Consider the following 144,179-nt stretch of genomic DNA (forward strand, 5'->3'; position numbering starts at 1 on the left):
CAACACTATGTTATGAAGTTGAAAAGACGTTTTGATTTTATGATTATTTGATCACAGTTTTCTGTTGTCAAAATGTAAAAAATAAAAGAAATAGAACAACAAATTGACAGGCCACAAAAAAATTCAATGTAAAAATGTACTGTTGCATAAATAAGGCAAAAATAGAACACAATACAGAATAATTGGTAGAAATCTAATTAAAGGTGGTATTTCTAAATTATTAAAGAAGCTTAATTTCCATGAAACTCAGTAATCAGAAAGCCAAATTGATAAAGGCAGAAATAAGCCAACAAAACTTCAAGTGATAATAGAGTACTTAAAAACCAGCACTTAAGTGATAGAAGGAAAATACTTGGGAGTATATAGGTGAAACCTATATACTCCGAAATGATTGTATTGAGTGAATGTTTGATGTTTAGAATTCAAATCAAGAATTGTATTGTATGAATTTCGTTTAAATACAAGAATTCCGTACAAAAAAAGACATTTCGAAATAAAGTTTGAAAGGATTAAGCTGAACAAAATCCATGTAATATGACCAAATTTTACTGCTTGGTAACAGTAGCATAAAACACGCAAGGAGACGAATACATTTCTGTATTCATTGAATTACACCTAGTGTTGAACGTCCCAATTAGTGTAATGATTTGGAATTGTACAACAACAAAATCCAAGGACAAAAATAGTGTTATTAGTGGGGATATAAATGCTCAAAAGTATATAAATAGAATATTCACTTATGTAAAAACTGGTTCCAAAACAATTGTATTTCTTTATTGAGCATAATACTAGACCTTAATCCAATCTAAAATTAATGGGAAAGACCAAAGAAGCTTGTTACACAGAAGCAACCCAGCAAGAAAACCCAATTAAATGAAACAATTCAATCAAATTCTAACAGATAAGGAACAAAACCACTAGTGAACTCCATAAGAGAAGTTGCAAAGCCCCATTGATGCTGGTAATGATTACCTATAAAAGAGAATTTTTTTGTATGTCATTATTTCTGTATATACTTTATATTCTTTATAACTGCTTTATAATTCTTTATCTCTATATCTCTATTTATCTCTATAATTTATTTACTTTATATTTCTTATTCTTTATAATTATTTATAAATTTCTATTATACAAATAATTTCAGAAAATTTCGGTTAAATTATCTTGATAAAGATATGTAATATTATGGTATTTTTATTAATTAAATTGTTATTCTGAACCAATCGTTCCGAGGCAAATCCTCAAATCTCAAAAACGCGCTTTCTTTCTTTCTTTTTTTTTTTTTTTTTTTTTTTTTTTTGATGGAACTCCACGTTTTAGACCTTCTTGAATTCAATAAACAAATTTTTGAAAGAATGTCCGTCTGTCTGTCTGTGACAAAGATAAGTCAAAAACATTTTAAGACAGACGGACGAAATTTGACATACGTCTTTTACACCAAATGTGTAGGTTTCTATGAAATTTTGTGAGTGATCAAATATAAGTCAACATTATAACTACAAAATGGAGAGAGATACATAGATCAAATTCGGTACATAGATTCACTATCTATAGTGTAAACACATAAGAAATTCTGAACCAAATCCAACAAAGGGTGTCAATCTGTACTTTCAGAAGCATGCAAAAGCGATCATTCAAAAACGCATTGACTTAAATATATCAAATTTTGTATAGGGCTTTTTTTACTACACTTGTGGTTCTATATCACATTTTTGTTTTAATTATTTGGGAAGAACACATCTAAAACCAAACTTCATTTTCGGATACTTTTAACCGCATGCTAGAGATTAATCGCTAAAACACACGCCAGGAACCACAAGATAAATTCAGAAAAAATATTAAATTCACAACAAAGATTAATATTTCCTAACTATTGTACGGTAATGCCATGCAAAACTTTCCCTGGGATAACAATATTGTAATCGTCAAAAAAATTCCAACTCGAGATTTCGCAGAATCTCCAAGTTTCAGACTCCCTGAAGTCCAAAAATATATATTTTTTAAAAATGTACATCTGTTTGTGACAAAGATAACTCAAAAACGTTTTGAGCTAGACGGATGAAATTTGACATGCGGTCTTTTACACCAAATTTATAAATTTCTATCAAATTTTGCGATAAATCCATCCGTTCTGCTCAGCTGTTCGAATATAAAATAACTCCATAACTACAAAACGAAGAGAGCTAGATAGATAAAATTCGGTATTACTATCTATAATTTAAATACATGTCAAATTTTATGCGAAATTCCACAAGGAGTTGATTATCTGTCGGTCTATAATTTCAGAAATATATAAATAGCTGAGCTCAAAAACGTTCTACTAAAATATGTCAAATTCGGTTTGGGATTTTATCACTACCATTCAGGTTCAGTGTCAAATTTTGGTTCCAACCGGTTGAGAAAAAACGCATGTAAAGCGCAAATTCTATTTTCGAATACCATTAATGCATTTAAGGAATTAATCGTTAAAAAAACTCTCCAAGGATCACACTATAGATTTAGTAAAAATGCCAAATTCACACCAAAGATCAACAATTTGTAACTATAGTTTGCCAATGCCATACAAAGCTATTAATTTATACAATACTATTAATTTATTTAAGGAATTAATTTTTTAAAAAACTCGCCAAGGATCACATTATAGATTTAGTAAAAATGCCAAATTGACGCCAAAGATCAACGATTTGTAACTATAGTTTGCCAATGCCATACAAAGCATTCTCTACCTTACTGAAGGCTCACAATTTTTTGCAAGGGATGGGGATAACACCATTAATAAAGGGTACGCGAGTAAGTTTTAGAGAGACAACCCACAAAAGATTTCCACAAATTTGTCCATTACTGTAACTTAAATGCTATCTAACACAGCTGAATGCTGTCTTCTATTGGTAATGCATGTCTGATGCAATGCAATGCAAGCAGCGAATGTAAAATGTCCAGTAGATCAAAACTTAACTCGTGTTTACGTCACATGAACACGAATAAACCTCATTTGATGTCTTAATGCATTTTATTAGAAGCAAATGTCACAATTTCTGATTTAAATCGGCAGAATGCAGACCCAAACAACTAATCACTAAAGAAACTACATTAACCCGAAAACTTTCACGCATTCTTTACGCCAGACGGGAAACAATGTCCTCAAATGATGATGCTTTGTATTAAAGAGGCGATTTCGGAAAATTAATCAATTCAGAATCAAATTTTGTTTCAAGTGAGCAAGCGCGAGCTCATAATTTCTGCCCATAATTCACAATGATTAATGCCTAAGCTCGCCAATCAACCAGGACTTTAATTAGAAATCGCAGCTCTGTGATTGATTGGGTTCTTTGAATGGATGGGGACAACGAATGGGTGGGCGGAATTAAGAGCCAACTGCCAGATAAAATTGCTTTGAGAAGAATTTGAATGGGACGGAATCTGCGGATTATTTTCCTTAAGTTGGTGAAGTGTCGATGGCTGTTTTTGTTGACCTCGTTTTTGCTGTCTTCGTTTGCTTTGCCGATACTTAAGGGGGGAAAAAACCGGAGTCTGGTATGAATGGCAGTAAATCAATGCTGAGCTTCTCTGTAAACAGCTGGAACTGCGGCCAGCCGTAAGATCCTTTAACGAGATATTTTTATTGGAATTGCGTTTGATAAAAAGAAATTAGCCGTAAGTAAGATCCTTTAAAGAGATATATTTATTGGAATTGCGTTTGGTAAAAAGAAATTTAAGGTGCAAACAAGCGTGGGTGACGCTTCCATATAAAATCCAATTAGTTATGTAATTAAAGCTTGTGTCGTGAAATATTTCGTATTTTGCACGTGTGCAAATTTTGCACGTGTAAAATATTTCTTGTTTATTTTAATTATTTTTTAATCTACAAAACAAATTACGTCCTGGGTTCGAATCCTGGTTCTTGCATGGTTGTTCTTCTTCTGTATTCTATCTGTGAGGTGTGTGAATGTGCCCCCCTGTAAAAAAGGGATGTGCTAGTGAACGTGACGCATGAAGTAATAAGTCGCACTCTTCTCTCTAGTTGGCGCTACTGAAAAAACAAGCGATGCTCACTCGGCTTAAATCGCTGACAGATAACTGTCAGCAGACTTGTAAAGTGCCATAAGTCACAACACAACAACAAAACAAATTATAATTATTTTTAAGGTTAGGTTTTTTTTTTTTTTTTTCAATTATTCGATGGTTTTTGAAATTTTTTATTTTGTTTTGGAGATATTCTGAAATATTTTTCATATTACTTTTATTATCATGCATCAACGATTTTTTATTATTAACTGCGGTTCCTAATAGTAGCGCAGTCTTACACTGTAACCGTGGATGTAACTGATTCTGCATTCCGCAGCAATACTTGCATTTTTCGAGATACATTTTGACTATTCAAATCAGTTTAAATAATTTCATTATTAATTAATAAAAATGACAAGATTTTAACTTAATGCTATTAAATTAAAAAAAATTACTAATATTCAACTGAAATTAATTTGATTAAAATTGAAAGAAATATACAAATTTGGCGTAAAGACTACATGTTAGATTTTATCTATCTAGCTCAAAGTTTTTCTGAGTTATTGTGTTCACAGACAGACATAATTACAAAAATGTGTTTTTCGAGCTCAGTGAGGTCTAAAACGTGGAGATTCGTCAAAACCACGAGTTCCGAGTTTTTGATGATCAATATACTTTCTCTATACGCGACTTCGCAAATTGTACAGACTAAGTCTATGGCAAAGGATACCGATGCGCTCTGATTGGTTTAGGGTTTAAGCCTTGGCATCTTTTTGGCAATGTTTTGCCTTGGCATCTTTGGCAATATATTTTTATAAAAATAAATAAAATATGTGAATCCCTTCTCCTTTTTTTTACGGTTTACATGTAATATTAATCTGGAACACATATACAACAGAAAAGATCAAATCCTGAAACCTAAATTCAGGAAATATAAAAATTACAATTTATTAAAAATATTTTGTGTGTGTGTTTCTTCTTAATATTATTTTGATATAACTAAAAAAATTATCTACGAAATCACATATTGCGTTAAAGCTTACGTATTTATACGTTTTGGGCATTCAGTAATCATCTCCCCATATGTAGTTGATGGGAAAGTAGCAAACATTCAGCAACAAGTTTCAATGACTGCATAAATTATCTAATAAAGGCACGAAAATCATAGAAAAATAAGAATTATTTAATTGCTGCATCATATGTTGAGTCATTACTTTCATATAGTTTTTATACTTCTGTGCATAAACAAATTAGTTACTTGTATTACTAGTATTATTAGTAATATTTATTATTATTAATAATAATTAGTATTAGTGGTATTACTAGTAATATTCAGAGAAAACAATCATATTAATAATAATTAGATCGTGTTGATATTCACTCGTATCTTCCATAAAACTAATGAAAGGTACAAAGTTTGAGCCAAATAAGCGAAAACTACACTATTATGAGTGCAAAACATTGCCAAAAAGATGCCAAGGCTTAAACCAATCAGAGCGCGTCGGTATCTTTTGCCATAGACTTAGTCTGTACAATTTGCGAAGTCGCTCTCTATACTACATATATGAGAAATAAAAATGCAAGCAATTTTTTTACTTTAATTTTCATGTTTCTAAAGAATAGTCATAATAAAGAGTTATAGTTTCTACGAGTATTTATGTAATAGAGAGAATATTTATAATCGAATTTTCTTACATATCCTGATGCCTTATCAGAACTTTTATGCAGTTTCATTATTTCAATGGCAATAATCACTTCATCGATATTATTAATTTTTTTGCGCTACTTCTTAATGAATATAAAATAATGATCTCAATATTATTATTAATATTCACCATATTTAACAAAGTGTCATTTTAAAATTGAAAAGCAGAAAGTCAATAAAAGAACATTTTTTGTTGTTGTTGTTGCTGCTGCTGTTAGTACGTTAATAGATATTTTCTCTAAAGTGATTTGCTTATAATTTGGAAATTCTCCCCCAGAATCTTTGCCAATACCGTCTAAAGCAAGAGTTCAGCCTACAATACCGCTCAAATTGAAACCATTCCTTTTGAAAACGTCGCATTCCTCCCCGCATTAAGGGAAACCTTACAAAAGGTCCGTCCGACACATGTCTCCTATTGATTCTGTCCACTTTTAATTAGCCCGGTATTAGTGTTTCGGACAGACATTCCGACATCGGCTTCTCCTGACACTTGTTATTGCAGGCGATGGGGCGGGAATATTTTACGAGGTTTGCGGGTCGACTGCAATGACACCCCACTCCGCTTTAATTAGCAGCGGACATTGTTTGAGGAGGCCACTGCAAAGCGCACTCTGGCACCACTCGATAAGAAATAAGCTAACCCAGATTTATCGTCTCGTCTGGAGGTTCTGGTGTTTGTGTAAGAGGATCTAGTGGTGAATTTATTTACTTGGAGCACATAATGGTGCACCGCACGAAACCGTTTCAACGCGTTTACATATATTTTTTATGTTTGCCAAGGTTTTTAAAACTCCCAAAAACTTTTTCATATACGTGTTATCTGTCTCTCCCAGCATAAACATTATGGATTTTCAAGTATACGCCATAAGTGCTCGGTTTTATTCATTTTCCGAGTCCTATACATGCGCGTTTTGGGGTATATAGTATAGAGGAAAAAATTGATTATGCATTTTGGATGTTCTATTTTTGACAGATTTGATTCAAAATTTGATAACGATATTCATTTTTAAAGTTCTTTTTTTGACAGATTTGATTCAAAATTTGATAAAGATATTCATTTTTGATGTTCTTTTTTTGATAGATTTGATTTAAAATTTGATAAAGATATTCATTTTTTATGTTCTTCTTTTGACAGATTTGATTTAAAATTTGATAAAGATATTCATTTTTTATGTTCTTCTTTTGACAGATTTGATTTAAAATTTGATAAAGATATTCATTTTTGATGTTCTTTTTTTGACAGATTTGATTCAAAATTTGATAAAGATATTCATTTTTGATGTTCTTTTTTTGACAGATTTGATTCAAAATTTGATAAAGATATTCATTTTTGATGTTCTTTTTTTGACCGATTTGATTCAAAATCTGATAAAGATATTCATTTTTAATGTTCTTTTTTGACAGATTTGATTCAAAATTTGATAAAGATATTCATTTTTGATGTTCTTTTTTTGACAGATTTGATTCAAAATCTGATAAAGATATTCATTTTTGATGTTCTTTTTTTGACAGATTTGATTCAAAATTTGATAAAGATATTCATTTTTGATGTTCTTTTTTTGACAGATTTGATTCAAAATTTGATAAAGATATTCATTTTTGATGTTCTTTTTTTGACAGATTTGATTCAAAATTTGATAAAGATATTCATTTTTGATGTTCTTTTTTTGACCGATTTGATTCAAAATCTGATAAAGATATTCATTTTTAATGTTCTTTTTTGACAGATTTGATTCAAAATTTGATAAAGATATTCATTTTTGATGTTCTTTTTTTGACAGATTTGATTCAAAATCTGATAAAGATATTCATTTTTGATGTTCTTTTTTTGACAGATTTGATTCAAAATTTGATAAAGATATTCATTTTTGATGTTCTTTTTTTGACAGATTTGATTCAAAATTTGATAAAGATATTCATTTTTGATGTTCTTTTTTTGACAGATTTGATTCAAAATTTGATAAAGATATTCATTTTTGATGTTCTTTTTTTGACCGATTTGATTCAAAATCTGATAAAGATATTCATTTTTAATGTTCTTTTTTGACAGATTTGATTCAAAATTTGATAAAGATATTCATTTTTGATGTTCTTTTTTTGACAGATTTGATTCAAAATCTGATAAAGATATTCATTTTTGATGTTCTTTTTTTGACCGATTTGATTCAAAATTTGATAAAGATATTCATTTTTGATGTTCTTTTTTTGACAGATTTGATTCAAAATTTGATAAAGATATTCATTTTTGATGTTCTTTTTATGACAGATTTGATTTAAAATTTGATAAAGATATTCATTTTTGATGTTCTTTTTATGACAGATTTGATTCAAAATTTGATAAAGATATTCATTTTTGATGTTCTTTTTTTGACTGATTTGATTCAAAATTTGATAAAGATATTCATTTTTGATGTTCTTTTTTTGACCGATTTGATTCAAAATTCGATAAAGATATTCATTTTTGATGTTCAAATTGTTTACAAAATACTATTTTTCGAATCATCTTTTATAATTATCCTATTAACTTTCCTCAGACAGACAAATGTATTTTCTGTCAATAAATTTCATTAAAGATTTACCAGAATTCTACACACTTCGTGTAATGTATTTTATAGAAGTGTTATCTGTATCTCCTGGCATAAAAATCATGAACTTTCAAGTGCACGCCATCATAAGTGTTCAGTTTTATTCCTTTTCCAAGTCCCACACATGTGTGAACTTTATTACTCTATATAGTATAGTGGAAAAAACTGATTATGCATTTTAGATGTTCACTATCAACCGACTGGAAACTTCAAATAATTAGATTGCATACCAAATTTCGTTTATCTTAATTGCTATGTTTTTAAGTTACCGCAATTACGTGCATGGTGTCGGCGTCCTAGCATAGGGGTATCGCGTCTACCCCATGATCTGGGCGTCCTGGGTTCGAGTCCCGGTTTGGGCATGGTTGTTCTTCCGTTGTTCCATCTGCGAGATGAGTGAATGTGCCCTGCTGTAAAAAGGGGTTGTGCAAGCGAATGAGTGATGCGTGAGTAGCAAAGTCGTACTCTTGGCCCTAGTTGGCGCTACTAAGAAAACAAGAGACGCTCCCTCACCGGCTTAAAATCGCTGTCTTCGTAACAGCGGACTTGTCCATGGCAAGTGCCATAACAAACAACAACGTTCATGATAAACTATAGACAGAAAATTAATCAACTTTCAGACGAACTTGATTCAAAATTTGATAAAGACATATTTTTGATGTTAAAACTATATATTAAATTCTATTTTTCGAATCTTCTATGTTTTGTAATTATCATGTTAACTTGTCATTCGACAGATAGGCTTATTTTTTGCTAATGAATTTCATCAAAAATTTACCAGAAATCTACAAATGTGGAGAAAAACCATATTCTAAATTTCATTTGTCTAGCTCAACCCTTTTTTGAGATATTATGTTTAAAGGCATAAAGATTTAATTCCAAAAATGTGTTTTCCGGACTTTGGAAGATCTGAAATATGAAGATTTGTTAAAAGCTCGGGTGATAATTTTTTGACGATTACGGTATTTTTCTTTGTGCACAAGAAAGTTGAAAAATGAAAGTTGAAGAATGAAATGAAAAAGGCGAGAGTTGATGAAGATCAAATAATTTTTTAATAAAAGCAGTCGAATATATTAATCTAATTTAATTTACATGTTATGATATGAACATTCAGTAAAAGAAGCTCGAAAATATAAGTGTCTGTATTGAATTTTTTGTTCTCCGAAATTTTTTCTTAACTTTTTTTTCCAAATCTAAACGCTTTCTGTACCTTAATAATACAATAAAAAAAAAGAGACTAATGTTGACAAGATAAAATAAGAATCTGAAGTAAAGCGCAGGTGGAATATACTAGAAATGAAGGAGGCAAATTGCCTAGCAAAAATTGCTACAAAAAAGGATTTAATGGGCATTAATTTTAATAACTTATGTACTCAAATTACACTGAAAGTAAAAATGACGAATTCATCGCAATATATGCAGTGAAAATCCACAAAAGGCAGACGGATGAAACATCGTTTTGATAATGCCACCACCAAAGGAGCCCAAGGAAATATTTTTTTACCTGAATTCTCATTAGCCATGATACTTTTAAAGCTCCTCATGTCAGCTGTTTTTGTTAAAGGCAATACGTATTCTTATGGGAATTAAGTAGTTACAATACTACATATTCTCAAAGAACGTAGAAAGTATTTTTATGAGCATTTGATATCTTTTATCATCTTTTCTTGGTTTCCATTTGTTTCTTTTCAAAAGCATCCGTTCAGTGTGTGGTCTTTATTTTTAAAACATCTTTGTCATTTTAGTTTAAATTTTTTCATACTATTTTATCTTAATTCAACGAAAGTTTGCCGCAGTTTAGCCAAGAATGACTTTTGCGTCAGTAAAATACAAAAAAACAAACTAACTCAAAGAATGTAAGCTTTGGAATAAATAATCCAAAAATCTTATTAAAATCCCAAGATGTCCAACTAATGAACTGGAGAATGCTAAGACAATAACAGCTACAGACATCATTTTTATTTCTTCCATACTGTACTATTTTGTATTTACTTTGTTACTATTTTAAAGATATTATTTTTTAGATTTGCTTTTAGATTTTGTTATTTGCTATGTTGAAAGATCATAGTGTAAATGAGACAGCTGTTATTCCTTAGTTTTGCAGTTTGGTGGAAAACAATTTTTTAAAATTGTTTTTTAATTGTGTTGTGTGTGTGTGTCCACCTTTTCCCATTTAGTTTCAGCTAGGACAGAGCATAGATCTTGTATAAGATTGACAAGGACAATTTTTCTTATTTTAAACTAATCATTCAATATGTTTAGTTATGTCTTTTCAAACTCAAAACCAACAGAATTAGGCAAAAAAAAAAGTTTCAAGGTGATGTTTAAAGTAGATCAATAAATAGATGAAATGCTGTCATTATCAAAGCTTTTTCCCGCTATGACTTCATTTCTGGATCTATTCTTTTCGTGAGACATATTATCACCAAATAGTAAAAATAAATAAATATCGCCTAGAATAATTTTGTTATGTCCAAAACAAGCTTTAACTGTTGTTTTCTAAACACCACATGGCACTTATATTTATAAATCACATCCGTATTTGGTTAGTGCTTATTGCTTTATATTATTTAATGCTCCAAAGCATGTTTCATTTTATAATCAGATAATCATGGCAAAGAACGTAGTCAGTTTGATTAATTACCTTAATGCATTTTTAATTGGATTTTTTCAAATAAAACAATGTTTCATGATTATTGATTAAATATTCTCATTTTCCTTGAAGAGCTATCGCCTTCTCATTGTCTAATATATTCTGAAATGTGCGATCGATTTGAAACAAAAATTTTTACTTTCGTGTGCATCTAAACATAGAATGGAAAATATTCTAGTCAAAAACTTCTTTGTTAGCTAATTTGATTAACTTTAACGTCTTAAACAAGCACCCTTATGAAAGCATGAAAAAACCCAAAAAAGTAAAAGGCTATATAATTAAAACTTTATAAATGATATATTTAAAAAATTGAAGACTTTTATAAAAATTGGATCTTCCACATCCTTGATAAACTTTTTGAGATGCAAAAAATAAAACATGAATGGACATTTGCAATGTAACTTACTTGCTTTCGCCCTCTTCAGATTCTGATGAGCTATGTTTACTTTTTCCTTTCTAGTATGCGAAGAACAGAGGAAGTATTGATATCATCAAATTCGAACTCGAGATTTTGACGAATCTCTTCGTTTCAATGTCTCCTCGAGTTCGAAAATTTATTTTTGGTATTATGTCCATCAGTCTATCTGTTTGTGAACACGATAAATCAAAAGCGCTTTGATCTAGTCGGATGACATTCGATGTACATACTAATTACTACATTTGTAAATTTCTTTCAAATTTTAAACGAAATCTATTCACAGGAAGTTTTTTTTGTCTGCTGTTCGATTACATATGAACTCAATAAATCCACAAGTTGATAGAAATTTGATACAATGACACAGCATCTAAAAATATTGATATTTATCACAGTTTGAACCAAATCTGTCAAAAGACATGTAAAAGCAATGATTTAACCCTTTAAAGGGCCATTTTTTTCTAGTCATATTATGTTAAAATATTTTTAGGCTTCAAATTAGAATAAGAAAAGGGATTCATTTTGCTTATTAGATAAATTTAATTTGATTCATTAATTAATTTGGTTCATTAATAATTAAGTGACAAATCAAGACATCATTTTGTGTGAGATAAAGAACTGAAGCATCTAAGTTTCTGCCTTTCTAAAAAAATGTTTCAGAACTTATGCCAACCTACATAATTTGATACAAAGATTGATAAATTCGGTGGGAAGCATACTTCCCACGGTCCTTAGAAAGAGTTAATTCAATAACATTTCGTATGTTATCCATGACATAGCTACGACTGTAGTCCCGTGTCAGACTTTGGTTGCATTCACATGGCAAAAAGGTGTTCAAAATATATATATTCGAACGACATATTTTGTAAAAATGATAGTTCATACTGAAGAATGTTCGTTCGTTATTGTTCGTCAAGACATTTACGACTTTACCCAAGATCCGTTATTTCTTGCATGGGGAAGGCGATAAGACTTTAATTGGAGAGTATGCGAGAAAGTTTCGGAGAGACAACTCCCTCTGGTTCATTTAGAAAGTTTTATGATTAGTGAAAGTGGAAAAAAAAGGGAATAAAGGCATGGAAAGTAGTCGGAAAACGTAATAACAATCAAGAGAAACGCAGGTCGAATTTTCTTCTTTTTTTTTATTCAGTCTGGATATTGTATTGAAGGGTTGTGTTTTTTTTCAGTTCGCATCAATCTATAAGCGAATTGAAAAACAAAGAAAAAATGTTAATAATAATCCACAAAACTATAAACGATATTTGATTTTGATACGAAATAAATTTGTGTGCATAGTCCTTATAAAGCCAATGAAAATTGAAAATTACATTCAACTGAAAATGCCTCAAAGGAAGACTCAAGGTCCTGTAGCGAATTGTTATGAGTAAGGATAGAATCTGGGAACTTGCGGTTCGCAGCCGAATAACATGACTACAATACAAAAGCAATTGCCCGTGTAGCGTGGCTGTTAACTGGCTTATAAGCTTTCACCACAGACTCTTCCTCCAGTGAGTCGGAGGTGAGACGAAAGATATGGCTGTTGAGTGGTGATGTATTTATTAGCAGTTGAGTCTAATGTGCCTGCACCCGTTTGAGTAGCGTCAAGCGTTATGGCGAGCGTGTGTGGGTGAGTGGTTGCTGTTGCACCAAGTGAGTCTGGCGACTTTGGTTTGCTGTGGGTAGATGGCGCCACAATAGCTATACGATGGTTGAAGGTTCATCGTCCGAGGTCAACAATGTGGCGAATTAACTAGCCAGTTAACAGCTACGCTACACGGACAGTTGCTTTTGTATTGCGGTCATGTTACTGGGACGAATCCACAAGGTACCAGGTTCTATCCTCGCTCATAATAATTCGCCACAGTCCCACCATTGTGAGGGCTCAAAAGCAATTTTCTACGTTACCTATTTAATAGCTTGTATCTTCTATCGATCAGTTTAGTTCAAAATTTTATACAGATTTGTAGTTTTAGTGTAGATTGCATGCCAAATTTCATGCACCTAGTTTTTTATGTATGCGTTCTCACAAATGCTGAAAGATATATCGATAGTGATAGACAAAACAATAATGGATTTTATATAAAATTTAGCATACATCTAGAATTTTGTTGAGAAATCCGGGTATATTTTTATTAGTTTATTGATTATCACGTGATAAGATGACAGACGAAAAGACAGACAAACTTCTCTTTGAACAGATTTTGCCTAAAGTTTGAGAGATTTATACTTTTGATGTTAAATCGACATACCCAATAGAATCTTTGTAACTCATTTAGATTTTTTTAACTTATACTTTTCAAATCTAGAAAGACATATTCCCAAAATGGTTTTTCGTGCAAAGGGAAGTTTAGAACATGGAAATTTAACAAAATTTCGAGGTGAAATTTTTTGATACAGTTTTCTTCGCATTTACACTTTGTTTTCAAAAAAAATAAAAATAACATATAGCTTGTCTATACTAACAATATACATCGCAATTTGAATTTTTATTTATTTTTTGAACAAGATGTACCCACCTAAACGAACTATTATTCTACTTAGAATATCTCGAATAGGGTTGTCACAAATTAACTGGCGAAAGGTTTAGTAGAAAATCTTATGCCCATTGATAGAATACTTAAGAAACAAACAAAGAAAAAATATTCACGTCCGGGTCACCAATGTAGCGGATTTGCGATGAGCGAGGATAGAATCTGGGACCTTATGGTTCGCAGCCCAGTAACATAACCTTGATACCAAAGCAATTGCTTGGGTAATGTAGTTGCTAACTGTCTTATATGCTATTCACTACAGTAGTATCATTTAGATGTAAATAAATAGTAACATTATAAGTTTGTTTCTTTTAGTAGGATCTACTCTATTCATAATTTTCATGAACACTCAAATCAAAACTAATCAGTAACAATCAGTTTGAAACAGATAAGTGAAGTGATCCGCTTTCAGAAAAGAAAATCATACCAAATATAAAATAAAATACCATAACAAAAAGAGACTTCAGCTTATCTATCTTTGCTACATAGAAAGAAATATTAACAAATTTGAGGTTTACGACCTCATCACTAATTTTTATTCATGCTTAGATTTATTCGCATGCCTATAAATCAGTCAATTTAATCGCAAAAAACTATCTCAATTGCTAGATGCCAAAACAGAAGTTCAGATTTTGCATCTAATAATAGCACAAATCAAACAGGCAGGGATTTCTTTTTAACTCGTCCAACGTTACAGATGGCTTTAGACAATTATATCGGACGTCCCAGAATTGACTGATGGATTTTGAAAATCAATAAAAAAATACGGAATGCGATAGAAATGTATTGTTTGCGGCTTTCTGCTTGGGAAATCGGAGAATTTCATTTCACTTTTAGAGGTATAAAATGCGTTAGGATAGAACCTGGGACCTTTTGGTTAGCAGTCCAGTAACGATCCAATTTTACCAAAACAGCTGTTCAGGTAGAAGCGCTGTTACTGGCTTATATGCAATTCACCACACACTAAACACCAAAATTAATTAGTATTGCCACAGAAGGTGGCGCTGTAAGGCGATCTGCTACAGGTATAGTGAAAACGAAGTACTTGAAATCGCATTCTGTAACTCATTTGTTCCTCAAACTGCCCCACGTTGTTGATGCAAATAGAACTAACATTGAAAAGCATAGTTGTTTGATTTTTTGAAACAGTACTTACAACATTTTATAACGGTTTTTGCAGCGCCACCTGTCGGTGGTAATGCTAACTAAATTTGCAATTTGGTGGGATAAAATTTTTTGATTTTCCAAACGTAAAGTCGCAAACAATACATTTCTATTCCATTCCATCTTTTTTTTTATGTATTTTCAAAATCCATCCGTCATTTTTTGGGACATCCGGTATAGGCTAATATATTGAATAGATTTTCATTTGTTTTATTTTTTTAACTGGTATGGATTATTTTGCACATAAATGAGCATCACTGTTTTATCCTCGATGACATATTAAAAAAAAAAAAAAATATGAATAGTCAGTTGCAGTGAATGGCGGGACTGAATATTATCGTTTGCTTTCTTTGCATAAAATTCTGAATTAAGCTCTTAATGTCCTCTCATTCCTTATGATAACCATTTTATTGTTCAATTGACCTCTTTCTTTATCGCTGTCCTTTCTCCATTAAAATTGATTTCCAAAGAAAAGGATCTAAAAACTCATTTTTGATGTTTGCCGAGCTATGTGAATTATTCTGAAATACCTCCTTACTTCAGAAAAGAAACCCCTCTTAAATTAGTTTGCACTTCGTCCCTTTTTTTCCATTTCGAAGATTCAATAAAGTCATCTCTCAATCTACGAGGCTCCATCGACAATTTCTTTTAAAATTTTCTTAACAGACAAAAAAAATCCGTGTTTTTTCCCCCTTTCGCTTTCTTTCACTTTTGTTGTATACGATGTCGTTAACTATTCAAGAAAAAAAAAAGTTAGCTCCATTCTTTAAAAACTTCTTCGGCAAGCAGTATTTTTACCAACTTTTTCACAGAAAAAAAAAATCTGAATAAAAAAATTCTTGTATCTCATATTTTTTAAAGCTAACTTTGGAGAGAGGATTGTGTCTAAAGTATCGTTTGAGTAAAATGCAGTCTGTTCTAATCATCTTTAAATTCTTCAGAAAATGTAACCGATTTTTTTTTTTTTTCGCCTTTTTAAAGTCAAGTGATAGTTTTTGTTTTTATAGGTTGCTTCTTTTTTATTTTTCACACTTACTTCGGTCAATAAAAGTTGCCTTATACTTAATGACTCGTAAGGATAATGATAGATTTCTAATTCAAGGTTAATTATGTTTATAAATTTTTGATTCAGCTAATTCTCATCAGTATTTTTAGCCAAAAGTTAAATTTATTATATTTTAGTTTAGTTTAGTTGTATTAATGTGCCGTTGTAAAGCAACACTAGGGCTATTTTGGGATGGACCTCGTCATTTTGAACAGAGGTCAGATGACGATAACCACACCTGAGCTGGCACCCCCCTCTCAAAACCACACCAGCGGGTGGACGTTTGGCATGACGGATTTTATGTGCAAGAGAGCCCCTTACACGACGGTTCTTCGGTGGAATCGGGTCACGAACCTGAAATCCTACTGCTGACAAACCGAGACCTTACCACCAGGCCACCACGGCCTAAATTTATTATATATAACTAATTTTGAATATAGTCATAACCCTTTTCATGATTCCGGCGTGAATTAAGGTTGTCGCAAAGGCCATCACTACCACGATATAATAATTCCAATAGAAGATACATGCCATCATAGAACTAAAACAGAAATTAAAACTCAATTCCAGAATTAATATACTCGCAAGAAAGCAAATATGAAATTTTTAATAATTGAATTAGGAATAAAACTTAAATAATTTGATTATAATTTTTACTCATAATTCAATTATTAAAAATGAGATATGAATCAATTATAAAATTGAGTAATTTGAATTATGAATTTAAAAAAAAAAATCTCTTCTGATTTCTCTCTTATCTCTTATGTTAAAATCTCTTATGTTAAAAAATCAGAATGTTAAAAAGGGTTCGTGTTAATAAAATTATCCCAAACTTTCTAATATACTCGTTAATAACGGTATTATGCTAGAGAGCGTCTTCTATGGCATTGGCGTACAATAGTTACGAAATATTAACTTTTGGCGCGAATTTAGCATTCTTACTGAATATATTGTGTAATCCTTGGCGAATTATTTGATGATTAATCTCTGCCATAAGGTTAATAGTATCCAAAAATCGTATTTGTGTATTAGACGAGTTTTTCCCAACCGATTGGATCACAAATTTCGCACAAAACTACAATTATAGTCACAAAATCCCATACTAAATTTGATATATCTAAGTCAATGCATTTTTGAGTATCGCGTTTACATGTTTCTGAAAGTTCAGACCAACAGACGATTAACCCTTCATTCCATTTGGCTCAAACTTTGACAGATGTCTACACCATAGATGTTAAATGTGTGTACTCAATTTTATCCCTCAAACTCCTGTGGTGAATAGCTTATAAGCCAGTTAACAGCTACGGTACCCGAGCAATTGCTTTTGTATTGTGGTCATGTTACTCGGCTGAAAGCATAAGGTCCCAGGTTCTATCCTCACGCATGGCAAACTCGCCACATTGTTGACCTCGGATGATGAACCATCAACCTTCGTACAGCTGTTGTGGCGCCATCTATCCACAGCAAACCAAAGTCATCAGATTCACTTGACGCAGCAACAGCAACCACTCACACACACACACGCGCTCGATCGCCATAACACTTGGCGCTACTCAAATGGGTACAGGCACATTAGACTCAACAGCTAATACATCACCACTCGACAGCCATATCGTTCGTCTCACCTCCGAGTCACTGGAGGGAAGAGTCTGTCGTGAATAGCTTATAAGCCAGTTAACAGCTACGCTACCCCAGCAATTACTTTTGTATTGTGGTCATGTTACTCGGCTGAAAGCATAAGGTCCCAGGTTCTATCCTCGCGCATCACAATCTGCTACACTCCCTTCGTTTTGTAGTTACCATATTACCTTATATTCGAACAGCCGGACAGATAGACTGCCTTTGTACAGATTCTGCTCAAAATTTTATAGAAATCTGCAAATTTTGTATAAAGACCGCAGGCAAAATTTCATCCGTCTCATTTGCCAAAATTATGTTAGAAAAAAGTTTTTTTTTTTTTTTTTTCGAACTCTGAGAGGTCTGAAACCTGCAGATTCGTCAAAATCTCGTGTAGTTTCTCTATATTACGTATACAAGAAAGTAAAAATTGATGAAATGAGTTTCTAGTGCTTGGGAGTGAAGGACAAAGCTCCATGGTGTAACATTCCCCGTTTCCCAGTACTGATAAGACATTTACAGCCAGCTGTGTCGTCGCTGTTAATTACTAAACTCCTCGAGATAGCCAGATGGTGGATCTTTTCACCTGGGTGGTTTCGTATATATTCATTAGCGACTACAGTGAGAGACCACATGTGGGAATTCCTCGTCCAAGAGATATTGATAGTACCTTCAAAGAGAAAGGGGTGTTCAAACATCTGGATGCTAAATGTTTCTCATAGTGAAAGGACTATGATAACTACGTGTTCCAGAATAGTCAGTTATGAAAGGTGCAACACTAAAAGGGCCTTCCCACGACCGACTGGCGCCGCTGAGGGGGCATATTGCTGAACCCCGATTGGCCGAAAGAGAGCTCAAATGACCAATGTAAATTAAAAGGCGGAGATTGTCGCCGAAATAAAGTGCGGAGATTTTTTTTTTTTTTTTTTTTTTTTAGGGAGAGGAGAAGAAACGAATTGCAGGCAGACTATTGGACTAAGCCCACAAGTTCGGAGTCTGGAGAGCTACCCCTGAAGTGGGCTTGTTGACTAACAACCTGTTAGTTCCCTGTGGTGTTGTTTCTCCGTATTGATGGAGAACTGAGTTTCAAGATAAACCTTCGACTTCGACTGTTGTGTCTCCTACTACAAGTGTAAATGACTATTTATTTAACCAAGATTAGAACAAGTTGTTCTTTTGTATATATAGGGTTGTAAAATAGAATTGTCTGGAAATTCTGCTTCGTTATTTTATCAGTCTAGATCAAGACATTACAATATAGAATATGCATTAAAATGGCACTTTTGATAAGGCAGGCGATCATTGACGGTATATTTAGAGTTCATGAGCTACCATATGAAGTTATACTGCGGAAAATGATACAGTGGGTGCAGCTAGGATAGTGATTCTTGATTTTACCAATTATTTTAAATATATAAATGACGAAGACGGTTATCAAACAATCATGAATAGTTGTTCTGTTTTATGTTTTGAATTTTTCAACTATTTTACTCGTAATTCCTTTAAATATTCGCGAATTGCATTTCATACACCGCACGAAGAATCAACCCATTAGATATAAACCGCAAGCATTTCTCCCTCGGCGATTCCACTCCAGAACAAGCGCTCGCGTTTAATGTAGCAGATGATTAGAAATTCTTCCTGCTCCTTCTGCCGCCCCAAAATGGCGTTCTCGAACACATTCCAAGGAGATTCTCCATCCAGAACAGAATTAAATACCTGGATGCAAGAAGGGAAGCGAGCGCTCATGTTTAAAATCAGGGAAATAAACATAATTTGTAGCACTTTTCTGCTTTTTATTATTTTTAGTTATACGTAATTATTAAACTTCATTTCTGAACTTGTATCCCATGTTTTAATTCTTTAATGGATCATTTTTTTTTCTAGTGATTGCATACTAAATCATTTTTAGGGTCAAAATTGATTTAAGAAAAAAAAAATTACTCAATCTTAGCGAACAAAATTAATTTGATTTATTTAATATTTTTATAAATTGATTATTCATTAACTGTCAAAACATTCCAATATGGTTTGAGATAAAAATTCTGAAACTTCTACGTTTCAATCTCATCAAGAAATTTGATGAAAATTTACACAAATCTTTTTTACTTTCTCTTCTACGTAGCATAAAGTAAATATTGAAATCGTCAAAAAATTCGAATTCGAGACAAAGAAAATTCTAAAACGATTTGAGCTAAACGGATGAAATTTGGTATGCGGTCCTTACACCAAATGTAGCTTTCATTCAAAGTTTGAGCAAACTCTGTTCTAAAGAAGTCTGTCTGTCCAGCTATTAGAATTTTTAGTTTAGTTTAGTTATATTAACGTCCCGTTTGAAGCAACACTAGAGCTATTTTGGGACGGACCTCGTCATTTTGAACCGTGGTCAGATGACGAGGACGACTCCTGAGCTGGTACCCCCCTCTCCACACCGCACCACATCAACGAGAAGATGTTTGGTCAGGACGGATTTAACGTGCAACAGACCCCCTTACACGATGATTCTTCGGTGGAATCGGGTCTCGAACCTGAAACCCTCCGGTTCCGAAGCCAGGACATTACCACCAGGCCACCGCGGTCCCCAGCTGTTAGAATATAAGTTAACATAACTACAAAGCAAATAGAATTTGATGGATAAAATCCGGTACACATATGTAACATCTATAGTGTAAACACGCTCAAATTTTGAATCACATCCGATATGGGGTTGACCGTCTGTCGGTCTGTATTTTTAGAATCATATAAACGCGATAACTTAAAACCGCAGTGAATTAAATATATAAAACTCTGTATGAGATTTTGTGACTACAAGTGCAACTTTGTATCAAATTTATTTACAATCGATTGGGAATAATGCGTCTAAAACACAAATTCTACTTTCAGATGCTATTATTCACATGCCATGGATTAATCGCCAAAAAACTCGCCAAGGATGACATGCCATATTCAATAAAAATGTTAATTTACGCCAAACGATTAATATTTTGTAACTATTGTGCACCAATGCTGTGCAAGGCGCACTCTGGGATAATTATTTTGTTAGTGTGTATGAGAAAGTTTTAAGGAGACAACTCCCTCTGTTAGTATTGCTCAGAGTTAGTATTGCTTTATATTATCATTTCAAAATTATTAGTATTTCAAATTAATTAGTATTATCAAAATAATCATTAATTGAGAATTTTTTTGTCACAATCGCAATAGTGATCAAAAAATTTATTAATATTTTTTTGAAGCTCTGAAGTTTTTAAAACATAGAACACTGATCAAAGGAAGCAAAACAGCTCACCATAGACATTTAAAAATTTGCGAATTTGGTGATAAAGACACTTTTTGTAGCCATAGAATAATTTGAATCATTTCTGTTTCGATATTAAATTAATCCTGTATTGCTTAGAGGAGGAGGTGAAATGGATCCTTGGTTATCAATCCTCTTTAGTGGTGGCCGTCTCTTCTTGGGTGTCAAATTTGCAACCTCGGCACAGCATACTTTATGACTGAATGCGACATGTGACAAGGAATATTCATAATACTCCATTCTGTAAGGTACACAGGTCAGTAAGATGAAACCCCTTCACAAGTAACCCGCGCTTTAGTGACGCAAGATGTATGTTAAGCTGGAATGTTCGGAGCTTTCTCGGTCTGTCTTCATTAGCTCGCATTACAAGTATCATCATTTGAAATTTAAATTTTAATTCTTGCTTATATTTTATGCAAATTAACAGATACATAAACTTCAAGGCTCCACAATCATTGTCAGGATTATTAGCTTTGTTTCATCTGCAGCAACAGATTTCCGATTTCACATCTGCCTAGGACCAATATGTTAAGTGGAGGACACAACAGGACTATTAAAGAATTCTATTTTCTTAGTTTCCAAATAACTTTCATAAAAAATACAAATTCTGTTAATTATGAAATATTAATACTTTATCATATGTAATTGATAAGATTCTCAAATGTTTCAGTGCGTTTATTTTGAATTTATTAGAATATTTATAAACAACTGAAAATCAACTTTAATAATATTATGTTGAAACGTAGATAACATGCATTCTTGAGTCATGCAGATAAATAGGAAATACATTTTCACAGAATTAAGAAAATAAAATATTGACCTATAATAACATATTAACATGCTAAAAATGCTTCAAAATGGGAAACTAAATTGGCCCGGGTATTAAAAGAATGACTTATAATATGCGCAGCTAAGGGTGGCAAAATTCATAAATCCGTCATTGTTTATTTTTATATCTTTGTAGGTTTCTTTCCAGATTTCCGATTTATTTCAGTTGTTAAATCAAACTTCATATGACTCGCGTACTGTCGGTTAATTATGAATGTTCAGTAAAGTATGAGGTGTAATAAAGTATAGAAAAAATGTATAGCATTCACAATGATGAGCGTTTATCTGGCACATTTTATAAATTCTGTAATAAATTGCCATTTATTCTTTTTGTTTTTAAAATTTATATTAAGTCTACTTGATTAAGTTGGGAAATATTCTTACGCAGACAACCATTCTGCAATGCATTCTTACCTCACACTCATGCCTTAATGTTTATAAAATATACATTTTTAGTAAATTCATCAGTATTTACAGCTTATTGAGGATATTTAGCATGCAAGCGGCATAATACAGATATACACGAAATAGTATTCTTTAGCCACAAGATATATTGTAACTTTACAACTCTCGGCGACCAACAACCATATAATCGAAACCATTTCACAAAGACACACAAGCGTCGAATGCTGGTGTTCTCTTCATCATTTAAAATAAACAGTTCATTTTAATCTGATTGCCTACTCGCAATCAGGGTCCAGTTGTATCGTTTTTTCACAGGTGCTCGCCAACATTTCAGAACATGCAATTGCTCAAAAACCTTTCTTGCATTTATTTACAATTTTAAAAAATAAACATTCATTGACATTAATTTTATTTCTACGCAATTTCTTTCCAATTGTAAAAATTTTGTTATCTAATTTACAATACTTTTTATTTATTAAATAACTGCATTTATACCCACGCGCATCGCGACGATATTAGAAACATTATTTGTGTGTATGTTACTGCTGCTATATAATTAAAAGTAAAATAAAGGTAAACGAATCAAACCTAAAACAGCATCGTACTCAACGTTTCGGAAGAAGAATTCGAATCTTTCCTAAATTTCAATTTTTAGGTATATTTCTATATTAAAATTATTTATTACAAAGGTTCTCATGACAAAACTTGGGGAAAATTTCTTTAGTTCTTTACCGATAATGTCCCCAAAATCTTCGTTAAAAAGTTTATATTATATATATACATTGTTACGAAATTTCTGGGGTTCGTTTGGATAGTGGGAGTTATATGGTGTGGAGAACACTCAATCAGCAGGCGGCAGTAGAAAATGAAACAACGACGTTTATTTACACGAAGATACACAGGACAACACAAAGACGACAACTATATACAGCACACAATTATCTTCAGCCGAGACGTGCACACAACAGCGCACAACAGACTCTAATGCAGACCGTAGTGCACAACTTAATTCAGTACTCACTTGACTCCGTCACTGCTCCGCTAATCTCTGGAAGGCCAGTTCTTCCTGTCGATTCCGAATACTCTTCGACTCCACTGGTCCACGACTGCTACTCTTCGACTACTGGTTCACCACCCGGTCACGACTGCCCGGTAGCCGCGGCTGCTTCCTTTTATAGGTCTCAGGAGGTGGGGCTAGGAGCCTCTCAACCAATCAGGAACGTTTGAGGAGTAACTCGGTTCCTACTGGACGGATCGGGAAAATTCTCGATGTTTCGGCTATAATATATTTTGGCGCCAAAGTCACCAAATTCATCGCGAAGTCGCCAAATGGTCGCCCAGTTTCTCGCCAAGCTCTGGGATCTCCTATGAAACACACTATGCTGGGAAGCCGCATGAAGGATTCGTAACATTATATTATATATATATATATATATATATATATATATATATATATATATATATATATATATATATATATATATATATATGTATATATATACGCTTTTCCCATGTTATCTTGTAAATAGGATTATAGTAATTTTGTTTGGATTTTAACTGTCTTGAAATATATTGTTAGAAATGCAAAAATCTCAAACAAGTTCGTAAATGGACCATCTAGCTCAAAGGGGATTGAAATTTTCATTTCGCTATAACTCTAATGTTGAAGATAGAAAAATTAGTCCAATTAAACAAATTAGCACCACATTAAAACGAACAACTTTTGTAATTAGGGATTTTCCATAACTGCAATATCTTAGAAGTTATAGGATGAGAAGTGATTTTCAAGCTATAGTTTTGTGAGACTCTAACATCAACAATTTATGTTGCCAGATAGCAGCTTAAATATAAAGGTATCTACCTTTGCCATTTAGCTTGTCGAGAGGATTTTTTTATTTTTTATTAAGTTTGCATACGAAATGGATTAAATGCATACTTAAGTTTTGAATGCTAAAATGCCATGTTGTTGATTTTATTTTGTTCATTGTTCATCTTGTAAGAATAAAGGCGGCATAATGTCACGGTCCAGTGTAAGATAACATGTAGTTGTATAGTATGAAGAGTGAGTGACATTAGTTTTGCAGCTGAGATGAGTTTTAAAGCGAGTTCGCAGATTGTACAGACTGTCTATGGCAAAGGATGCCGACGTGCTCTATTGGTTTAAGCCTTGGCATCTTTTTGGCAATGTTTTGCACTCATAATAGTGTAGTTTTCACTTATTTGGCTCAAACTTTGTACCTTTCATTAGTTTTATGGAAGATACGAGTGAATATCAACACGATCTAATTTTTATTAATATAATTGTTTTCTCTAAATATTACTAGTAATACTTCTAATACTAATTATTATTAATAATAATAAATATTACTAATAATACTAGTAATACAAGTAACTAATGTTGTTTATGCACAGAAGTATAAAAACTAAATGAAAGTAATTACTCAACATATGATGCGGCAATGAAATAATTCTTATTTTTCAATGATTTCGTGCCTTTATTAGATAATTTTTGCAGTCTTTAACATGTTGCTGAACATTTGTTACTTTCCCATCAACTACATATGGGGAGATGATTACTGAATGCCCAAAACGTATAAATATGTAAGCTTGAACGGAATATGTGATTTCGTAGCTAATTTTTTTAGTTATATCAAAATAATATTAAGAAGAAACACACACAAAAAATATTTTCAATAAATTGTAATTTTTATATTTCCTGAATTTATGTTTCAGGATTACATCTTTTCTGCTGTATATGTGTTCCAGATTAATATTTCATGTAAACCGTAAAAAATAGGAAGGAAGATAAATTCACAAATTTTATTTATTTTTATAAAAATATATTTCGGTATGGTATTTTTTTGGCAAAACATTCCCAAAAAGATGCCAAGGCTTAAACCAATAGAGCACGTCGGTATCCTTTGCCATAGACTTAGTCTGTAAATTTGCGAACTCGCAGTTTTAAATGGTTTTAAACTTGATATGGATCTACACTTTAAGCGCTAAATATACGTAATAAATTTTATTTTTCAAGATCTTTACGTTTGGTAATTATCGCATTTCTTTACATTTAGAGAGAAAGACAAAAAGAATTTTCTTCCTATGGATTTCTTTCAAAATCTATACATATAAAACCCTAAAGTTCGTGACACACAAATAACTGTTTTGCTGAATGGCAGCAGTCAAATGTACGCAAATCGCTCAACGAACTGCCAGATTGATTCAATGAAAGTTTTTACAGCTGGATTTAATTCAACACTCCGCTAATTAATAGGACTGCAAAATCGTATTAGAAATGCTCTGGAGAAGGCTTGCCAAAAATTCCATTCACTTAAAGAAAATAAAGTGTAAAAGAAAGCGGCGTCCAATAGAAAGTTGAATCGAGAGCGACTTTCCGTTATCAGATGAGTGACCATAACAATTTAATTATGAAAGTTGATTACCATATCTTCTACAAAACTATTATCTCGCAAAAATTCTCTTAAAACTCCAAGAATTACTTTTTTTAATAATATCAGTTCCATTGCCAAACATTTTTTTTATTTATTTTTAATAATTTTAAAAAATTTAAATCAGTAATCAATCATCAATCTGTAAAATATTTTATAGTTAAGATTAAATTCAAACTAATTTCCTTCTCCCATTAAAACACACAACTGCGTGCTTTTGCCAATTACGATTTAAAAAATAATTTTCTTTGAACAATAACACCGAAACAATTTCTTCACTTCCACTTTTATTTCGCAGTATATAAACAGTGGCTCCCAAAAGTGAGTATACACTATACTCCATCTTCTTTAATTTTATTCTTTTTGATATTAACATTCCTATTTATGGATAATATTTATAAGAGGGACAAAATATACATTAACAAAAATATTAGGCTAAAAAACAAAACAGAGGAATCAATAATGGTTTTATTACAGTAAATTTTATGTCAAAGTTACAAATTTCAAAGACACAAAATTGAGTATACACCTTATAAAACATGCGACTTGACTACCATTATTCATTTTCAAATGAATAAGTAAAATAGTTTTGTTAGTTTAATTGGCAATCATTGATTTCCAAGTGAAAACAAACATTTTTGGTTACCATAATGAGCTCCAGAAATGAAACAAATGTTGAAATTCGGACACTCGTTATTCGATTGTCTGAAGATTTTAAATCTCTACGAGAAATTGAAAGGAAAATTCAACGCAGTCACGGATGCGTTCAAAAAAAATTATCTAGAAGTATAAAATGTATGCACAAATTGCTAATAAACATGGAAGAGGAAGAAAAGAAATCCTTAGTGCCACGACCAAGAGAAGAGTTATTCGAAAGGTAGCAAACAATCCTAAGGTGAGTACTACAAAAGTTACAAATTCCAAAACTGAGTATACATCTAGCAAAATCTATCAACAAAAAGAGAAAAGGATAAATTAATATTTTGTTGCATATCCTTTTGTATTTAGAACAGCTTGTAAATGGTGTGGCATTGAGTTGACAAGAGTTTGAGTGGTTTCGTCGGATATTTTCGACCATTCATCTTGCACTATTCTTTTTAAATATTCCTTGTCGCTAATATCGTCTTTTTGAACTGATTTTCCTAATTGCGCCCACAAATTTTCAATCACATTAGGATCTGGAGATTGAGGAGGGGTGTGCAATTGCATTTTACAATTATACAACAACCATGACTTAACTATTTTAGCTGTATGTTTCGGGTCATTATTTTGTTGAAACAGAAAGCTTGACCCTAAACCCAAATTCTGGGCACTTTGTTTTAAATTATTCTTCAATATATCCAAATATTTAATTTTGTCCATGATTCCATCAATGAAAACTAAATTTCCCACTTTCTCCAAACATAATATCGACCAATTATCACTAACAAAAACATTGAACTTACTTTCGTCACTCAATATTACTTGATTGCAGAAGTCAGGAGGCTCTGAAATATGACTTTTAACAAATGAAATTCTTTTCTTTCAATTTACTTTGGAAATGAACTTTTTACTTTTGTTCTGGCTACGCGACCATTATAATTTGCTTTTCGGATTACTCTTCGGATTGTTTCTGCAGAAACACACTTTCCAATTGTTCTTGAAGTAGATGTAGTAATTTTTGTAGCACTCACCTTAGGATTGTTTGCTACCTTTCGAATAACTCTTCTCTTGGTCGTGGCACTAAGGATTTCTTTTCTTCCTCTTCCAAGTTTATTAGCAATTTGTCCATACATTTTATACTTTTGGATAATTTTTTGAACGCATCCGTGACTGCGTTGAATTTTCCTTTCAATTTCTCGTAGAGATTTAAAATCTTCAGACAATCGAATAACGAGTTTCCGAATTTCAACATTTGTTTCATTTCTGGAGCTCATTATGGTAACCAAAAATGTTTGTTTTCACTTGGAAATCAATGATTGCCAATTAAACTAACAAAACTATTTTACTTATTCATTTGAAAATAAATAGTGATAGTCGTCGCATATTTTATAAGGTGTATACTCAATTTTGTGTCTTTGGAATTTGTAACTTTGACAGAAAAATTACTGTAACAAAAATATTATTGATTCCTCCGTTTTATTTTTTAGCCTAATGCTTTTGTTAATGTATATTTTGTCGTTCTTATAAATATTAGCAATAAATAGAAATGTTAAGATCAAAAAGAATAAAATTAAGGAAGAAAGAGTATAGTGTATACTCAATAAATTTTTGTATATATTGAGTATACAGCATATATATATTTTTATACTATACAATATATATATATATGTATTACTATAAACTATATATTTTTATACTATACACTATATATATATGTATTACTATAAACTATATATTTTTATACTATACACTATATATATATGTATTACTATAAACTATATATTTTTATACTATACACTATATATATATGTATTACTATAAACTATATATTTTTATACTATACACTATATATATGTATTACTATAAACTATATATTTTTATACTATACACTATATATATGTATTACTATAAACTATATATTTTTATACTATACACTATATATATGTATTACTATAAACTATATATTTTTATACTATACACTATATATATATGTATTACTATAAACTATATATTTTATACTATGCACTATATATATGTATTACTATAAACTATATATTTTTATACTATACACTATATATATATATGTATTACTATAAACTATATATTTTTATACTATACACTATGTATATGTATTACTATAAACTATATATTTTTATACTATACACTATATATATGTATTACTATAAACTATATATTTTTATACTATACACTATATATATATATTACTATAAACTATATATTTTTATACTATACACTATATATATATATATATATTACTATAAACTATATATTTTTATACTATACACTATATATATATGTATTACTATAAACTATATATTTTATACTATACACTATATATATGTATTACTATAAACTATATATTTTTATACTATACACTATATATATATATGTATTACTATAAACTATATATTTTTATACTATACACTATATATATGTATTACTATAAACTATATATTTTATACTATACACTATATATATTTATTAATATAAACTATATATTTTATACTATACACTATATATATATAAAAATATATCCTCACTGTATATATTTTTAATTTGCATCCATTATAATTTGTAAAAGAAAAATTCAATTCGTATTTTTCAACTGAATGTAATAACACGGTGAATTTTTAAGAAAGCCACTCCATATTACTCGCTTACAGCCTAAAAAATCAATCATCTGGACATACAAACTGGTCTCCAAAGAAGGCTAATTTAATAGATATCTATAAATTTAGTTCAAAAAATTTAATATCAAGTTCCATATTACTTGCTCGAAGCGTTTTTGAATTAGCGTTTTCTGAAAGAGACATAATTCCAAAAACGTTCTTCAGATTCAGGCAGGGCCGAATAGGTCAAAATCCCGATGTCGAATTTTTTGACGGTTATAATATTTTCTCTTTGCATACTTCGTATAGCAGAAAATAAAAAAAAAAGAAAAGAATACCCTTTTTCTATTTTTGGAAGATTCCTCAAAGTGGGAAAGACCTCAAAACAATGCTGTTCTTTCAAAAAGTGAGAGCCCAACTGACAGATACCCGTTTCTCACACAACGGCGGCATTTCATACATGAGACCCATGAAACCAACATTCAGCCACAGAAAAGAACACGGAAAAAGTAAAAAGGACTCGAAGAAATGTTTCTCCGTGCTGACTCGGCCGCTTCGAAGCAAGTAAGAAATCGAATTCGAACCGTCACCAGCTGTCACATCGCATAAAACGCCACTCCGCTTTTGACGAGTAGACTGCATGTTAAAAAACTGTGGACGCGAAAAACCACTCTAGCGGAATGCATGATGTATGCATTTTCTTTCTTCATTCTTCCATAAATGCAGTAGTGTTCGCGATGTCTTCACGCTTTTTTGGTATGCAAATTACCCTGGGACTCGTGTTTCTCAAAAAGAAGATCGTTAATGTGGTTTCGAGTGAAAGCAAATTCTGAAAAGTCATTGCATATTTTAGCTGTGTATCTAGAGAGACAATCATGCCAGCGTTGTAGAGTATCAGATGATCAACAAGATAGTGTTATAACGGCCTGTCAGATGTGTTTATTTTTCAGTTGTATGATTTCTCATTGTTAGATTGGCGACTTTTTTTAAACGACATCAGGATTGTTTATCGCAGTTTTGATGGGATTTATTAGTTTTCCCATTTTAAAGCAACATTAAGATATTTTTTTATTTTGTTGTTGTTGTTTTGGAGTTTGTTGACGCAAGAGCCATGTTTGGCCATGCTGCTACAGGTATATGGTTTAAAATCATATTAGATAATATAAAAAATGCATTAATTAAAATATAAAATATTTCGACTTGGGTAAAAAAAATGCGAAATTTAAGTTACAAAGAATATATAAAATTCGGAAATTTAAAAAGAGCTATGATGATTTAAAAACGGATGTGAAATATGAAAGAAAATAATAATGCTCTTTCTAGAAGCTGTCATACAAATTAAAAACACATAGAAAATGTAATAAGTGTATGGAAAAAGGCGAATAACCTTTAAGAAGTTGAAAATATTTGGGTGATATATCTTCTTCACTATGTTTGATAAAGTTAAAGACAATGAATTAAAAAATTGTACTCGGTGAGAATTAAATCGAGGAACATGCGATTAAAATGTATATAATGTTAAAAACGACCTGACATATGAGGCATATCGGTGCGCTTTTTCCAAAATTGAGATGTTTATGGGTAAAACGCATATACCCTATACGAAGAGGATATTTTTGAACCATGTCGTTTTATTATTTTGATCCATGACCAGATGACAAACAATACCTGTGTACATGCTGCAAACACCAAGCAAAACAAAAGTGAGAGCATTTTATAGAGTTTTTGTTAGATTGTTAAATTCTTTGTTGGATTGACATTTTATTTCAGTTACATTAAGGCTGTTGATTGCAGTTTTGATGCGATTTATTAAATTAGAATTCCATTTTAAAGCAACAATAAGGTATTTTTAGAGGTGAGTATGTGTCAAAGGTAAGAAGATTTTTAACGGTTGATTTAACGTGTAACATCTTTACAAACAAGGCTTTTAAATCTACACTTTACTGAAAAGGACACTTACAGAGGAAGTATAATCTTAATAAAGGAAAGCAGACCTACGATCCCAGAGGAATTCTGACAGCAAAATATTATAGGAATGCATCTTTTAACTCTTTACATTTGGAAAAGTAATTCAAATCATAATTATTAACCTAATACAAAGAATTGTTTATTTCTCCGAAAAATAAATATATATATGTATATAATTGTTTTAAGTTGAATTTCTCTAAGATCTTAATCTTAGTCTTCTTACTACACTGTAAGTATTTTTAACAATCAAATTCAAAAAATAAATAAAACATCCCAATTATGTACCATCGGATATATCTTGAGAAGATATATCCGAGTGCAAAAGATTAACCCTTTGCAGTCGGAAAGCTAATTCGATGCATAATTATTCACTTAATACATGGACCCGTTTATTACACCAAAAAAATAAAAATATATGTAACTGCTTCAAGTTGAATTTCCTAGAAAAAATGAACGTACATCATTTTAACATTCTGTAGGTATTTTTATAACAATTAAAATTACATAATTAAATAAAATGCCAAAATGATGCACTGTCTTGAATGGTGGCTGAGAGAAAACATTCGACTGCAAAGGGTAGTAAACAAAAGTCACTTTGATTAGGTATGTATATATGTTTCACGACTTCTAAAGAACCGCGTTGAATTCAATCAAACTTTGCACATTTATTATTTAAGATGAGCAAAAAAAATATTATCAAGTTTTGAAAGTGCAAAAATTATTTAAATATTCAATTAGTTAAAAATTAGCCAAAATTTTGCAATTTTCCCCTAGAAATTTCAGAGTAAATTATTCCAGAAGATTTTTGTTTACACCATCTTTAAATCCAAAATTTTACCTTTTCAATTTAACAATTATTTTTTCCAATCTTTTTATTTTTAATTCCCCATTGTTTGAAAACTTTGCTTACTGAAACTTTCTCTCCATTAAAGAAACCAGATTTGTACATATTTTTTTTCAATAAAAATTAAACCTATTTTTGTAGCTGTCATTTAGTCAAATCCATGCTTCATTAATGATCGCCATTTATTATTATTAAAGGGTTTTCAAACAGAATTCTATAAATTTATCTCCGATTATCAGCTATTTCACTTTAAAAATATTTGAAAAGTACATACCTTTTTTTGGGTATCCGTTTGGAATCTTCTTTCCATGCAGAAGTAATGACTAAGAGTTTTCCCTTTTCTGTTGATGTAGCTTATTTTACTCTTAAAAATTTAATACCATGTATTTCACAATGTTTTTCAATTATTGCACACATTGTAACATTTTGAAAGAATAATGCATTTAAAAGTAAAACTTGAAAGACGTAGGTTATTGGGATTTATAGCTACAATGGCTGTTATCTCCTGTTTCCAGATGAAGTTTCAGTCAGTTAACAGTTAAAAAGTAATTGCGATAATGCAATTTAGTTCATATTCGAGATTCTAAAGTTCCAATGAAAAGAAGAGGTACAATAAGACGGACAGTTCCCGCAACACGGAATGATGAATAAAGATAAAGGACACAAAGTGACCATAACAGAATGTGGTCAATTAAATTAATAGATGTTGAAGTGCTTCAGTGCTTGAAGAGAAACTTGCAGATTGATCTTGTTTGCAGTAATTTTACCCAAAACATTTTTGAAGGAGATATCTTGCTTATCTAACTGTAGAAAAGTTCACAACTTGTCTCTATAAAATGTATATTTTTTGCACGAGATAATTATGTGTTCAATACCATTAATACAATTACATTCATGACAAAAGAGATCATTTTGGAGATTAAAACGATTCAACAGTCCTGGTGTTATAATTGTTTTGCTGCATTTAAAAGTAGCAGACGATATTTCTCATTTCAAAAAATAAGCTGTTGCCAGAATTTTCTTTATTTCAAAGTATTTGCTTTTTAAAAATTCTTTATATAATTCGTTCTAAAAATATGTGAGTACCCTATGTATATCAAGAAAAAATATTAGTTTAGATTAATAACAGAGGGAAAATTAGTTTATATTGGTTTTTGAAACTCATCTATTTTAACTCATCTAATCTAATTGAATTTCTGAATTTCAATTCAAAAAGTTTAAGACCATAAAAGGAATTTGTGCATTATAATATTATATACGAAAATAGATTTTACATTAAAAATATTAGCTATGAAAGTATCTTAACTGTGAGAAACGTTGGATATAACAGCTAGTTTTTAAATAAAACTCTATTCTGACGTCATTGGATTATAACTATATCGTACTGAAAGGCAATTTTCACTTCAACGAGGTATACTTGTCAACAAATATCTTTAGGTGAGTTTACATTCGGCCAGTAGGCAGCGCATGCATAGAAAGGCTGAAAAATGCTGTTCAGTCGATGGCAAGTAGTTGTCCAGACGGGACAACTACAAGCCGCTGTATTGTATTTTTTCTTAGTGCGCATGCGTTTGTAGAATTTGGCGGGTTTTTTTTTTTTTTTTTTTTTTTTGGCATGAAAAAATTTATTATTTCTCGTAGATTAATTTCGACATTTTTTTGCTCTTTCTGATTCCAGGTTATGTTGTTTCTTCATTTTATTTGCCACGTCTTTTCTATAGCTATCTAAATTTAGGTACGTTGACCTTCCTTTTAATTTTACCATGTTTCTTTGTGTAAATGTAATTCATTTTAATATGATACAAAGTGAAAAAATAAAAATTCAGGGATGCCAAAACGGCAATTTATAGCCAAGCATGGAATGCCTGAATCTATTTTATGAAATTGTGGCAATCATAAATCAGTCCCTTTCTGTGTATGCACTGCCTTTTTGCCATCGTATAACTGGCCGTGTGTAAACCTGGGATTAAAGTATCCTACCGACTATATTTAAAACTAATATTTGGCTGAAAATCCCAATATATATGTGTTTTTAATTATATGTGAAAGTCTGTTCTTTTTTCTTCTCAAAATCCTTTTTATTTTATGTCTACGATAATTAGGAATGAAATGTAAGACATTTTAATGGAATTCAACATCTGAAACTAAGAAATACTACATATACATTATTTCTATTTGTTATTTAAAAATTATAGACTCTTTTTTTTTTATTTACCATGCTTTTACCATGCATTATTTAAAACTATTTTCAGTATGAATTTTTTGATGCATCGTTCTAAATTCTGAATGACTAAAGCACTTCGATTTTCCGCTGATGCTGTAATTTTGATAATAAACGAATGAAAAGCATATAAGTCGTACTTATGAAAAATATTATTGATAGAAGTATCCTCATAATAGTTAAGATAGATTTTCAAGTTAGACCAGAGGGAGCGATTTCCCCAAATTTTTCTCTCATATTCTCTAATAAAGGTGTATTCGTATTTCGTACAATAGTTGCGACAAACGAATCTTTGGCATGAATCGTGTTATCCTTGGCGAGTTATTTGGCGATTACTCACTGGTATGCAGTAAATAGTATCTGAAAATTGAACTTGTGTTTTAGACATTCTTTTCCCAACTGATTGAAACAAAAATTTGGCACAAAGCTATACTTTTAATGGCAAAATTACGTACCTTTTGGTATTTTAAAGTCTGTGCAAGTTTGAGGTTCGAACTCGCAACGTTAGGGTTCATAGCCGAGTAACAAAGCCACTAGACAAAGTGTACACTCCTTGCCGGAGGTTGTTATCTGGCTTATGAAGTTACCACCACAATACTCCCCCACCAGTGAGTCGGTGGAGTTTATTGCGCCATTCATGGTGAGCGACGAACGTGATTATCGCGTCAAGTGTTATGGTGGGCGACGGCGTGTGTGAGTGGTTGCTACCGGTAGATGGAGCCAAGACAGCTGAACGAAGGATGTGGTTGTTCAGGACCAGGGTCACCAATGTGCAAGTTTGAGGTTCGAACTCGAAGGATATGTTTCATATCAAAATCTTTTTATTTGTGGGAGATAGGTTTTCACTAAAAATATTTTTTTACACAAAGTCGGATTATTTCAAAATTAAGCACAATTAAACATATTAGGCATGATAAAAAAAAATAACATAAAATTTAATGCATCTTTATATCCTGAATAATATTATAAATTAATTTTCAATTAAATTATGTTTTAAGTTATAAATTATTTGATGATTTTAATATTTAATAATAAACCAAATTCCTTATTTTTATTTGTTTTTAATAATTAATTTTTTTAAAAAGAAATTTTTTATTATTATTTACGAAGAATATTTTGAATGTTTTTGCACGAATTTTCTGTTCTAATCTTTGTCGTTCTAGGAAGAAGCATATTCTCCAGAGATTAACACTACGCTACGATCTACGATCTACGATATGAAATTTGCATTGACGTTCTACGGGTGTACTTCTAAATCAGCTGCGAAATTTTTTGTATCTCCAAATTAATTATTTCTTAAAACTGAATTTTTAAAAAAAATATAAACTGAACACAGTTCATTCAGTTCATATTTCAGTTCTCATTTAGTTCACATTTCTATTCAGTTTTTTTTTGCGAAAAACTTTGTCACGAAAATTATTTGTATGCTATCTTAAAAGGGCATTCAGTTATCTTTCAAGGACATTAATATAACAATTCTACGATTTTTCGTTTCATTTGCACAAGCTTTTAAATGATTCTAATAAATATGTAAAATCAGTCATGGTTGCTAATCCTCATTCCTACTGAAAGTAAAATACCTAGGGGGCAAAAGAGGGAATACAATACTCCAATCAGGCACACAAGCACTAAAAAGAAGAGAATGGCGCATCGAATCTTAGCCATAATATAAAAAAAAACCCTTGTTATCGCCCAGCATAAATGGAATCACAAAGGTAAATTAAATGATTCGCGGTTGGTGGTTCAAAGTATGTAAACAAAAAGAAGAGAGGAATCGAAAATCAGACATTACGGGGATGAGAAATCGAAAATCAAAGCCACAGCACGGCACAAAAGCAGAAGTAAGGAAAGGAGGGCGCAAAACAAATAATAACTAGTTTTATATAACATGGGATTTCCGGCCACATGGCACGAATACACGTGTTGACCTTTGACAAGGGCAACGGAGGGATCATTTTCACTTGATACGTAGAATTGATTGCGCAGTAATTTTTACAAAGCTTCATGCGTAGAATGGGATCAGGAAACAAGAGAACACTTTAGAATGACCCCGAAATGGGCCGAATTAGGCAAAACGTTTATGAAATTAATTTTAATTTAGATTAAATTAGATATTAAAATATCATTATGTGTATATATATATATATATATATATATATATATACAAAAAAAAGTTATAACTGGCTATTAGAATGAGTATATTCAATTTCCGCTTCGAATATGAGCAATGTATTATAGTGATCAGAATAACATGAATGACACGTGTATTGCGGGCCCTCGGCACGAATTGCACTTTTTGCTTTATTTATTTATTTTATTTATGCATTTATATTTAATATTTTTGCTTTTTGAGTTTATCTATATTGTTTACTTTCCAGAAAAATTGCAATTTTACACAAAAAAAAACCATTTTTTTTTATAACTAACTATTGGAGCCTTTTTCTATCTGCTTATATTTTCTATCTGCTTTTCTATCTGCGGCGTTATAGGATGCTGTCATACTGACAGCATCCTATAACGCCATCTCGGACCCGATTTCACCATGTTAAAATTGAGTGCAAGTTCAAAAATAGAAGTAATGTTAGATAAACTGTAAAATGAATACTATGATGTAGCAGATTGTTTCAAATAACATGTTAAACTAAGTGCATTCATGATTTTTTAAAAATATAAATGACCAGTTCATAAGGTAAGATTGAAGAATATTCATATGTAATCAGTATGTGATTCGTATCTAAATATTTTCTCCGAAAAAAACACCCCACAATTTCACAAAAAAAAAAAAAAGACTGTTGAGCGAAGCTTTATCTTTCAGATATCGTATAAAATAAGTAATATAAAGACGAAAATTCTACAAAGGAAATAATACTTTTTATAACATTTCTATTCTTTTATACTCTCAAAATATACCATCAGGAGATGCATTTTTAAAACCCTCTATATTTCATGTCAGAGCATAACTCTTTCTATATTTTCAGAGAGACTAAGATTTAAAATTATGCATGGAGCTCTTTCACGTCCGCATGTCAAATTTCAACTCGTAAATAACATTAGAAGTCCGACGCAAAGGTAGAAAGATGGAATGTCTTTTAAATTATGTTTAATGGAAAGCATGTCAACCGTTAAGAAAAGAACTAAGTGATATTAATGAAAGCATAAATCACTTTCTTCTTTTTAAAAAAAAAGCTCTTGAAAGGGGACTTGGGGGAAAAGAAAAAGAAATATCGCGCACTCCGCTTCTAAGGAAAAAAAAAAAGAAAGGGAAAAAAAAGCCTTTCACAATTTATGAATTGAATTTCATTTCTTTCTAATATTCTACTTCCTTCCTTTCCAAGAGTTTTTTTTTTTTTTTTTTTAAACTTTTTAGTTTTTAAGATTTCAATAAGTAAGAATTTTGAGGCTCGGAGCAAATAATAAATTCTTCGTGTAGATGGGTGGCAAGGGAAAAAAAAAAAGTATCTATATTGTTCAATATATTTCAAGAAATACTTTCAGTTATCGATCGGTTGTAAAATTCAAAAATGTCAATTTTTTTGTCACTCAAGAACAGATTCTTATCCCCCCCCCCTTTTTTTTTCACTTTGTCTTTAAATCTCTGTTTTGAAAAGTATTTATTTCTTTTCGCTTTTTTACAGAAATTTAACTCTCCATTTTGTAAAAAGGTTTTTGTAATAAGATAAAAGCTATTTTCCGCTAAAGATGAATACGATAAGTATTTATATTTAATATGAGTTTTATTGATTTAAATCTGAATTATTCTTACATTTTTCATATTTAGGGAAGATTTCTTCTTGCTTTAGTAAAACCCATTTCGGCAGATTCTGATCGCCAGATCTATATTTTATGCTGACAACATCAAAAATGAGTTTTAAGAAAATTCTTAAAAGGCGGACAGTTATCTTTCAAGAACATCGGCACAACTACTCTAAAATTTTTCGTTTCATTTGTACAAGTTTTTAAATTATTCTAATCCACATGTAAGATCAATTAAAATCAATATGTAAAAATCAATCATGGTTGCTTATTCTCATTCCTACGGAAAGTAAAATACTTCATTGAAAAAAAAGAGGAATAAAATGCGTTGTTTCTCTGATCAGGCGCACAAATACCAAAAAGAAGAGAATGGCACTTCGGCTCACAGTCATTCGTGCAGAGGGTTCAAAGTATGATAACAAAAAGAAGAGAAAAATTCGTAAATTAAATGATACGGATATCAGAAATCGAAAATCAACGGATGACGCTGTCATTTTTGAATTTTACAACCGATCGATAACTGAAAGTATTTCCTGAAATATACTGAACCAGAAATATATTCAGATCGCCAAGATATGCATTGGATTTCAAAATTAAGTTTACGTAGCATAATTGTCGCGTATTGCGTGAGCACGAACAGACTCCATAATTGTTCAAAATATAAATTTTAAAGCTTGATGCGAAGATGCATGGCATTAGCTATTCAGCAAACTTTGAAGACATTATAACTGCGAATCTGAATGACGCCATGACACACAAGTCATGACATTCGAATGCCCAACGCCAGTTTAATTTTGGAATTCCGTGCACATTTTTGAAAGAGGTAAAAGAAATTACGTAATGGCACAGTGAAAGATGCTGTGGTGAATTGCATATAAGCCAGTTAACAGCTCTTCTACCCGAGCAATTGTTTTGGTATAATGGGTAAGTTACTGGACTGCAAACCTCAAGGTCCCAGGTTCTATCCTCGCGCATTCACATATCGCCAAATTGGTGACCTCGGACAATGAACCTTCAACCTTCGTACAGTTGTTTTGGCGCCATCTACCCGCAACCAAAGTCGTCAGATTCGACGCAGCAAAACCAAAATCCCCAGACTCACTTGACGCAGCAATCAAAGTCGCCAGACTCACTTGGCGCGGCAGCATCGACAACCACTCACCCACACATACTCGCTACTCAACTGGGTACAGGCCCATTAACACAACAGCTAAAAATACATCACCACTCAACAGCCATATCGTTCGTCTCACCTCCGACTCACTAGAGGGAGAGTCTGTGGTGAATAGCATATAAGCCAGTTAACAGCTCTTCTACTCGAACAATTGTTTTGGTATAATGGTTAATTTACTGGACTGCGAACCCCAAGGTCCCAGGTTCTATCCTCGCTCATACCATATCGCTAAAATGCCATTACCTAATGGCATGTGCAGCTACTTTTGTCATATGATTGTGACGTCACAACTCCATTGAAACATTTATCTTCATAAATAAAAAACGCAGCAACAATGTCAAAATTATGACATATGTGAAAAATAGAAAGAATTGACATCTTTATTTGATCAGATAAAATTTCAAAAAAATTATTATAATTAGTTCTTGCTTAAGTCTTTCTGTGGCAAACCAGTTTTTATTCAATTACGATATTTATCAATATTCGCCAATCTGATTTCTTTAATTAAATACAATTTTTAACCACATTTATTTGTCTATATACTGGTATTCATTGCATTTGCTCGGAAGTATCATGTAACCATTAGGAAATACATAATTTCTTGGGAAAAGCAACCACGGCGTTCTCTCACAATCTTGATTTCTTTTTCTAACACAGATAGACTTCTTGTCGGTTTTACCAGCATTGCAAACAAATTTCTCATCTGAACAAATGTTGTCGGCTTCACATTTTCTCTCATCGCACATGAACTCATGCGGAAACCCATTGGGACAATTTCCATGAGTTCTATGTAAACGTTCTAAATACAATTCATCTTGGTGTTCAGTAACGTCCTTCAATGGTTTCTTAATTTTTGGCTTTTGGTAGCAAACGAATTCATCCGAAGTTTCGGTACTGAATTCTCGTTTAGGTTCCTCTTCCACATATATTAACTCGGGGTCAGTTGATTTGTATTCTAATATTTTAGCATGGGGATTCTTTGGAGGTGGACGCTCTGGGACATACTGAGCTTCGCCAGGTGGTTCTTGCAGACATGGCGATTTGTCCTTAGGCAGCATAGGATGGGGTGGTACAAAATCCGTCTGGGTGATACTTTTATCATATTTCATACCTGGTTCCTCATAGTGGCGAACAAATTCGTAATACTTCCTTCTTGATATACCAGCACGATTGATGAACTGCTCATGAGTTTCGCTAACTCCAGGGAAGAAAGGTCCCCTCATGTACAAATTGTCAACAGCACCGGATGCCCGAGTCCTGGTTTCTTTCAATGAATCTAAATAGGAAGGCAAATAAGGAACATCTCCTCTCACCTGCTCACCAACGGCAGGTTCTCTGCAGCCCGGCGGATTAAAATCTTTGTAGGGCCCCGAAAAATCGTCTGGTAATCCTTTAGGTGCGTTTTCTGAAATGATGTTTGCGTTACATGGAGGAGTGTGGCCAGTGGCGCAACAAAACTGGGCATGGCCTGATGGTTTGCTTGGCCCACCAGCACAACGATTTCCGCAAAGCATCATGCTTGAAGCGTGGATACCTAAATACAATAATAATAATAATAACAGTATAAAATAATTTGTTGGATTTAGATATTCTTTTGAGTGCAAAATGCAATTTTGTGAACATTTATCAGTTAAAGTAAGTGAAGTTACCATCGTAGGGGTGCATTAACAACACGCCAGCGATTAATTGCCGAAGATCGAACTCGGATACGTTCTTTCGTAAGTAAAATTTAACTATTTTCCCAGTAGCACGTGATTAATACTAAAATTCATTAATGACATGTAGTTCATATATTTTACCTTGTGATATAGCCAAAGATCTAGATTTATGATTCATCATTAGCAGTTTAGTATAGTAATTTAAATTTGAATTATATAGTAAAATTTTTGTATTTTTGTGAATTTTAGTTGGATCACTTTATAATTAATTAATAAATATTAATATAGCTTATACAGATTACGTATATGTAAAAGATGAGTCTGCTTGGTAGTTTACTAGGAATAGCTGCTTTTTCAATTATTATTGTGATTAAAAAGGATCTGATAATTGTTTGCCGGTTTCAGTAACTTTCGACTAAGTGCAATAAATGTAAATCTATATTGATAAAATAATTAGCACAGTGAACATATCACGCTTAAGTGGACTTTGTCATAAAATAATAAAAGAATTAATATATATTTCAAATTACAATAAAAATCAGATCAAATTTATACAAATAATGCTAAAAGACAAATGATTCTAACTAAATAAAAAGCGATATTATTTAAATTTGGCGATACTTGAACTAATAAAAATAACATAAAAAATCTATTTAACATTTTAATGAAGGAAGGTAAAAAAGTATTTCAAAAGAAAATGTAGAGACAGAGCGCGAGAGAGTTTATTGACGTTTAAAATCAGGAAGTTTAAGTCAGTCTATCAAGTTTAAAATCAGGAAGTTTAAGTCAGTCTATCAAGTTTAAAATCAGGAGTTTAAAAAAACAAATCCAAATCAGCAATTAGAATTCCAAACCTAACGGCTGGTCCATTCGTCCCTTGTGATATTTTAGGTGAATATGAACTGATTTCATTAACTTTCTTTGCCAATATGCATTTTGTTTGTTAGAATAAGATAAACCAATTGGACGTCGCAATATTAGTACAAATGCAAAAGAATTTAATTAAAAAATTAATTAAATAATAAATTTAAATTTAATTCATTTAATTTTTTAATTAAATTAAATTTTTTAAGTTTTAACATTTTTGCTATACATATATATTTTGACAACAATTAATTAAGCATTTATTTAGCAAACGCAAAGATAATACTTTATGTAATTTAACTTCATCTCAGACGATCACTATATTATTAATATTAATTTGTAAATTCCTTTTTAATATCCTCTATTTAAATATTTTGTTTCTTCTATTCAATCGTCACATTGCAGAAAAGTAGTTTAATAATCCAATTCCTTCTTAATTTATTTAATATTAAAATATATTGTAAAAATATTATACAAAAGATTTAAAATTAGTAAGAAATAAACATCAAAATTTAAATATCTTCAAAATAGTTTAAATTTTGAAAAGGATTAGATTTATTTTAGAAATCATGCTCATACATTTTATGAATTTAATACATAGTTAACATACCTATGGAGTTAGCAAGAAATTTAGCTTTTATAGTTTCTGTGAATCAAATTTAGAGAATTCTTCACTATTCGCATTAGCGGCATTTTTAAAATGCTATTAGTTTAAAACAAATTTTTGAAAAATTAATGGAAAAACAAATGAATCGGCAAAACAGGCAAGCGTGCATATGTTTAGCATTAACAATGAATTTAATTGCCATTTACAAACATAATTAAGCATTTTTTCATAATTTCAGGCAAAAGCAAGCTAAATTGAATTTAAAAAAATGTAAAAATTTCAATGAAAAAAAAATTAAGAAAATAAAAAATAAAAAAAGCAGAAAATAAGGGGTTTTTTTTTTCTTTCTTTTTGCATATTGCGGTATTCGCAATAACACTATAATTGATATCAGAATTCTCCGATAATTCAGTTGTTGCCATATCGTTTGTTCAAATTATTTTAAATCAATAATAAGAATAAAATGAACTACATTGATCACATTCTGTTGTGGCCTCTATGGGTATTTTATCTTATCATCCCTCCGTGCTGCGTGAACTCTTCGCTATGTTCTATCTCTTCAATTGAAATTCAGACGCCTGAACATGGACTGAATCGCATCAGCGAAACTTCTCTATAATTGCTAATTGACTGAAACTGCAAGTTGTTTGTGTGCGCGCTCTTGTGTTTGTAGATGAAATTTCTTGCTTTCTGTATCTAGGATAACAGGAAGGCCGGGATAGCCTGGTTGGTAGAGCGTCGGATGCGCGTCCCTTAGGTTGCGAGTTCGAATCCCGCCAGCCGAAGATTCCCCGCGTTCTTGGTGGCTGACGCGCGTTAAATCTGTCGTGGTCACAAAGTCCACTGGGGGTACTGGGTCAGGGGAAATCGTTCTCTGATTCAGGTTTAAATTAAGATCTGTGTGTAAATGATATGCGTGAATGAAGTCCGCCCCGTAAAAAGAGTTGTTACGTGTGTGTAGCTAAGTCGTTCTCTTGGCCCTAGATGGCGCTACTATAGAAACAAGAGGCGCCCCCCCCCTCAGGCTAAAATCGGCTGTCTTCGAACAACAGGCTTGTCCATGGCAAGTGCCATAAGAAACAACAACAACAGGATAACAGGGGACAACAGTGTTTGTCGCTATATATCGTCACCTCTGTAGGAACAGGTTGTGAGTAACGCAACTCATCATCGCAAGTTATTGTGGTTCACACGTAACTAAATATTATAAATAATTATTAATGTTTTGTATTTGTTTAATTGTTATAATTGTTCATGTTTGTTTTTGAAGTAATTGCATCAAAAATATTTTATATATTATTTTGTGTTAAATGAAACTATTTTTCTGCTGTTGCATCTGGCAACGAGATTGATATTGTAAAAATAAAATAGAACGAGTGAGATGCTCGCCGTTGCTTGGATTTGACGTAGTTTGTGTTTTTATTTTAATTTCTTTAAAATACTTTAAATCGTTGGTCGTAATATCCTAAAATAAGAAATGTTTATTTTATGTATCGAGCGTTTACAATCTGCACATTAAAACGCAGAGTCATACGCCGATACCTCTTACTTCTTTTAAGTTTCAATTGGAATAAAATGGCGGTTCAAGCGTAGATTTGGGTGCCCCTTCGATTGGCGACAAATTTCAGCGATGAAGCTCTACTTCTGGTTTCCATAATGATTTGTTTTCACTGACGTTACTGTAGGATTACCGACTGTAAATGATCTTGGCGTTAAAAAAATCAAGGGGCACCCAAATGTAAATTTTTTCCCAAAACGGCTTTATTAAAAATCATTTAATGTTCTAAGTCATGAAATATTTTGTTTTTTACTGTATGTTCATTGTGTTTCCTTTTCAAAACTGGGGAAAAGCATGTTTTTTGTACTTGTAGAAATCTTGATTTTTTTTTTTTTTTTTTTTTTTACTAGATTCTGTCATTTCTATAGAGATATGATCATTTTATATCTTATTGCATATTTTTTTGGGTGAACCGGAGTTTAACCCCCTTCTTCGCCAAGTTGCAATAACGCGCCAAAGCTGGCAATCTTTATTATGCACTATGATTGGACATCTGTTCCCTTACTTTTGAACATTTCGCAAAAACCGTTGCTGGCGATTTTTGAAAATTGCACCAAGCAGAAGGTTAAACTCCGGTCGTACCATTTTTTTTTTCTCTCTGTCAGAAAGATAAATTAATCATACAATATATGCTGTAAAATAAAAATTTTCATCAGACGAGTTTTTTTTTTTTCGGTGGAATTGAATAATTACTTATTCACACCATTTTGGTGAATTTCACCCATTTGCTTTGGGTCATATTACAGCTAATGGCTCACAGCTTCCCGCCTTTGGCGACTAAATGGTTCGTTTCGGAATATTAATTGTACTTAATTCTATTAAATCTCTAATTTTATTTAATCTCTTCATTAAAGCTGCGTTATTTTAATAATATTCAAAGAAAAATCGCTGCAATCTCCAGAAAATTCGACATTTTGAAGATTTCCGCAATTTAGATCAACTTAATATTTTTGGCATTGTATCTATCAGTGAACATCGAAACTCAAAAATGCTTTGAGCTTGTGGTGAAAGCGTATAAGCCAGTTAACAACTACGCTACACGAGCAATTGCTTTTGTATCATGGTCATGTTACTGGACTGCGAACCACAAGATCCCAGGTTCTATCCTCACGCATCACAATCCGCCAACAAGCTGAACGAATGACACTTGGTATATGATTTTTACACCAAATTTGTGAAATTTTACCAAGTTTTGAACGAAATCCATTCGCAAGAGAGCTGTCGGTTTGGAGCAAATGAAAACGATAACTACAAAACGTAACGAGCTTGATCGATAAAATTTTGATATAAGCATCTAGTGTAAATCCGTATCAGATTCTAAACCAAATATGTCAATGAATCGGCCATCTGACAGTTGTACATTCGCATGCAAGAAAAAGTAATAACATTAACAAGCGGAAGCTTAGATAAATCTAATTCAGTATTGATCTTATTACTAAAACTAGAGTTCTTCGTCAGTTTTTGGTTTTAATCTACCGAAGAAGGGGGGGGGGGTCTAAAATGCATATTAAGTTTTCTTTTCTATACTACGAAACACAAAGTGTTCATGAATGGGACTTTTAAAATAAAATGTTAAAAAACTAAGCACTCAAAGCCTTCACAGCTTTGCTCAAGATCAACACTTTTTATGAGAAGGGAGAGAAATAATACTTTATTAGGGATTATGCGAGAAAGTTTCAGGGAGATCACCCCACTGCTTTTCTAACGTTATTGAATTTCAAGGATAAATTCATACTTGCTAAGCTTTGATATACAGTCATTTGGCGCCTTGCGAGGTTGGCAATTTTTTGGTGGCGCTTTTGTTATCGTTACACTATTGCTGTCGTTCGCGCCACAATTAGCCATTTCGCTAAAATTTGGCGATAAACTTTTTTTTTGGCGAAAGTGACTGTATATGACTGAAAATAATAATGAATGAAATAAATGAAAATGTGATAAAATGACTCCTTTATATTATTAATTCATCAGTGGCAACACTACTTCAATCTAAACCAATGACATATGGCAAGTTTATTTTCTTTCTTGTTCCCGTTGCCTATTTAAGAAGGCAAGCGATAAAATAACTAGATAGCTGGAATATTCAGAGTGTTTGGTTTGAAGCTTCTTTCCTCAATATTTAAAGAGCTGCAGGGATGAATTCCTAAATGATTTCTTTAAGATAACTCAACAATGTTAACTTTTTTTATAAAGAACAAATCTAAGAATTCAAATGTCGTGATTAGTAGCATTTTATTCAACTTCAGGTTTAATATTTGTATAGATACAAAACATCAAGAAGTTGAATGTAACTTCTTTTGGAATTGCAACAATAAATAAGATAAATTTGTTTTAAGCATTGAAACAAGATAGTACATTATCATATAATTTTTTTACAAAGCTTAAGTACATTTTAATATACAAAATTAAGTACATTAAAATACTTATGGATAAACAATCGTATCGAAAATTGATTTCTAATTTAGTAACAAACTATTCAAGGACTCTCAGAATATAATTAGCTACCAATGACAAGAAGCTAAAATGAGAAATTCGAAGATTTTTTAAATGACATAAATGCTTATTCAATATATGAAACATTCACAATTTTAGCAATAATGGGATAGAAAATGCACACAGTTCTCTAGCAATAATATAAAAATTCATTTTCATAAACAAAGCATCATATTAAAAGGTTTCTTCTAAAAATAACACAATGTATTCCTATCTAAATTCTTTAATTTTCTTCATGGTATATATACTAAAAAATTCTACTTTAAAAAAGCTAATTGATATAAGACAAAAATGTAGTAAGATATATCAAGACTATACTTAAAATTCAACAACACATTGAAATAAAGGAACTTTTTTAACTTAAATATATACATTTATCCATAAGTGTCAAATTATAAAAAAATGGCCTTTTAACTTTCAGAGGTTGAAGCAACCCGGCGGTAGAATTGTCTAACGCACCACAAGTTTGAGATCTTATTTGAGATGAAAGACAGACATTGTATGTGACCTGTTAATGCCTATCTTATATAAGGTATTGAAGTCAAGAAGCAAGTGACATTATAGTGCTATTTAACATTACAGTAATGCAATTATGTTTTAATTTTGTTTTCAATTTCATTAAAAATGCTGTATGCATCAATATAATTTTATAAACAGCATTTAATTACTGGCTTATATTAATAACTTTGAACTACCAAATCTCTTTTTATAGGCAAATGCAAACTGTAGCATCTCATATAATTGGCAATTTTTTCTGAAATTAACAACATACTGATCTCAAAGCTGTTTAAGAATTATGTGGAATTTATCTAATCAGTGAACACAGTTGGCATAAATATTTTTAAAATAATATCACATATTAAACTTTCACAGCAGGTTGTTTAGTTATCTTAATTCAGAATTATTTTCATTAACAAATTAGTATCTCTGCTACCAAAGAAAACATCTTCACATTATCCATAAGAATTGCTTGTGGTTTCTCTGTATGCATTAAATGGATCACTAAATTAAAAAAAAAAAAAAAAGTATTTAATTTATTTTTTGATAGATTCTTGAAATAGGCACATAATGCATTAATTGATGGTCTGAAAGGTCACATCTTTACAAACTCATAAAAATCGAAATCAAATTCATATATCTTACTCAAGATATATGAATTTGGTGGCAGCGATATTTTTTAAATATATATAAAGATATCAAAAAATATTATAAACAATGGGCAAATATGGGGGGTTTGATCAATCAGAATGTATCAAAGTTCACAGTATAAAAATTTGACTGCAGAGCAAGAAAAATAATGTTCCAAAACATAAAAAATTTATCCTTGAACAAAACATCCATTTTCACTGAGCAAAAATTCATTCCATAAAGTGAAATCTCCACATTTGAGAATATTCTCACAAAACAAACCTTTTGTATTACTGATAATACCCAAAAAAGAATTATTAGTCAGCTTATTAGAAAGCTGACAATAAAAAAAATATTAAAAAAAAGGAGAGAGGGAAATGGATGACTTGAATAAAAAGTATAACCTTGGAACAAGATTAGAAAGATCAAGTGAAAAAAAAAAAGTGAAGTAAAAATCAAGTGAAATAAAAAGTAATGCAAAGAAATTTTGCAAATGCAAAATCAAAGATGCAATTTTTCATGCAAAGTAAAATATGCTTTATTAAGTATATTATTTATGTTTCATCAGGAAATTGGATGCTTTAGGAGATATAATTGCTAGGAAGTCCATAATAGTTGAATAATTGTCCATATAAGACAAAATTTGTACGTGTTTATTCTTAAACAAGTAAAATTGTAAACACTGCCTCAGCTTTTTTCATTTAAAGTATTACAGAGACCATTACAAAGAAATTTTCTAATAAAAATTTGCTATTTCATAAATCGCACACTTTTTCCTTTGTTATCTGAAAACTTTTTGTTTTAATTAGATGCGATTCCTTTAAAACATTTAGTGATCCAAAATTTTTTGCATAACAACAAAAAAAATAAATAAATTAAGAAGCAACATAAATAAAAAAGTATATACCAACTAATAAAATACATAGGGCTAAATTATTTAAAATTCCAAAATATTTCAATAAAGAGTTCATCTTCTTGAATTTCAAAACTAAATAAATATAATTCAGATTCAGTCACTTTTTAGGAGTCTGTGAGGAGGCACTAAATTAAGAAATAATTTTAAACCTTGACATTAAAAGCTTTCAATGTGATCATAGACATTTGATTGGTATGACATTACATTTTTCCAGTCGTTCTTATAAATTTTCAAAATGGGGTGGGGGGAATCATATATTTTTTTTTTCTTCTTAAGAATCTGATATAAATAAATGCAATTTTTAAAACATATTCTTAAAGATATAAAAAGAATAAAATTTTTGTTTGTCATTCCAATCAATAAATCCATAAATTATTTGCTAAGATATAATGACTATTAAGATGATTGAATTCCATTACATACACAATTGGAGCATATATTATAGCACCTAAAGAGTTTAATTATTTTTGCTAAGTGATACTCAATTTATTGTACATGAAAACTTTCATAAATTAAATGCTATTCAGAATAAATAAGTAAAATTACTTTTAAAAGATTTATACGGGGTGCATTAAAATAAGGTTTTTATAAATTAAATAGCTTCAAAAATAAATTATTCAAAAGCAAAAACTTTTATTTTATAACCGAGAATTAAATTCTCCTGATTTACTATAAAAAATACACTTATAATTTTTATCCATTATGAAATACTTTTTTTTTGTTGTTGTTCAATGCCTCACAAACTCAAAATATTCACTCACTAAATACAAATCTAAATGTCATGCCTTCCAGAATTGTATCTGAATAGGTGAGCATTAATAAATTTAAAAACAATTCAGTTATGGAATGAAACTAAATGCAATTGGAAAATTGTAATTTTAAATATGCAGCAAATTTTTACAAATTACTTCTTTCAAACTTCTATAAATTACTTCTTTGCTTCTTACAACAACAATCATTATTAAATAATAATTGATACCTAAATCAACATTTTATTAGCTTCAAAATAAAGCTAAAAGAGTTCTACACTTTCCCTTTCTTTATCTGTAGATTAATTTCAAATCTGAATATCTAAATTTGTAGACTGGAAAAAGATGCATTTATCTTAATATAAATTTTAAATTTTATTTAACGTAGAAAAGGGAATTAAATTTTATATATTATCTGAATCATATGGAAATCAAATTTTTTATGTAATTCAGAATGATTTCATACTTTAACCTTTTCACTGAGGTTTTTAAATTATTCCAAGGTATAAATGAATTTAAATATTTCATATAAAAACCATTTCAGTATCAGGGGAGGAAAAATCCATTCAAATATAAAAAGTAATTGTTTTAAAGGATAACAAACGTTAATATAACATCTAAAATAAAGAATTTTGCCAAATTATAATCTATTATAAATAAAAATAAAAAAAATCCATGGTTTTAAGAACTTTCTTAATAAAATGATCAAATAATTCATCATAAAAGTTCTGAACCCTTTTCATGTTAACATAACTGCTTATAACAATGCATCAAGATAATTTTCCACAACTAATCAGAGCGTATGAAAAAATAGTGTTCAACATCACGAGAGAGAACAATTCTCTAAAAGCTATAAATTAAAAACACAGATTTTAATGCAATGACTACATAAATATTTTCATTTTTTTTTCAAACATAAAGATTGTAACTATACATAAGGACTTTACATTCTAGTTTTATCTTGCACAATTTGAAGAACATTCTGAACAACATCTGTTGTTTTTGCTGTACCTCCCAGGTCTGGAGTATGAATCTATAAATGTAAAGAAGAAAACATGAGTTATAAAACATTGAAATTTTATGCAATATATATTAAAAGCCTTTATCTGATTTCAAACATGCTTTAACTCTATAGGCCCAAACGCATGCCATTTGATAAAGCCCTAATATGACTATTTTCGAATGCATACCTGAAATATACATGTGAAAGGCAATTTGCAACTAGCTGCTCAAAAATGACCCCATTCATGTTTTCATGTATGAAAAATTATTCTGGGTTTTGAGATACTGGAATACCATTTGGGTATGCTGTATACTTTAATCGGGTTCATAAAATTCTCTATAATTATGACTGTATATCATTAAAGTAATGGAATCATATTCTCTGGATATGTCAGCAAGGTAAAACAAGCTCCTGTCAGTTGTATGCCTCTTCATAACTTCACAAGGGTTAAAAATTTGGCAATTTAATTGCAGATATCTTCTTAATCGAACCTAACTATTAATATGTTGTATACATATGAAAAAGGAAAGGACTTTCTTTGTTAATGCCTACATCTACAAAAATCTAAATAACAGCTGTTATAAATAATACAATAACAAATAGAATCTATCACTCTTGGGTGTGTTTGATACTGCTTGTAGATTTTAATGGTGCAAAATTCATTTCCAAGTTAAAAAGTATTGCATATAAGGGAGAAATATGCATTAAGTGCAATTAACCTCAAGGTGTCACACTTAACAACTTATTAACTAACACAATAAAACTGCAATATAATCTTAGCACTTTAAAACTTTACTACTTCTACATGCTGTTTTAAAAGTTTCAATTCTGAAATCAGACAAAGACTAATTATATATATATACATGATTATTGCACGTAAAAGAAGGCACATTAATATATAATTACACACGAAAATTATAAATGGTATGACCACAGAAACGATACACAATATTCAGCAATAGAAATAAAAGAAACAATGCTAATGCTTCACACTTTAAAATTACGATTTCATATAAAAATTATTAAAATATCTATATAAAAAACATTGAAATCATGTCAAAATCAGAAAATTCAACAACTTTTTTCTTCTGAATTTTATTGCCAATTAGACTTTTTTTTAAAATTTGGTACCATCTAAACAAGTTTGTACTGAAACATATATAAGACATGTATATAAATACATATATAGAATAAACTCACCTTGTCCACATTGACAGTTTGGTAAATTGCATCACCAATAATTTTTGCATGCTTATAAAGCCTGGGAAAAAAGACAAGATATACATAATCAGTATTTCATAATTCTTTAAACATAAATATCATATATTAATAAACAATATATTATATATATATATATATATATATATATATATATATATATTCCTTTTAAAACAAAACCTGGGGATATACTACAACGATTGCTTGATAGTAGAGTATTGAAATATAAAGTGAAAAATTCTAAGTTTTTATTCTTTTTTATAATAAATACAGAAAAATATGTTTTGAGACAGCAAACATTAAAAAAAATAATAATAAGGAATATAATTAGTAATGAGTAGATAAATTTAATATTTGAGATACATTAATAAACTAAATTACACTGAAATTCTATTTGAAATAAATCATTTAAAAGACGAATACTTTTTAAAACTTAACATTTGGAGATATAAAATAAATATATGGAGCAATCTTTAATGAGTAAACTAAAAGCAAATTTAATAAAATATTTAACAAATAATATTAAGTTTTCAAATCAATATGGTGAACTTACTGAATTTTACTAAAAAGCAGTCAAAGGTGCGCCCAGAAGGTTAAATATTTTTTGTAACTAATAAATCCTCCCATGAGATCATATATAAAATTTTCTCCCACAGATTTAAAGCCTCAGATTGTGTAAATCATAGGAATTACAATGACATTTAAATGTACCTCTTATAAACTAATCAGTTCTTCCATAGATTCTGATATAGTCAAATCAATAATAATTAACAAAAGTTACTTGATTTAAAGCTATTTAGTAAATACTTTACTATAAAAAATGATGCAATCTTACCCTAAGTACTGTAAAAGATCCACACTAGCATTTAGCATTGCAACAGGATTAGCTATGTTCTTACCAGCAATACCTTTACCAGTATTTCTTGATCCCTAAAATATATATATATATAATTTTACAAAACAATACAAAATTATCAGTTCGGATAATAATTGTTTAAATATATTAATAGATTTAAATTATTATCATAATTAGTTCTTGAATCATAATCTAAGAAGTAAATGTTGCACTAAAAATCTATTGCATAAACTTACAGTCTCAAACACAGCATATTCATTACCAAAGTTCTGCCCAGATATTATTCCTGGACCGCCCACCAAGCCACAAGCAATGTTATTTAAAATATTTCCATACAAGTTGGGAAGAAGTAAAACATCAAACTGGTGAGGATTTGAGACAAGCTAAAATTTTCCAAGTAAAATAATGTCAGAACATATAAATATGCATTTTCATAAGATATTTAAAAATTTGTAAAGACATCTGTTTACCTGCATACTACAATTATCAATGATCATGTTGTCAAATTCTATCTGAGGGTATTCTTGAGCAATTTCTGCACATGTATTTAGAAACAGACCATCAGCTAATTTCCTATATTAATTTAAGAAAGGAAAAATGTTAGAATGAATTAAATTAGACTTTTATTTAAGACTTCAAAAAATGCATTAAAACTAGAGAGAGGGAGCGAAGTAAAAATGTAATGATTTTAAAATAACTTACATTATGTTAGCTTTATGTACAGCAGTCACTTTTTTTCTGTTGTTTCTTACTGCATAATCAAAGGCAAAGCGGGCAATTTCTTCAGATTTCTCTCTAGTTATAATTTTAAGACTTTCAACAACACCGGACACACTCTATAATAATGAAAAATGTCAAAATAAAAATCATACAATATAAATGATTCATAATGTTTCATAATTTTGAGCCCAGTATGGCAAATTTGATCAATTTCATTATAGAAAATCAGAAATTGATAAGTGGTTTAAAATAATGTAGGATATAAATTTAAATTTCTTATTACCGATTACTTGTATCGAGAGCCTTTCTTATCACTTAAAAGTGTAATTATATATATAAATAAAAAAAAGCTATAAAAGAAATCTTACTTCATGTTCTAAGCAACTGTATTCTCCTTCTGTGTTTTGCCTGATTAGAATAATATCAATATTATTATGTCTGGTTTTGATACCAGGTTGACTCTTGCAATGCAAAAGATTCACAAAAAGGTCTAGTTCCAACCTGAAAATCAAAAATACATATTAGTACATTTGAATTATGGATATACTTAATTTATTTATATTATTCTTAATTAATATTATTTTAAAATTAACAATAACTATTTCTGAACCATGATCAAATGATGAGTACAAGAACTGAAGTAATACTCCAAAAACTTCCACTTTAAATCAACAAAATATATAATCAGAATAGCAAATTTCATTCATATATAAAGCAAAACTTAAACTGAATTAGGTTTTGTTCCAGGGACCCTCCAAAATAAGAAATTCACATCAAACCATCTAATTATACAAAATCCCCCCCCCCTATTTACAGAATAAACTGAACTATCTTCAAAGCTTTCTAATACATAAGCAGTTCTAATATAACACAATGAAATAATAATAATAATTTAATAAATAGCTTAAAAAGATATGAAACAAAGTATATCATGAATGATATGGACAACTTATCTTCAAGGAAGTTGTGCATCAGATTAAATCAACCTCATTTGTAAGTGTGGACAATTTTCAGTATTACATGCTGTATGCTTTCAGAAAAGAACATTTTAGCAAATTAAATATTTGACTTATACATAGTGTGACAAACAGTAAAGCAAAAATACTTGTGTAAAACATGCATTTCTATTTTAATTTATTAATATTTTTTTTCAGTTTACATAAAACAAAACATCAGCTGACAAATTTAATAACTCCAAATTGAAAAATTTAACAACAAATGGTTACAAATAATAAATAATTGCTTTGAAACTTTTCTTTTTCTAAACCATATTTTATATAAAGTTGAAAATAACTGGTCAGCATTTTTTATGTTTAATTTGAAATTCTTTAATTCATCTGTAATGTTAAACTTCAATTTTGCAAATGTCTTATTATATAAGAAATGATTCAAATAAAATTAAACAGGATGAAATGATAAATGTTTATTGATAATAATGTGGAGAGACAGAGTTTCAAACTACAAATTCAAAAAACATGACACGGAAATTTTGAACTTCAGTAAAAACTAATGAAGCAAACATATGATAGTAAAAATAAATTCTGAAATATTTTTACATCAAGCTACTAAAAAAAAAATTTAATATTTGCTGACATTTAGTTGTAGGGAGAATAGCAAGTATCAATATTTCATTCTGTTATAATTAATTCTTTTATATAAAGAAATCAGAAAGTATCATAAAAAAACACATTTTGCTGGCTTAAAAATTCTTTATTTATTTTTGTATTTTCTGAGATGTCAATTGAATACAAAAAGCCACTCTGAAATCCTTAATTGTGAGATTAAGCATAATAACAGAAGAATAACTCATTTATATACATTATAAATATTATAATATGCAGGAAGAATTGTTTCATTAATAATGCATAAATAAAGAGCTAATATCTATTTCGTATTGGAATTCTTAAATGTTTTAATTCTTAATTGCTTTGCCTTATGTTGTCAAGTGGTGAAATTGTACTGGAAACAGAAGATCTAAATGAATGATATAGCTCAATATCTGTATAAGTAAGAAGAAAAACACCTTAGCATTAGGAATAATATATATATCAGGATATAATCTGCATAGATTTAGGAAACATATGAAATATTATCATCGTATCACATTTGAAAAATGAATTTGTTTATAAGTTTAAATGTGAACATTTTATATACCATTGATCATGGTCAGTCAAAAGTATACCAAATACTTTTTAGGTGTATAAATATTTTTAATTATTAATGTAAATGACAAAATAAAAAAAAGAAGTTATTTTTAAATAAAAATTATTTAGTTTGAAACTAATAAAGAATAGGAATATAGAATAAAATAATTCACTTCGAGAATTGATTTCAACTATATTACTAACCTGAGAATTACATTTCTGGATCTGAAGAGAGGATTATTTGATCGTGTTTCAATATTACCTATATAAAGAGCAAAAAAATTACCTTCGCGTAGAAAGGCAGTTTTAAATATTAGTTGAAATACCATGCTCATTGCAAAATAAGCAAACAAAATAAAAGCAGACAAAACAATTTTAATTAAAGCACATTTAAAGAACATGCAAGACATAATTTCCTAGTTAAAAAAAACATGAGCATTTACATTAAATTTCAAAAAATGTATGCCATGCTAATTATAAAACACTAAGCACATGATAAAGCTAAGCCCATAGTTGCAAAGAAAAGCAAGAATAAACAATAAAAAAATTAAATTAATCCAAGCATTTTCAATGCATAAAATATTTTTTTAATTATCTTCATTAAAAGGAATAATATTTTTAAAGGAACAGCATGAATAATTGTTTATACAAAACAGCATGAATAATTCAAAAGCAAATCACAGACATGCTTGAGCACAGAATAAAAGCATGAAAATTATTGAACTCAATTCATAAATATTTTTAGACATTTAATAACAATATTTAATGACCCATAGCAAAATAATAAATCAAAGAATTGCATCAAAAAACTTCTGACATCATAAGTACAACTTTATCTATTTCGCTCCAGTAAAAATTCGTTAATGTAGAATCTTAAATTAAAAAAAAGAGTTATCATTAATGCATTTTTTTGAGCTAACGGATTGATATAAAAACTTGTAGAAAAAAAAATCTTCAATAAACTTTATATTCTATATTAATGAAAGAAATATTCTATGCTTGCACATCTTGTACCATTGAAAAAAATTTATTTTAACAGTCATTAACAATTATGAAATAACTATACACATCTTTCTAATAAATGAACTTTTCTCACCATCTTCAATTAATATTTAAAATTAAATACAAACTTTAAGATATAATATATAAAAAATTAATTTAGTACTAGATTTAAAATCAATATTATATATTAAACCAATATGATTTATATATTAGCTTTGTAAAACTCAAATAAGAGAGGTAGGTCAAGGTAAATCCAGTACATGCCTTAATTCTGGAAATCAGTAAGATTACAAACCTAAAATCTTTCAACTATGAAAAACAGATTTAAAAAAAAAAAAAATGTTGATCAGAAAAGGCCAATTTGAGACAGATTATGTAATTCTAAAAAGAGTAGAGAGATGTTGGGAAAATCTGAACTAACAGCCCTATTTCACAAAGCAAAAGAAATTCTATGCACTTATCAACAGTGAAAAGAAATTTAATCAAGACAGATTTAACATGCAACAGATATACAATGTGGATCTTCAATGGACTTGAAACTATCTTAATCAAAAAGTCCAAATTCCATCACCAAATCAATGTGCTCTACCCATTCCCCTAAAAGTTCGTGATAATTTTGCAAAGAATCTCAGTGTAATTGATGCATGCACAAAACACTGAATGTGATACATGCACAAAACACTGAATGTGATACATGCACAAAACAAATTGAAGTAATAAGATTAAACATAATTACATGGTAAGAGAAAGTATTAGTTTACCAATACATATTATTTCAGTATTAAACACTAGCTTTTATATAAGACTTATTACATAATAATATTATATTAAATCAAGATTCATTGATTAAATTATCTCTTTCAAAATCATTATATTTTTTTGCCCTCAAAAATTTTATTACAATATTTTTTTTAGAAAATTATTCTATTTAGTCATAATATTTTCTTAAATAACATATTCCAAATATCAAATAGATTTATTTTTTTTTAGAGGCGCCAACAAAATGAATACAGCAAACTTCATTTTAAAATTGAAATTTGACTACGAAAGAATCACAGTTAAAAATTATAAATAAAAAGACAACTACAAATTAAGAAGATTGTACACATTGTAGTGAAAAAAAAGCAATAAAACATTCAGATGTCAAACAAATAAAATTGATGTAGTCATTTAATAATAATAAAGAAAAAGATAAACTTCTACCTTTAATGGCAACACCATTCCGCCTAATTGATATAATCGCTTCTTCTACATTATCAACATTTTGGACGGTTGAATCCAAATGTACTTCTTCAAAATCCACTGGCACTCCTCCTAAGCTGAAAAGGAATTTTAATATTATATAATAACATAATACAATTTGCATTTACTTGGAATTAGCCCACTGATTTGGAGCTACATTCATAACATTTCACTCACTTTTTTAAGCAATATAATTGAGTAATCACTACTTCTTTAAGACCTGTTGCTATGAATATTTTACCCCCATGGCTAAGAATAATATGAAAAATCATTGGCTAAAAAAATCAAAGAAGTAAAAATGAAATAACTTTAAATAATCCCATTATATAATCAAGAACAACTGAAAAATAAGTAATGCACTTTTTTACAAAGCATATTCACAAAGAAAGTTTAACATTTGAATTTAAAAATCGAAAATTAAAAGTATAATATTGTACAGCATTAAACAATTGTTCATATATATTTGGGAATATGTTGACTTCCAATTTCATCTACATTTTCATTTTCTGAAAAATTATATTTCTCACCAAGACAAGATTTTACAAGATATATAATTGTAAAAAAGTCATTTTCTTAAAAAGTTTGACTAATAAAAGTTTTTATCAACTTTTTGTCCATCTGCTTCTTAAAAGGTAAGAAAGTACTTTAGAAACATTCTCTAATCTGCTTTCCTGAAACCACTTCTTTTAAGTTTCCTTCCACTTTTTCTTCAAAGGTACAAATTGCAACACATTTCAAAATTATGTCAGATTGATGATATAATAAAGAAACAGAATTATGTAAAGACATAAAAGATGAACCTGGTAAAATATGCATAAGAGAAAAATTAACTATTCTAAATCTATAAATACAGAGTGGAAGAATGATATACTGTAATACTTAAATAATTTGGAAAAAGTATTTAAGTTTTGAACTGAACTGTTGTTCATTTAAAGTCCTAATTACATGTATAATTAAAATAGGATAACTATATTTAATCCTTTAAAAGGCCATTTTTTTTCTAGTCATGGTACATTAAAATATTTTTAGGATTGTAGTTGGCTTAAGAAAAGTGACTCATTTAACTTATTAGATAAATTCCTTTTGATTAATTAATTAATTTGGTTAATTAATCACTAAATAACAAATAAAGATACACTATTTTGTCTGAGATAAGGAAGTGAAGCATCTGAGTTTCTGTCTTATTAAAAAATTTGCCAGAACTTATGTCAACCTACATAATTTCACACAAATATTGGTGAATTTGGTGGAAAGCATACTTCCCATGGCCCAAGAAAAGGTTAATATGAAGTATATGCCTATATACTTCATAATAATGATGATAAGTATATGCCTATAATATGAATATGAATATAAGTATATGCCATATGTTCTTCAAAAAAATAACACATAAAATTACCAAGACATACTTTACCTTTACTTGAAATGTTTCAAATTAAAAAATAAAATGAATAAAATTTCTCTAATTATAGAATTACATTTCTTAAGAATACGTATAGACAAAGCATTATTAAATTTTCAGTTTGGAAAAAATATATATATATATAAATAAATAAAGTACAGCAAAGTAAACTTTCAAGTTCCATAGAGAGAGTTGAACATAAAACAGAAATATGGCAATTCATACAAAAAATTGAGTCAAATTTTGGCAATTTTCCACATTAATGTCCAAAAATATTAATGCATAAGTTTTCACAGTTTAAAGAATAGTCTTTTTAATGATACCATTTTAATAAACATGCAATTTTATATTGAATTTTAGTAATTTTTTTAAAAATATTTTTTAATTTTTTTAAAAATGTTTTTTAACTTAATTTTCAACAATAGATCATACCCTGAAATTCAACCTATTTTCATTGTTTTGTCAAATATTTAAATGTATGATTTTCTTCCACTGTTGACAGAAAAAGAAGAAGGATTCTACTTCCAAGAGGGATATATAAATAAAGCTACCATGAAATTTAGAAGATTAATGAACAACACTTTTACTTTTTTTAATACAGCTGAGAAGTCATGTGACTGTTCTCCATTAAAGACATTCAAATACATAATAAACAGAACATATGTAAAACAATAAAATAACATAGATTTAACCCTTAACTGGGGACGTGCGGTCTGTGAAACAGCTAGCGATGATTTTCTAAATTCCCCTATTCTATTTTTAGCTCAATTGAATGGATTGACCCTGTAGCTTCCTGCTTTGTGACCTTCAATATACGTGCATTTTTTCAACCGATTTCAGCGGATGCTTTTTAAATAATTCAGTTATTTCTTCGAGTGCGGTCTCTAAGACCGTATCTCCCTGTTAGTAGCCCAGGGATAAAAAATGCTTAGCAGATGGCGCTGAAACTTGGGCCCCGAATTATCATCCAATTTACTGATCATATTATGAAGCAGCGCCGCTCCAGACACTTTTATATGAACCAGGAAGTGATTTTAATGATAAGGATAATTGTACAGAAGAGTTTTTCGATGAAAGTTCGCATTCAACTGATTTTGATATGTATGTTCAAACATAATTAATTTTTCTGTGATAATGTATTTTCAAAAATTTATAAAACATGTTAATATACCAAGATATATATATATATATATATATATATATATATATATATACAGAATTTATAGGTTGATTTTTATACTAGTTCTTAACCTGTATGTTTAAAATGCCCTAGGAAACCATGCTATGAAAGTCACACAAGCCGATATAAAAAGAACCAATTTTATCCATTGTCATTTTTTTTTCATATAATTGTTGAATTTTACATTATATTGTCTTCTATATACCTTCATATACTGTAAAATAAATATGATTTAAAAAGTAAAAAGTAATATGCTTTTTCATGGATATTTTTTATTGTAACATGTAATTTGAGAAGAAAATGTATGTTCCAACACATTTTCTCTTTTCAATGACAATATATTTTAAAAAATTTCTAAAACATATCTATATATAAAGAAAAATATCTGCAAAATATATTGGCAGTTTTTCATACTTATACATTCATTAGAAAATTTAATTTGAGTCTAAATGGAACCCTTAACTGGCACCTCCCCAGTTAAGGGTTAAAGTGGTTTGTTTAGTTTAGTAGAATTGTGAAGTAATATCTGAACGATTTAGCTGAAATGAAATATAACGAATATTCTCAGTGAACCAGCTGATCGCCAGAGGTAATTAATAATAAATAATTAATATGTTTATTTCCATAACATATAATTCTATTTACTTCGATCTCGTTGTTGGCATTTTCACATAACAAGATCTTAAAACACGATGCCAATCCTATAATTTTAAATTTCGGAACATTAAACAGAAAGAGGCACACAAAACATCCTTCCAATCCTATAGAACAGTCTTCATTGAAAAAAAAAAAAAATATTATTCACAATTTTTTACAATCTGAAGATACATAGATGCATGGACAATAGTTGATGCTAGAAACCAATTATTTCCCTCAAAATAAAAAAGATAACATAAAATAAATAGAAAGCAAGATCATTAGATCTTCATTTACATGTATTAAGAATACGATGCATTCTGTTTAAAAGAAATTAAATATTACCGGAAAATCTCTTTCACATGGCCCATCATTTCGGGGCCAATGCCATCACCAGGTAGCATGGTCACCATAAAACGACCTCCATATTTTGCTTTGAATTGGTCAACCTATAAGGTCAATATAATTTTAGAGCATATTTTTTAAACAAAATACAAAGGTTACTCTCTCTTTTCTTTATTACATATTTACAGATATACTAAAATATTCAAGTTTTAAAATTACTTACTGTAGATCGAGTGACAGTCCTAACTCCATCAATTGAAAATTGCTGAAACAAGTATAAATATTGTTATTAACCGTTTCATTTTTTATCTTTGATTTTACAGAAATTATAGTTTCAAAATTACTTACTGTAGATCTAGTGACAGTCCTAACTCCCTCAATTGAAAATTGCTGAAACAAATATAAATATTGTTATTAACCATTTCATCTTTTAACTTTGATTTTAATTACTGTATAGTAAAAAAACAGAAATAAATTGTATAATAAACACAATATCCAAAAAATTAAGATTTTTTTTAAAAATATGTTGAATAATTTTAATTTTACTAAATTCTAAACTGATTTGAAATATTTATTAAGTAATTCAAATAATCAAAAAAACAAATATTTCAAATTCTGTAATTAGTAATTATTCTCTAGAAAGATTTTAATTGCAATCAAAACAGTTTCATACAGTTATGCTACGATGGAGAGAAAAAATACATTGTTCAAGAATCAAAATCTAATAGGGCTCAGAAATTGTGCATTTGCATGCTAACAAACAAAAAATTCTGGGAAAGTTAAATTTTGAGTTCATATGCAAGCAATACCCCGATGTAGCCAGAGGCAATGCCGGAAAACTTGATGGGCCACCGAAGGGCAACCCCACCTAGCATGAAGGAACAAACGACAACAACATTTGCAAACAATAAAGGGCCCTCAAAAGAAAACACATATTGGTACAGAAAAACAAATAGAAAAAAAAGCAGTACATTTTACATTACATATTAAATTGTAAAGCATTAAAAATGTATAAAATACATTAAATGTACGTTAACTTTTTACATTAGAAACTTAGTATGTACACTAGAACATTAGTACGTTAACTTTTTACATTTTAAAGACAAGAGCTTTGACAAAATGTCCCTAACAGAAGATGTAATAACTAGAATTTTTATGAGTTCATAACATAAAGAGACATATAATTTCTTGGATGAATTCATATAAAATTCTCAATGAGCTCATATCCATGAGTTCATATAAAAGACCTCAAATTTGTGTGAGAAGATGGGTATCAAAATATTTGAGCAGTATGCTCATCACATAATAAAACAAAGTGGAACAAGTAGTGAAATAGCCATTGGCGAATGAAGTAGTAGCAGATAACAAATAATTGAACTGGAAATAATTATGACAACACAGTAAAAATACAGGGTGAAAAAAAAATAGCCATAATATATAATATAAAGATTAACATTCAAAGCTAATTGCAGTAATTCATTTGTTTAAACCACTTAAATAAAGCACAATTCAGACATTTATATGAATGGTTGAACAGACTAAGCATTGTTATCAGGATAATTGGCAAAAAATCTGCTTCACTTAGAGATATTATTGATTATAAATTTTGAAGCAAATGAATTAAATAAAACTGATGTGAACAAAACTGATCTTGGTAAAGATTAATAGTTTTTTCTAGATACTGTCAAACAGTTCAGATAAGACAATGCAACCTAAATCTGGCTATAATAGGTACTGAACTTTTTAACACTCGCAATAGCTCGCAAGTTGAAAATGAGTGTTAAGATAGTTCTTTCCTAAACAAATCCAACAATTGAATTCAAGATGCCTGTAAATTACATTATGACAACATATGCTCCTGACTGATTCAACATTAAGAGATATGAATTTATGAAATATGGTCTTAAATATATTGTGAAGTTTGGTCAAGCAATAAAACATGAATCAGATGAAATCAAAAGAATTAATACTCCAATGATTGAGACAAACACTTTTTTTATTGCAAACTGTAATTAAAGAAAATTTATTGTATATGACAGTGGATGAGAAAAGAAAATCAGTCTATGGAGAGGTACTAAAAGCATGAAACTAAAATTCAAAATCTATAAGAAATTTTAAGATTCCTTAAATCAATTTTATTGAATTATTAGATAAACAGCCAGTTGTAATCTTCTGCAAGAAAGGAGAATTTGACAAAAGACCATTTTTTCAGTTTTGAAAGATAAAAACTGCAGAGCTTGACTTTTAAAATTTACTTTCCCATATCCTAACTGTTGGAGGATATTTAGAATAAATCACAGATTCTGTAGGGAAAAAGCTCTGACAGCAGGTTGGAAATGGTTGTATTAGAAACTATTTTATTTCAAAACCCATTATGCCAATAGATGATTAAAAAGAATCTAAATTTAAGAAAACTTCCTTGAAAAATTTAAAATAATTTATCATATCTTAATTGGTTGACTAGAATATGGGTAGAAATGAAATTGCATTTACTTACTCCTGCGAAGTTCTGGAGGATATTTCATAAATATATAAATATGAGAATGATTTATATGATTTCATAAATAAACAGAGCTTCAGAATGCCATATTCTTATCATTAAGGAGTACCCAAACTCTATCAAATTAATAAATCATCTAAAAAAAGATTTTTAATAGTTTAAAATATCAAAGAGCATGTATTTATTAAAATAGAATAAAATTTCAATGTTTAAACTAAATTCTAAAGCTTAAGTCATTAGCTCAAAAGAAAAATATTGCAAAAAAAATTTTAATAAAAAAAAATTTGCCATCAGTCAACTGAAACACCCAGACATCATTAGAAACCCTCCTTCCCCTAAAAAAAACTGCATTCGTATATGCAATTTAAATGTAAATTTTGTTGTTTATTTAAAACTTTAGACCCTGTGTGCAAATTGAAGATTCAGGATATATTCTAAATTTCAGTATTTTTCTAAACATAATTTTTTTTACTTTTGAGTCTTGTTAGAATTTAAATTTAAAAAATTAAAAAAAAAAATCTTTTTTTCTTCCACTATAATGAATATCGGTTTTTAACTTTTACAAATAATTTTCAAAATATATATATCTTTAAAATTAAAATATATCCTTATATCCAAACAAATAATACGGTTAAGTTTATGTTCTTTAGTTAGAAAGATTAAATTCAAAAGTTAGCTTAAAAATCGTGATCAAAATAAGTCAACTTAAAACGTCCGTCTTAGGTTAAAAATTCGAACTTCCAGCACATAAATTTGGCATTTATATTTTTCAATTAAAAAAGTTCAATTAAAACGGGAAAATTAATTCCAAAAACACTGAAGAAGTTATATTTCTTATTTATTTTCATCTTATATTCGTTTCATGTAATTTGACCAAATTTTACTTTAATTACTTACATGAGATTTTTTAGTTGCAAAGAATAAAGGGCATATCTGTTTGCCTTTAATAAATAAAGCAGAAGGAGAAAATCTTGTTATAAGCATTTTATTTGTTTAGGAAATTCCTTGATCCAACTTCTCAATCACTTAACCTTCATACAGGAAAAAAATCTTCTGTTACTGTATTTTGTTTGAAATAAATAAAAAAACGCATGGGATATGAATGACAGGAATACAGTTATGATTATGAGAAGATTAAGCTGCGAGTTGGTGTAGGAAGATTTCATTGAATTTGTTAGTATGAATAATTAAAAAAAATTATTGCTTAGTAATTTGGAATGTGAATTAATTTTACATATTTTTTAGCTTATTTTTGGCCTAATAAATAATTTTAACTGCATTCATATATCAATTATTTATGTTGGAGTCAGAGAAATTAGAGAAATGCTACTGTTATTTATTAGCTTGCTTATAAGTTTAAAAATACATATTTCTTTATTAAAATATAATGTAATAATCCTGTCTAATGGTCAGAAATAATGAGCATCTACAGTGATAAAATTGCATAGTATGATGCAACTTTATCACTATAATGATGTAAACTGCAACAGCAGCAAAAAATAATAATAAACTGTAACCACTGTGTTATTATCACGAGATGCCAACGTACTGAATGTTGTGGTGTCTGTTTTCGTTGAATGTACGTGTTTATTTATTTTAAAGTTGTAAGGAATGTTTAATAGAGTCAAAAATGCTTTGTACAATGTTGTTGGTGGCTTAGATACATATCCAGCTATTAAAGATGGAGAATATTCTAACAGACCACCTTTGAAATTTCGCTATGCAAGACCAACCTTTCTGCAGCTGACATCTGATGATGAAGTGCAAGTGTCAGCAGACCATATAATACGTCCAATTATTGTACCTAGAGACATAACAAAACTACCTTGGAATTCAGGTTATGCTGAGTAAGTGTGAGATGCAAATATACTCTTTGAATCTCAAAAAACAAAATAAAAATTTGTATAAAATGGAACGATTGAAATCAGCATGCTGTTTATAATGGTGTGGTTTAGGCATTAATTTTTATGTTCAAATAACTTTATTTGCTCAAAAAATGAAATTTATAATTTTCTTATGAGCATCGAAAAATACAAAATACATATTTGTTTTTATGAATAATTAAATTCTACTTGCGAAATATTGACCAAATATTTAAGATCTGCAATGGAAATTTTCATTGTTATTTAGTGGTCAAAATGTTCTTATTTTCTTTTCTTTTGTACTTTATCTGGATATGAAAAGTAGTCTGAATTACGAGTGCTACGTATAAAAAATGAGTTTTGCATAGAAGTATATATAAAAGAAAAAGTGTTGTGATTAGTTTCTTGTAACAAGTTTCATTATTCAAGTAGCATTATATAAGTAATGGTGTATGATATACAAACTTTATTGAGACTCGAGATTATCTTCTGTTTAAGTACATGAACTTAATGTATTTTCTGATTAATTAAGCACTTTTTATTTACTTAATGAACATTTCTTTGTTGATACTCTGAATAGTTCTGAATCAACTAATAGTAAATTCTATTAGTTGCCATTTCAATTCAACTGAAACATGAGATCTATTGCATAAAAAATAAAATGAGAATATAGTATTAAAAGCCATTGGACAACAACTTGGATGGTGCTTGAAAATTATAAGAAACTCATAGCATATGCTCATGTAGCATAAAAGAAATTGATGGGGAGGAAACTTAGGGATTTTTTTTTTTTTTTTTTTTTTTTTTGAAGCTTGAAAAGGAAACGGGAAGAAATATTGAAGCTTTATAAAATTGGAGGCAAGAGATGATGAAACAAAAGTGCAGAGCTGAGCATGAGATTTTTAAATGCTATCAATCATTCCATATTCCATTGAAATCTCATTAACAGGATTTATTTGATTTTATAATGCATTTTCTTGGTAATTTAGCACGTTTTTCATCTGTTTTCTACCTTCAGATTTCATCACTACCGGGATATAGTCTGACAAAAAATTTAATATTTCTTGATATTTACAACTACCATGAAAAACCATCAAAATTAAGAAAACATTGCTGATTGAAGTCCTTACTAAATTGCCAATAAATGAAAAACATATGCCTAAAGCAACAGTCATGATGAAATCTTGGCATCTTAATATAAAATGGAACTTATCATAAAATGAAAACTTCCAAGTAAATGGAATAAATTGATTTTTAACATCAATTTATCAAATTATGAAATTATATCAGTAAAAATCTTTAATATTTATCTGTATTTTGTATATTAAGTACTTATAACTTTTGCATTATATCACAAAAATAAGTTGCTTACAAAATGTTATTAATATTAGATAAACATTAATACTTATTTGTGGAAATCCCTCTTAAGAAAGAGTGCACCTTCTATACTTAAAGAGAAGCATGAAAGTTTTCGATTATTCGGATTTGAATCTGAATCTTTTACTGTTCTTCTTTAGCTTAGTTTAGTTCAATTAAGGAGTTTATTATTACAAGTTCTAATATTATGATTGAAGTTTAGAAATCATGCTAACAAAAGGCTTTGTGTATATAAAGACAAATATTAAATTTTAGTGATGTTATGAAACCTGAAAAATCCGAGGGAGAAAATCTTGTTTTTTTTGGGGGGGGGGAATGTTCCATATAATATAAACAGTTCAAACTTTGTTACTTATACTTTCTGAGTATTTACTTGACTAATTACATCATATTAGGTATATTTTTTGAAATAAATAAAATATGATTGTATATTATTCTGTTCTTAGCCTTTAATTGTTAACTAAGCCTCATAAATTTAAAAGTGAATTCCATGATAGATGCATGACTAAAATATTATTCACTCACATCATTTAATCTTTGTGGTGTTCTTTTTATTAATGCAATATTTTACTTTCTTACAGAGCTATTAATGCTGGAAAAAGTGTTAGAAATGAAGACCAGGCTGCAACCATACGAGGCCATTTGTATCCATCGAAGACAACATCTATAAAAACTGAAGTGCAGGAATCAATAGAAGTGAAAGTTTCTCCACCCGAAGATACTAAACCTATAGAAAATGGCCCTGAAATAGCTACAGAAACTGAACTTAATAATTTAGCAGATGGTAATGACTCTGCTGGCTTGAGAAATACCTCTGTTCCTGAAGATCCAAAATTCACCACACCTCCATCAACTCCAGAACCATTACGGAAAACAGAGGTATGTTCAAAAGATATTTCCTTTCCTTGTCAGCTGAACAGAACTGAAAGACCTCCAGCTTTTTCAAAGCAGTTATTTAATATTTTTCATAAAATTAAATTTTATCCTTGACAGTCTAATGTGGCTTCCAGTTTTTATATAAAAATTACAAATAATTCTTCATGAGGCATTTATTAGAGGATGAAGAACTCCAGTTGAACTGTTTTTCTATCTCTACTCTGATTGGCATTGCATTAATGTAAGTGCTTAATCATATTGCTGTTTCACAATCAGACTGCTTTTTATTTTCGTTTGAATGTTGTTTTAAAATGCTTATTATTTGTATTATAACTTCTAAAATCTTAATCTTATATATATAAGTATATTTTTAATTTATTTTGAATTATATTTTGAGTAATCTCCGGTATTTTTTATAAAAATCACTTTTATGTTCTTGTCGCAATTTTCTAAATTTGAAATTTACATTTCTTTAGTGTGAGCTATCATTCTTATTACAGTTTAATGAGTATACTTTATAAAACTTTCATCAGTCTAATTTATAGGTAATTTAATTTTCTGTTTTTATATTGATATTTAAAAGATAATAAAATGCCAGAATTTTAATTTCCAATGATATCTTAACTAATGATATGGAAGAAGCTGTATGATGTGCCCTACAACAAATTTACAAAAAATAAGATAATAGTTTTTTGTTTTAATTCTTATAATGCTTCCCATGATCCCAAGATGTTTTGAAACATGTACATGGTCATTTACTATTAATGCCATTTGTTGCTTATATTTGTTATTGATGTCAGATGTTGCCAGGTGAAAAATGTCACATTTTAGCTTAACAAAATTGCTTAAGTATCAAATAACAAGTTATATATTTTCCTCCTAGATAGGTCATACCATACCATGGATATATTTTGCATTATTTGATGGTCATGCAGGATCTGGGGTAGCTGTGGCAGCATCTAGTACATTACACGAAATTGTGAAGGTAAAATTCATTTTATATGTATATTTTTTGAAGCACAGCCTTCTTCATGTAAAGAAAGGCATTAAAAGAAAATATCTATTATCTTTTATGTTACATCTTGGATACTTATTTGTTATTTCTAATTGTAGTGTATCTGTAATAATTTGTGATAGAATTGTAATTGTGTGTATGTTGTTTGTTTTTAAAACTTGTTTTAAATTGTAAACATATATTATTCAGATAAAAATGTTTTTATTGCTAATTGATTCTCTTTCAATTCTATCATTTTGAAAAATCCATTGTATTTTAAACAAATTGCTCTGATTATGAAGTTTTCCTTATTTATCAAATATAATTGAAACTATTGTATCTTCTGATTTAATGTAGGAAATTAATGATTTGTGTTTACCATTAAAATATAATAGATCCTTATGATTTGTGAAAATATTCCTCTGCATCAGAAAAGCAAATACTGCTTGCATTATCATTTTGATAATATTCTTATGGAATTCCTACTGAGATTAGAAACTTTTATTGTTGTTCCCACAGCAATACTATAGATTAAAGTTATTCAATTTTATTAAAATTGTATATCTTAACTACCTCATAACTTTTTCTTATTCATGTAAACAATATTTTTAAATACACATTATATATATTTTTTTATTAAATTAAAGTCTGTTTATGAATTGTTTACAAATGACACTGTTTCCATTATCTTTGCATTCTTGAATGCCTTAAGTTGATATTTGTAACTTGCATCTTCTGTTCACAATGCTTTGTAGTTTCCTTATACCTCTATTATATATAAGCTGCCTCTGGTGACCAAATGCTTCTTTGAGAATATAATTGTGTTTCATTTCAATTTATTCTCTTATGGATAACTTGTTTATGATTCTTTAATCAAAGTGTAGTGCAACGAAGATGCAAAAATAAACTCATGCACAACTTAAAACAATTTGTTATTGAACTTAGGTGTGAAAACTCAACTTTGCTTTGTTGATTTACATGTGTTCGAGAGATTTGAAATACTCATTAGTCTTACCACTGTTAATCTATGATCGTTATATTTAAGTGTTTATATCGTCTCACTTTGGATTGAATTAATTTAACAAAAACACACCTAATGTATGACAGCATGACTTCCTTAGTTTCACTTTAGTCATCACATACTGGTGACGTAGGACATGATATTTTTATTTTGATTGACGAATATATATTTATATATCAGTTTAAATCGATCAATTTAAATACTATTGACTGATTTATATCTTTTATCAAATATAATCGGCAAAGCAAAATTCACTAACATACTAGAACAGGGAATATGCAGCCCATCCAATAGCTGTTGGTCTAGCCCATTACACATGATCAAGAAAAAGAATGGGGAGTGGAGGCTGTGCGAGGATTATCGTGCTTCGGCTGCATTAACAGATCGATATCCCATACCCCACTTGCATGATTTTACGCATCAATTTGAAGGCTGTACTTTTTATTCCACATTAGATCTCCACCAGACTTACCATCAAATTCCCATGTAACCTGCAGACATAGAAAAAAACAGCTATTTGTATGCCATTTGGACTTTTTGAATTTCCCTTCATGACTTTTGGACTTCATAATGCTGCACAAACATTTCAACGATTTATGCACGCAGTTTGAATTATTTTAACAAGAACAAACCTAATGTATGACAGCATGACTTCTTCAGTTTTGCTTTAATCATCACAAGATTAGCATTGAATTATAATGTCTACCATAACAGGAATTTACAGTAGACATTGAAATCCTGTATTTTAATAGACTTGCATCTGTTCTGTATATAGACCATACTGTATATACAACCATTTCTAATGATATTGAATCTTATGGCATCATTGAGGCATTTATGTAACTGTTTAGGCAATCAATCAACTAATGACATACTCTCTTTTGTGACATTGGAACCTCTCTTTCTTATTTTTGCATATGAATTAAACAGATAATAAATAAGCTATTTCTTTTCTGCCTTTTTTTAGCATGATTTGAATTGCTTTCTTTTACTATTAATGCATTCTGTGAAATGTTTTTACTTCCTTGCTTTCGAGCTATTTCAAACAAGCTTTTTGAAGCAAATGTAGTATAAATTAACTTATTATTTTGGTTGAAAAATAATGTTCAATTTTTTAGTAAACAAATTTCACTTATCTCTCTAGGCAAAGTTGCAAGAAGTTGCTGACTTGCTTGAATTACCTGACGATGAACTAAATTTGATGGCAAAAGGTAGTCATGAAAGGAGTTCTCAACCTGCTGGTTTTCAGGGTTTCTCCAATGACAGAGATGTAACAGTCGATTCCCTTATTGTAGGAGCTCTTGAGTCTGCATTCTGGGAAATGGTAAGAATTATTTTATTGACCCTTAGTATAATTTGTTGTTACCACTTCCTTTCAAGTATATGTTGAAAGAACTCTAATTTTATAGGATAGGCTAATTGCAAATGATAAAAGACAATATACAATGACTGGTGGATGTACAGCTTTAGTTGCTGTTTTTATGTTTGGTAAACTGTATGTTGCAAATGCAGGGGATAGCAGGTAAATTTCTCCTTCCTTATAAATAGTTTTATTCTGCAGAATCTGGAAAAATAAAAATAGAACATTATTAATATCATATGTGAATTCTTTTAAAATGATTTTTGAAACTTAAGATGTTTTTAGTTTTATAGCAAAAATAAATTATGCATATACCATATTATGCATATCCATCCCCTCTCTTACATCATCATTTTTGCATAGTGAAACAGATAAATGCTGTCTCTGCAGCTTTTATAAAGGATCAGTATCTTTATTTGTTATGTCATTTGTATATATTTTATAGTACATTTACTTAGATATCCATTTGCAGCTTTGCATACTATGATTTTTGGTCTTCCAAAAATATGATCAGAACATTAAAAAAAATTTTTTTTTTAACTAGCCTTATTAAGTAAAAGCCATCATTTTCATACAGTTTATATAAGATTTCACTATCTTTGGTTTGTAATTTGTAATAAAAAATGCATGCATTTAAATTTCAATGTTTCATTTATTAATTATTTTTTTTAATATTTGTCATAAGTTTGGTAGATTATAAGTTTATTGTATTTTTTTTATTCAAATGATCTATTTTATGATGAAAGCTATTCCTTATTAAATATGTTTTAATATAATTGCTTTTATGTGAAAAATAAGATATTTTGTCCCAGTTTTGACTTTTATTTATTGAATTACAGGGCAGTGATATGCAGGGGCACCAAAACTTTTCCTATGTCGAATGATTTCACTCCAGAAACTGAAAGGAATAGAATACGAAAATTGGTATGCTATTTTCACCTTAGTTCATTCCTTGTAAAGTTCTGAAATTAGTAATTTAAGAGATTGATTTTTTTTTTTTTTTTTTTTTTTGCAGGCATTTTTGTAAATTGATATTGTATAAAATAATTTAGTTATATGTTTTTTCAATATAATTTTCATAGGTTGATTCGTTAGTTTTTGAATTTCTCTCTCCCTAAATATATTCATTATCTTATACACTGTTTTATTTAATATTATTAAAAACATTTCTGAAACATCATGATTTCTTTTGACTACATTAATTTCTTTAAAGCATTGAGGGAAAAAATTCTTATACAAAACACATTTTTTTGTTTAAATTATTGTAATTCACAAGCAAGGAAATGGGAGGGGGGAGAAAAGATTAGATTCATTGAAACTTATCATAAATAATAATCATTAAAAATGATGTGTGTGTTTACTTTTTCTATTTTAAAAATTATTCAAACATTTAGTTGTTATTTTTAATAGAACTTATAAAACTGAGTTTAAATGATGATTTGATATATATAGAGCAGAATACTGTTGCATTACAATATTCAAATGATGGAAACATTTTGTTTTCTATAGTAGTCTTTTGTATTTTTTATTTTAGTATTAGATCTGTTAAAAATAAGCCTGTAAATGAATTATTCATGAAAAGAAAAGTCTTTTGAAGCATTTTTCATAATTATTTTTTAATTAACAAATTGCAGGTGTTCATTAGCACATACTTTCAATATCATACTCAATTGGTTAATCTCTAAGCAAATTTGATTTAATTTTATCATTTTGCTTTATTATCATTAGAAATTCTCAAAGTTTTGAAATATTTCTCTGCTTTAGAGTTTCATAAAAATATTTATTTATTTTAGGGACACTTGCGTCCTGAACTGCTAGGAGGCGAATTTACTCATTTAGAATTTGTAAGGCGTCCTGCAAGAAAAGATCTTGGTGAAAAAATACTTTACAGGGATGCTTTTATGAGTGGCTGGTATGTATATTTGTTACAAAATTACCGAGTAGTAATTAAAATTAATATCTGTATACATTTAAATTAAATATGCTGCTTTCTAAGTAAAATCTAAGCCCTAGTAGAAATTAAATAATAAAATTAGTTGAATATCTATTAAATTAACTAGAATGCTTCAATATTGTGGAAGAGTGACATCAATTCAGGAGAAAACTCGACTCTGCAAATGCTAAGACATATTTGGGTTACCAAGGAGAGAAAATTGAGAACTAGATTTTGCATTTTTAGTATCTTTATCACCCATTATGCATCCCAGTCATTTATTTTATCAGTATCATTTCTGTTCAGCATAGCAGGCTTGATGCAAACTTTTGAACTGTAATATTAAGAAAGTTTTTTAAACATTATGAAGGAGATCCCCGCAACATTTTAAAGTAATTTAAAGAATTCAAAGAAGTTTAAAGCTTACTCATATTTTCTAGAAAAGTGTTGACATCAAGATATAAGAACTCATTCAAGTGTACATATTTTTATGGATATCTTTATATGAATTTCTGTATCTAATGAGTTTTTTAACAGTATTTCATATTTCTGATCTTAGAGACGAATGTTTGTAAATGGAATGTTGAGACAAAAAATTAAAAAGTAGTATGCAAAGGCTACTACTTTTAAATTTAATTTTAAGCTACTTTAAAATTTATAACCATTTTAAGGTGTGGATATCTGGAATATAGATGATGCTATCTATTCTATTTGTGTGGGAAATTTTAGTTTCTTTAATTCTGCTTCTAATACTTTTGCTTAGTAAACATAACTGAATTTGAAATTTTTAGGACCTATGCATGCCCCCCTAGACTAATTAAGTTAAATTATAATTAAAAAAATCAATCTTTTAAAACAAATTCACTATTTGCAAACTTTGCTGATGATTTCATTTATGTATTAAGCATAGAAAGATGCATAAATTTTTTGATCTTCAAATATCTTGAAATTGCAGAGAATCAATTAAAGCATTTATGCTATTATGCAGGAAATTGTTTAGTGTGATTAACAAAAATATATAATTACTTTTTTTGTATAAATTTATTAATAAGTGTAAAATGATATCTTAAATCAAGCAAACTTAGAGATTAATAATTATTATAAGGTAACATTATTCTAAGACAGAAAAATAAAATTTCAAACAATATTCAGAAAAGCATTTAAAGTCTGTTTAATTTTTCAGAAGATGAGCCTTGTGTGTTGCCAAACTTTCAATGGCACGGCCATTATTGACAATTTCCAAAATAATGCATTTATGAAAGAAAACCAATGCAAAGAATAAGTAAAAATAATTATAAAGGAGAGTATTTTGGAGATATTATTTCAGTAATATCTCTTTGCAATCAACATTATGATTACTTTGTAGACATTGGGGGTATAATAATGAAGAAAGCAAAATAAACTAGCATTTATAGAGAATTATTTAGGGTAAAATTCAAATATTGAACATTTTTTATAAAATCATCAAAATTTCTAAATGATACTTATCTTTAATTAAAGAATCTTGTTTTTCGGCAGCTTCTTTCACCTTATAGTTAATTTTACAAGAACTTTTACCAAACTACCCAGGGCAGTAAATAATCAGATTTCATTACTCGGCTGCTGACCCTCTTCCATGGTATTGAGGCACTCTAGTCGTAATTATTCAATTTTTACATATTTTAGTAATTTGTTTTACTTTAAATTTTAATTCAATACATTTTCTTTTTATATTTTTTTTTCTATTAAAACTTTATACAGAAATAAAATTGCAAAAGTTTACTTGTTATTTTGTTATAATAAAGGCAAATTTTTACAAGGCATGTCAAAACTTTGCTCCAACAGTAATTTTAAAATAAAACTTTAAAAATTCACTATTTTAAATCCTAGTTCTTGAAATATTAAAAACCTCAGATTAAACAATATTTGATACAACTGTCATTGTTATTATGTTTTAAATTTTATTATATCATCAAAAACCAATAAACTAGTTATGCCTGAAATGTTAGCATATTAGAATATATATATATATATATATATATATATATATATATATATATATATATATATATATATATATATATATATACTGCTTATCATTTTAATCAACTGTGAATCTATGAGGATATTCTACATATGATGTAAGTGAATTCTAAATGAATATCATGTAAACTTAAGCAACCAAGATGTTAATTTGAGAATAGGGATTGAAATAGAAGTCCAGTATTTCTTACATAAATATTAAATTTTTTCTAATTACAGAGGAAGGCTAGAAATGTCCAGCTATTGAAATTGCTATACCATTAGCAATCCACCACTATTTTATCTTCTAAGCATATTCTTTCATTTTTTTTTTAATCACTGAATATGACTTACAGCTACTCCTCTATAAGTGATGTGCACTGTTAGACACACACTATAAGCAATTTTATAATTTCAATTTATTGTGTAGTTTCAAGCACGTATTCAATCCATGTTTTAGATTTTCAAATGCATGAACATTATCCATCTGTATTTTCATTCCCAAGCTAAGTTTATGACATACTGTCCATCATGAGTACTGGTCACTGGTTGACATGGAGCTGAATATCAAATATTAAACTTAAATACTAAACTTTCTTGAATATTGGAACTTTTTTAAAGGCAGTTGCAATTTCAGAAATGGAATTCTGTTTTACTTTCAAGCACCAAACTTTTGTTAAAATTGAACTCTTAGAAAATATTAGTTAAAATTTACTTTTGAAAAATTTTAGACTTTTTGAATGAGTTTGAATCTTTTTCCCTTTTATATTCAAATATAAGGAGGAAAATGTTTTAAAAATTAGTAATATTTAATATCATTTTATGTATAAAAGTAAAGTGTTTAAAGTTTTATTTTTAAGTTGTTATTATTATGCTAAAACTTTTGACCCGCACTGTGCACATGCTTTTATATTCCGACTTTTTTTAGCCTAATATTAATATATTATACATAGTACTAGACTAATATAATATACTATAGTAATACTGTACAAATATACTATAATATAGTAATATTTAATATCATTTTATATATAAAAGTAAGGTGTTTAAAGTTTTATTTTAAAATTATTATGCTGAGACTTTTGACTCGCACTGTACACATGCTTTAATATTCCAACTTTATCTAGCCTAATATTTTGTTCATTATGAATTTGCTTTTTTAAAGAATGCAGTGCTTATTTTCTAAAGATTATTTTTGTGTAGTTTAATATTAAACTTTTAAATGCTGGTTTATTTTTATAAATGTAATAGCTAGCTGACTTAGTCTTTAAGAAAGAGACATACACTTTTTTTTTATTATTATTATTATTTACTCTCTTGTCCTGTTACAAAGTTTAAACTAGTATTTAAAAAAAATCTTTTACAAAATTATTTAGGTCTTATAAATCCATTTCAATGGAGGATCTCAAATTTCCTTTGATTTATGGAGAAGGTAAAAGAGTAAGTATTGAAACTTTTTGAGTTATTTTCTACTTCTTGTTTTTCTCTACTTTTTCTATTTTTGAATTTGCAATAATGTAAACCAAAGTTGTCTTTTTATGAAAAATCATAATATTTTCTTTCTTATTTTAATAAAATACCCTAAAATATGAAATGAATCATTTAAATATTGTTCTATTATATTTTTATAGATAATTTAACATTTCCTTGTTTTAAATAATTCTCAGTCAGTAATGTTTTGTAACATTTTGCTATTAAAGAGTCAACTTGATACTCATAGTTATTGAAAGATAATTCTAATCATACTTTATAAATATTGTATATTTAAAAGTTTTTTAACTTACTTCAGATTGTGTGTATTTAATTTGCTTGCCATGTTTCTCTAGCTAAATTTTATATTTTGTATGTCTTTTTTAGAGTCGAGTTTTGGCAACAATTGGTGTAACGCGAGGTTTTGGTGATCATGATTTAAAGGCTTTAAACACAGATGTTGATATCAAACCCTTCCTTTCATCAGAACCTGAAGTAAGTAGTGTAATTTCAATTTTTAAAAATTGTGATATATTCTTAAATTATTTGATTTCATTTTTTTATCAATTTAAATTATTTTTATTAGGTGAAGATATTCAACCTCTTAGAAGAAGAACTGACTGACGGAGATGTTTTAATTATGGGAACAGATGGTTTATGGGATGTCACAACAAATGAGAAGGCTGCAGAAGTTGTACAAAAATCTTTAGACCACTTCCCTGCTAATGATGCTCAGCGTTACAAATATAGGTAAATATAATAGCCATGCTCTTAGTCCCAGTTTATATTTTACTTCAATATTTATTTATTGAAGTAAAATAAAACTGTTAATATGCTACTATAAAGAAGAAAAATAACCAATATAAATCATAGCTCTATTGAAATGAATTCGCTACTAATAACTAATTATTATCAAACCTATTTTACAATTTATTATTACGAAATTTCTTTGTTTAAAGGTGTGCTCTATTTAGATGCAGTTAAAATAGTTTGTAGCTTATTTATTTGATTTATTGTATTTTGATGACTGTCCAATATTAACTATAGCATACCCTCTAAAAGTAATCTCAAGCTGGACATGTATATTCTACTCTTTAGAATTATATATAATATGCACACATTATGCATTTAGAATCCTGTATCATTTATACACGTTACTCAGAATTATATCTGCAAATTACATTATGATAAGATGTAAATTGAAATAGTGCAGACCGATCTGCTCTTTTTCAAGTTTAAGCAATCACTCCACTAAATTTATCATTTTTAATAAAAAATTATTTATTTATTTTGCTGAGTTCCGCATTCAATAATGTTTAATGTAACATTATTATTTAATTTGAAAATAATCAGAATTACTTTAATGAATTTTATCAAAATCTTAATGACAAAGTTACAAAAAAAAAGATTTAGTTGTAAATTGAATATTATCAGAATCACCTGTATTGTGCTTTAGAAGAGTCAATGAAAACTTGGCAAAATTTTCATTCATTATTTTTTTGGAAAGCAAAAAGAAAAACAAATTGTAACTTAGTTTTAGCTATAGAGCATTAATGTATTTGTGAAGTTTATTAATTTATGTGAAATTAGTATCTAGTATTAGACATCCTGTAGCTACGATAGGGGCACTTACAGTGTAATCTTGAAACCTTCAAATTATTGGTTTATTAATTGCAAAATGAATATAATAGTATACATATTTACTTACCCTTAGTACTTGACATATAAATATCTAGAAATAGTGGACAAGAAAATAGTGACACATTTGCATGTTATTGCCAAAATAGTTTATTTAAATTTATCATTTTCATTTTTTTTTTTTTTTTTTTTTTGTAAAAAAAATATAATTGTAAGGTCTTTAAATTTTCTTTAAAATATCCTTGATTTTTTTTATTAAAAGTATAAACCCTAAATAAATATTTATTATTTTTAATCAAATGAAGATCATTTTTAATCTCCTCGTTTTAACTCACCTCGCAATCATCAATATAGTTATTTATCCTGATCGGTTAGATTTAACTAACTGTTTAGGAGATATATATTTGTTGTTATCTTTATTCCTTTTAGAAATAACTGTATTATTCTAATATTCATTTTTATTACTAGGTATACTTCGGCAGCTCAAGATTTAGTAATGCATGCACGTGGAAAACTAAGAGACAGAAACTGGAGAACAGCTGATAATAAATATGCTACTATAGATGATATTAGTGTTTTTGTAATTCCATTGCGTCCATACAAGGATGAGTATTGTCAACTTAATGCAAAAAAGAATCCACTAAGACACTAGGTTATAATTTAATTAATTTTGTGTAGTATTATGCTAAGAAGGAACTGGAAGCTCAAAAGTTTCTACAGAACTTCTTTTGTTTGTATGAAATTTTCATACATCTGCATGATATTTAAACTTATAGAAATTTTGGTTTTTCTTTGTATGTGTAAGAAACCAAATTCATAGGTATGAGTGTTTTAACCCAATGAATTTAAAATTATGTTATCAGATTATTTCCAGTTAAATCATATACGAACAAAGATCTCAGTTTTTGTTTATATGTTTATTTGGTTAAAAGTTTCTGTTTACTTAAAGTTCAGCATTAAGTGTGAAATAATAAAGCTCAAATTTGTGATGTGCATGATTTTTTCTGTATGTCATATGTAGAAACAAATTCTACCTGCAATAAATTTTTATACTTATGAAAACTTCCAAACTGGTAGTCTCTTGAAGTACAATCACACTAATTGCCAGCAATAATAATTGTATTTTAGTAGCCTATTCATTGCTAACTATATATGATTTCTGTATGAATTTATAATAATCCATCAAAACTATGACTGAATCATATGGCACAGTTGTTATGTTTAAATTAAGAACTTTACACCAATTATTCCTTTACAATTGATTTTCAAACTTTTTTCGCGATTTGTTTACTTGTGTTTCAAAAAAACATATTACCAGTTATTGATGTTTTTGTGATCACTAGATTTTTTTTAGCCTACAATACTCTGAATAAGGATAACCATTATATTTTATAGATTTAAATATTTATATGTTTTCTTATATAATATAAATGTTAAATTAGTTTTTAAATTATATTTCATTAATCTTTTAAGATTTTCTATTTGTTGTGACTGATTTTTTAAAAATGTGTTTATTTTCAATATTGCCCGCATTTGAATACGTTATTTTTGTATGTTGATTAGTTTTGGTAATTAATTACCTTTATTTCAGTGATCAGTTATTGTTAAATCTCTGATAGTATATGATTTTGATAATAATACGATGTCGCAAAAATGGAGTGGTGAAAGTTGAATGTAAATTTCAACAAATCAAAAATTTAACATCTTATTACTATTTGGATTGTTTAAGTTGAAAATATATTAGAATATTTTGTAATTCTAATGTTTTGATTTGTAAATATTTCTTTGTGATACACTTTCTACAGAATGCTCATTTGTATTTACTAATTCTTTTTGTAGATCTTTTAAGCATTCTTTTAGAAAAATAATTTATTAAATGAATTTGACAGTCACTTCAGTTCTTAGCTTGCAATATTCTGCTCTAAACAAAACATATGTAAAAATTCTTCTGAATTTTAAATTAGCATTTGCCATCATCCTTAGTGTGAATGTAAAAATTTAGAAATTAAAATTTTTTTTTTTTAAAATATAACAATTTTTTGTCAAAAGATTGTGCCAAAATTGATATATTAAAATGCTCCTAAAGTCTTTTCTTTTCTATATAACGAAACAATTTACACTTAATTTTAAAACAGAGAATCTTAGCAATTATAGTCATAAATTTAATGTTGCATGTCCAAAGAATTAATTCACCTCATTTTATCCTATGCAGTTCATCATATTTACTAATCATATTTCTCATCAAAAGCAAATACAAAGATAATTATAGCTCTGTGTTGGTATATTTATAAAATCTTTATGGTTATTTACTGCTTTAAAACTTTTCTTGCTATGTGAACTGTTGTATATTAGTCAAGATCAGTTTTAATGTAAAGCATATCATCTGTAGATAAAATGTGACTTCCAGATGAGTGAAATCAAATTTATTTTGACTGTGATTTATATGTATTTTAACTGTTTGCAACTTCAAATTTGTTGACTGGGAGCTTTTATACCTCCAATGAATTCTGTATATATTATGTTTGTTATAAATGCAAAAGCTGGTCATGATTTTTTTATTTTTTAAATGATACTTTGATAGTGATGCATAAAATTGTAAAAATATTGTAAATAAATGCAATGATTTTTAGCATTTTTGATGTTTTTCTTCAATTTTCAGTTTACTTCATTCTATCAAACTTCTAAATGAATTTTATCTCCTACATTTTTGTTTAATCATTTTCAGAATAATAGCCTTGTTGTTTCTTTCAAAAGAGACAATAATATAATTAACTTGATAATAAATATTTAAATTTATGGAAAGAAATTAATGTTTATTTCATTCAGGTTAATTCATTTACAATCTAGAAATATATGAACGTATGTGACAACTTCTGTTAATTATTAAAAGCAGATGAAATAATATCACTGGATCTGAAAGGGTTAAAAGAGCTCATTCCAAATATGACTTATCTGGCTTGAACATTTCGATCTTGGTATCAATAAGTGTGAATCTAAATCCCTGATGTATCCGCTCTGTTTTCAAGTCTGAAGTTTCCGAAATGTGGTGCAGAATTTTGGAGAAATGGTTGCTGACACAAATTTTATTATGATCCAAATCTGAATTTAGTTCTCATTCAAAATAAGAATGTTTATTATTAATTTATTAGTTTTGTAAACTAAAGTCTTTTGAAAAATATATTACATGTGATAAATGACACTTCAAAACAATGTATACTTTGAAGAGAAGACCTCATTTTGTGATTACCTATTGGTAATAATTTTAATTTTAAATCCATTTTACTTGCTTTATTGAATCTCATGTTTGATTACTAAAATATTTTGGATTCTTTGAGCTGAATATTAAAATGAAGGCTGCAAGCTTAAATATTTCAAAATTTAATTCCATTTGTAATATTGATTACATCCATAATTAACTGGATTTCTGAAATTAAGCAAATGTAAGTTATTATTCGGATTTTCGAAAATTAAGCCTGAATGGTAAAAAATTAAAATTACTTATTGTTTGAGGACCAGTGATTATCAAGTTAACTACTTATATGGCCATGTTTCTGCTATAAGGAATTGACCCCCCCCCCCCTTTTTTTAAAAATACATTGTAAATGTCATAACGGTAAGAAAGCTGGCTATAATCTCTGCGATTTATTTCAATTATAATGATATAGTATTAATTAGTACACAAATTTCACCTTAGAATGTAATAAAATTTTTATAGGTGCCATATGTACATTTTGTTTGAAGATGGTATTTAATTTCAGATAAATAATTTAGATATAACTCCATGTCTGATTAGTCAAACAATAAAGACCTATTATTTTGTCTTGGATTCATGTACACAATAAAATACTTTTCTAATGGAGACCAGTCCCAGATACCATAATAGTATTAAAAATGTAAATGTTTGGCTCTTATTTCGCAGTATTGTAAATTAGGTTTTTGTTTTTGTTTTTTCGTATTTATTCTATAAAATACACATATATTAACAGAAGTTTAAGGAATGAAGATCCTGAAAGCGAGTCATTCATTTAGAAAAATGAATCAAAGCGTATAAATTTCTTCCCATTAACAATGGAAAAGATAAATACAAATCTAAAATATGCTTAAAATTAAAAAAAAAAAAAAAACTGTTTATAGATATTAATTTTATTTATTTACAAATTTCCTCTAGTTTTCAGAAATGTTTATACTTATACAATGTTTCTCATCATTTTAGCTACTACATTTAAACACATGCACATTGCAACTATTTCAAATACACTTTTATGCATACATTATCATTAGTATAATTATCATTGCAATAACTGAACAAAAAAATTTAAACAAATAATGTAGATAGTAATATGATAATATTTCATTTATATACAAACAAAACATTATGATAATATTTTGTTTGTAATATATGATAATATGTTTCCAACAATAGATTCGAATCTCTTTACAAGAAATTTCTTTTTTAAACCTCTAATGAAATATTCAAATAATCTATCAGCATCGTACTCCTCACTTAATAATGAAAGAAGGAATGTTGATATCTATTTTGATATTAGATTATGTATTGTTAGTAATCAAATACCAGCCGAAATGTCAGCAAAGTTATTTTATTGCATTTTGAACTTATAAAGAATTTAATTGCAAAATTCTTTTCAAACATTACATTTTAACATTTTTCCAACGTAAAATGAATGCTATGCACATATTCCAATAGTAAAATGAGTTGAATTTTGGTAGAAAGAGATGAAATTCAAATCATTCATTTACTTTAAGAAGATTTTGATGGGCTATAAATTTTAACAGCAGGCTTTTATATCTGTATAAGTTGATAAAGAGAAATTCACTTAATTTTTTTTCTTACACAAATGCTCATGCAAGGTACATTGGATGATGAATAAAATATAGATTATACTATTCTGAAAATGCAAGGCAAAATTTTGATTAAATGTGCAAAGACGAATTTAGTCAAATGTAATTAATCAAGCATAAAATTTTTGTAGACTACATAGAATTCTTTAAAAAAATTGAAGCAGTCTCAACACTTTCTAATAAAGTTGTTGTATCCCTACCTAAAATTATGATCTTTGGGCAAGGGTATGAATGCCACAAATGTTCAGTCTCGAAAATGAGTATTTTGGATTAAAACCAAAATTTGGCAGAACTACAGGTTCAGCCATAAGATCACATATCGGTTAATAATCTAAGTTTCTGCATTTTTGAGTTATCACATTTGCATGTATGTGAGCCTACAGAACAAACAGTCAATCCTTTGATGAAATTATTTCAAAATCCGGTACAGATCTGCACTTTAGATGCAGAAACCGTGCACCTAATTTTATCTGTTCACTCTTTATGTTATAACTATCTTTATAGTTATAATATTTACAAGTATTCCAACAGATATATGGCATATGGGGTTTTTTTTTTCAAAATTTGATAGAAATTTATAAGTTTTTGGAATACAAGTCACTTACCAAGTTCCATCTATTTAACTCAATGTGTTTTTGAATTACTGTGCTCATGGAAAAGAAGAAATAATGCTAATTTTATTTAATTTGAAGTCACTCTGCTGCAAGGCAATTCATCAAAATGTCGAAATCGATTTTTTTTTTTTTTTTTTGTTGATTACAATATTTCCATTATACAATTCATATACCTAAGAGTAAAAGCTGGTTCTGGGAAAGGATTTTTTTTTTTCAAATTTAATTTTAAGTTTTTAGATTATACTTCTATCTACTGACAATAAAATATATTAAAAGAATGCAGTAATTTTAGTATCAATTTATCCACCATTAATTAATATTATTCAATTCTTTATGTGTAAATTTACTATATTCATCACTGATATTCAGAATTTAGCATACTATGATGGAAATGCAATGCAGTACTGAGATCTACATTCAAATTCTTGAGAAAAAATAGTCACATGCTATCCTGTCTTAGATACATAACAAATCATTGCAAACAGACAGCAAAATTCCAATGATTTATCTCCATAGTAGCAATATCACTTTTAATAAATTACAATCCACCATATCTACATACATTATACAATGACCTCCATAAGTGAATGTACAACAATTTCTTGCAGTTAAAAATTCTGAAAATATTTAGGTAAATTCATGACATTTTGTTTTCCTTATAAACCTATTGTGTATTAAATAAAGAAAAAGAGCTAAAAAATAATCAGAATTCATAAGATACATTTTGCAGATTTCTATTAATCAGAGAGTAAATGTAAATATAATTTATATGACTAGATTATATTAAATAAAAAGTCACTTTAATAATTTAATTAAATTTTTTATAAGAACAGCAATTAGTAAAATGACAGTATATTAACTTATGAAGGCATATGTAAATCCACTTAAAACAATTGGAATTTGAAATAACATGAATTTTACTTTCCAAGCAATTTTATTCACTAGATATTATAAAGCTTCAAGTTACTACACTTTTTTAAAATTTATTTCCTTCATATAGTTTAGAAAAACAGCACAAATTCTACGACACAAAACTTTGTACTTAAAAAAAAAAAAACAAATAAATCACATTCACATAAATATTACAAACAGACATGTTTTATTATAAAAACTTCTCACAAAAGTCTATATCACAATAGTTATCTGTACAAATATATACATATAATACACAGATGACAACACATTTACACTTAATATATCAATAATAAATAATATGTGCAATAAATAAAATAAATATGTAGAAACAGTATTTAAATAAAATGATTTTAAATTATCCAAATGCAACAAATGCTTTACAATACAGATCACCTATACTAAGTACAAAGTGATTTTCAGATAACTACTATTTTGATATCTTAAAATTAAAAAAAATTAAAAATTAAATAAATTATTCAGTTTTTGTAAAACATGAAATGGTACAACTTGTATACTTAATAAAATAAAGTTTAATTAAAATGGATTTTTAACAAATACATTTTCAAATATATTTTAAGTATAAGTTTTTAACTGTCTAAAATAAGAGATTTCAGTCAGATATAAGATTAGGCTCCAGATACGAGTCTCAATTAATATAAATTATTATTATCATCTAAATACCACATCTAAGCTTCCAAATGTAACTGCAAAAAAAATTTGATATTGAGGTATGTACTGGGCAAAAAGTTTGGTCTTAATTTTAAATTCCATATTAATAAAGCAAAATATTTATCTTTCCTATAATGAACAATCCTTTAAAAAATAGCATCGATAATATTCTAATTCTTTACTTTTTTAAATATCAAACATTGAGTTCTTTTGATAAGTGAATACAAATATTCTAGATACACACTTATCAGATATTATAAAATGTGAAATAAAATATTTATATAGCTATTATATAAGTTTCCAAACTTATATAACTATGGAAATTACATTTTAATGGATTTCAAGCATCAAAACAAAAAATTAAATGAAAACCACCTTGCAAACAGGAGTATTCTTTAAATACTTTGTCACATATTACATGTATATCATATTTAGTCATATAGGGCATTTTTTCACATAAAATCGAAATAGCATTACTTTTAGTAGATGGAATGATTTTTAAAATCACATATCTTCTAGATCAATTAATCTGTTGGTTTAAGTATATATTGGAAATTCCATTTAAAATATTATCCCTGTGCAGTTCATTATCTCTAAAATGGATAAGAAGTTTACGATTTCTTAAAAAATGGGAAGCATTGTGACCAAGTAGAAGATGGAGACTTCTTTTTTCTATCAATATATCCTCGTCCAAATACATTGATAAGTTGACAATGAATCCTATTGAAAGTAAAGATAAATAATTTTTAATGGAAGTCAGGATATTTATAAACTAACTTAGAAATACAATGACATCACATTCCATAATTAAAAATTAAATGGTTCAAAAACATAAGCTTTCAATACATAAGACAAAAAGTGAAACCACTACTTAGTGAACTGAAATCAAATAGATCATTAATAATTCTTCAAATGCCACATTTCAATTCTTCATGAAATGTAAACTGTCCAGCATTCAATTCATCAATTATACTTAACAATTTTAATTCTAATTAACAATACCTAACAATTTTAATTCTAATTAACAATACATAACAATTTAGTAAAGTAATAATTCTACAAACATTATTTCATGCTAAAAATATATGTGTTATAAATTTCTAAATGAATAAAAACAAATAATACACCTTTATCTTGTTACATATATATGCATTTTTTTATTCCTTTTCTAATAAACCAATTCACTGTGCACTCTGCATAAAAGTTAAAAAAAAAAAAAAATTAAAACTAGCATTTTGGAATGAAATCTATAGCAGAGGTATAATTTTGTCTGTTAGTAAATGTTCCAAAATTTATGCTTAATAATAACTTAAAATGGACTTAAAATTAATAAATTATTTGAAGTGAAAAATGGAAATGGCTTTCATTTAGTTTATATGAATCCTTTTCAATTTTTTAATACTGAATGAAGAACAAATAATTCTCATTAAAATTATGCATAAAAATGCTTGCACAATGTGAAATAGCATTCTAATAATTGTAAATCCACAACTTCAAAGAATCAAAAATTTCAAGTCTCACATTTCTGATCTCAATTGTTTTTTAGTTAATTTTTTCTGCGCAACTTGTATGACGAAATTTATAAGCTAATATTCATCGGTATGGTAATTCGATATAGAAATTATATACAGCACATTAAACATCAATGGAAATTTCAGAAACTCAGTAAACTTAAATGAACGCATCATCTAATGGAACTAATGCAGGATATGTCATAGTCTCAAACATAATTTACATGTCATCTCAGCATGCAGCTAAGTTTTATACTGTATGATGAAATACTGCATAAAACTTATACAGTATACAGTAAAACTTTACATTTGGAGAAGAATCATGAGATGTGAATCAATGTGTAAGTGATGTACCAAACACTTTATTGTATACTCACTAATAAATTATAATTTTTATCCTCCTCCCCTGCATATAATTGCACACCTTGGGCTAGATCATGAAAGTGACAAATGCTCAAATTTTTACCTCTCGAGTCCATCACATGAGAGTTACAAGCTTTGCAGTGTAGTAAAGAAAATCCGTACTTGTGCATTAATTCATGGCAAAAGCGATTAATAACTATGAAATATTGATTATTGGCAAGAATATATGATTTTCAATTGAATTTAGCTGGTGATCTTTTGCATTTTTAATTTTTTTTTTTTTTTACTAGACAGACAAGATCACATTTTAAATTTCTTTTATTTAAATCATTGTATTTTTGAGTTATTGCATTTAAAAGCACAGAATGACAAACAATCAATCCCTCAACAGATTTTATTCCAAATTTGGAATTTACATTTCAGATGCTAAACCTGTTAACACAATTTTAGATATATCTTTGTGATTATGTTCACTTGCACTTAGACAGTTAAGATTTCATCAGAATAAATTTCTTTCAAAATACGATAAAAATCAATAAATTTGGTGTAAAGTTAATATTCTAAATTTCATCCATCTAGTTCTAAGTGTTTTCAAGTTATCTTGTTCACAGACAGGCACATGTTTTTCAAAATCTCGAATTTGAATTTTTTGACAATTGCAATATTTTCAATTTGTATACTTAGCAAATGAGAAAATAAAAAGTATATTCACTCAGCTTTCTTATTTTACACTCTAAAACAGAAAAACAGAAACTGTCTTGTTAAGCACTTTTTTTTACTCAAACAATCTTGAGTCATTAAAATAGACACAGAGAAAATTCAGAGAAATTTTTTTAAGCCTGCCATATAATGTACCCTGTTCCTTTATGCAAAACAGTTTCTACAAAACACTGATGTGGATAGTTATAAAATTTATAAAAATTAAGAACATAATTATTATTACAAAGAAAAATAAATATACAATGAATAGAAAATATATAGAATTTAGATCTAAGTAATAAAAAGTATTGCATATTAATTAATAAAATTATTACAATACAACTAATGAATAATTTTAATACAAATTAAAACTGACACTAAATAAGTAAGACGAAATTTAAAAAGTAATAAACTAACTTCTAACTGTAATTATGTATTACTACAGAAGATATAAAATAGAAAATCAATTATTTCAGTCAAAAAGTTGTGTTCAAGTTAAAAGCAATAATTGAACAATGTAGAGTACATTGAAACTGTTGTTTATCATGGTAAATTTCACATTTCTTCTTCTTTTTTTTTTTTTAAGAGAATAGAATTTTAGCTAACTGGGTAATACATAAAATTATAGAAAATTGGTTAGATGATGGAAAAACGTGTTAATATCTTACTTTGCTGTTATGGATGGCTCATTAATAATTTCTCCATCACAATCCCATATGCTAGTATTGAGTTCTTGCCAATTGTCTTGAATTCCCTTGCAACCAATTGCAGGGGTCTTGTCATCGGATATCATAGGATTAAACTTGAATTCTCGGACCCTGTAAACCTTAACAAAGCTCAAGTCGAACTGAAAGAATAAATGCCACAATTAGCACAAGCTATTGATTGCAGAACAGTGAATATATATCACAGAAAAATATTTTTAAAATGCAATACTAAATTCTTACAGGATCACTGTGATGATAAGATGTTCTCAAGAGATATCTTAAGTAATTCAGTCTTGAACATGAAGACACAGTTATAACATCACAGTAGCCATTGCCTAAATGCTGAGAGGGCGAAATTCCTTCTGTAGACATACAGCAAGCACAGCTCATAACAGCAGCATTCACTGCAATAAATCGTCCGCGAACAGATATCCATCCTAGACAAGAAAGAATAAATGCATATTTTAATTAAAAAGAATTTCAAAAACAATCTTATTAAAATACTAGCCAACAGCTTTTTATTCTAATAATTTTCTAATTTTTTTTTATCATATAAACATATTTTGAAATAAATATTAATAATTAATATTTATAATAATAAATTATTATTAATAATAATCATAATATATGCAGTATGCTCCCTAGTATCCGTTTCATGACTATCTGGTTTCTGTATTATCTGGCCTAGTTTTCTTTTATCATAATTAAATGTGGAAAGCAAGATGTTGCATTGGCAATATTGTTTATGCTTCCAGCATTTAAGTAAGGCATTACAGAATTTATATTAAAATGTGTACGGTTTATATCCTTCAATTTACTTTTTCTCTAATAAATTCTTGAAATGTGCAGTGCAGTATATAAACCACCAGTACAGAGTTTTCCCAATTTAACTTGACACGTTATCAGCAACTGCTTCTATGATTCATTGGACCACAGCCGCATTCCTATTCTATGTGGCTTGAGATAAATAAAGGGCTTAGTACTCAATAAGACGCGAGAAAATATGTATTATATCAATGAGTTTTGACATAGAAACTGTCTTCTGCAATTAGTGAGCAAAAAAATTAGTTCATAAAACTCCGGCCTATCTGACTTTTTTATTGACTGGCCTGCCCTTCCGCCACATTAGGTCGGATATTCGGGAGGGTACTGTAATTCAGTAATAAGTGATAAGTTCATATTTATAAATATTATATCTTGAAATTAATACTTTTTTTGATTTCAATAATTCACTTCTGATAGTACCATTAGTATTAAATAAAAATCAAATCAGTTGTTTTGTTGAGAATTAAAATATACAAGAGTCCAAATATCAAAGCTCTGGTACATCAGAAATCAATTGAATTACAAAATTCCATCATTACAAACATGAAAAAATTGAAATCAGATAAAAACAAGGAACAAAAATAGGAAACAGAATATGCAGTTTCAAATTTATTAGATAAAAAAGATTTATATATAGTCTAAAACTATGCAAACTGTTACATACTAATTTTTTTCTCTGAATTTTGTTTATCTTCAGGTTGTTTTAAATCGCTTCTAGTTTCAGAACAGGTCTTACAACTGAAAAAGAGAAAAATGTTATATAATATTTATTGCCAAATTTAACTCTCTAAGCTTCATTATCTTTTTCTAACTAAATTTTCACTATCTTAAATTTACATTCTGTATGTTTTCCTAATTTTTTTTTTTAAGACATCTATTCAAAAATAAAATTAATGAATAACTCATAATCATCAAAGGTTAACACAATCATGTCGGTAAATATTAATTAACAGTGGAGGATTGGCGATTTATTGACAAAAACAAACAAAAAGAATGTTTATTAGTTGTTGTTTTTTTAGTTAGGGTTTTAATTAACTGCTCAAAAGCATACATAGGGTTGAAATGCCATTTTGATTTTGGTACTACATTTGGTAAATTTTGGCCTCTTTCATTGTTAATTAATAGGTACCATCATGCCAAGTCAATATTCTTTTCAAACAAACAAACAAGATATCCATAATCTTATTTGCGAATAATAGTTTGCTTCTATTTTCATACAAAAATATTGCGAAATAAGTTGATTTAAAAAAGAAACGCTAGTTTAATTTAGTTTAGATTAAACTGATAATGATGGGACACTGTGGAAGTTTAGCTATTTTGGCATACATTTCAATAATACCGATTCATAGTCTAATGACATGGGCAATATTTGAGCTAGTATCTATTTTTGAGTCTCTCACACCATACCAGTAAGACTCTAAACCCACAGTTAAGATTTTGAGTACTTATTAATTGCGAAGCATTGGTGATTTGTTGCCGATAATTTTGACATTCTTTTTCTCTCTTCGTTATCAATAATTTTGACATCTTTTAATATACAGGGTGCGGCAGAAAACCGAACATTTTTTTACTATAACTTTATTAAAAATAAATTACCAAAATATAACAAATTGTAATAAGAGTAGACTTTTATTAATAAATAAATTCAATTAGTTTCAAAGTGGTCGCCTTCTGCGGCAATGTATACATGCAAACGCTTATTGATTTTCAGCAATGGCATGCAAGTCTTCTACCTTTAATCTACCTTATTCCTGTCGAAGTGATTGCTTTAGAGAGTCCAAATTTTTGTTAATTTTAGTGGAGGTCCTAGACTTCAAAATGGACCATACACTGTAACTGATGGGATTGACATCTGGCGAGTATTGTGCCCTCTCTCCAGATAATATCATATCCTGAAACTGCGCCTTGCACTAACCTTGTATCTTTTTGGCCTCGTGAGTTCGTGCGGAGTCTTGTTGAAATGTCCAGTTTACATTGCCGAGGTGTTTTTTGGCACATGGAAATACAACAGCTTCTAGAACATTCTGCTGGTACACTTCTTGATTTATTTTATGCTTCCATTCATAAAAAGCAGATGTGCTTTTCCGCTTGCGCAAATTCCGCCCCAAATCATGAGCCACTTCAGATGTTGGCGATGTTCAAAAATTATCGAGGTGCTTGGAATGTTTACAGACCAACTCTTATCGTTCGTGCAGTTATGAGCTGGTTGGATGTTCAAGAGTTTCTCATTAGCGAAAAAGAATCTCTCCCAGCACTGACCTGCGGGCCGTCTCAAAAGTTTTCAGCATCTTTAGAGCCACACGATTTTGTTTTCTTCAGTGAGAAGCAGAACTTTTTGGAACCTATAAGGGTTCACCAAGCTCTGTTTTAGCCATTCGCCGCCCTTATCGTTCATTTATTCCTGTTTGAAGAGCGATTTTTCTCATGGAAACCCTCGAATTTCGTTGAATTCATTTTTCAATGCCTTACGGTTATTGAAAGTGTTCACTGTACATTTTTGTCCAGTTTCTGGACGTCGACTATCATTACCAAGCAGTTTAAAACGACATATTGCTTCAGATATACTGTTTGCCGAGGCATATTAAGCAAACGAACGATTTCACACTATCGTTTCCTTGCTTAAAGAACTCTAAAACAGCAGATTTTTTTTTTTTTTTGACATTATAAAAAAAGCCAACAAACAATGCATAAACTAAGATATATATTATAAAAAAATTTATAATTGAAGTGGTAGACAAAAAGAAATTAACACAAATTAGAAAAAAAATTAGTTAACTTCTATTCTATGATGCAATAACTTTGTCCAGGTTTTTTTTTTTTTTTTTTTTTTTTTTTGCCGTAACTTATAAAGAGTGTAAACAGATGCTTGTATTCTCGTAAGTTAGAAGTGCGCTCACATATGGTTGCAATGCCAATTTGGTTTTGGTACTACGAGTTTTAGCTCTTTCACTGTCACTTTCAATTAATTCTGCCTTAAGAGTACTGTGGCTTTTTAAGAACTACGATAATGCACCGAACCTTTTTGTTTGTTGTAGTTGCTGTTTTCTTTTCTTTTTTTTTTTTTTTTTTTTTTTTTTTCAAAGAAATGACTAAGGATTCTTATTCTTGTTTGAAAGTACGTCAAATTCATATTTGAAATAAATAATTTGGGACCTTGATTGTAGAATCAAGGGAATTATTAATTCAGTTACAAATTATAAAAAAGCATGTTATAAATGCTACAAGTCCTAGAAAATGTCCAATATTCAGAGAGATCTTATTAAACTGATACAATGAGCGATGCTGGTAAGATAGTAGAAAATCTAGAAGTAGCAAAATTAAGTTTATTTAAAATGAAGAGAATGGATAAGCTTTGATACTATAAAACAATCTTACATACTCGGCCAAACATCGTTCGTGTCTCCATGAAGTAGAATCAGTAGGAACATCAACCAGTAGCTGCAATTCTCCCTCATACAACTTTCGGCGCAAAATATTTTTAAAACCTAAATGAAATAAAAAATATTAACAAAGCATTCTTATCCAACAAAAAAGAATTTTATTATAAAATTCAAAATTGTTACTAAAGCTTAAAAGATGCTACATTTTATTGTCAACCATGCATATAGAGGAAGTGGAATAAAATCCAGGTACAGAATAGAGTTCAACCAACCAGGAATAAGTGGAGATGATATTAGGGAATGTGTAGAGGGTCCACATGTAAGTATTTTGCTGGGGCCTGGCTTAGTTGTCAATGATGCTGTTTGGAACAACTGATGATAACAGTACAAAGAAAGCTATGCTTCTTCGCCAATAAATAACAGCCCGACTTAGGATTAATGTCCATTTACCAAGTTGAATATTTGAGGATGATATTTCGCTAAATATAATCCGTACAATCTTACCTAGAAGCTGTTTATCATGATGCCATGAAATTATCCAAGAAGGCAGGATTTTGGCAAGATTTTTAAAATGTCGTCACGATTTTGTAGTGCTTAGCAAATTATTTTAATCCAAGGAAACCCGCATAATTCGCACCACTTTTTTCCAAATGAAAGAAGATACACAATTTAACAATTGATGTCAGAAGTAAAATGCTTGGGACTAAAGTTATGTAGAATAAATTAGAGAAACTGTTGGCTACGTTGGCAGCATTGAGAAAGAAGACAGAAACAGGAAAAGAATATCGACGACTGTGAAAATGAAATAAAAAACGAATTTTTAAAAATTTCAGGTCTTCCAGCAGCAAATTAAAACCGAACAAGTAAAATTAAAAGCCGAAATGGCAAAAATATTTTTTAAAAAACAAAGAGATAATGTAAAAAGTAAAATATGCAATTAATTTAAAGGGGACATAGGAAAAGGTTTTAAAAAATCAAAGTGTTGGAAAATCGGTTAAATTTTCTTTTCTGAATTTTGAATTTCTTTTCTGAATTTTGTAGAAATTGGAATTTTGCGTCTTAAAGTAAAATTACTAACTTTTTACAGAGAAATATCATATGGTACATTTAAAATTCAATTTGACGTCGTTCGTGATTACAATAAATGGAATAATTCAGCTACCCGCATCTCTTCATTTATCAGTTTGAATGAATAAAATTTTGAGTCAGTTCTGCCAAATAAAGTACATGATTCGTCATTAGTTGAAAAAGTTCTTGAATGCAGTTTTAGGAAAAGATATTTAAAGAATTATTACCGATTGATATTCAAAGAACGTCGTCAAAAGACGGAAGGGGATTTGCAAAAATTTGCAATTGGTGCATTTAGTTTAACTGAGCTCTCCTACCGATGTTTCCGAAAGCATGGACATTAGATATTTCGTGTTTGGATCTGTAACAGGTACGTGCGCGCACACACACACACGCACACAAAAGAGAGAATTTTTTAATGGATACCAAGGATCAGAAATCAGCACTAGTAATTTGCGATTGAAAACAAGTCCACTAAATCAGCTTCCAGAGATTCTCAATACATTTATACACTTGAAATTGAAGATACGAATCTTGAAAAACAGTCATCAATGGAAAGTCAAATCTGTAAATTGGAGAATTCGTTGAGAAAGAGTAGAAATGTTGAAAAAAGCAGTTCTTCCAAAGCAGTTCTTGTTCGACCATAGCGAGTCATTGTCGTCTGTTCATCGGCCTGCGCTCTAGATCCTCATGCTGGAAGTTTTTGGTTGATGTTTTTATCTAGGACTGCTTCTGATCGATAGGATGAAGCATCACTACACACAACAGCTGGACTGTCTGCTAATTCTTTCATCATTGACAATGTTCCACCAGACATTTATTTAAAAAATAATAATGTATTTGAGCTTCTGTTGCCAACGCCACAGATACATCCAATGAGACTCTCCAACACGTAATTTAGATCAAGGTAAAAATAAATGAATGTGCTTTGCGGGAGACAGGTAGCCGTCTTTGAAAGTTGTTTCTATAAATGAATTTAAAATTTCAAAACTGAGTTGCAAACAGAACGAAATATATAGAAGTTTTGTAAGCGATATTCCATTTCGTTTATGTTGGAAGACGCTAAATAAATGGTACACTACTACGAACCGACGATGTGAACAAATTAAAACAGTAACAGTTATATGTATCTATTTAAATTTCTCTACAGATTGCCATTGGTAATCATTAAAAACTCGAAACGATCATTCTATGATCCAAAAATGTTCTTGAAACATAAGTATATGTTACTGAAATAACAGATAAGAGCAAGCATCCTCAATGCACGATTTTATCGCAGATCTTGAAAGAAATGAAATTCACACTAAAGAATACCATTACATTCAACTAACAATTTTGCACAACGCTAACAAACAAACAAAAGAAAATATTAATCTCCACTCATTCACACTGACACCATAGTTGCAACTCAGCAAAAAAGAATTCTTGTACCTGTCTTGCTAGAAAATTTGAAAAAGTTCCATCCGAATCAGTTATAAATGTAAATAATAAACCCAAAATTATAGAAATAGAAAAATAAATATCATCTTTCACAGCTGCAATAAATATCGTCAGGCAGCCAACGAATCTTTAAAAAGTAAAATGTATTTAATCCATCTAGACTGATTTGATTACACTGAAAGCGAAATAACTTCGAAACGAAAAGTGGGTTAAAAAGCTACTCTATGAATTCAAAGATTTATTTTGGAAATGTGGCATAGATGTAGGCCATACTATTACACCAAACTACACAGGAGATTATTCATCTATAAAACAGCAAGCAAGATTAACCGTACCCAGATGAGAAGTTAAATGATCAATTAAAGAGATAAAAGGCAGTAACATTATTAAGTCATAGGGACCATGAGCCTCTATTATAGCATTGATCAAAAAGGATAAATTTTGCATGAGTAACAGAAAACTGAATGATATGACCAAGAAGAATAGTGATCTATTATCTCGTACCGATGACACCTTAAAAGCCTTGAATGATAGGAAGTGATATTCGACACCGGATCCGAAGAGCAACTATTGAAAAGTACCGATTTTTACTACCAGACAAAGACCTTGGTAATTAAAGAGACGCCTTTGTCACAGTGGTCTAATGACGGTAAATGTGAAAGTCGATGTAATCATTAGAGGATGAAAGTTAAAACAAAGTGACAAAGTGAAGTCTCTGTGATGCTCTTGCGACTTTTGAAAGATTAATCTAGACTGCCGTATTGGAAAGGAAAATGGAAACTGTCTGGTGAATAAAATAGGGTCATTATTGTGAGACGTCCATTTCAAAAACATTTCAATAAATTCCACGAGGTTTTCCAGAAATGGAAGAATGCTAATCAAAAACTCAGTCCTATAATATGATAAATATTTCAGAAGAGAAGTTACTTATTTCTGATCATATTGTGGTGAAAGTTTACAAGCCAGTTAACAACTACGCTACACGAGCAATTGCTTTTGTATCATTGTTATGTTACTGGAATGCGAACCACAAGTCCCAGGTTCTATCCTCGCTCATTCCAATTCGCCACACTGGTGACCTAGGACGATGATCCTTCAACCTTCGTATAGCTGTTGTGGCGCCATCTACCCGCAACCAAAGTCGTCAGACTCGCTTGACGCGGCAACCCAAAGTCGTCAGATTCACTTGACGCAGCATCAGCAACCACACACGCTCGCCATAACGCTTAGTGCTACTCAAAAGGGTACAGGCGCATTAGAATCAACAGCTAATACATCACCACTCAACAGCCACCACCGACTCACTGGAGAGAGAATCTGTAGTGAATAGCTTATAAGCCAGTTAACAACTACGCTTCCCGAGCAATTGCTTTTGTATCATGGTCATGTTACTGGACTGCGAACCACAAGGTCCCAGGTTCTGTCCTCGCTCATCTCAATCCGCTAAATTGCTCGGGTAGCGTAGTTGTTAACTGGCTTATAAGCTTTCACCACAATATCATACCAACAGAAAGCACAAGAATGATACAGTGAAAATAATAATAAAAGAACACCTCTTCCAGAAACGAATCGGCAAAATCAAACAAATCGTTGATAAAGTCGGCAAAAATTATACAATCGACGCCAAATGGAATATCCCCGGTGGTAATGTTTTTTTATATGTATACCGTGTGTTAACACCAATAAAGTCTGCTTGACGAGATTTGCGCTTGCGAAACGGAAAAGTATCCAGTTTTCTGATATTTTATTTTTCTGAAATATGAAATTCTATTTTTCTATTTTAATTTTCAATCATCTGAATAAGTTCCAACGTTAACCTTAACATTCCGTCGGCGCTGCTATGGTGACAATGCATGCTATAGGCTTAAAACAAATATAATTTGTTTTTTATTCATGGTCATGATACAAGTAATAAGCTTATTTACGACAATGTGACTTTTTATTGAATTTGCAATGAAATGCATGTTGGAATGCAACAATGAACTTATTCTTTACATACTCCAACACACAAAACCTTTTTTGATATGTCACTATTTTCTCAAAAACTACTATCAGTATCACTTTTACCAGAATTATCCAAAGGCAAAAAAAAAATGAAATTTTGAGCTTTCCTTTTTATAGTAATGTATCACATGTGCCTATTATCATTCATTACAAATAGACATTTTAAAACTGCTCTTTTTTAATAACCCTTAATAAACAAAAGCATTTTCCTGAAATTTATTTTTCCTTGGATCTTTTGCACTATTTCCAATTTATATTCAATCCCTTTCCAAAAATTATTGTGCAAATGTACTATTTAAAATTTATTTTTATATAAATTGGGAAAATTGCAATAAATCCACAAATCATTAATTTATAAAATCCTTAAAACTAGATAACATGATCATGAAGACAATCGTTATAATAAATTATATCTATTAGAATGAGTATAAGAAACTAAATTTGGAAATACCCATGTTTCTTCAAGGCATTCATTCTATTCTATACTTATTGTCTAGTTATATTTTAAAGTAGAAATTAATTATGAATGTAATTCATTTTGAAATCATTTTTAAGGTTTTGTCATACTGAGAGGGATCAAATTATGCAATATAATATAAATAAATATTAAAATTCTGAAGAATACCTGAAAAGTCATAACGTTTTGGACCCATCCACCTGAGTTTTTCACTATCTCGGATAACATCACCAAAGTAACCATACGATAGGAATGTCACAGCGTAACGAAGAAGGCGACCAGCGCTATATACACCACAAACATCAACACCTGTGTTCTTACCTGAAAACAAAATAATTTTAATAAAATATTTGACAAAACAAAAATCAAAATCTAAAATATTAGAAATATAATTCTATATTAAATTTCATGTTATAACTACAGTATTCTCTATTTTTACACTTTTTATTAGACCAGAGAAATACTGTTGTAAACAGCCAGAAAATACAAATTATATGAAACCACTCAGATAGCGAAATATGCCGAGGGAACACCAATAAAAATTATTATAAGTTATAGGAAAATGTCATAAACTGAAACAGAAATGTGGTTGACATTTTTTAATTTATGATTTTTTCCATCACAGGAATGAATCATAGTAGTAGACTTTTTACTGGATGGTATCTAATTATTATATACCTAGTGTTTTGTATAACCAAAATTTTCTGAGAATAAACTGGGTTGTTGGCCTTTAGATGTGTGACCCTTGAATTAGTTTAAAAGAGCCCATTATTAATATCTTAATAAGAATACAAGATGCAACTGAGACCAGATATATAAATTATATTTCAAAATACTTATAAATATACATACATTATAAAGTACATATATTAATCATAATTGAAAATTTATTATTTCGGGAAACAAAATCTATAGATAACACCAATACAAACAAGAATAAATGTGAAAGCAGAATTCTATTAATAAAAAAAAAAACACTATGCCAGGAAATCTTGATAAAATACAGCAATTTATGAGAAGTTTTAATACAATTTAGATGCCAATTATTTCATAACTGAACAAGATTAGGAAATAAAATTGCTATTTCCATTTTCAGTGAAAAAAAATTACAAGTAAATTTAAACCAGCAAAAATGTCAAAGTAAAAAAAAATTACATTAAAACTAGTGCTTCAGTTAATAAGTAAAAAATAAAAACATTATTTCAATTTTAGTTTTCAATAAATAAAAGAAAACTGAGTTATAAACTTGATGAATAATAAAAAGTATTTTAATTTCAAAACAAGATAAAACAAGTGAAGTTTCAAAACTCACATGTAAAAAACTATTTCAGAATTTCCAAATCAAGGGAGAAAAATGTATGGCAATTAAAATGGTATTATTGGAAACTATCTTCGACTTAACTTAAATATTTTTGTAAATCATTGAAGAAAAATGTCCACATTTTACTTAATTTAAAGATTAAAAAAAAAAATTACACCAAGATACATAAAATAGGTAGAAATAGTTTTTTCTACCTATCTTCTAAATAGGGTAGATAACAGATTTTATTACATTCTCTTATTATTAGTAGAAACAGCTGTTGTGCTATAACTTATATACATTATAGTTTTATATGCCTGAACACATATATAAAGCACTTATAACTTAACAATAGCATAGTCTTTTGAAAAGTAAAACAAAATTACAATATTCGAAGAACTAGTACAAAGTGTTGACACTCTTAATTGATTGTTTGTTATGTGCATGGTAAATGCATATAAATGAAATGAAAATATTTTGGACAAGCGCAGTGACAATGAGCCTGTCAGGATTATAGTAAAAATCTTAGAATATCTGACTAATATCAAATTCAAATGAAGAAATTAAAACCATTTTTCCTCTAGTTGTTCAAACAAGGTCAAAGAAATTTTATGTTTGTTTGCTCACAAATAATTGTTTTTGTAACATTTCAGAAAATTTATACAAAAAAAATAATTTATATATTCTAAAAAAAATTATGCTCATAAAAATGCTTATTACAATAATTTGATAAGAACATTTTCATCATTTTTCATAAAGTGGCAAAACACTTACCCTGTATTATGAAAAGAGTAGCAGTAATGGGATCAGAGGAGCCGGTTATACAATTAACAGCAGCATTTGTAGATCCAGCGGGAATTATTCCCAAAGGTATCTTAGGAATTTTTAGTTTATTATAAACATCATTCGAATCAATCCCTTTGTCTTTCTGGGTCTTTAAAAGAACACTGTTCAGAACTTCACTGAACATACCATCACCTCCAACACACACAATTCTGTAATAAACACATAAAAAATTTTTTTAATTTGTTTCAATAAACTTGAAGAAATTTTAAATGCCAGCATATTCATTTACTATTTTTTACCTAATGCTGAAATAGCTTGCTGTTATCAATACTTTAATTCTCATATGCACAAATACACATGTAATCCAAACCTCTGATAAATTTGATTTAAAATATTAAGCAGATTTTGATGTGAACATCATATACCAAATTTCATTAGTCTAGCTAAATAGATTTTGAAGATATAGCATTCATATAGGCATAAAAAAACAAATACAATTACAAAAAGGGCATTTTTCAAATTAAATGGGATTATAACATGATTCATCAATATCTCAGATATTTTTTCATTGATAATAATTAGCATCATATATAAGAAAATCATGCAATCATGATGGTGTGTGTTAAATGGTTTTTTTAAACTATTTATTAATATACTTCTGTCACAAAAAATTTGTAAAATGATTATAAGAACAATGACTAACTAACTTCCGATTATTAAGTTTTCATGGTTATAGCAGCTTGTTGAAATTCAAAATAGAGATATGCTTTGATTTTTTTTTTTTTTTAATCCTGGACAAGTATTTATTAAAGTATCTTTCTCTGACACATGTACCACAAGGAAGATTAAAGGATACACGCACCAGGCTAAGTGTTTGCTTATTTAATAATGCCAAAAGATACAGCATTTAATTATATCATATATTAGCCCATAATAACAAATAGAATTATCAATAATATGAACCAATAGTGAAATGAAATAAAAATAAATTTTAAGCAAACATTTATATTCAAGACTTTTTTAGGGATTTAATACAAAATACATACCCATCAAATTTTGATGTATCAATGTCTTCAATCATTTCCTTTGCATGATTTGGCCTTTGTGTAACTAAAAGAAAAATATTTATGCTTAAAAGAAAAATAAATAATTACATGATAAGCAAAAATATATAATTTAAATAAGTAAATGCTCAAGGGCTGTTATAAACATGAAAATATACACATTATTTATAGTACAGGAAACTAATTATCTGAGTAGTTGTTTGAGGAACTAAAATTCTTTGTTATTAAATGATAAAATCTGAAGATGAAGAAACTGAAATGATTTTATCAACACAGATAAAATCATTGATAATTAATCAAAAAAGAGAAAAATATCAATTTTCTCATTTTCTAATTATTATTGAACACAACACCTATCATTCTTGTTTAATTTTACAGATGTTCTAATCTTCTCTTTGCATGCAACAAGATTCATATTGGTTTAAATCTATATATTGAATAAATACAGCAAAACTGTGAACCCTTTCAGCCTAGCAATGTCAGATTTTTAATTTAAACATTTCATGTAAAACAGTTTTTTAAACAATTCTTGTCAACAAATGCTAAAGAATTTCAATGATGAAAATGGTATAAAATTTTTCTGTAACTAATATTGCTACATGTGCTACCATTCTGAGTTACAATCTATAGTTTATGAAGGGTTGCTTTAAAATATGCTTAATTCAAATATAATTACAATACAAAATATGATTCTATATACACATCTAAAAAAAATTCTTAGGACTAAAAGCAAAAACCCTAACACAACTTAAGAATAGAATAGCTATAATGAAACAGAAATTACATATGTGCACTACAACAGTACTGGAAACATTTAATTTTTTTAAAAAAAATGACAATTTAAATTGATGAAAACTATTTGTAAAAAAGTGTAAAAATACGATTTATTTCTTGCCTGGAAAATTGACTATCATATTTCTTTGATAAATAATTTCACAGTTACAATATTTGCAATGGGAGAGCAATCAGGACAATATTACACAATACAGCTTACACCTTGTTATCCTTTAATGCTTTGTAATCCTTTTATCCTTGTAATGCTTTCCCTGTGAAATTCCAATTTTGCATATCAAGGCAATTTTCATCCAAGTGAATAAAAAATTAAATTTACAAAAAAGCAAAATTATAATAGGACTGAAGATTGATTTCAAAGGATTTTATATAGTTAAAATTCAAACAGAATGGAAATGAAAATCAGAAAAAGAGCTATTCAACACTTATAGAGAGGGTTTATCAGATATATATATAAAAGCATTAAAAAAAAAAAAACACTAAAAAACTATGTGTAACCTTTTCTTACCAACAGAAGTAACTTGTATTCTAGCTAAATGAAACAGAGGTAGAACTTTCTTCTCATAAATTTTAACTCCTTTTTTCTTCCCCCCGTATGGATTGATAAATACAAGCAATCGTTTAGGTCTCTTGTATTCTGAAAAGAGAAAAAAATTAATGAGATTACCACATTTTATAAATATATTGTCTTTCAAAATATCTTGTAATCACTCATTATCTGTTCAAGGTTTCAAATGATCAACACTAATTGCCTAAAAGAAAAAAATTCAAAAGCCAAAAATATCATCAATAGTAAAAATAAATAACAATATGGTAGATTAATTTCTCATTTTGAAATTATATGATAATTATTTTGAAACAGACTTTACTATTTTGAATTATGATCAGATGATAAGGATCATGCTCATGAAAATACCACAGTTTCCAAACTTCTACACCACACCACCATGATTGATTTTGGCTCTGATTTTTGAATTTTGTAAGGCTCTGACTTTTGAACATTACTAACAAACTTTATATCTTACATTCATGATGAATCTTCTATGGAATTAGATATCAAACCTATAATCCTCAGATCTTAAAATCAGAGCCTTACCACCAGACTACAGACACTTTCAAAAATTATTAAACATTACTAGTAAAATTTTAAAAACTTCCCAAAACATTCTTCTGAGAGAAGGTGGGGGGGGGGGGAATACTCGGACTTCTCTCAGTTTTATTTCAGAATTTATTAAATAAATTCAATTTCAATAAATCATTAAAAAATAACTTGATAAATTTATTACTCCAAATATGATATATTTAAAAATAAGAAACAATATAAAAATCCAATACAGAAAAAAAATCATGCACATAAAAACTGTATACTATACCAGATATCACTTGTTGTGTTGTATCTAGCCACTGTTTTAAAGTTGTGATATTAGCAGGTTGGAAAATTTCACTTTTCACTCTATACATGTGCCTTCCATAATCAGCAATACGGTGCAATCGCATATTCCTGGGATAACTAGGATATGATTCTGGCGACATAAAATCGGAACGAAATTCCAATTTTCTGCAGTAATAGCAATAATTAACTGGTGTAGCTACAGAACAATCACATGGAGTTGCAGCAATGAGTCTTTTCATTTTAATAGTAGATTTTGCTGGAAAAAATTATACACTTTATTTAAAATATTCTTAAAATAATTAAATTTAGAATCCCCATAAATATAAGAACAGCATTTTTTAAATTGAGATACACTTCCAACACTAAAATATAAATACTAAAAATGTCATTCCGCATTTTATTGACATAAATATTAAAAATATACATTTATCTAAATATCAGAATCGTGGGAATACAAAGACATAAAATTAAATTTTGGTGATATAATTACATAATTGTAATTCTAAGATTAGATCTCATAGCATTAATTTTTCTCATTACCTAATTCTAAAAAGAATTTGTGAATTTGAAAACAATAACTTATTTCAAATAATGATAATACTAAAAAGTTAAACACCATTATAAAGATAACTTATCATAAAAACTAGAAACATCCATATTATATTAAGAACATAAAACAGCTTAATTTAAATGTGAAGAACTCCTGAATGTTTAGATGCATTTTAAAGGCTTTTAATAGTCCATTATCTAATATTTTTTCTTATTCTGTAATCTAATTCATACTTCATATTTTCAACTTCCATGCCCACCCCTTCAAATTGTTACTAAGTTGCATCTACATTTTCGCTAGCAATCTTATTTGATTAATATGACCCATATTTATTAAGTCACTGTTAGTAATGAATTTTTCTCTACAAATAATAATGCCCAAACCTATGACCTTAAGAATTTCATCAACTTACTACATAGCAGCATCTCTTAATACAAAAAAATCAAAGATTATTTGAGAATATAGAATGTTATTTAGAACTGATATGTAATGCCAAATTTTTATAATCAGCCACAATGCATTTTAAATTTAAAAATGTAATTCTTGCATTACATATTTTTGAAAAAAATTTATATTTCAACAATATACAATTATTCAAAATTTTTGATAAAGATTTTCATTTTTTTAAAAGACAAATAGAATCTAATAATACTGATTTACAGATTTCTTTTTTTTTTTTTAAATAAATAAGCTATGAATTTCAAAAAAGTAGCAATGCTAAAATATACAAAAGAAATTTTGGCATAGTTCTTTAAGTTTATTCAACAAAATAGCTCATTTCTTTTTATTCATGGAAGAATAAAATATATTTTATACCTATTAGCATAAAATGCCGAACAACATTGTTACAATATCTTCCCGACATTGGCCGACATTAAACACATCGAACGAAATCGTGGTATATGGATGAAGAATAATTTATAATGGAAATACAGCACAATATTTAAACATAACTACAAAATCAATGGATATAATGCATTTATATCATCAATATATTTAGGATTTAACAACTTCAAGATACATTTAATTAGTAACCATACTGACCAATTAACAGAAAAATTAATTAAGTAATTTTAAATGAAGTCACATTTTAAAACGTAATTTGACAACAGCGAGAAACATAAAATAATTTTTCTACAGCATATAAAATATATTAGACAATGGTATAAAAAGATTATTCATGCGTAGCTCGTACATAATGTCGGGGAAAATCAGAAATTAACTGAAATTGTCATTACAGAATTGTTTCATCAATATTATTTTAACAACCGCAAAAAAAAAAAAAAAAAAAATTAAACGAAATAAGCAATAATGAAATTTCAGAAATAATTCCATATAGCAACTATAAAAAGCAAAATAAGTGCGCGCTCGATAAAAACACCAAAAGGTTCCACTAAAAAATATATTACACAACTATCTTTTACAGGTAAAAGAAACAAAGGTATCCGAACAGTTTTAAGTAAAGAACAGCTGTATAAGTTTCCTGACTTTCACAACAAAACGGGATGTTTACATTCTCTGTCAAAATTGCTACACATCTCCCGCATCACATTTCTTACGTTTCTCCCAACAAAATTTTCTCAGGTCCGCCGATATACTCACAATTAACGAAGTCCGCTTTGTAGGTGATTTTCTGCTTCGAAAGAGTCATTAGAACCCATGGTCCTTTTTTATTAATTAAGAAGTATCCTTCGAGAAGCGGCTGGTCTGTATTTTGATTGTCACGGGAAGCAGACATTTCCTGGGCACCGCGCACAACAACACTAACTTCAATACTGAATTCCGCAGTTCGGTGCGAATGCACTCGCTCTCCCAAGCCTTCGAAGCAGCTGACTTCCAACGTCGATTTTTTTCTCGCGATGAATGGCGAGGATGAAGGGTGGTCGTAACATTTCCCCCACCACACTCACTGAAGTTGCGCGGTCGATACCGTTTCTTTGCCGGGGAATGCGCATTTCGATCAAGGGGATCGTACGCAAATTGTTCTGCAGAAGATACTCGGAAATGATTTTGTATACACTGAGGACGTTGATTCACCGAAACATTTCGCGCATTCCTATGTTCTCGTTCCTTCCTCTAGATATTTTATCTTCAGGGAATTATTAAGGAACTCGTTTAGAACTTTTTTGAAATAATCGTGATTACAGTTTTTTCTGTTCACATTTTTATTTCGATCTCAGAGCGTTCGAAATCTTGCATAGTTTCGTTTTCTTTGAAGGTCAATTAAAACTGTTTTAGCGAAATTCAGTAATCAATGATTATCTCAAATTGTTTGTTTTCTTCTAATCATTTGCTTATATGCGAGAGATGCGTGTGTATATATGTAGCCGAGACATGATTTTCTTCCAAATTTTAGATATTTTTTTTTTTTTCAGAAACACTTCCAATACAATTTGTGTGTGTGTGTGTATGCAAGCGCGCATTCCTTGGTACTTCGTTGCCTTCTCAGAACATTTTTACTTTTTCGAATTCGAAAATTAAAAGTATTGTAATCGTCAAAAGGTTCGAACTTAAGGTTTTAACGAATTTCTAATTTTTAGACCTCCTGAGCTAGAACACACACACATACACATACAGGTTTTTTGGGATAATATCTGTCAGTCAGTCTCTCTCCTAGCGTTCCCATAATTCAAAAACGTTTTGAAGTCGACATATGAATTTTGGTACATGAACTTTAAATCAAATTTATAGGTTTCCATCAAATTTTGACCGAAATCTACATGAAGTCTGTCTGGCTAACTATCCGAGTACAAGGGAACTTGATAACTACAAAACGCAAAGAGCTAGGCAGATAAAATTTGGTACACATGTTTAGCATCTAAATTACTGATGTTTAACAAATTTTGAACCAAATCTGACAAACCTGACCGTCTGTCGGTCTGTTATTTCGCATTATGTAAACTTGTGGTGAAAAGCTTATAAGCCAGATAACAGCTACTAAACACGAGTAATTACTTTTGTCTTTTGGTCTTGTTACTCGGCTGCGAACCACAAGGTCCGAGGCTCTATCCTCGCTCATAACAATCCGCTACATTGGTGACCTCGGACGATGAACCTTCAACCTTCGTACAGCTGTTGTGGCGCCATCTACCCACAGCAAACCAAAGTGGTCAGACTCACTTGCCGCAGCAACAAAAGCCATCAGACTCACTTGACGCAACAGCAACCACTCAACCACACACGCTCACCATAACGCTTGGTGCTACTCAAATGGGTACAGGCACATTAGACTCAACAGCTATATCGTTTGTCTCACCTCCGACTCACTGGAAGGAGAGTATTGTGGTGAAAAGCTTATAAGCCAGATAACAGCTACGAAACACAAGTAATTACTTTTGTCTTATGGTCTTGTTACTCGGCTGCGAACCACAAGGTCCCAGGTTTTATCCTCGCTCATAATCATCCGCTACAAACTCATCAAATCATTTCGTTGATTTAACTCATGTCAATGTCTTAAATCAATGAAATTCGGTATATGATCTTGTGATTACAACTGCAATTCAGTGTCCAAATCTGGTATTAATACTAGATACTAGATGCAGGCCAAAAAACTATATTTCGAAACTGTCCTTCATCATTGCGAGCTTACAGAATTTTATACGGAAAAGAGGAAATTTGTTGGAAAGACCACTCCTGCCGATTATTGTTGGGAATTATTTAAAACCATTCTAAAGATTGAAGTATCCGTAAGTATAAAACTCTTCATTTAGCCTTCTTTTTTTCATTTGCAACATCGCCTTATTCGAATCAATGCCGGTATTTTATTTATTTTTTTAGAGATATGGCACAAACACTGTTTTAATAAAATACAGCAATAAAGATTATAAAATCATAAATCATTTCCTCTAATCTTTTTCTTGATATAATATCAAGACAGAATTCGAACTTATCGCATTTTTTATGTCAAAAATTAAATAAATAAATGCAAGATGCTTGATTGAAGGAATTTAATAATGTGTTGCATATTACAGCTGTTTGACTTTACACTGAAATTGCAGATTTCTATCTAATATTAGATTAAAATAACTCTTTTTGATTGCATGTGAGTTTGATAACTCGAAAATGCTAAAAATAAAGGAACGAAACTTGCATACCTCTTTATCACTAGAACTGAAGATTCCCTAAAATGTTCTACCAAATTGTCCATAGTTTGTCTGTCAGTCGGTTGGTTCTTCTATTGGTGAGTTTGGCAGTGCGATCAGACAAAACAAGAAGGGTTTGAGAGCCAAACTCTCTGGTACTCTCCTCCTCATGCCCCCCTCCACTTTAAAATCTTTATGGAACTTTTTAAATATTTTTCAAATGAGAATTATCTCTGCCGTTCCCCACTAAACCAGTGAAGAGTGTCTTGTAACCGGCAAGTCATAACAAGTGTCTTCTAATTCAAATAGGAACAACGATTGCATGATTCATGATTATAGGCATTCAAGACTTCCCTTCGCCGGAAAGGTCAAATTGTCGCTGCTCCATTACAATACGATGTCGACTCTGACGTCCCACAAGGGGAGTCAAATTACCAATCGAAATAACACATTTCGATATTTCCACAATCAGCTTATTCCCCTGATCTCGCTCTCGCATAAAATGACGATTCTCTTGAGTGAGGAATTTGTTCAAGGCGTAACGATTCTCAAGTTCTGAAGAAGTGCAACATCGAACGCACAAGTAAAAGTTGAAAAAAAAAATCTTGTAATTATATTTATATTTTTGCATAAAGAATGGGAAACCAAAATTTATTTTCAGAATCACGATCACCAGCGTTAGTGAAAAAAACAGAGTTTGCCTTTTGGGCGCGTTTTTACCGACTGACTGAAGCCAAAATTTGTCACAGAACTGCAATTTTAATAACAAAATCATATACTAAAGTCTTTTTTTATTAAAAAAAAAAAGTCATTGATCTAAGCCTTTGCTTTTTTAAGTTATCATGTTTATATACGTGCAAATGTACAAATCGGCAGCTGATTAATCCTTTGTCATGTTCAGTTCAAAAATTGAATATGAATATGCTTTTTCAATACTAAAATTATATGTCAAATTTTATCTATCTAACTCCTTAGGTTTTGTAGCTACCAGGTTTACTTGCTCTCTGACATACAGACAAACTCCTTCTATAAAAATTTCGTTCAAAATTGGATTTAAATCTACGACATTAGTGTAAGATCGCATGCCAAATTACATCTATCTAGTGAAGACATTTTTGAGTTATCGTATTTCTAGATTGACAGATAAAGTGACAAACATAATTTAAAAGTGTATTTTTTGGACTCAAAGAAGTTTTAAAACGTGGACATTCGTCAAATTCTCGAGATCGAATTGTTGACGTTCATAATGCTATCTCGTTGCATATTTCGAATTCAACAAAAAGGTGGGAAAAATACTGTTACTGAAAAATATAGGAAAATTCACGAAATAAAACATTTGATTAAGCCCATTCTTAATAAATAAGGTCACTAAATGATTCCTATAACTAAATAATAAATTTTCTTTATGTGTATGTATTCATAAAATAATTATCATTTCTAAACATTTGAAGCAATTTTTTTCCAACATTTTATTCAGAAAAACGTGCTCTATGAAAAGCGCGACTGTATTAAAATAGTTTCCATGGCAATCCTAATAATTACCCTTTGTACTAAAATGAATACCAGACTCGTGCTTCCAATTATAGAATTTTTGATATTTAAATTTGTATTAAACTGAAAGACGCAATAAATTTTAAAAACCAAAAACATTCGAACGCGCATAAATATGTCACATATTCTTTTCTCCGTACATTAATGGAAATAATGATAAATATCCAAACTAAAATGTTACATCTAATTAGAAGTTTAAATAAATTACACGCTCAAGAGGACAATTTGGCAAATACTTTGTATACGTGGAAGTAACAAGTGGCCGATTTTGAAATTAGTTTTAGATTTTATTCTCTTAAATTAAAGACTTGCTTTGAAACAATCCAGGTATTGTTTAGAAACCATTTTTAACCGTTATCAGAGACGTGGATAATGCCTAAGTTAGCAAGCCAATCTTTAGATTCCCTAACCACACAATGTGAGAATCTTTGACCCTCTTAACTCTTTTTTATTACAATTATCCAATTAATTGACACTTTGAATTTCGAGAATGGGTTGTCTTAGCGATTCAATTCAGAATCCACAAAATGCTTATGTGCCATGAGTAATTTTTATATCGAATCATAGCATCTTTGGGTGATCCAAATTTAGCTTACAAGCTTGAGAAGCAATAATTCAATGACCATATGGCACAAGGGTAGGACGATTAAAGATGTGAAAATGAGCATCAAGTCCAATAGAGTTATATTATTTCCGTCTTCCGAATATTAATAATATACTATTACTAAGCCACCGAGAGTCCGGTTCTGGGAACAGTAGTATGATTTTTAGAACAATCTGTGATTATTAAATTTATGTAATTTTTAATTTGTATTATTTTAATTAAAAGGGTCATGAAAAGAATATATTTATGAAGCAAGTAAAGTACTTATGGATTCAATTATTCTACAAGAAATAAACTAGAAATTAATCTCTTATTATATAATTTTGCTGTTTTAGTGTTTAGCTTATAAATCTGTGATCATAAAACAACGTAATATAAAAATTAGAAAGGCAATTAATTAGGAACATTGTTAAAGTTATAAATTTAAATGGCTCTTGATTTTAATCAAAATTAGCTAAAGTGCATGGCCTTTGTTCATTCAGTAACAGTACAAAATTAAATTATTTTGATAATACCATGAAAAATTTCGAGACCTTGCACCACATTCAGTGCTTACTTGGACAATTATGCCTATTTAATAATCCGAAACTTATAAGACAGATGTGAGAATGAAATCATTTATTATTTCGTTACTATATTGTATTGAAATCATATTATCAGAATATGATGTTGTAAGGGATTTTGCTCTACAATTTATTAAAAAAAAAAAAAAAAATCCATGGGTTTCATTTCCAAATTTTAATTTAAAAGATAATAAATACTCATGGCCTGACCAATAAATATATTTCTGATAAAATATCGTAATATTTCCTGTTTCATTGTTTTCAATTAAGTCAATAGCTAAAATATCTCTTTATTGTAATAAAATAAATTTTTTCAAACTAATTATCCATCATATATATATAAAAAGCCATTTATATTTTGAAATTTCTTTCTTTTTTTTTAAATAAATAAAATACAAATAAGGCGACCTTCATTAAACAATCGTGCGTTCTTTCTGCGTACCGAAAGACGTCATCCTTGTTTGAATTTCGGCGATCAGTAAACAAGGTTCAGATTTGTCACCTGACTACACTCAATAAAGGGAAATTTATGCTCGAGTACGAACGAATTCGTGGGACATGAACCGGTTCACGCAAATGAATCATTTCCTATGCTGGATTTCGTTACATTTACATCACGCTTCCTATTGCTGAATTAACACCGCACTGTTTGATCATCGTTTGCGAAGAAATATCGAAACATTATGAAACATAAATGATAATTTTATTTTTGGTTTGAGCTCAGATCGCTTATATCTCATACGAATAATATTTATCGGAATTCTTTTAATTAGCTGACGTTAGTGACAGAGAAAAGCTGGAAAAACAAATGTATTTTTTTTTTTTCGGATATTAAAATGAATGAGCTGCGAGCAAAACATAAAGTGAAAACATGGTTGTCATGGCAACGATCTAAATAAAATCCCAAATAAATTATGGAGCTAATAATATAAAGAATCTAAGTGCCAGGAAGCTTTTTTTTACTCTCAAAATCTCGGTAACTGGTGGTAAGAATCCGGCTTCAGAACGAAAGCTTCAGGTTCGAGACCTGATTCCACACAAGAACTTCCGTATAAAGTAAATTTGGAACAAGTTAAATCCTTTGGGGCTAATATCCTTCCGCTAGCGAGCGTAGAAATGTGGAGATAGAAATAGCCAGCTCAGATTTTACTCACGTTGTCTGATCACTGTTCACTTTTACGAGGTTCTTACTCAATTAGTGTTGTTTCAAAATAGGAGTTTAATATAACTAAACTTAACTTGTACATCGCTAATTTGTACACTTGCTCATCAATGGATTGTTTCTGCCTTGATTTGGGTTCATTTTAAATCTTTGTAAAATTAGAAATATTCGATATATTTAGTCGCTAACAATTACAGGGGAAATTGAAAAAATATATGAATTCAATTCACAGACCATCCAAAATTAAACATATCGACAGTCAAACAAAACTAACATAATTTTTTTGAAATGTAACTTGATTTTGTTCTTTACCTTGTAAAAAAACGATAGAAAAATAATAAGGACTATCTATAATACTACCAATAATGAAAAAGTGTGTATGTGTGTTGGAGCTCTACAGGATAGATTGTTAGACGTAAAGCAATCAAATTTGTCATATATATAATTTGGACAGTGGGAATATACGTCTTTCCCATGAGTTTAGAACTCAATTTCAATGAAAAACTGATAAAGTGATTTCGTATACTTACTATGTAGACAATAGAAAAAAGAATTATTAAAGAGAGGAAAATATCTTATATTTGCACCTTTGGTGATAAAAATGGCAATGGCGGTTGAATTTGAAGATCTAAAATGACTTAAAAATCATATAAAAAGAACATTTTATGTGAGTAACTAAAATTAAACAGACATTAAAAGTCAAAAATAAAGTTTCGGCTTTTTCATTTTATTTGTAATATTTAATTGAATTTTTATACATTTGACAATCATTTATGGACTTAATAATTCAGAGTTAAATTTTTTAAACCTTGTTATTTTTATTTTATAATTTAATTTACAAAATATACTTAATATGATTTTTTTTTTTTTTTTTTGCACATGAAAAACCATGTTCATTCTCAAAATGTTACTATTGGTTGGTGAATGCAATATGAATATATCAATATTCATATTGCATTCAGTCATTTAAATTGGTTTAATTATTCATATTTTTAAAAGACAAAATCCATTTTAAATATTGAATTCACAGTCCTCCCTTTAATTAGAACAGTTTATTAGCAACGCTAGAACAGGTATCACCCGGGGAAAGTCTTTTTAATCACTCGCGTGATATTTGACTTTAAAAATGAAATTAACTGATTAACATTTTGTTTTCCCCAGATAACATTTAACATTTTATTTTCCCACAGATACCACAGCTACTTTGTTCCCTTATTTCCCATTACTAAGTCCCAGGGATAATTTTAACGATAATTTATCAAATAAGGCAGCTTGACTGGTCTCGCGTAGATTCTATCGCTTATTTCCGTAATGAGAGGATCTTTGTTTTTAACCTGTTCGTTTAGAGAAGAAAATCGATGATACGTTATGAAACAGAATCTCATTCGTCCGATTTATTTTATTTAAAAGTTAATGAGTAATTTTAATTGATCATTCAAATTCTATCCATCCGGCTCGTTGTATTTTTGAGTCACCAAACTTCCCGTCTACGTATTTCATACGAAATTTGATAGAAATCCCTTGTTTTTTATAGTAAGACCTCATATTCTTCTAGCTTGTTGTGTCGAAGGACAGTGATCGAATTTCCAACTTGACAGAGTAGATCGCTGTCTGGAACTGCCGGTTTAAGGAGGGGCAAGCAGTTCGATTAAAGATAGATTATTCGATTAAAGATTCGTTATGAGCCTCTTTCCAAACAAAAAAGGAAGAGTACATAAATTAAAAAATATTCACATAATGTTAATATTTTGCAAATATAATTGGCCAGGGTTCTGTCTCTTTCAATGCGTTCACATTATTTACAAACATAGAAAGTTTTTTAAATAATGCTGTTGTTTCTTATGGCACTTGCCATGGACAAGCCCACTGTTACGAAGACAGCGATTTTAAGCCGGTGGGGGAGCGGCTCTTGTTTTTATAGTAGCGCCAACTAGGGCCAAGAGTACGACTTTGCTACTCACGCATCATTCATTCGCTTGCACAACCCCTTTTTACAGGAGGGCAAATTCACACATCTCACAGATAGAACAACCATGCCCAAACCGGGGCTCGAACACAGGACACCCAGATCACGGGGAAGACGCGCTACCCCTATGCTAGGACGCCGACTTTTGAAATAATAGTTTGTACAAATATGGACGTTGCGCAACAATGAGTCATAACGCATTCCTTTTTAGAAAGATACTAAATTTTTTTTTAAAATTATTTTATAATAAAACATGGAAATGACTTTAAATTAAAGGACGTTGAAATACAAAACGATGATGTAAAGACGTTGAAATACAAAACTGATCAACGTTTATTATAAGAAGGGTCTTACAATATGAACTTCCGAAGACCGAAAAATACTGAACCCATCAATTCTTGGGCAAGCCTGTAAGGTAAAAATTCATCTAAAATCTCGAAGTCGAGTTTCTCAACGAACACAACAGCTTCTCTTTTTACATCACTTATATGGAAGAGTTTATTTTAAACCAGTGGGAGTGGTCTGCCAAAAACTTTCTCGCATACTCTCAAATAAAGGTGTTATATCAGAGAACACCTTACATGACCCTAGCATACAATAGTTACGAAATATAAATTTTTGGGGGTGAATTAGCATTTTTACTGAATTTATCGTATCATCCTTGGCGAGTTTTTTTTGGCGATTAATAGTGTTCGAAACTCTGATTTGTGTTTTAGACCTGTTTTTCCCAGCCGATTGAAACAAAAATTTTACAGATAACTACACTTGCCGTCCTAAAAAGCTACACCAAATCTGATATATTTCATTGCGTTTCTGAGTTATCGCATTTTCGTGTTTCTGAAAGTACAGACTGACAGACAATCAACCCCTTGTTAGATTTGGCTCAAATTTTGATAGATGTCTAAACTATAGATATAGAATCTCTGTACCAAATTTTATTCATCCAGCTGTCTTCATTTTGCGGTTTATTTAAACGAAATTATGTATGTGGTGACTAGGGCTGTGCAACTGTGCAATGATGGAACTTCATCATCGCGATTTATCGTCCAACACATATCGATATTTTTCGATATATCGTTATATCATTATTTATTAATAGCTATTATAAATTATAAATAGAATCATAATAACATATAGTTCATAATAACATACTGACTGATCAGAACGACTCCAAATAAAAGAATCAATTTATATAATAATCTTTTTTTTCTTCTTTTGAATAAAAAAAGTTAGAAAATAATTTTGTTAAAACCGCGTTAATAAAGTGTGTCAATGCCAACGCAATGTCGTCTGCATGTTACAATTGATAGCATTGCGTTTAAAAAAAGTATTTTTATATATTAGAATATGACAGTATTTATAGAAATATTTAAAAAAAAAAATTCTGTATGAAGGTCAATAAGAATGAGGAGCAGCAATCGGTAACAAAATGGAAATCGAAAACCGAAATTGATTGCGAATATCGATTTATTATATTGCTATTTATTGTGAACTATTATTCATGATCATGATTTCGATATATCGATATTTTCAAAACATCGATATTCATTTTTCGATATTGATATCGATATTTTCATATTTTTCGATATTGATATCGATATGTTTCATATATATTTCATTTTTCATATTATATCGATATTCATATCGACGAATATCGATATTTTTTTTTTAATAATATCGATATTTTTCGATATTATCTATTTCGAGTTTTTAAAGATATCTATTTTTTTTTTTTTTCGATAAATCGAAAATTGGCAAAGCCCTAGTAGTGACAGTTATAAAATGGAATAAAATAAGGACCAGGAATAAAATGTCAAACCAAACCACGATTTAAAGACAAGCTTTAAAACTGGGATATACCATACGCCAACTTAAACAAAGCACTTCTTTTGTAAATCCTTAAGAATCCTTTTCTCAGGCTTGAATATGTAACAAAATACAAATTTGAATCTTATTATATATTAAGCAACAAAATATGAATTTAATGAAGCGCTTCTTTATGCTGTCTGCTCCTAAACTCGGTGATTCTGAAATGCTAAATAACTGCGATGTGACATATTTCATCCTTCTTTGACAGCAAATAGCTTTATTTTCTACTTCACGTGGTGTTTATTGGCCCATTCCATGGTTCATGGTTTTCGTGTGACAAAATAAACGTGGATAACTGTGACAAACCAGCATACAACAATGGGATGGAGATGACTCCATTCATAAAAATGTATTGCACACAGACGTTACTTTCGGTCGTCTTTTTTCGGAAATTTTATTGTTGTCATTTATTTGGGTTTTATTTGTATTTTTTCCCCCATCAGAAACGGAACATTGGGCAGTCTTTCATCTGCATCCTTCAACCACGGAAAGTACTTGTAGAGGGTTGTCAACATTTAGTTCAAGGAAAAATCCATGGATTGAAATTAGGATTCGTTTAGGCACGCTGATGGTTTTTAATAAAGAAAACAATGCAATAAAATATACAGCTGCTTTATCAAAATAAAAGGTTTGTATTCATTTCTTGATAGATCTTTTATCTCGTCATCTGTGTCACTTACGTAACTGCACGGGTAGGTTTCGATTAAATCAGACATCGGCCCATTTTTGAGACAATAGAGGCAAATATATCGAATTGCAACACTTTAGAAATTATTAAAAATCGAAAATATATTTTTTCCAATAAGATATATTTCGAATATTTTGTTAACAAGTTATAATTTAAACTTTTTCAATATTGATACATTAAGAAATTTATAAAAATTATTAAAAAAAACAGCGGTAGCAATTTACCCGAAATTTTTCCCCATAAATTCCAATAAATATGTCCCTTTTTCTAATCCAGCATAAAACGGAGGATCTTGGTAGGAGAAGCATGCTCGCAAACATCACGAAAGTTCAAATTTTTATTTTAGTAATCCCACATATGAGAATTTTGTGCTTCCTACTATATAAAGGCACCCAAAAACCGAATATGTATTTTGAATGTCTTTTTTTTTTTTTTCAACTGATTGAAATCTGACACAGAACTACAATTTCATCAGCTTTTGATCACACTCCAAATTTCATCAATTTAAGGTATTGCGTTTTTGAGCTATGACACTTGCATGCGTCCGAAAGTACAGACGGACAGACTATTAACCCCTTGATGAAGCTGGTTCAAAATTTTATATGGATTTTCATTTTAAATTCTAAATTTGTGTATCATATTTTATCCATCTAGTTCTTTACGTTTTGTGTTTACTGGCATTCGGGCAATCAAATTCAGTTTTTCTTTTTTTCTGAATGAATTTTGTTTAAAATTTTATAGAAATCAATAAATGTTATGTGAAATCTATGTCCAAATTTCATCCGTCTAGCTCAAAATGCTTTTGAGTTATCGCAGGCAGACAAACAAATAGAACGATAGGCAGACATAATTCTAAAAAAATTATTTTTCGTATTAGAGTAGGTTTGAAAAGATGAAGATTTCTGCTACTCTGTTCGATTTTTTTTTTATGATTATAATATTTTCTCCGAATAAAAATGATCTCAATCCTTTCAAATCCAATCAAATGACTGATTCAAATTTTGGATTAAAAATTTTTCTGTTTTAAATCGCTAATTAAGTCATAATAGCAATTAATTTAAAAACAAGAATCATTTGTACATGTGCAGTAGCGTAGGTGTTTTCTACTTTATTTTAAGGAGTGAAATACTGCATAGATTGTGTCATCGAACAAGGAGGTTACATAAGTTCATATGTCAAAGATAATGATGATAAGTGTTGAATTCACCCACTTGAGAAAGTCGTTCTATGTCCGAGTTTTAAATATCCTTTTTACTTTTTAGTTTAGTTTAGTTTAGTTTAGTTATATTAACGTCCCATTTTACTACTTTCTAGTATATGAAGTATGCAAAGAGAAAACATAATCGTCTGAAAGTATGAACTCAACATTTTGGCGAATTCGCACTTTTAAAACTTCCATGAACCTAAAAAGCACTTTCTTGGAATTACGTCTGTGAATACGATAGCTCGAAAATGGTTTCATCCAGACAAAATGAAATTTGTTTCATGGATTTTACACAAAAATTGTAGATTATTTTCAAATTTTGAATGAAATTCATTTAGAAAAAGCTTGTCTATCCAGTTGTCTCAGAACAAATAAAAAACATAACTACATAACGTGATAGGTAAAACTTAGCACACATGTTTAACACCTAAAATGTCGATTCTTATCAAATTTGAAATCAAATCTATCAAGGGGCTGGCCATTTGTCAGTTTATAATTTTTGTATGCATGTAAAAGCTGAAAAAAAAAAGATTAATGGATAAATTCAATGACTTAAATAAGTGGAATTTAGTAAGTGCTCTTGTGAGGACAAGTATAGTTTTTTATCAAATTATAGTCTTATCTCTGTAAAGAAAAGCATTCAAAATACCTATTCGATTTTCTGGTACTTGTGTATTAACTGCATGCAAGGGATTAATCGCAAAATATCGCATGAGACTCAGTGAAAATGCTAGCAAAGCTTCAGTAAAACAAAATTTATTGTTTTACAATGCCATAAAAATGATAATAAGTACTTTACAATGAAACAAGAGTTTTCATGGGTAGGGCTCTGAAAATATGAATCTAATCACTCTTAGCATTCATGGATTTACACAAAATCCACATTTTTTTTTTTTTTATGTGGAAAGAGCGGTAATTTTTTATTAATGAGTATATGTAAGAAAGTTTCAGGGAAACGACTCCCTCTGGTTTATTGGAATATATGATTCTGCTTCAACTTCGAATATAAAACAGGGGTTTTTCCGTTATAATCAGACAGTGCAGTTGGGCAAAAACTGTTCCAAGCGCACGGTGTTTTTCATGTAAACCATATTCAATTTGGATAAACACAATATATTTAAGTGACTCAAAATTGTGCAAGAGCTATTAAACAAATAAAAACATCGTTTTGTTGTTGTTTCGAATGGCACTTGCCATGGACAAGCTCACTGACAAAGTTAGCGATTTTAAGCCGAGGGTGCGTCTTTTGTTTTTTTAGTAACACCAACTAGGGCCAAGAGTACGTTTTAGCTACTCACGCATCACATTCGCTTACACAGCCCCTTTTTACAGGGGGGTACATTCACATAGCTCACAAACAGAACGGATGAAGGACAACCATGCCCAAAACCGGGACTCGAACCCAGGACGTTCGGATCACGGGGAAGACGCGCTACCCCTATGCCAGGACGCCCGAAGAAAATCTTTTAAAAACAACGAATGGAGATATGATAACTTTATTTCTATTTCAGTTTGATTTCAGATTAGCAAGAGACGAAATTATTTGCTCCCTGTGCATAATATGTTATGCGTGAAGTCTGTTTTAATGCCTTTTCCGTTTAGCCAGAGATATTCTACTTTTTCAATGTACTGTTGCTTATGTTGATAATATATGTAAGACTTCAGATGTTTCTTATATGAATTTACCGTATTTTGATAATAATGAATTTTTGGTAATACAGTAAGTAATTTAAATAGATTATATCATGTTCTGCAAGTTATTTTGAAATTTATTAATAACAGAATGTCATTTTTGTTTTACATATCGGCAGTCAACAGCAAATAACGTAGCCTGAAATGGAAATACATTGACCATTAACAATGACTGATATGCAGCTTAAAATGCTGATTGATGCAATATTCGAGACTGATGAGGTCAGCGTAGATTGTTAGTTATTACCTGAGAAATTTGTTGAAATATTCACGTTGGCGAATTGGTAAAAATCTGCCTAATACAAAACTCTTAATTTTTTTTAAATCTAAAATTGATTTAAGTTTACCGAATAGACTCGAAACTATTATTCTCAGATCACGACATCAGTAAATTACCCCCTCGAAATAATAACTGAAAAATAAATCTTAAATGTTGGCAAATGTTTATTGCTTTAATTTTACAAAAAGGAAAAAAAAAAAAAACTGTTTGGAAATTTATTTTTTAAAGCATGGATTAAGAGGCTAAAATACGCAGACCAAAGCTGCTGTATTTTACTGTCTTTAATACAGCCGAACTTCTTTTAATTTAAACGCGCGTTTAAGCTCAAGGTCAGTATTATTTTTTTACCTTGATTATTACACTGCAGACCGGTTAAAACTAGTCATGGTAACACGAATCGAAAAAGCGATGTTAATTAGCAGTTTCCATAATTGCGCCGAGCGAATAAATGGTCAATGAGGGAAGATGACTTAATTGACATCCTATGCTTGGTTCAAATCCTCGTCTCATTAACTTGAATCCGTTAGCGAACGGAAAAGCCTGGTGGGTCAAAGAAAAAGAAGAAAGATATTCAGTTTCTTTCTTTTTAAATTGTGGGAAATCTTTGGAATCCCAACAAAGGCCCATTTTTGTTCAGCTTGCCATATTCGGATGGGTTGCCTTCATTATGAGACTATTTTATTTATTTATTTTTACTCTAGTAAAAGAAGAAATTTGTCTTAGAAAAAGGGGAATTTTCAATAGTTCGTTGAGGATGTGAAATCTTTATGCCAGATTTCAATGCTCGATGAAGTGTCTTTTATTTTTATTTTACTGAGAAAGGGTTGCTGAATTGGTTTGTTTTAATTTTTAAGCGTAGATTTAAAATTTTATTTGTTCTTTTAAATAATTCGAATTTTTAAAATTGCAGTTTATATTTAAGTGTCAAAAATACACGGTGGGTTTCTTCCTTTCTCAAAGCACTGTTGATTTTTATTGTTTCTTATGGCACTTGCCATGGACAAGCCCGCTGTTACGAAGACAGCGATTTAAACCGGTGGGGAATCGTCTCATGTTTTTATAGTAGCGCCAACTAGGACCAAGAGTACGACTTTGCTACTCACGCATCACTCATTCGCTTGCACAACCCCTTTTTACAGCAGGGCACATTCACTCATCTCGCAGATGGAACAACGGAAGAACAACTATGCCCGAACCGGGACTCGAACCCATGAAGGCGAGATCAAGGGGAAGACGCGCTACCCTATGCCAGGACGCCGGCTGATTTTTTTTTTTTTTTTTAAATTGAATATTGTAGAGTATTTATTAGATTTTTATATTTCAATAAAAAGTTTGAAAAAATATATACATGAGTTAACAAATAAATAAGATTTCAATTCGACTTTAATTTTTCAATTGATATTAATGAATAAAAAAAATTAGTGTTTAATTTTAAAATGTTTATTATAATTTTTCTACAAGGAATGGATAAAATATATGATTTCATTAAATTGTTCAAAATTAAGTGAAAAAGGCAAACATAATGGTGATGAAAATATGAATAAAGATCAAACATTTTTAAGTTATATTTTCGACAAATTTGTCTGTGAAATTGATCTAAACTCACATATTTTTACAGTAAAATATGAAGAGCCTTGGTCGATATACCTTCCAAATTACATCCAAAATTATTTATTTTGAACATTCAAAAGTATTTTTTAGTCAGATAAATTATTGCTTCAAAATAAATTACTTTTTGGGAATTTTATACAATTATTGAGAATCAAAAAATAAAGAAATTAAAAAAATATATACTCATGAAAATACAACCTTAATTTTGACCCTGAATACATTAAAAAATAAATTTAAAAAATAGGAGTAATTATTTTTGCATTTTGGCAAAATAATTGAAAATCCCTCAGAAATCAATTTGCTTTTACTGTTCTTGAAACGAATTAAATATGTTTCGAAATACTCGTGTTTGAAAATTAAATGTGTAATGTTTTATTTCGAAAGTATTTAAATTATATGTATAGCATTTTCACTTAATTGTAAACTAAGCTTTTCGAAATTTGAATCGAAAGAATAAACATTGTGATCGTAAAAAAAAAATTCAACCTTGGAATTTTAATTAGTTTCAATTTTTTTAAAATCACTTTTGAACTAAAAAGTAATTTTGGAATATTGTTTGTGCTTCTTTCCTTCATTAAGTCTGTGTGTTAACTCAAACTGTAGTGAAGTAATAACTGAAATTTGGTATGTGGTTCTTATATAACTACAGTAACTGAATCAAATATTAGATAATATCAATGAACTGAAAAATTTTCTGAATCTATGTTCAATGCTTTCCATTCTGCTTTAGAACGTAACAAAAAATTGAGTTGCCATGTATACAAAAATTATTGAACATATAAATTGTCATAGTTTTATAATTTTAAATTATTAATTTCAAATATTTGAACGTAATGATAATTTAGAGTAAACATTTTAACCTCTTCCACTGTAATGGCATGTCTGATCAGTTCATTAAATTATTGAGTTTTTAGTATTTGTATCTGAAATTACGTGAAAATATCGCATCTTTTAAAACACAAGATCATTTGATATATCTAAATTATCCTTTATGTTATTATAAAGATTGGATTAAACAATAAATATACCTAAGTAGAATGTGCCATGTAATTAGAAAGTCAGAAAAATTCGTAGATTAAGAGGTTAAATTCGTTTTTTTACGTAAAATAGCGGATAGAATTTTTTAAAAATATATTTTTTAATTTATTGAATTGAGAAGAATAGCTTGTTGGTGATCTAATTGCTATCTTTAGAAAGGAACTTTCTTTACAGTTTAGTAAATATTAAATCGTTTTCGTAGTATAATGTGTTCCAATATTAATATCAAAAATATCAAATTTAAAGACATAGGAAAATGGGAACAATAAACCAACAGCTAAAAGCAATTTTATATGCTTTTAGCGAATTTTTTTTGGTGTAAATATCACCACAGTTTAATAAAATATACTCCCGATTTCTTATTTCGTGCTTGTTGAAGTAAAAAAAAAAAAAAAATGGTTGAAAAGAGATACTAATAACAATTTACGAGCGTTCACTCTTTCTCAATGCAGTAGGCAACAAAGAATTGATTTTGTAACATGCTTCAAAAATGTCCAACGATGCGTGGAAAAAAATATTACGTAATGGAAAAAGCAAATAGAGAAGAACTGAATGCTTAGTTATTAAAATCTGCGGATAAAGTGACGCAAACTTCCTAATATCATTTTTTGAGAAACTGAGATTTTAGGAATAGATAATCAGTCTTTAAGCTCTGTATTTATATTTATATTTGAATATCAAATGATTCCGAAGTTCTAAATGTTTAATATTTATTTTGCACGCCTTTATTAACTCGTTTGGCTGCAAACGATTTCTCACTCATTTCCTGGTATTAGAATTTTGAAATTCTGAATAAGTCTCGATTCGAATGCAATTTTTTAATGTTTTCTTATATATAAATGATTGAGTGATTCATTCACTTTGATGCAGTATGAGAAATTCGTCCATAAATGAATTCAGGAATATAAGATTCTACAATAATGTAATAATGATAATTAAAGATTAAAAAGTAGAAAATTATAAAAAAAGTGAAAAGTTTAAGTACATTTTTATTAGTGTTCGGAGATGTAAAAGACATTTTTTTTCAATAAACTCCGAAAGTTTTAAAACAAACAAACAAAAAAATCTAAAGTGAATGAGACATTGAAAATTGTATAATGAGCTGAAAAAATAAATATCAGATTAAAAGGAATTATTAAATTTTAATTAAAAATAAAAGTACATTATAAATGTAATTGAATTTCGTTTTACTTAGAGTATCTATATCAGCGTTTTTACACACTTTTAAGATCTTCGCTTTAAATTCAGATTTTCAATACGAATTTATTTCGATTTGGGGTAATGATAAAGACATGCTTTTTTTAAAACTTTTTTATTTTCTTGTATAAGTATAGAAAAAGCACTGTAATCATAAAAAAATAAAAGAAAAATAAATAAAGAAAAGTCAAACTCGAGATTCTGACGAATTTTCACGTTTCAAGCCTCCCGAATAAAAACTCATTTTTGACATTACGTATATCTGCCAACACGATAATTCAGAATTCTAGACAGGTGAAATTTGGTATATAGATTTTGGACCAAATGGATAGAATTCTGTCAATTTTGAACAAATTCTATTCAAAGGAAGTCTTTCTATCTGGTTGTTCGAGTACAAGTGAATTCTGTAAGTACAAGATGTAAGGAGCTAGGCAGATAGTATTTGATACAAAGATCTAAATTGTAGATTTATATCAAATTTTGAATCAAATGGTCGAGCGGTTGATCGTTTCTCCATCTGTACCTCCGCACGCATGTAAAGGCGATTACTCAAGAATGCAACGATTTAAATAAATGAAATTTAGCTTATGAACGTTTTTTACTAAAATTATAGTTCTATATTAATTGGTTGGATGGATGAATAAATTTTTCATTTTATTAAGTCGAAAAAAAGAAAACAAAATTCATATTCCCACTATAAATTCAATAAAATTGCTAGATTTGCCTCTCCCCCCCCAAATATCTATATTTCGTGACTATTGTTATATTATATACTATCAAACCTCACATAACGAGTAAAACAAAATGTAAAAATGTGATTGGTTTAGCGAACGATGTTTCACAGAATGGTAGACGAGGATATGCTGGTTTGGCTTGTATCAGTCTGTATTGAGCACTTGTTTACAGAGAACCCTTATATTTACATGGTAGAAGTTTAGGCCGGATAGCGTTGTCGAACATGACTCCGAGGGATTTGATCGAGTGCCTGCGATGTCTTAATCGACGAGATTTTGTTTCTAGCGAAGATTATGGGGCTAGAGATGGATAGCAACGATAGCGATGAGCTGGTGGAAGAACCTAGCCAAAACTGCCGAAAAGATTATGGAGCTGCATTCTGTGTCACAGAAAAAAGTTGCAGAGATAATTTGACCAGGAGAGGAAGAAATAATAGACGCAACAGAGCAAGAGCTTTCGAATGAATAAAGGAGATGCTAAAAGCATGGGAAATGATTGCATCTTACGTTGAGGATCATCGCTCTGATAAGACATTAGCTATGTGCACTATAAATTTATTTAACGATAATGCTATTTCTCATTTTTGATAGATTTTGAAGCATAACCAAAGCAAATATTTTTAGACATGGAAAATGGAACGCATTGTCCTATTTTACTTGGATTCCTATGAAAAAAGTTAGTTTCTTTTAACGAATATTTTGCATTACGAATACGATTTTGAAACGAATTATGCTCATTAAGTGAGTTTCCATTGTACTAAGTAATTTTCGGTAATGCCATGCAGGAGGTTCAAGGCCTTACCCAATAAATTTTATCCAGGAGGAGGATAAGATATTTATTGGAGAATATGCGCGAAAGTCTTGGAGAGATCATGCCAGCTGTCTTATTTTTTTATAATTTCTTTTTGAATAGTTAAATGTCCCATAGAAACTTTGACATTGACATTTAACTATTATGATGTCACTAAATTTAACTATTATGATTAACTACTTTGATGTGACATTAATTAGTCACATAAATAACCAACTAAAAAAGATTTGAAAGGAAATTGTATTTTTCTGAAAAATATTAAACTTTCATGTTAAACTCGTGGCCACAAATAATCTTGCCGGAAAATTTATTTAATCGATTGATTGATCTTGTAAGAGCTTTTAATCGATTGAATTTATTTGATCGAATAATTTATTTAATCGATTGATTGATCTTGTAAGAGCTTTTAATCGATTGAATTTATTTGATCGAATAATTTATTTAATCGATTGAAGTATTGTACATACTTCTTTATTACTCAAGGACGGGCATTATAAGAAACTAAAAACTATCATTTGGAGTCCGTGAGTTTATTTCTAGTCTATCACTCAGTTAAAAAATGAAAACACTTTTAAAAAATTTTCTCATTGTTTCATATTTAAACGAATCAAATGTTTTCAAATATTACTTTTTTTGCTACATATACCCTTGATCCAAAGTGTTTACTTTATTCACTGCTCCTCGGTCCACTCCTCGGAGCTGGTACCAAGTTCAAACAGTGACGAAATAGCAAATATTTATTCATTTTCTTTCTGCTAAATCTTATGAAAGATTTTAATCATAGGCGTGTCTAAAAACGATTCTCAGCACAGCAATTCTTTAATTTAACCCTTTCTAAGGCCGTGGGAAGTGTGCTTCCCACCAAATTTATCAATCTTTGTATGAAATTATGTAGGTTGGCATCAGTTCTGACACATTTTTTTAGAAAGACAGAAACTCAGATGCTTCAGTTCTTTATCTCAGACTGAATGATGTATCTTGATTTGTTATTTAATTATTAATTAACCAAATTGATTAATTAATCAGATTAAATTTATCTAATAAGCTAAATGAATCCCTTTTCTTATTCTAATTTCAAGCCTAAAATATTTTAACACAATATGACTAGAAAAAAATGGCCTTTTAAAGGGTTAAATAACAATCAACCTGATTCATATCCATTCTAATATATATATAATTTGACAGCAAAGCATGTTAAGATGCTTTTTTAATGATAAATCATGCAAGAATTAAAGATTTTTAGTGAAAGTTCTGCAAAGGAAAAAAAAAAATATATAAAAAGATTTAGTGGACTTTTATGAAATTTTAAAAGAAGCCATCAGTTCGAAACATTCTATCACAATAAATTTTTAAGCGTGTGTTTTTAAGTCTTTATATTGTGTTTAAAAATTTTTTCTTAATTATAATAATGGTAACATGTATACAAAAAAAATGTATTGAATATTGTCGCAACAATTATGTATATCAAAGCAGTAACTAAAAAAATGAAAAGATTGTAGCAAAATACATTAAAAAATTCTTTTAAAAGTTTATTTAAAGAACAGAAAACATATCGTAGAAATAAAAATGGCACTAACGAATTGCTAAATTTCAAGATTAAAAGTGATGTACAAATAATTTTTGTACAGTCGCAGAAAGAAAACATAAAGTTTTCAATCAGATGTCACTTAGTTATAAATATTAATAACACTCTGAAAATCTATTTTTAAGGAGCACTTACTACCCAAAAAGTAACTGTCAGATAAATTTGGTGTTTTAGGTAGCTACATTCTATACAGCGCATTGAATGATTTTGGTTCTTATATGTTGACAGTTTACTAATACCATCTAGCCTGTAAACATTATAATTTTAAAATTTTTGTGTTAATAACATTGCTTCTAATCACTCGTTTTCCCAAGTTCTCAAATAAAAATAATTTCGGATCATGTGAAAACACATAATTGAAAAAAGAGAAATGAAAAAATAATAATAAAGAAAAAACGAAAAATCTGATGAAAATCTATTATTATTTACATTAAAAATCTTTATCTCATTTACAATAATAGAATATAATGAATAAGTGATATTTGAGTGAAATTGACTATCATCTTATAGACTTTTTTACGAAAATATATTTTTATACCTCGAATCATAGAAATTTATAATATAAGACAAATGAAAAAAATTTAAATTCATTAATGGAGTTATTAAATACAGAATGACCATAATGTATTTCCCTAATAAACAAAAAAATATTACGAAAGAGCCATTGAATAAAACACTGTGAAATTTTTACTATTGTAAAGAATCGTGTTCTTAAAAATTTTTTGGTATAAAATGCGGCGCAACTAATGCTTACTTAGTGATTTTACATTCGATCGCTATCAAAATGGCGTCAACGAAGGAAAACGTTCGATGTGTTTTTTAGTTCCATGAGCCAAAATCGGTCATTACTGTTCATTATCAGTATTCGGGTCCCACAAAAAACAGTGTTGGAAATACTATATAAAATATTGATACAAAATTAAAATCACAGACACTATGTCTAGTGTGACAGCCGAAATATTGTACAAAATGAGGTAATAATCAAATATAGCCTCGACGAGCTATAAGAGTACTCAAAATAAAATTCGCAACTGTAAGTGATTTTATTTAAAACTTTTTATAAATGTCTTTAAACACATCGAAGCAATCATATACCTGATTACAATACTTTTTGCAGTATTTTTTTAATCAGGAGAAGATCACCTTGTAAATTTAACATTCGAAATGGAGTTTTGAGAGGCAAAAATTTAAGTACCTCGCGCTGTCAGAAGAAACTATAGCAGATACAAAACATTGTAACTGCTTTTTCGAAGATTAAAAAAAGCGAAAGAGATGACCCTCCTATTCTGTTGATGGATATTAAGGTCAAAACCCGCTGATAAGATTCCATTTCCGGTCATCGGATAACGTTGTTCAGTATCTGTTATGTAGTGTATTACACTCAAGCATCATCCATTTGATTCTGGCAGACACAGGAATCAAGAGGCTGAATCTTCGATTACGAGTGTTGACAGGTCATCGAATCTGGCATTTGGTTCTAATAGCCATTAAACTCTATCAGTTATCTATTCGCTTCGTACTTTGCTCGAGCATTATCGGTAGAAAATTATCTCACTTGAAGCAGTTTTAATCCGTTGCTGTTTTATGGGTTTAAAAGTTATTTTATATAGTTAAAAACAAAATCTCTAATTTTTTTTTATCTTTATTAAATAACCGATTCTCTGAATTTTAATCTGGTACGTTAGGTGGAAGGATTAAGGAAGGACAAGACTGCACAAGAAAACAAGTCAATAAAATTTTGAGGAAATAAAGGCGTTCCCAGTAAAGCTAGAGCGGATATGATAATCATCGGTTCAGAAGTGGTGGATAATGGATTCGTGATTCGATTTCGTTGTAAATACATCTTGTGCACAAGCTCAGTCTATCGGTTTACATTAAATCTGTCTTGACTAAATGTGATGCCCAGACGCAGGCCAGTTCATTTCTAATAAGAAATACTTCACGATTTTGCATATCATCTCTGTGTAGGAGCGATATTTATCTTCTGTTCATCGTCTTGATTTTAGTATATGTATTACCATTTCTGGAACATAAGGATAAGAAACCCCTTTTACCTTTTTTGGGTAAGTTCTTCAAGAAGAGGCGGAGAAGGGAAGTATCACGGATTGCTGGCCTAGGATAAAAAAGCAGATGCATATATATTTTAAGAGTATTTAATTTTTATAAAAGACTATTTGGTTTCTGCAAGAGTGGAACTTTGAATGAAAAGTATGAACCCGGTGTGCAATAATTCTATATCCATAAAACTTCCTTCCCTTAATGTGATGCGCAGATCCATGTCGGCTCATTTCTAATATGGAACGCTTCACGATTTTGAGTGTAATCTCTGCACAGGAATGATGCTTATTTTTATTTTTTGTCTGTCGTCCCAATATTAGTATATATACTGCCAAAGCTGTTACAATAAAAAAAATTACTGCCATTTTTGCAAGCACATCGAGGCATATATACATGTTTTGATATTTTAAAATATAATTTAAATCTTATTTAATTTTCTTTTATTTTAATTTGGCCATATTAACTTCATTTTAAAATGTCCACTTATTTCCTGATCTAATTCCCACTTTTTATTTAATTGTTGCTAACACGTGCTTAATATAATTGCTGATTCTGTCATTTCCACGTCGGAAACAAAGGGATAAAAATCCTTAACACTTGCACATTTTTTAAAAAGATACCTAGCATTCCTTTGTCCAAACTGTCACAAGTCAAAGAAATCTTTATTAAAATCTCATAGAAAAATCCTTCAAGGGAAAAATTTCGGTCACTTTACTTTTCTAATATATATATATATCCGCCACAGTGTGGCATAAAAGCAGAAGTAAGAAAAAGCGCGAAACAAATGATCACTAGTCTTATATAACATAGGATTTCCGGCCACGTGCCGATGGAATACATGTGTTGACCTTTGACAAGGGCAACGAAAGTATCACTTTCATTTGATACGTAGTACTGATGGCGCATTATTTTTACAAAGGAATTAATTTAACCGAAAGTGGAATTAGATCAGGAAACAAGAGAATATTTTACTATGAGCCAAATTAAGACAAAGTTTTTGGAAATTAATTTGGATTAAATTAAGAATTTAAAATATCATTACATATATATATATACACGTGTGAGTGTGTGTGTGATTTTCAAGAGTATTTGATTTTTATCTAATGCAAATGTAAGTAGGGTCCTAGATTAGTTGATATATATGTCTAGATAAAACTCACACATTCTCACCTGATAAATCCAAATTATGTTAGGTATTTAGAAATAAGATTTTCAAACAATGCATAACGTGATAGGGCAATTGAGAAAAAGACAACCGTTTGCCCAGTTATCCGCTGATTAGTAACTACAGTCACAATTTGCGAGAAGTTGGGGAAGACCACATATCAAGTCACCATATGCAGGGATTCTCCTTCATTTGTTTATTACTCATTCACAAGCCAGGTGTCATTGTCGAGTAATCGTTACTCATGTTTACCGTTTATAGATATTTATTTTTATATATAAAGGAAGCACATGTCGTTCTTAGCAATAGAATCCACCTCGGCTCTCGACTGACAGTTCAGATCATATATAGCGGATATTTAAAGGCTATATTTAAAATGTTTCTATATTGATATCTTCTCTAGGATATTTTTTCTAATAACCAACGGCGGAGTTCGCCATTTTAGGTTTTGATCTGAAATGTGATGTGGATGTTTGTGAAACGCAGTACTGGTTCATGCATAGTCCTTGTTATTCTGACCTAGACTCAAAATTGCTGGCGTCCTGGCATAGGGGTAGCACGTCTTCCTCGTGATCTGGGTTCGAGTCCCGTTTGGGTATTGTTGTACTTGCTGTTCTATTTGTGAGATGTGTGAGTGCGCCCTCTTGTAAAAAGAGGTTGTGCAAGCGAATGAGTGATGCGTGAGTAGTCGAGTCGTACTCTTGGCCGAAGTTGGCTCTACGATAAAAACAAGAGGCGCTCCCTCTTAGGCTTAATTCGACTGTCTTCGAGCAGCGGGCTTGTCCGTGGCAAGTGCCATAAGAAACAACAACAGTCTCAAAATTTCCCAAATTCCCAACATTTAATTGATAAATTGATTATAATTTGATTAAATTCATACGGCGTTGTATTTATAAAAAATACGAAATTGAAAAAATATAATATTTTATCATTTTAGATATGTCAACAAGGAAGTTTTGGCTCAACATGATCTTATTTATTTTCTGAATACTATAAAATAACATAAAGGTGATATTTATTTATTTATTTTGCAAAATTGATCAGAAGTTACGATTATCTTGCTCATATTTAAATTCCCACCAAAACAGGAAACACTTAAAATTTCAAACAGTTGTTCATCAGGCTGAACTGCAAAAAAACCTTGCCGAATACTCATGTCAAAGTCACTCATGCGCGACGCACAATCTTCCAACCTTACCAGTTGCGCAAAGATATTCAGGCAAAACACGTTCGCCTAATGGATTGCGCAAGCTGGATTTAATCTGCGAATTGCCATCTTCGTCCTTTCAGGCGTGCTGCTGCCGCGCGTGAGTGAATTCTCGGCCGTAGGCGGAAGGGAAACGTTTCTGGTCAATATCGCCTCGTGTCGTGTCTTGGACCAAAGGAGAGGGGGGTGGGAGGGGAGAATATCGATTTTTTCTTTTATTGAGGGTGGATATAAACACAACCCCGTTGCTAAGGTAGCCGCAACAAGTTCCATTCACAGTTTTATGTTGTTTGGTGGCTAGATACTATAAGGGAGCGTAACGGAATATTGAGGGTGGCGCGAGATCAATATTAGGAAAGTTCCCGGATGTATTGGCATCAACAAATGACTTTTTTACTTTCTCGTACGCATAGCATAGGGAAGTATTGTAGAGTAAGAAATTAATAGAGTAAGTAAATAATAACAGAGTAAGTAAGAGTAAAAAAAATAGAGTAATTAGAGTAAGTTCAGATTTTGACGAATCTCCACGTTATAGACCTTCTTGACTACGCAAAACATTTTTAGAAAATGTCTGTCTGTCTGTCTGTCTGAAACAAAAATAGCTCAAAAACGTTTTGAGTTAGGTTTGGTTTGTTTTAATTATATTAACGTCCCGTTTTCAAAGCAACACTCGGGCTATTTTTTGACGGACCTCATAACTTTGAATCGCGGCCAGATGACGAGGACGACACCTGAGCTGGCACCCCCCTCTCCACACCAAACCAGCGGGAGGACGTTTGGTCATGACGGATTTAACGTGCAACAGACCCCCTTACACGACGATTCTTCGATGGTATCGGGTCATGATCCTGAAACCCTCCGGTTCCGAAGCCGAGACCTTACCACCAGGCTACCATGGTCCCCAGGTTTGAGCTAGACGGATGGATTTTGGTATACTGTCTTTACATCAAATTTGTAGGTGCTTATCAGATTTTGAGTAAAATCCGTGCGGAGGAAGTCTGTCTGCCCGGCTGTTTGAATATAAGTTAACAAGATAACTACAAAACGAAGAGAGCTTGCTGTATAAAATTCGATATTCATATTTAACGTCTATAGTGCAGACATCTGTCAAATTTTGAGCCAAATCCAACAAGGACTACAAATGTATTTTTGTGCCAAATTTTTGTTTCAATCGGTTGGAGAAAATGCGTCAAAAGGACAAATTCGGTTTTCGGATACTATTAATCCTATGCCAGGGATTAATTGCCAAAAAAAAAAAAAAAAAAAAAAAAACTCGCCAAGGATTACACGATAGATTTAGTAAAAATGCTAAATTTATATCAAAGGTTTATATTTCGTAACAATTGTACGTCAATGGCATGCAAGGCGTTTTCTGAGGCAACACCTTTACTAGAATGTATGCGAAAAAGTTTTGAGAAAAGCACTCCCATCGGTTGCCTGAAGGTAGAAGCTCAAGTGCTTAAAAATACACAGCATTATTTTGTAAGCAACGAAATTTTAAAGAAAATATTGAAACGAAATTGGAACTTTTAGTTTTAAACAACGTAACGTAATGATGTTTTGGGATTCATTTGATATATTTATCTTATTTTATAAATGTATAATGTATTAATTCCATGGCACGTATAATAAACCAATTGAAACAGAGAAAAAGTATACTTTCAAATAAGCTTAAAAATATTTTTGGAAATTTATTAAAATTTAAGCAAAATTTACTTTAACCCTTTCTAGGGCCGTAGGAAGTATGCTTCCTACCAAATTTATCAATCTTTGTATGAAATTATGTAGGTTGGCATCAGTTCTGACAAAAATTTTTAGCAAGACAGAAACTTAAATGCTTCAGCTTTTTATCTCACACAAAATGATGTGTCTTGATTTGTTACTTAATTATTAATTAACCAAATTAAATTTATCTAATAAGCTAAATGAATCCCTTTTCTTATTCTAATTTCAAGCGTAAAAATATTTTAACATAATATGACTAGAAAAAAATGACCCTTTAAAGGATTAATGAAAAAGGTTTTACTAAAAAACTAATTACTTAAATTTTAAAAGGACATTAAAATGGTTTTCGTGCAACAATATGGTTCAAAACTGAAAAATCTGCAAAACTTTGACAAATTTTTAATCACAATTTTAAAACTCTTTTCTTAATAAGCCAGGGGAGGAGATTCTAAGAAGTGACTACGTGTCAAATTTGGTATTTTAGGTGCTAAGATTTGCCTTGTGGAGTATTTTGCATGGCTTTTAAGCATGCCACGATTTACAAGAAGTAATTAATTAAAACAAATACGTTTTCACAAAGTTAATATATATATATTAACCTAAAAAAATCTTCAATATGTTAAAAATATTCTGCAATGTGAAACTAAATTGATTGTCTTATTGAAAGAAGCATCATAATATGCACTGCTTATGGCCTCGAATTTTATCTGATCGTTGCTTATCGCCACTGATTTTATTTGCAGAAAAAAATAATCTAAGTAGGTGTTATGTACAAATTATAATAACCCCTTCTTTCTTAAATCCACTCCAATCCTTTTACCTATTGTATGATTAATTATAAATATTGGAAAATTTTAAGAATAAATTAATTCTTAATATTTAATTTGTAAGCATTCTTCTCTTCTTTTACATTTATTGCTTAATAATATCTTATACTAAGCACTGACACATTCATCAGGGAGTGACTACTGATATTTCATAAGATTACGAAATGTCAACTAGCGCATTTCATATTCAAAACATGAAGAATGTAATGGCATGCGTCGCTTACATTCTTTAACTGAAATGCAGTGTCTGGGCGAAACAGCTGTGCTTTCGTAAAGCATTAAAGATTTAATGAACAGTTTATGCGGATACCGTATCTTGAAAGTTTCGAGCGATTGTCAGTTTTCTGTTTAAAAGAATTGAACCCCACCCCCTCAAAAAAAAAGATATAAAAGAAATAATAATCTAATTGTTGCCGTTGACATCGTTGCCATGGTGATAATGATTGTTTGGGATTGGTTTTCCTTTCAACCAATTGCGTTTCTTTTTTTAACTAAAATAATAGTGATTTCAATTTTACTTTCATGCTCTGAGTAAGGTGGAGTCGTAGTCTATGGGAATTGCAACGTTAAATAGATTTTTATCAATGCAATAGCCTCTTTAGTTTATTTCAGGAGAGGTTTGTTTTTGTTCATCGCTTGTCAATGTTATAACTTGGCTCTGACGAGTTGACAATTGCGTGATATCGGATGAATCTATTTATCAAAATAAGGAGACGATCGTGAATCAAAATTTATAAGAACTGATTTTATTTCTCATCTTTATAACAGGCAATTGAAGCTATATCAATAAAGAAAAAAGTTGGCAAGATCAACACAGTCTTATTTATTACAATATTACTGCTCTAAGTCCCATTTTCCACTTCAAATCTTCCTCTCTATCAGAAGATAAACTCATTTATCTCATATCAAAAGCCAGTCGCCTACTCTGAAACCCACGCTGTATTTCGACAAATGGATTCGTTTCCGGTTAAATGAGGAATTTGCTAACATGAAATAATTTAATTTGAAATAAATACATTCACTCCTGCTATTAAAATAACAAGATAGAAGGACTGAACAGTCTTAAAATCTTTCATAATAAAATCTTGATATAAATAACATTTGATAACTTGTCTGATTTGCCAAAGAACTTTATTGTTGAGATTCGACTTTGGATATACACGGTGTAAAACTCAATTTTTCGAAAAATCCGCCATATACGTTGAATTGATGCACTTATAATCCATTGAGATCATGTAATTCTGTCCCTTGTGCGGTATAAAAATAAGAAGAGGTGATGTAGCGCGTCTTCCCCGTGATCTGGGCGTCCTGGGTTCGAATCCCGGTTTGTGCATGGTTGTTCTTCCATTGCTCTATCTGTGAGATGTGAGAATGTGCCCTCCTGTAAAAAGGGGTTGTGCAAGCGAATGAGTGATGCGTGAGTAGCAAAGTCGTACTCTTGGCCTTAGTTGGCGCTACTATAAAAACAAGTGACGCTCCCCCACTGGCTTAAAATCGCTGTTATCGTAACAGCGGGCTTGTCCATGGCAGGAGCCATAAGAAACAGCGACAGAAGAGGTGATATTCTTTTAGGTGTTGCTTTTGTGAATTGTTCATGGCGAAACCCATTCTGAAATTGTCCTAAAGCAGGACTTTAAACCCATTTGGTTTCCCAGGAAGGAAACCAACAATCTGAATGGCCATTTCTTTATTCTTCTTCAGTAATTGGGAATTAGTTCTGATATGCAATTTTTCAGCCAATTTTTTCCCCAGTCGAGTTTGGTCTGATTAACGATTTGTTTTGCATGTACACGAGGACATGTGGGGACATACTTTGTCATTTTGAATTATAGCCATATGAAGAGGACAATATATGAACATCAAGTTCGCCCTATTCCAAACTTCCACATCCATACACGAATTCTGATCTCAAATCAGGAATATTGCGGTTCTGAAGTCTGGACTGCATTGGAATTCTGAATTAAAGGAGTATATGCAAGATACGAGGAAGAAAGAATAAGAAAGAAACATAAATTGATTTAACTTTTACAAATCCATGTAAGTTCATTCTGATTCGAAAATTCCGACGAACATGTTTTCTTATTAATATATCTGTGTGTAGCTCAATAAAAAGAGTAGTGGACTGTAGTTTTTTAAACAGTTTATTGTGAAACTCGATAAACATGCTAATTAAATAAATAAAGGATTAAAATATTGCAACTTTTCATCACACCCTCGCTTAATAGGAGAAAATGTAAACAATAAGTCAGAGTATTTCGTCTTCTACTTAATAGAGGAGCAACTATCTCTGGGTCCAGCTCGTACGAGAACTCAGTCTGAACTGAGGGGTTTCCTCTTTCACCACCCCAGGGGGAGTTGGTGCTGCAAGTGAGCGTAAACAATATCTTAATGCTTATTTCGTAAATTAGAAAGTATTCGATAAAAAATGTATATTAAGTACAGTAGATGAATCTTTTAGTGATCACAAATGTAACGATCAGTTTGTTGCACTGAAAAAAATAGCGATTTTCGGACACATAAATAAATAGAAAAATCTGCCGGTTCTAGTGATCAATAATTCGCTTGTAATGATCAAAATCGATGTCCAAGCAATTCAGTATGGAAGTTTTATTCGGAACAATCAAGATATTGTCCTTGATTCATTGAAAAGTCAGTAAATATTTCCGAAGAATATTTTGCGGCCTGATTCAATGTTAATATGAACTGGGGAAAAAGCCACTGACTGAACAATTTATAGTGCACGAGAATCGAAGAAATTGTTATGAGCGAGGATAGAACCTGGAACCTTGTGGTTCGCAGCCCAGTAACATGACCACGATACGAAAGCATATGCTCGTGTAGCGTAGCTGTTAACTGGCTTATAAGCTATTCACTACAGACTCTCCCTCCTGTGAGTCGAAGGTGAGACGAACAATATGGCTGTTCAGTGGTAATGTATTAGTTGTTGATTCTAATGCGCCTGTACCCATTTGAGTAGCGCCAAGCGTTATAGCGAGTGTGTGTGGTTGTTGACTCTGTTGCGTCAAGTAAGTCTGGCGGCTTTTGTGTTGCTGCGTTAAGTGAATCTGACGACTTTGGTTGCGGGCAGATAGCGCCACAACAGCTGTACGAAGGTTGAAGGTTCATCGTCCGAGGTCACCAATGTGGCGTATTGAATTGAGCGAAGATAGAACCTTGGACCTTGTGGTTCGCAGTCCAGTAACATGACCACGATACAAAAGCAATTGCTCGGGTAGACCTTGTGGTTCGCAATCCAGTAACATGACCACGATTCAAAAGCAATTGCTCGGGTAGAGTAGCTGTTAACTGGCTTATAAGCTATTCACTACAGTATCATACATAGTGACGATAAAGATGGACCAGAAAAGAGGCCACCATGAGTCCCCGAAACTCTGTAAGTCATTCCATGCTTAAAATCAGTCCAATATCGTGCTGCATCTTTTGTTGGACTTCATTCATATGAAAGGCCTACTTAAGGAATGCTTGCTAACTAAATAGTCTCGATAACTTTTTGAAAACGTACAAAAAATATGTATGCATGAATATTTTTCAGCATTGTACATTGTATCGATTTTTCTGTTTCTAGTTCAAACGATTGAGTAATACGAACGATGCGGTGTAGTCTGATTTTTCTGCTCTCCTTGTATACTGTAGTGAATAGCTTATAAGTCAGTTAACAGCTACGTTACACGAACAATTTCTTTTGTATCGTGGTCATGTTACTGGACTGCGAACCACAAGGTCCCAGGTTCTATTCTGCTTGGACTAAAAATCATCATTACAAGCGCTGTCAACTGTATTTAATGAAACAAAAAAGAATTAGCTATAAAGACACATGATGTATTTTCAAACATTATTTATTAAAAATTACTGAAGTGGAACACCAAAACATTTTGTAGCAAATACTCGCGGGTTTTAATTAATAAATTGTTCAACTCTTATTGCTGCCTCCGGAATATTAAAGCAACCGTTACTAAGATTTCCGCTACAAGGATCATGCCAAAGTTAAATCAATAAATAAATGTTTGAAATAGATTATTTGACATTTAAGATAGAGATATATCGTTTTTATTATCTATGTAATGAAGGAGATAAGAAGATTTACGTTGCTAATCTATTTTTTCGATCACATCTTTCAAAATAAATTTGTATTTCGGAAGTCTTTTCCCCACATCTCACGCTTTTTCAAATTTCATTCACGTGATTTGTCAAAGTGATCCATTATATCGTCCATGTTAAAAACGCATCTATCCCATGATGCTATTTTATCGATTATCAAATTTATTTGATAAATGAAAACAACCATATCGAATAATTGTATCGAAATGAAATGTGTGAATTTTAATTTCAAGTTAGTTTCATTTCAGTTATTGTGTCCATATATACATGGACAAATAAAAAGATAATCTTCCTGTGGGAGGTTTAATGTGGGTTTAAAATTTAATACAGATTGGGAAATTTAGTGTAGTGATTGCATATCAAATTTGATATACCTATCGCTTTCTTTTTTTGAATCTATTGAACTCTATGTACACAGGCGAAAAGCATTTATCAACTGATAGTTTTCATAGAAAGTTTTATAAATATCTAAAATTTTGAAGTAATGACCCCTCATCAAATTTCATTCGTTCAGTTTATTCCATTTTTTAACTTTCGTTTTTACTGACAAAAAAATGCGATTGCATTAAAAAAAAAAAGCAAAATTGGCAGGTGATTTTTGCAAAGAGATTCACTGAAATTTTTTGACGATTTGCGGTACTTTTTTTTTGTATACTTCGCATACGAGAAAGTAAAATAGACCATACTTTCCAAATGCTTCTTTTTTTTTTTTTGCAACAAATGTTTCTGGATTTGAAACACACAATATCGTGAATTATGACTTTGTATTGTTATTAAAACATCTGTGAGTATATATATATATATATATATATATATATATATATATATATACTGTTCATTCTCAGATTCAGGCACCCACGGCGTTTTTGCGCATGCGTCAGGAGACGTTTATTTCTTCAAAAAAGGGATGAGAATAAAGATGAAAGGAAGAGATGTATGTATTTGCGGAGTTAGAAGTCGTAATAACTGCTTATCTTTCTGCGTACTACCCCTTAGCGAAGTACAATCATCAAGAAGTGATAGTTTTTGATTCTTAAAAAGAACAATGTGTGTGTGTGTGTGTGTATTTGGCATTGTTAAAGCACTGGTGTTATTTGTACGATAAATGATTCAGTATTATTTGTATGGTTACAGATTCGTTTTTCAGCTTTTTAATCATGAAATTTCATTATAAACTCATTACTTGTTTGACGCAAATAAATGAAAGAACACATGTATCCTCCAGTCAAATCATGACTACGTGTTACGTTTTTCTTCCCTTTATATGATCATTAAGCGCTTTAATTGTCATTATGTCATTTTAGCAGATTAACGGGTCATTGTTATTCAAATTGCAATGACCATGAAGTTACTGCCACAATGTTGTTTATCGGGTCATTTACATATGGGAGAATGAACGAAGGATCGTTTATTGACCGTTAAATGGAGTAAATTGATATTTAAGAAACAATAAATGGAGTGCAAAGTAATTTCATTTCACCAAAAGAAATGATTGCGGTCTCTTTTATTATTTCTTATATAAAAGCCATTAGTTGAAATAATCAGTTGCTATTCGGAATGGCTCATAAATTCAGTAATTATTTCATTTTTTTTTCCTGAAAATGATTACAACTGACATCAATACTGCTTCCAGTAATCTTGAAAGAAATAATAATGAAAATTTAATAAATCCGTGAAAATGCACAACTTTGTGATTGAAAAACTGAAATTTGTTTTGTGAAACGAAATGTGGATCTAATAAGAGAAGAAATGGATTTATATGCACTATACAAAGAGCTATAAAAATCACTCATCTTGATTCTCAGTAAAAAAAAAAATGACATATTTAGAACACCAAACGATTATTTAAAAACTAAAAGATGATTGCATTAAAAATTCGTCAGGAAAAAAAAAACATCCTACAGTGTTAAAAAACCCACCAAATATGGATAAAAATTGGATTTAAAAAATTTAATTACTGGGACTCTAATAAAAAAGTAAATTAATATTTAAATATTAAATCAATATAATATATTTCAACTATTATGACCAAAATAATAATTAAGTCTTTTTTTTTTCTTGCATTTGAAAATAATTTCGGGGAAAAAAAATTCTTGCTAAATATCGAGTTAATAATAAACTCAAGAGCGAGTTTTAAAAAAAACCTTCTACAATGTTGGAAAAACACAGAAATTCTAATAAAAAATGTTAATTAATATTTAAATATCAAATCAATACTATATATTTCAAGTATTTTGACGACAATATATGATTACAATTAAATATTCTTCGGTCTTCTTTCTTGCATTTGGGGGAAAAAATCTTGCTTAATATCCTGTTAACAATAGTCTTAAGATAAAAATTTTCACAATAAGACATTTAATATTTAATAATTATTTTTGTAACAGGAACTAAACTTGTCGAAATATTTTGCACAAATAGAGACAATTTATTAAATATAATGCTGTGAAACCTTTTCCCTTTTTAAATTTCTTTTTCGAGTTTTCATTTTTTAGGGCTTTCAGGTCATTTGACACAATAAATTTAATCAGGTTGAAAGATTTTGAGATTAGTTTACTGTTTTAGGTGGAAATAAAATGGCACAATCGCGATCAAAAGTGGCGCAACAAGGAACTAACACCCACTTCTGCTTTTTGAAATTGAATAAATAAATCTAGCGGCTCTTGTCTGATTTCGAATCCTACGTCCGAAACTTTCCCCGATTAAAGAGAAGACGCTTGGATTTTCCCCAACTTCCGTTCTGAGATCATATCTTTAAAAGTACTACTTCAAGAAACTTTTAATCTTTTTCTTTAAATAAATACTAAATTCGTTGCAATTCGTTTCTTTCTTTCTTTTTTTCTTTTCTTTTCTTTTTTTTTTTTTGACACATTGCATATTGTGTATTATTTCAGATAAAAGATTTTAGTCAAAAAATCCATGCTAAGAAAGTTGAATTATAAATTGAGTTATTTTAACAAAATAATTTAGAAATTCTGTCGTTAATTTTTGAATATAACAGTTGGGAATTTCTTCTTTCTTTGAACAAAATTATCATCAATATATATCTATAAAGTTAAATTCAAAAGCTTACATCATAAATTCTTTACATCTACTCATAAAATTAATTCACCGAAGCCTATTCTTAAACATGCATAATCAGTGTGAAGGGGTATGCACGAAAGAAAGCAAGGGTGTTCATTCGAGAAAGGAATACAAAAATGTCTCTCAAATCTAACAAATTTACGTAATCTTTTTAGGACATTTAATATACTCATAATGTGACGTACTGGAGTCGAATTTCAATTACACAAATTTTCACAGATTTTAGACTTTAATGTAAAGCATTTAATTCAATACATGATACGAGTAATTAAGTCAGCCATATTACAGCAATGATTTGATTAAAAAAATGAGGTATTATATTCGGCATTCGCTATTAGTAAACTTATCGAACTTCGTACAAATATGTCCACTTTGAATAACAGGTAAAACATCTCAATTAGAGAAATGAAAATCTAAAACCTCTCTTATTTCCCACCTTGATAGTGATTTTATGCACTTCCCGACCTCACTAGTGGAACTGAGTTATCTCATTGCATAACAGTAATTTGTATCACTTCTGTCAAAGCAGGTCGCATAGTAATTTCTACATATACAAAACACGGAACGTCTGTACATTTGACTGCAGATATATGGATGTACCTTTTTACAGAACCTTTATTGCTCGACGCTTTTTTTTCTCTCCCTTTTGAGAAAGCACATCTGTTCTCCGAATAGCAAGCAGGCTGTTTTTTCAAGAAAATAAAGGGATGTTCCTCTAAAGATATGTTTTTCCTGTTGCTTTCTTGGATCTATATAGAAAAAAAAAACACGTGCTGCACATTTGTCCAATGGATTTTCTAAACAGCGATGATGCAAATATGTTATAACAAGGAATAAATTCAGTTCTTGATTTAAAGGGAAACGCAAAGTATATTATATACAATAACTACTACATAAGGAATCCTAAACAAACAAAAATATAAAAGACTAAAGCTATATTAATAATAAAAATGAATATGTGTGCGTTGGTTAGCTCTACAGGCCAGACCGTTTGACCTATAGCTAACAAATTCGGGACATATATATTTTGAAGAGTAGAAATGTACACTTCTAGGCAATTTTTTAAAATTTTAAATTAGAATTTTAATAAATTAAGAAATAACCTGAATTTTGCCATTTTTCTGCTATATCTTCCAAGAATATGACTGCAGAAAAAAAAATGCATTTTACACCATTTTAAAATTTTAAAAAATGTATTTTTAATTATATCAATTTAATTGTCATGAAAACATTTTTTTGAATTTTGGCACTTTTTTAAAAACATTCTTTCCTAATTTCCTATAATAGATCACATTGTTGCTCTGAAATTCAATACTTAAGTTTGGAAATAAAATAATGGATGTTATAAATATTTAAAGTTCAAAGAAACAATTAATGAAAGTAAATAACCATTCATAATGGAAATTATCAATGAAAATGCAACTTCACGAATCATTCCGTATAATTTAAAACTAATTTATAAAATCTTCACTGAAATATATATATATATATATATATATATATATATATATATATATATTATTTATGGTCATATACTGTAGGAAAATTCTTTATGATTTGCTACGACGTAAGTTTATAGCAAATACATTTATCAAATTTTTATAATCACGTTATTATTCGTATATTAAAATTTCCTAGGTAGGTAAAATTTTTTCACATTAAATTCTGAATGCTATAAAATGTTGAATTTTTTTTCATATGAGATATAATAAATTTAATTAAAACCACTTAATAAAAAATTAAAAATACTTTTTATTAATCCACCAAAAAAAAGATTTTTTAAAATTTTAGTTATTTTCTTCTTTTGGCCTTTAATTTATACTTCATTATAATAAATATCAAAGAATTATTGACATCAATATTTTTTCTATTTCTCTTCCAAAAAACGCTATCCATAGGAAATCAAAATTTAATTAAATCAACCGTTTAACTTACATTTATATACAAACAAATATTAAAATAATGCACAGCTATATAAACTCAAAAAATATAAAATATTTTAAACTCTAGCTCGTCAGACAGTGTGTGAAAATGCTACAAATTTCCATATTTATAAATGTCAAGTAATATCAAAAGTGTATAAAAAAATCAATTCAATGCGTAATCATTGCCTTTCAAATGTAGCTCATTTCCATCCGAGTGTCACGCTTCTGCCATATTCCGTTCAACAGCTGAATACATTTATTGAGGGGAAAAGAATTCATATTCAGGATAAAAATAGAATTTCGTCTCCTCCGTGAATAAGTTTTTCCCGGTTTATTATAGCCTTAATGCCTTCACATCAGTTTAAAGACTTGAGTCTTTATCTCGGTTATTTTCTCCGAATACACGAAGTGGGGATCTTTTCTCAGACGAGCAAAAAGGATAAATGTGGCGCTGCATCATTACGGGTGAATTCCGATGACATCACAAGCTACCTGCTAGCTACAGAAATTTTTTTTATTTATTTCTCTTTATTTATTTGTTTATTTGGAGAAAAAATTAATATGCTCATTCTTTGCCTGTGTGAACCATTAAGAAGTAAAACAGAATTCTCACCGCTAAGAAATATGCACAGCAATACGAATTGCTGAAATTTTTTAAGCGCAATGGAATTCAGGTTTAAAAAAATTTTTAAAAGCTAGCTGTTACCCCAAATCTTTCTCGCATATACTCTAATAAAGGTGTTATCCCAGAAAAGGCTTTGTCTGGTATTGCCATAAATAGTTACGAAATATTTACCCACGGCTTGAATTTAACGTTTTCACTGAATCTGTCGTGTCGTTCTTGGCGAGTTATTTGGCGATTAATTCCTGCTATGCAGTTCACAATATCCGAAAATCAATTTATGCTTTAGACGAGCTTTTCCACGACCGATTAAAATAAAAATTTGACAAAAAAAACATTTCGTAAAAACACATACCAAATTTAATATATTTAAATAATTGTGACTTTGTTAACATGTTTTTAAAAGTAGAAACCGACAGATGGTCAATCCTTTGATGCATTTGGCTCACAATTTGATAGGTATCTAGATTATAGATGTTAATTCTTTCCATCAAGTTTCATCAATCTAGCTCTCTTCGTTTTGTAGTTATCGTGCTAACTTATATTCGAACAGCCGGACAGACAGACTTCCCCTGTGTAGATTTTGCTCAAAATTTGATAGAAATATTCAAATTTGGTATAAAGACCGTATGGCAAATTTCGTCCGTCTAGCCCGAAGCGTTTTTGAGTTATCTTCGTCACGGACAGACAGACGGACATTTTTCAAAAATGTGTTTTTCGAACTGAGGAAGGTCTAAAACGTGGAAATTCATCAAAATCTCGAGTTCGATTTTTTTTTCTATTACTTTATTCTACGCATACGAGAAAGTAAAAAAAGATTACTACAGCCTATGAATGCTTTTGTAAATAGATAATGTCCATTCACAATAGCGTCATAAAAAAAAATAACAAAAGCCCATTTGAATTTTTAGTCTGAAACATACTTCTAAACTAGATTCGTCTATCTTTATTTTTAAAATTTGCTCATAGTTACGTAGAAATAATAATATGAGCTGATAAAGTTGTGCTTAAATTCGCTATAACACTCTTGATTATAAATCAGAGGCTGCGGTGGTCTGGTGATAAGGTCTCGGCTCGTGAGTCGTAGGGTTTCAGATTCGAGGCCCGATTCCACCGAAGAACCGTCGTGTAAGGGGGCCTGTTGTATGCTAAATTCATCAGGACCTAACGTCCTCCCGCTGGTGTGGAGAAGAGGGCGCCAAATTAGATGTCGTCCTCGTCATCTGACCGTGGCTTAAAACTATGAGGTCCGTCCCAAAATAGCCCTAGCGTTGCTTTACAACGGGACGTTAATATAACTAAACTAAACTTGATTATAAATCAAGTAACTAAAACTGTGAAAATTATCGTTGTATAATATACTTAACTATCTTTTAAAAATTAGAGAAAAACCTTAGACGGAAATGAAATTAATATCACTCAAAAGTTTAAAAAAGGGCTATTATATATATTTAAAAACTATGGTAAAAATTCTTTAAATTTAGGAGCAAATCATTTGTTATGTCATTAAACTTTACCCTTCAGTTAGAAGAAGAAAAAGATGTAAATGCTTCCTATTATTCCATCCCAATCATCGAAATTTTTTGAAAATATCTTATGCCCTCTAAAAACAGATTTTTTTAAAAAGTAATTAAGTTAGATATAACGATTGCAGGGCAGTTGCAAGCTGAACAATTGAAAGTTCTCTATATGTATCAAAATTCTTTCTGCGTCATAAATTCCATAATGTGAAAT

The 144,179-nt window shown here is 29.8% G+C and overlaps 3 protein-coding genes across 3 annotated transcripts; 1 reads left to right on the forward strand and 2 right to left on the reverse strand.

Moving 5' to 3' along the window:
* Positions 1–49,752: 49,752 nt before the first annotated feature.
* LOC129965959 (isocitrate dehydrogenase [NAD] subunit gamma, mitochondrial-like) lies at positions 49,753–64,242 on the reverse strand. The gene is made up of 13 exons (XM_056080268.1): positions 64,045–64,242; positions 60,996–61,037; positions 60,871–60,912; positions 60,648–60,751; positions 57,046–57,161; positions 55,045–55,102; positions 53,065–53,197; positions 52,679–52,812; positions 52,447–52,549; positions 52,213–52,359; positions 51,956–52,050; positions 51,103–51,163; positions 49,753–49,932 (listed from the first exon to the last, which is right to left on the reverse strand). Exons 1-13 carry the CDS (start codon positions 64,129–64,131, stop codon positions 49,843–49,845), a joined length of 1,212 nt encoding a protein of 403 aa, XP_055936243.1. The 5' UTR covers positions 64,132–64,242; the 3' UTR covers positions 49,753–49,842.
* A 423-nt stretch (positions 64,243–64,665) lies between these two features.
* Positions 64,666–78,431, forward strand: LOC129966507 (protein phosphatase 1J-like). Its single transcript, XM_056080941.1, has 11 exons — positions 64,666–64,994; positions 66,968–67,265; positions 68,146–68,247; positions 70,422–70,601; positions 70,687–70,799; positions 71,477–71,561; positions 72,431–72,549; positions 75,948–76,011; positions 76,429–76,536; positions 76,628–76,791; positions 78,148–78,431. The coding sequence occupies exons 1-11, from the start codon at positions 64,759–64,761 to the stop codon at positions 78,329–78,331; spliced, it is 1,653 nt and encodes a 550-aa protein (XP_055936916.1). The 5' UTR covers positions 64,666–64,758; the 3' UTR covers positions 78,332–78,431.
* Positions 78,432–84,294: 5,863 nt separating this feature from the next.
* On the reverse strand, positions 84,295–104,971 carry LOC129965630 (ceramide kinase-like). Its single transcript, XM_056079691.1, has 11 exons — positions 104,679–104,971; positions 102,507–102,782; positions 101,642–101,770; positions 100,324–100,387; positions 99,266–99,486; positions 97,360–97,512; positions 92,222–92,327; positions 89,507–89,580; positions 88,258–88,454; positions 87,979–88,157; positions 84,295–85,457 (listed from the first exon to the last, which is right to left on the reverse strand). Exons 1-11 carry the CDS (start codon positions 104,812–104,814, stop codon positions 85,349–85,351), a joined length of 1,644 nt encoding a protein of 547 aa, XP_055935666.1. The 5' UTR covers positions 104,815–104,971; the 3' UTR covers positions 84,295–85,348.
* Positions 104,972–144,179: the final 39,208 nt, after the last annotated feature.

Source organism: Argiope bruennichi, chromosome 4, assembly GCF_947563725.1.
Source record: "Argiope bruennichi chromosome 4, qqArgBrue1.1, whole genome shotgun sequence".
NCBI classification, from domain to species: Eukaryota; Metazoa; Arthropoda; class Arachnida; order Araneae; family Araneidae; genus Argiope; species Argiope bruennichi.

Coding starts and splice junctions, on each gene's coding strand:
- LOC129965959 (XM_056080268.1), bottom strand. CDS start 64,131: ATGCTTATAACAAGATTTTCTCCTTCTGCTTTATTTATTAAAGGCAAA. Junction 61,038..64,044: donor TTGCAACTAAAAAATCTCAT/GTAAGTAATTAA, acceptor TATTTGTTTCAG/CAATTTTCAATTGAGGGAGT. Junction 57,162..60,647: donor CATGTGAAAGAGATTTTCCG/GTAATATTTAAT, acceptor ATTCCTTTTCAG/CTTAGGAGGAGTGCCAGTGG.
- LOC129966507 (XM_056080941.1), top strand. CDS start 64,759: ATGTTTAATAGAGTCAAAAATGCTTTGTACAATGTTGTTGGTGGCTTA. Junction 67,266..68,145: donor AACCATTACGGAAAACAGAG/GTATGTTCAAAA, acceptor TTTTCCTCCTAG/ATAGGTCATACCATACCATG. Junction 70,800..71,476: donor GCAAATGCAGGGGATAGCAG/GTAAATTTCTCC, acceptor ATTGAATTACAG/GGCAGTGATATGCAGGGGCA.
- LOC129965630 (XM_056079691.1), bottom strand. CDS start 104,814: ATGTCTGCTTCCCGTGACAATCAAAATACAGACCAGCCGCTTCTCGAA. Junction 102,783..104,678: donor CAAAGCGGACTTCGTTAATT/GTGAGTATATCG, acceptor AATTTTTTCCAG/CAAAATCTACTATTAAAATG. Junction 100,388..101,641: donor AATACAAGTTACTTCTGTTG/GTAAGAAAAGGT, acceptor TTTTTCTTTTAG/TTACACAAAGGCCAAATCAT.